The sequence below is a fragment of the Labeo rohita genome, chromosome 16 (genome assembly GCF_022985175.1).
Source record: "Labeo rohita strain BAU-BD-2019 chromosome 16, IGBB_LRoh.1.0, whole genome shotgun sequence".
Classification (NCBI taxonomy): Eukaryota; Metazoa; Chordata; class Actinopteri; order Cypriniformes; family Cyprinidae; genus Labeo; species Labeo rohita.
Window position 1 is genome coordinate 13765040 of NC_066884.1, and position 144179 is coordinate 13909218.

Here is a 144179-nt window from a genome sequence, read left to right on the forward strand (position 1 = left end):
TTTGAATGTTTCCCTCTTGTGATGCAGCTCAGTAGGACCTTCTATTAACAACACTACAGGGCAGGACCCTACAGTGTGTTTCATTAAGACAGTGTGTTTATGCATTGTCTAAAGCAGATCTAAACATGGGTGCATTGTTTTGTTCCAAAGTGAACAGCATGGAGAAAATGCAAGACGCTTTTATGGGCATTATAAAGCCTTGTGCTTTCCATTTTCCACCTCTTCTGATTCAATTACTCGCTTCCTAAACCACCAGCTGCTAAATCTTCTCACTTTGTTTCTAAATACAATATACTTTCTAGCACATAAGCCGTGTCGATTTTACAGTTCCAGCATATTCCAAATTATCCATGCAATTTCCGTTGTAAGCACAGAGGGATCCCCTTTCTCCCACAGCAGGTTCTCACTGAGAAAACTCTCCACTGATAGAGTTTGTATTGGCAGGTATAAATCACGGCACAGGGAGTATAATTTCCTCATTCCTGGAAGTCTAGGTGTTTTGGTGCACACTTCAGTATGTGAGTTAATACTATACATAGTGTTAATACTATACATTAGACTTTCAGCAACACCAGGTGTTGGTTTTCAGGGGTTAGGGAGGAAGTCCAGCAATCCTCTGTAATCAAGAACATCCTTCACTGTCTTTTCTGGTGCTTTTTAGATGTTTCCCTCACCCTGCTGTTATCTGGCCAGCTTTATGGCTTTCTTGATTCAGGTTGAAGAGACCAGTCTTGTATATAAGACCCAGGGGGCTTAAACAGCCTAGATCTGGGAATAGTGTGTGTAATAGGAGGCTACTGGAATTCCTGTATGGAATCACAAAACCTTATCGGTGAACTGAACAGCTCAGCAAATATAATTACACAGCGGAAAGCAACCTCTGTTATTATGAACCAGATAGCGCAGTGTGCACAGAAAATTGCATGTTTACCCTTGATGTTAAATCCTCTCTGTAGTGTTTTAAAAGCGCAAATAATAGCAGCACTAGCTTGACAATTTACTTTTGGGAACTGACTGAAATTTCTCATGTAATTAGAAGAAGAAGAAGCAAAGAAAAGAAGAAACTGGGGATTTTTCTTTCCCTGTAAAAACTGCTTGTGTAAGGCTGTTGATAATTTCGCAAGATTGCAGTCTTGTAATTGAAACAGGGCTGTCCAGTAAGGCTATTTCCATAAACTGTTAGGTAAAATTCATAAATTAAACAATTCAGCAAACAGTGAACAACTGAAATAATTTAACAGTCCACACAAGCTTCTGTGCCATCTACTAAAAGCACCTTACTGCTGTAATACTGTATACATCTTATGCACTGCCTTTGTTTCATTAGCACTTAACATATTTTCTAATTATACACAACCATTATAGACTACATTATACAATTATACACTACCATTTTGAACAGTAAGTTTTCTGCTCACCAAACCTGCATTTATTTATATACTATTTATATATTTATTTTACAGCAAAAACAGTACAATTTTGAAATATTTTTACTGTTTAAAATAACTGTTTTGTATTTGAATATATTTAAAAAATGAATTTATTCCTGTGATTTCAAAGCTGAATTTTTAGCATCATTACTCCAGTCACATGATCCTTTAGAAATCATTCTATTATTGTTTGAATGAATAAATAAATGAATAAAAGAATGTTTTTTTATTGTCATTATACACACGTACAATGAAATTAGGATAGCCTCCTCTCAGCATTCTGATTTGCTGCTCAAAAACATTTATTATTATTATGTTGAAAAAAGCAGAGTAGAATTTTTTCAGGACTCTTTGATGATGAATTACATTTTTTAAATATTCAAATAGAAAAAAGTTATTTTAAATAGTAGAAATATTTCAAAATTATACTGTTTTTGCTGTACTTTGGATCAAATAAATGCAGGCTTTGTGAGCAGATGAAACTTAAAAAACATTAAAATCTTTCAGAAAACTTTTGACTGGTAGTTCATTCATTTTATTTCTTTGCTTCTGTTCACTAGCTTAATCATTGGCATTGTGTATACCATTTGATAGAAATATTTTAAAAATATATTTAAAAACATACAAAAATGGCCAAATGTTAAAACATACCTATACCTGAATATATTTTCAGTAAGTTTACTTATATTTCTTTGTATATTTTTGTATATATTTTCTCAATATTTAAAAAGTTTAAATGTATTTTATTGCTACTTTAAGTACTTTTTGTAATATATATTGAGTTTAGAAAAAGGACAATATTTCCTTAAAGGAGAAGTTCATTTCCACAACAAAAATTTACAGATAATTTACTCACCCCTTCGTCATCCAAGATGTTCGTGTCTTTCTTTTATTCAGTCGATAAGAAATTATGTTTCTTGAGGAAAAACATTCAGGAATTATCTCCATATAATGGACTTCAATGGTGCCCCAAAGTTTGAACTTAATTACAGAGACGAGACAAGACAAGCATTTGAGGTTAAAAAGTATATAAATTGTCAATTTGTTTCGAAAATGATTGATTGTTTTGCTAGATAAGACCCTTCTTCCTTGGCTGGGATCATTTAGAGCCATTTGAAGCTGCATTTAAACTGTATTTTGGAAGTTCAAACTTGGGGGCACCATTAAAGTCCACTATATGAAGAACATTCCTGAAGCGTTTTCCTCAAAAAAACATAATTTCTTATCAAATGAAGAAAGAAAGACATGAACATCTTGGATGACAAAGGGGTGCGTATATTATCTGTAAATTTTTGTTCTGGAAGTGAACTTTTCCTTTAAGCTGCACTGTTTACAATGTATATGTTGTATATATTAATAATATATTTTGGCCAGAATTTATAGGACTCATCCAAATCACTTTGGATAAAAAAGTGTCTGCTAAATCACTCAATATATTTGTTTTCCCTTAAACTGCATTGTTTAGATCTGTTGTACTATCAACAGCTTTAACATCTTCGTCTGTAGGTGTATGGTGTAATGAAAAATGGACCGAATGCGCTTCTATCTGAGCCTCATCGAGCTTTTATCTGAGCCTCTATATCACAGTCTTGCCCAATTTATCGCTCCATTTATCTGTACGTAACTCTGTGTGACAGTGTTTGGACAGCTAATGTTTGTCTTTTCTTTGATATAATTTACAAAGTCCACGCTTCTCTGAAAAATCATTCTTTCTACGATATTTTTAGTAGAATAAATATTGGATAGATTTAGCAAGCTGGGATTATATTTAGTGGCATCATCTCAAACCTGGCGCTGTCAGAGTCTGGTTCGCTCCTTGTAAATCATTTCCAGTCTATTTCTGACATGTTTAGTCACCTCATATCAGTCACAAATTCATGGAGAGCCTACTGATACCCTATTTATCCTATTTAAACAGAGAGTGTTCTAGATGATATTCTGTAATATTTTCTATATCAGTTTTTTTTTTATTATAATATTCATATTATTAATATTATTTAATAATATGATTAATATTATTATTTGATTATTTTTGTCTATTAAACTATAGGGGTTAAAGTTAGCTTTTTAGGGTTAAAAACAGAAAATTCTGTTGTGCATTTAATGCAGCAGGAAGATAAACGCAGTGTGTTCTTACAACAGTATGTCTCTATTGTCAGTTTGTTTTTTTCATCTGAGTGCACTTAACTTCTCCCACATTTAGCCTGTGCAAGGCCAAGATAAAGTAACACAGCCCGGGGTTGGAAGGAATGCACTTGAACAAGCTGCCCTTGAGTCACACTTCATACATTCAGGGAAGTGTCTGAAGGTCACCGAATTTCCATTCGCTTCCTCAATTAATTCCTTAATGCTCCATGATCTTTCTTCATTTGTGCTGTACTGTATATGTTCCCTATAGATACCTATCCAAAAAAGAGCTCAAATTCCTTTGTAAATTAACATCCTAGACAGGTTTCCTATCTACATATTTCTTCATATGGGAACAGTAATTGGTATGCGCAAGCAATTTCAACATTTTTTGCCCCTGGCATGCAGTGTTGGCTCAGGGCCAAATGCTCTGGGCTTTCAAAGCAGTCACAGTGACTAAGCGTCTCTGTAAGAGGACCCTAACGACTTGTCCAGGTCTGTAAGAATGCACATACCATACTGTACGAACTGGATATCTTGCACACTTGCACACACATACTGTAGGCCAGGATTCAGCCAGAGCACTCTGCTCATTTGTGAAACATGATCCTTCTTATCATTACGAGACAGTTCAGCTCATTCAATGGCCTTGTGCACTGTGAGGTGAGTGAGGTAATGCTCACAGTGACACAAAGACACACACACTATCTAGAAGTCTATACAGGAAACAATAACCTTTGTCTATTTAAAAATCTGATAAAGAGGCAAACTGACACTCACACACAGTAAAGTTGTGTGCAATATGTCTGAGGCTGACACTACCTTTTTACCTAGATGTATTGCAGTGTATGTCTTGCTCAGCAATTTTGCATTATACAAAGCCATATTACTCCATCCAGAGCTATTTGTGGAATTCTGTTGCAAGCTTGTGACTCTGCTTTGCTAGTCATCACCTGATATCACACCACCACATACCAGTTTGATTATATTTTTTAAATATTACTAGTACATTGCACCCTACTTTTATGGATTTTGTGTGTTAATCATCATTACATACTGTTTAAGATTACATTGAAATAAAATATCATAAATAAGTGTAGGGTAGATTTCTTAGTATGGATTTTGTAAGTTAATTTCTAGGGTATGTTTTAAAAAATTAAAAACAGTTTGATTGAACATTAGTTATTGCCAAGGAAACTGTTAATTTAAACATCATCGCTAACATTTTTTGGGGCACTGGGGCATGTTGTCACTATTGAAGCTGCTGCTAAACAGGATTTTATATATACCAGTCAAAAGTTTTCATGTTTTTTAAAGAAGTCTCTTTTGCTCACCAAGCCTGCATTTATTTGATCCCAAAATGTGAAATATTTTTACCATTTAAAATAACTGCTTTCTATTTTAATATTTTAAAATGTCATTTATTCCTGTGATGTGAATTTTTATCATCATTACTCCAGTCACATGATCTTTCAGAAACCATTCTAATGTTGTGTTTTGTTGCTCAACAAAACATTCTTTATTATTATTATGTTGAAAAGATCAGAGAATATTTTTTTCAGGTTTCTTTGATGAATAGAAAGTTCAGAAGAACAGCATTTATCTGAAATAGAAATCTTTTGTAACATTATAAATGTCTTTATCATCAGTTTTGATCAATTTCAAAGCATCCTTGCTATAAAAGTATTGATTTCTATAATTTCTTTCCATTTCCGTTTCCAAAAAAAAAAAAAAAAGTACTGACTCCAAGCTTTTAAATGGAATAATGAATCAGCATATTAGAAGTTATTTTATATAGTACAAAATATTTCAAAATTGTACTGTTTTCGCTATACTTTGGATCAAATAAATGCAGGCTTGGTGAGCAGAAGAGACTTAAAAAAAAAAAAAAAAAAATTAAAAATCTTACTGTTCAAAAACGTTTGGTAGTATTGCTTATCAATAATATAATACTGTAGGGGAAAAAAATCACAAAAGACATACTAATTCAATACATTATTAAACCAAGTATTTAAAACCAACATATAAAACCACTCTTAGACAAAACACATTTGTATATCGACTAAATCTAACTCATAATCTTTCGACAGCTTTTGTGACAACTAGCCCCGGTCTCTTTTTTCCTCTGTTCCAACCATGGGAGAGTTTCTTTGAAACCACGCGTGAAAATATTACATAAACCCTTTATGTTCTGCTTGAGATAAGACTTGCCCGTCTATTATCGACTTTTACAGCTAATAATTTGGCGATAACCTCGCATACGCAACCGCTGTTGACACTCTCGCTGTGTAACGTCTTCCTGTCTGATGCAGCGGGTGCACTTGTTGAGTTCAGCGCTATTTAAAGGGGAAGCAACATGGCACACGCTTTAGTCAAACAGGAATCTGTCGAGTGGGAGATGCAGAAGTCAGCAGACCAAAGCAAGACCTTTGTTTACACGAAGAAGAGGGGGTATGATGTTACACGCAACCCCCACTTTAACAAGGTAAAAAGATAATAACTTTTTAACGTTTTTTTAAAAATAAAATTTTGTGTTGACTGTTTGCTAATACGATAGCAGGGCAGTGGATATCAGTTTCGAGAGGAACTATATTTAGACTTAAAGGGCCACACACTTTCTTTGTCCGCAGTTGCTTTCTGTGTCAAAAGCAAGTGTGTTTGTAGTGTACAGGTGCTCTTGAACTGACGTGGGCCATGACGTGTCAACTTAAGTGTTTCCTTTTAACACATACAGTCTACATTTACCAGCTTTAAAATCCACAAGTTCTGTTATTAGACTCCGCATTTCGCTATTCCTCAAAACAGAAAATAATACAAGACCTATTATCTTTATTTTTATAATCTTTTGGTAAGATCAACAGCAGCCTCTGTCCAAGGTGCTGACCAGTTGTTGCTATGGCATCACCTCAAGAACTCAAGAACACTGATGCTGCGGAGTCAGTTTGTTTGCTTGTATGCTTGTGATATATTTCAAATATATACTGAATTAAAAAATAAAAAACTGCATGTTAGTTCAAATATTCACTCTTTGGAGCATGAAGTGCATTGTTGTCAAGTGCTGCAATAATTATGTAATTTGTTAGTAAAAAAAAAAATTAAGACTTGCTAGTTCAGTGCTAACTTATAGTGTTACAGTACAGACCATTGTCTCTTTTTATTAACCTTGTCTGGTAACTAAAGAAATGCTTGAGTGAAATAACAAATTCTTGCACTTTTTTCATTCTGACCTTGAATGAAAACATTACTGACCTTGGCCAATTGATTGATATATTTATAGCATGTTTAACATAAATAGTTTAGCTTTTGCTCTTCATTCAGTGTGATGAGGTCCAAACTTCCCAAACAATAATGAACAGGAGAAGAGTAAACAAGTGTTTGGCATGATTCATTATGCTTTTAATTTTTAATCTGTTACCATACTACCAGTTGTTTGAGAAACATTTAAAGCGGTAGATCAATGTTTGCCCTTTGGACTTTTTATTTAGTTCTTCTCTCTCTCTCTCTTTTTTTTTTTAATTGATTTAATCCGACATTTCCCCTTTGGACCAATAACGTAATAAATGAAGTAAATTATTAACTGGAATGATTCTCACTGCTACCTTTAAAATCAAATCATAGTTCTTGTAAATAATGCACACAACATTCAAAAGTTTTTGAGCAACAGTCAAAAGTTTTTGAACAGTGAGATTTTCAGTGTTTTTTAAAGAAGTCTCTTCTGCTCACCAAGCCTGCATTTATGTGATCAAAAGTACAGCAAAAACAGTAAAATTGTGATTCAAAGCTGAATTTTTAGCATCATTACTCCAGTCACATGATCCTTTAGAAATCATTATAATATTCTGATTTGCTGCTCACAAAACGTCAATTTACATCAACTGATCAATTTAAAGTAAATTAAAATAATTATACTGACTCCAAGCTTTTGAATGGTGTAGTGTGTAATGTTACAGAAGCTTTTTATTTCAAATAAATGATCTTTGGATCTTTCTATTTATCAAAGAATCCTGAACAATATATACTTGACTGTTTTAAATTTTGATAATAATAATAAAAATGTTGCTTGAACAGCAAATCAGCATAATAGAATGATTTCTAATGATTTTACGTGACACTGAAGACTGGAGTAATGATGCTGAAAATGTAGCTTTGATCTCAAGAATAAATTACATTTTAAAATATATTTAAAAAGTTATTTTAAATAGTAAAAATATTTCAAAATTGTACTGTTTTTGCTGTACTTTGGATTAAATAAATGCAGGCTTGGTGAGCAGAAGAAAGGTCTTTAAAAAACATAAAAAATCTTACTGTTCAAAAACTTTTGACTGGTAGTGTACCTGAAAACAACAGATCACTGCTATAATTTGCTGTTGCAATTTTTTCTCTTTCAGTGGCAGTTCACAGTAATTTTAGAGCCAGCACAGTTTACATTTAAAATACTTTTGTTTTATTCTTTATCTTAACAGCAGTTTATCTGTCACTGTTTGACCCTAATTTGTAACTCGCCATCCCTGATCTTTGTTCTATTTCTCTTTGGACTTTTCCAGTCATTTGTTGCGTGTGCCTGCACTCTGCACTTTTGTTTTCATTAAGGTGGACGCTCCATCCACTTGAACCCTTTGCGTCAGATACCCGTGCTAAAATGAAGGACCATAGTCTGATTAAACGTCACGTCCCTTGGCACTCTGCCACAGGTTGGGTACTGATGACAACACAGCGCTCTGCCTGTCGTTAAGGTTAATGACTTCTAATCTGCACAAGAGATGCCACAGAATGAGGTCATATTTTCAATCCAGGTGCACACTACCAGAAAGCTCTGAAAGGTGTCTTTATGTATACATGAATGCATAGGGTTGGCTGAGGTATGAAGATCACGGGGCTGTGTGTTGTCTTTTTTTAGTGCATACTCCAGTCATTTCAGCTATGTTGACCCCGGCTAAAAAATAACATTTTCATAGGCCTATAAATGATGCAAAGGCGCTCTTTAATCAAAACTGGCTATTGAAGTAAAACATTTTCAGTGACCTGCTCATTATAGAGGTCATGATGCTGTTTTTTAAGAATATAGGCTGTGTTTTTAGATCATGTTAATCTGAAAAGGTCTTTCTGTAACGGCAAGATGTTAAATATTTATAATCGACCTCGGATATTGAGTTCAAAAGCTTCTTACTGCAAAATAAACTAAGGGTTGACATGTGGCTCAGGGGCAAGTTGCGGACACAGTGTCGATTTCAGCATAGTTTCAGTTGATGTGCTATTTTGTTTAGCCTGCTATATTCAATTTTAAAGCAAAGTGCCCATATTAAGATGTTTTTGTATTTAGAAGTTACCCTCCATGTTCCCTTTTCCTGTAATCAAACAAAATCTTGGATTAATGTCTCTCATTAATGCAGCTCCTGTGCCTGTGGAGCTATAAGTTGGCAGACTGGTGCCACAACTTAAAGCTTATGTGGTGCTTCGGGGTGTGAGAGCAGCTCTAACGCTTTCATGTTTTTATGACGTGGCTTTCCAGTTCCACCCACGTCCTTGTGTCTAATGAGCTAAATTCAGAGTTATTGTCTTGTTTTATAGACAGAGACGTGATTTAATGAGATTAATTAAACGAGAGAGGCTCTGTTTGTTTGTAAGCTTGAGAATCAGCCTTTGCCAAAGGCGTCAGGAAAATTGTGTGAAATGCAAAATCTCTGACATTGTAAAGGAAACAGGATTATGTAAACAAAAGAATGAACCTCCAGCACAAAAGACTGTCTGGGATTGATAACATAATTAGCAAAGCGATTATCAAACGGTTCCTGTGTCATTACATCTGATTCAGGGTTGAGGGCCATTTAGAAATTAACTGAGAATAGATGCAGAATGAAGAATTAAATTACTTTGAATTTGAATGTAAGGAAATAACATGTACATTTTTTTGTAAATTTTATGGGTCTGGCTTCCTGTCTCATCCGCATTCAGCTGTTTTTAGCTATACAAAACACCTCGTTTTGCTGCTTGATATTGCACACTGGTGTGTCTTACTATATTATTTTAATGGATTATTATATCTTATGAACACACTGGTTTGTAGTGCAACAGTTTTATGTTTACTGCACTTTACTCTTCTCATTATTTTCCTAGAGCGAATGAGTCTCGTCCATAGGCTTACTTCCGCGCTGAAGAATAAGGTGGATTATGCCTAATTTCAACTGAAAAAGGTAGACAGAGCAGGACATATCGAGCAGGCCTGTCCCCTTTTTAAAGTTCCCTGAAGTGCTTTGAAACACTCGCCATTATTCTATGTGTTGACGTAATTTGAATGTAATTTCCTGAAACAGGAAGACACGGCGGGACATATCCAGCAGCCCCACCGCCTCTTTTAAATAGCCAGTAGGATTTCGTTTATATCACAGCTTGGGCCAGAGCCATTGAGCTCAGTAAAGCTGCATTTGACAGCATATGACTCACAGTCTCATCCATATTGCATTATCTATGTGTAAATTAGCATTCTGTGTAGAATTCCAATGTGTCCGAAACGTTTTGTGGTCTGTGCCGACTTGCGCATATGATCCGCTCTGTACTATTGGTGTGTGCAACAACTTCATTTGCCCAAACAGAATGCATAGTTACACTGTCTGAATCATTTCCTATCCCCTATATAGTGCATTATACACTGTAAAAAAGAAAAAAAACACAATTTGTTGAGTCAAAAAAAATAATTTGTTACCCAGCTGCCTTAAAATTTTAAGTTTAGTCAACTCAAAGAAGTTTAGTCAACTTGAAATGCTAAGTTGTACTAAGTGAAAGATTAGATCAGAAGAATTAGAAGTTGTCACTTAGTACAACATTTCAAGTTGACTAAACTTAAAATTTTGTTACTTTTTTGTATTCAGATAGGACAGTGGAGAGATGGCAGGAAAGTATTAGGTAGAGAGTGGGAAGCGGGATCGGCAAAGGACCTCGCGACAGGAATCGAACTCGGGTCGTGATGAGTGCAGTTGCACAGTATATGTCAGCACACTAACCACAAGGCTATCAGCGCAGACTGAACTTTTCAATTTTAAGGCAGCTGGGTAACAAATTATTTTAAGCTGATTCAACAAACTGTTTTCACAGTGTATGTGCTGTTTACCGTACAGAAAAAAACAAATTCCGTGAACAGGTGACTGATTTCATCCACAGCTTCAGCGTGTATTTATAGTGTGGGGGCGGGGCGCTTCGGATTCTAGAGAGCATTTGATTGGACAGAAAGTTTAATGAGACACTGAAGTGCAGGGTGATGTCATCAAAATCGTTGATCCATATATAATAGCATCTCTTCATTAGTACATGTTTCTACCAGTCAAAAGTTTTTGAACAGTAGAATTTTTTATTGTTTTGGAGCACACTAGCTTATTAATGGTATTTTGACACATTATTTGATATTTTGACACATTATAATATAAATTGAAATATAATAGCATCTCTTCATCAGTACATGTACACTACCAGTCGAAAGTTTTTGAACAGTAGGATTTTTAACTTTTCTTTTCAAAGAAGTCTTTTCTGCTCACCAAGCCTGCATTTATTTGATCCAAAGTACAGCAAAAATAGTAAACTTTAAGCTTGTGTTCGAGCAGAAGCTCGAATGCTTGTATCTTCTAAATGTGAATTTTTTCGTTGTTTTGGATATTCATACAAAAAAAAAAAAACACACACACACATTTTGTAAACAGACAGACTGATGGACTGACAGATAGATAAATAGATAAGGTCAATATGTTTATATAAAAAACTGAGGTTTGTTACTGCCAGACCAACACAACTGTTTACCACACAGTACTTTGGTCAAGCGCTTACGTCTTTGTTTACGCACTTTTATTTTCTGGACTGTGATGTGTCAGTTGGACAGTGCTAAACTTGAGGATTGTGTAATCAATGTCATATCAGTCATTCATCTGATGGGTCTTATTTCACGCTTAGACAGCGATACTTGCTTGTAAATACAGTCCCACATCGAGTGAAACATTTGCTCTTTCATACATCTCTCTGAAAAGCCAACCACCAGAAGTCATGAACCAAAACAAGGAAATTAAGAGAGAAGGTAGGAAATGACCCTTGGAGGAGCTGTGCGTGGCCCTACACTTGGTACACTGTGGTTCTCCAGTGGCGCATTGTTGCCTTCCCATGTGCCTGGCGATCACAGGGCTTGAGTGTTCTCCCGTTTTCTCGCTCTCAGCTGCAGAGAAGCAGAGGACAACATGCTAATTGATGCTGTGGGACTAAAAAGGTAGAGGCCTCACGTCCGCAGGCTGGAGTTTACTCTCAGCGCCCCTCCCCGGTATCCCCTCTGACCTCCTCCCTTCTCAACAGCCCTTCCCTGTGTCTGCCTGAAGCGCAGGCAGGATATTATCCTTGTGTTTGCGGGTAGCTTTGCACAGTAAGAGACGAGAGTGAGGAGAAAGAGGTCTCTGTGGAGCAAAGGAGAGAAAAAGGGACCTGCCCTGCTCTCCACAGACCTCTGCTTTATCTCCCATTAATGACCGCCTGTGTGAATCGAGGCCAACAGCACCGGCCTCTGGCTCCGTGCCATGCCAGAGACCAAAAACGCAAACAACGCAGCACAAAACTCTCCTAGCATCCAAGCCGAGATCCTGTTTCACATGGGGAAATGTGCTTTTAGGAGCACAGGTGACTAACAGATGCCCATTCAACTTGCAGTGGAAAACAAGAGCTCAGTTGGAAATGTGGCACCTTTTGCGCGGAGCACTGGAGACTTTTAAGGCCCCCTTGTGGTTGTTATGTGTGCCAATTGTCAACAAGTGTCACTGAGCTATTGTTAGAAACAAAGAGGTCTGGAATATTAGGGTAGATTAATCTGTTAGCATTCCCATTCATTTCAATGGGAGTAGCTATGTTATTTAAGAAAGGTGACGACAAATTTTAAGTAAACTTACATTTTGGAAATTTTAATTGATTCATGACTGACAAACGTGTTTTTATTTAGTTTTTCAGTCATAATTGTCTGATATATTTAATGGTGTGGAGAATGCTGCTTTTTGCTGCCATGTTGTGTATTTCCTCCATCTACCAGCAGGGGCTAAGTGGATTATGCTAGCTAGACTAGAGCATTGAGCCAACTTGTTAGCATGCTTGCTAGATTGCAGAAGCATCCAATCCAGAGTGGGATTGGCAGTAGCATTCCCACAACAAGGTTCTTCTTTACAGTTTTAGAAAGAATTGTCCAAATTGGACTTCTTACTCTTGTTTTGTTCCATGTGTGGTGTGTTTAAACTCCAACGGGGTTGAGTTTAGTTTTGCATTTAAATGAAAGTAAATATGGGTGAGGTAAATCAAATAAGCAAAACGTCAAAGGCTGTCAAGTGTAACCAAGCTCAGAGCTTTTCATTTCTCCACTATAAAGTAAAGCAGGTCTTTACTGCCTATTGCTAGTGCAGTAGCTTAGTTGAAACTGAATGATCTTTTTCCCCCTAAAGTGTGAAAAGCTTGAGTCTTGCTTTAATTTGGTATTTTGACATATTTTAATGAAATATAATAGCATCTGTTCATCAGTGCATGTACACTACCAGTCAAAAGTTTTTGAACAGTAGAATTTTTAACTTTTTAGTCTTTTTTGCTCACCAAGCCTGCATTTATTTGATCCAAAGTACAGCAAAAACAGTAAAATTCAGAAATATATTTACTATTTAAAATAACTGTTTTCTATTTGAATATATGTTAAAATGTAATTTATTCCTGTGATCAAAGCTGAATTTTCAGCATCATTACTCCAGTCTTCAGTATCACACGATCCTTCAGAAATCATTCTAATATGCACCCGAGTTTACTGTGGAATTATAGAAATGAATACTTTTATTTGAGCAAGGATCATCAAAAGTTATAATAAAGACATTTATTGTTACAAAAGATTTCTATTTTACATAAATGCTGTTCTTCTAAACTTTTTATTTATCAAAGAAACCTGAAAAAATACTACTCAGCTGTTTTTTAACATAATAATAATAAATGTTTTTGAGCAGCAAATCAGAATATTAGAATGTTTTCTGAACGATAATGTGAATGGAGTAATGATGCTAAAAATTCATCTTTGAAATCACAGGAATAAATTACATTTTAAAATAGTTCTAAATAGTAAAAATATTATAAAATCGTACTGTTTTGCTGTACTTTGGATCAAATAAATGCAGGCTTGGTGAGCAGAAGAGACTTCTTTTAAACATTAAAATTACTGTTCCAAAACTTTTGACTGGTAGTGTATATCAGTAATATTTGGTTGCACAATTTGACATTTCATTATCTGCATAAATCAATTTAAATTCAGAAAATGTAACTACTTAGCCATTGGCATTAGGAGAATAGGAATAATTTTAATTATTACAATTATTTAATAATAATAATAATAGGATGTATAGAAATGCACATTCAGGTAAATATGTTGGAGATTCAAGTGTTACAATTTCATCCATCCATGTTTATATAATTTAGTACTATACTAAATGAAAACATACTTTGTTTCGTGTTCTATACAAGAAAAAAAACTTTCAGAATCTACAAAAAAGTAGTAACATTATTAAGTGTAGTAATAATTTTAATATTGTGTTAAGTGCAGTGATTGCATCAATGAAAGGCAACGCATATGGTCTGATAGGATGCGCTGTGATGTGTTTTTTAATTCTGCTCAGTCATTGTGTTTGATTTAATTCCACAGAAAGAATATTCCTGAATTTAATTATGTTCCTTGAATGTTTTTATTTTATACATATACTGTATATATTTGACTGTATATACATTACATTTTCATCTTTTTCCTTGCCAGACGCTTTTTAAAAAAGAAATGCAGGCGTTTTGCTCAGAAAATTGAATGAACATAAATGCTTTCATTTGAATGCTAATGCTTTTTATCTTCTTTTACAGAAGAGGGCATAAAGTAAATCTTAATGGAAGAAAAAGCCCAACTTTACGCTAAACTACCATGGGACTTTATTTTAAAATTTCCCTTGCCAGAAACAAATGAGTTCGTTTCTAACATTAAAACAGATGTTCAGTTGGCATCTCAGACATTTTAATTAGTTTCATTTCTAGCCTATATATGTTCTCAGTGATTTGAGGCTGCAACATAATGTCATGCTGTTATATTAATGTTATTTATTTATTTATGGATTGTGCTGATGAGACCCAGTTCACAACAAGAATGATAATTACAGTGACAGATATAGCTTTATAAATCATTCTATCTAAAAAAAATAAACTATGTAATTGGAGTCACTTTTAGAATGATTTTTTTTCCCCGGCTGATGAATGATAAAAACATTGCCAGCCAAGCATTTAAACTGGCAGATAACAGAACTGCAGCGTGTGCTTATAATAATCAAAATGCTGTCGTGCATTGGTGTGGACGCTGATATGGTTATCTTTATAGTTATCGTTCTTGGTACGAACACGCCTTAAATCATAGAATACTCCATGTGCAGGTATTATTAGGACAGTGCCTTTATACATACAACTGAGATGCTTCTAAATGTGTGTGTAGTTGATATGCTAATGACAAGATGATTGAACAGGCCTCGTTTTTGTCTGGACTGGAGAGCATGTAAGCTCTCAGGGAGGGTCAGGTGCTGCTGTCTGTCACCTCTTTCTAGGTGGGCTCCGACAGTGTGTATATATGTATGGCAGCCCAGGTGTGCCCAGGTGCATATGGGAGATACTGACCACCCACAGGGCAGCGGTAAAGCATTCCAGCGCTGGACGTGAATGAAGTGGTTAAATGAGGAAAGTGCTCTACTGTTCACAGAGAGATTAAGTGCTAGTCACCCCTATCCAACTCTACACAGACACACACATGCATGCATGCATGCAGAGATCGCTCGAACTGCCTTCTGATCGCAATCTCTGTGGTCTGTGATTTGGCCTTTGCATTTTTCTCTTTGACAAATTGTTAGACTCCAGACAGTGCTTCAGCAGAACAGTATTTATAACTGAGACATGATGTAAGTCATTAGTATCATTTAGCTTGGAAATGGTTACTATCAGATGTTAGAATATATTTTTTTACCATTATAATTTGTACAGGAGGAAATTTTAATCATACATTCATAATATTTGTTCAAACATTCAAAAATAAAAATCGGAATACACTGATTGTTTTAACAGCCATAGTAGCAAACTGTTTGGCAAAATGTATACCAGGTTTCTTATTTCATTAGATTTGACGTAGGTTAAACAGTTCCTAGAAAATGTCTTTATGTATAAAGTGCACAATGTCAAATAATCAGAAGATCATATGCTTTGTACACTGTTATAAAAACACAAAGTGATGACCTAAATAATTATTTCTAGTTATTGGTAGCCTTCATAAAGTTGTTTATGTAACCTTGGACCACAAAACGAGTCATAAGGGTCATTTTTTTAAAATTGAGATTTAAACATCATCTGAAAGCAAAATAAGTTTTCCGCTGATGTATGGTTTGTTAGGATAAGACAATATATTGTCAAAATATTGAGAAAATGTACTTTAAAGTTGTCCAAATTAAGTTCTTAGCAATGCATATTACTAATCAAGTTTTGATATATTTATGGTAGAAAATGTACAAAATATTTTCATGAAACATAATCTTTAACATCAGTGTTGCCAAGTCCAAAGTTTTCCTGTGGAATTGGGCTACGGGTTGTTTTTCATGTCCGCAGGTTAAAGCGATCCCAATACGTAATATTTAGCCCCTGGAATGCTAATTTTACCAGGGGAACCCTGCCAAAAAACGTGTATTTTACCCCCAGGGATGCAATTTTTACTGGGGGGCCCCCTAGAAACAGGATTGGGCTACTTTTGGGCTACTTTTTGAGTCTAACTGAGAGGGTTTTGCTGTGAAAATCTGGCAACCCTGCTTAATATCCTATTGATTTTTAGCGTAACAGAAAAATGGATAATTTTGACCCTTACAATGTATTTTTGGCTATTGCTACAAATGTACCCGTGCGACTTATGACTGGTTTTGTGGTCCAGGGTCACATATGTATTGATTCTGTGTGACTCCTTTGAGGTAATTTTGAGTCATTTACAATCACATTTTTTAGAATCAGGATTTCTACAGGTTTTATCAATATGCTGTTAACTGTATGAGTGAATCAGTCAATTCATTCATTCCAACTGATTCATTTAAAAATGCTGATTCATTCAGAAATGACTTAAAAGACTAGCTTTACGAGTCAGTGAATCATTCACTCAGTCGTTTTTTTTTCAAACACACTGATTCATTCGGCAATGAGACAATGAGACTCACATTGATTCGTTCGGCTGTGGGTTTTGGATTTTTTTTAATTGGTGGCAAAAAAAACAACCCCGAATGTGGTATCTAAAAGGTACAATGTTCAACATTTACATCTTGTTTTCACACTCTCAGTCATTCTGCAGGAGATCCACTCTGTGTTTTCTATTTCTTACTCCCTGAATCACGCTGAATAATATATAATTTGATTTGACAAACCTTAATCAAAGCAGATGTACAACAAGCATTACAAAATACTGTTGTTGTAAAACCAGCGTTATGTATGCTTGATATTCAGTACGAGAATTTGCAGCAGCCAAATCAAATTTATTGATTTTTAACAAAGGTTCTCCTTTGGTTGTCAAATTTGATTTGAAAACCAAATCCTTTGCCTTTGTTTCTATCTCTCATGAATTAAATAAGAAGACTAAATAAATGATGCCAGACCTAAGGCGGTATAGTGATGTACAGCTCCAATCTGATATGTATGCTCTGGAAAGGTTTACCAACATATCAGGGAGTTACAGTCATTAATATCAATTAGTAAGCTTTGACTAGTTTTTTTACAACATTCATGCAAAGAAGCAATTAAAATATGATGGAAATAATCAAAGATGTAAAATAAAAACAATGTTAACAGCATCTTACATGAATCAAGTGCTTATCAGATTTGAGTGCTACATGAATTACGTATACAGAGTGTTTTGTGAGAAACGGGTGAGAGTAATCTCATTTTGAGGGGCTCTTGGGATTTTTAATCTGCTCTGATTTTGTGCTTGCTTGCCTTTTTTAATCAGACTTCCCATGGGGAATGGGGAGTGTGGTCACAGTCTTTGCTCAAAGAAAAAAGAGAACATTTTTAGGCCCTTAAGTCCACTGCCTTTTGTCTTTTGTTTTCTTAAAGATGTGCAGTTTTTCACATGGATGGCCACCCTGTGGGTGGGCATGTGAATGACTTAACTAGATGTAAGGAGGATGTGAATGAATGGTGTCAAATTAAATTCCAGGCACAATATAGCCCCAAAGGGAGCGGATGCTGATACTGTATAGCAGTGAAATTCAACAGTCACAGTGTCAACAATCAAGTGCCAAAAGAATTCAGATTCATACAAGAATACTAGAACATATGGAAGTGGGAACTTTTTATTTCTCAATTCAGAAAAATCTGAATTGGGAGATATAAACTCACATTTCTGAGAAGAAAGGTCTAATTCTGAAATATAAACTATGTCAGCAGTTGTGCCAAATGAATTCAGGTTCCTTTAAGAAGACTGGAACATATGAAAGTAAAAAAAGGTAATTGTGACTTTTTATCTTTCAGTTTTATTTTATATTTTTTATTATTCTGAGTTTATTTTACAATTTGGACTTTGTTTCTCGAAAATTCTGAGAAAAAGTCAGAGTTATGAGATATAAACTCAAAATTGTGAGATGTAAACTCGTAATTCTGGGAAAAAAGCCTAATTATGAAATATAAACTGTGTCAACAACCAAGTGCCAAATGAATTAAGGTTCACACAAGAAGACTAGAACATATTCTTTACTTTATATCTCTAAATTCAAACTTTTTTCTTCTCACAATTTGGACTTTGTTTCTTACAATTCTGAGAAAAAGTCAGAATAGTAAGGTCTAAACTCAAAATTGTGAGATATAAATTCGCAATTCTGAGTCGAAAAGTCTAATTCTGAAATATAAACTATGTCAACAATTTTTTGCCAAATGAATTAAGGTTCACACAAGACTAGAACATATGCAAGTAAAAATCTCTCAGTTCAGACTTTTAAACAATTCTGAGATTTTATCTCACAATTTGGACTTTGTTTCTTACAATTCTGAGAAAAAAGTCAGAATAGTGAGGTCTAAATTCAAAATTGTGAAGTATAAACCTGCAATTCTGAGACAAAAAGTCTAATTCTGAAATATAAACTGTCAACAATTATTTGCCAATTATTATTTGAATTAAGGTTCACACAAGGAGACTAGAACATATGGAAGTATGTTCCATATGTTCTCAGTTCAGACTTTTAAACAATTCTGAGATTATATCTCACAATTTGGACTTTATTTCTAAACTCAAAATTGTGAGATATAAACTGCAATTCTGAGAAAAAAAGTCTAATTATGAAATATAAACTATGTCAACAATCAAGTGCCAAATGAATTCAGGTTCATATAAGTCTGGAACATATGAAAGTAAAAAAAAAAGGTAATTGTGGCTTTTTATCTCTCAATTCAGACTTTTTTTTTTAACCTATTCTGGGTTCATATCTCAAAATTTGGACTTTGTTTTTCACAATTCTGAGAAAAAAGTCAAAATTGTGAGTTATAAATTCAAAATTCTGAGATATAAACTCGCAATTCTGAGACAAAAAATCTAATTATGAAATATAAACTCGCAACTGCAACAATAAAAGTCAGATTTGTGAGATATGTAAAAAGCCACATTTGATTCTGTGGCAGAAAAAAGAAAAAAAAATGCATTTTGAGATAAAACTGAGATGTAAATTGGAACAGTTTTGAATTTATACAATATCCTACAGGATTGTGATAAAAACAAGACTAAATTGTGCGATTAAAAAGTCACACTTACCTTTTTTTTAAAAAAAAATTGTGGTGGAAACAGGCCCAGAGTCTGTTTGTTTTTACTTCATTTTATGGAAAAATGTTCATCAGTTCATTTACCATTTCTTTATTTTTGAGTGTAGGCAGAGAATGTTCCTCTGGTAGATGCTTTTAATGGACATACCCAGAATTCCTATGTAATGATCACAGGAACTGTTGCTCCATTCCTACTCATCTGAATCTCTAAGCAAAATAACATGCCTCATTAGGTAGCACTCATCTGCTTCAACTTAAACATCAAGGTTGTTTTGAAACACTTGCTTGGGTGTTGTTTGATTTTTCTGTGTCCTTTTAATTTATTAATACAAGAAGGCCAAAAATATTTCAAAGCTTTTGGGAAATGGCTTAATATTTACCATATGCAACTTTTGTGGCAAACTCAAATATATTATTTTTATTAAATAAAATATCATATTTATTCAAAATTAATTTGAAAATTGATAAATGAACAAGAGAGAACAAAAGAAAGGCATAAAAAATGAAACAAAACCCCTCAAAATTGACAACACATGAAATGAACAAAAAACACACTTTAGAATAGAAGACAATAGATTACAATATATAAGCTTAAACCACATACGAGAGAAAAAAGAGATCTGGAAACTCAAAATCAGGAGAGGAACACAAACTAGTGTAATTTTTCATCTGTCTGTTCCCCTGGAATCAATGCATCAGCTCAATGCATTTAGCTGTTTTCAGGGCTATTTAACTAACAAGTCCATTTAGACATCCCTCAGGTGGCATTTATTTATGTGAAGAAATGAAATGTGTCAAACTCATGTTTCTCCTTGAGTCAGAATGGGTAGAAACTTTCCAGTATTTTGCTCTGATCTGGAACATGATTTGTTGGCGAGCATCGCAGCATATGGAAGACCATTTAATGAGGCATCATGTTTACTTTTCCGGTTTGGAAAGAGACCTTGCAGGGTGTAGCCAATGCCTGGTTTCTTAACATTGTCACTGCTCTGCTCTGTCAATTTGCTGGGATCAGCTTGTGCAGAAGGTCTCGTTGGTTTTATTTAACACTGTCATTGGTGTCTGTGACATTGAGGTTTCATGATTGGATGTGAGGTGAAGTGGAAAACAACAACTCTCAAACAATCTCATGACTCATAGTTATCTGATATTTGTTAGGATGGCAAAACCATTTGAGGTCAATTCAGATAAACTGACATCTTCCATCTAAACAACATCAAGAGACAAATACATCAATCCCCCATAAATCAGACTAATGGATCTATCTGAATGGACAGTTTATGGGGAATTTATCTGACAGGCAGACAGTAATTTTCTCTTTGTATTGAGGAAGTGAAGCATTTGAAAGAGGTTGGTAACCTAACCAAGGTTATATCAGATTTCCAAAATAAAAAAAACACAGTTTTGAGAAAAAGCAGCTGTAAAACACATTTTCCCCAACCAAACAGTGGTCAAACCTATATATTAATGTTATGCACATTTGTAAAATATATAAGCAATAAATAAATGATAAAGTTACAAAAACATAATAATGTTAACTATATTGATTTCAAAACTCCACGTGAACATGAGATTCATAATCCTTGAGCATGAGACTGTTAAAACTATTGCAAAATAAAAAGTCATGAAAATAAGTGAATCAGTAGCTTATATAATCTTGTTTTGTAAGACTTCTTTAGATCTCCACATACAAATTTTAAACCCTCTTATATAGCCCCATATATAACTCATTTATAACTTTACTGTGAATACAATACAGCTCATTGTTCCAGACTGAGTGCAGAAATTAAACTATTCTTTTACAAATGTAAGGTGTGAATTGTTCATTGGGCTCTTTGGCCATGAAGTGTCAAGTCTCAAGTCATGAGCTAGCTAGCTGTCAAACTATGTTCTCGGACCGTCAAGGAAAAAACCTACAGCCTGACTATGATTCCTGAATTATTCCTGACTCTTATGAACCTGTTCTTTTTAATGAATCAAAACACAGCACAGTGCGTGAAAAGTGTAGTCCAGTTCTTAAATTAATCAACCGTTGAGCCAAATCTTTCAAGTGAATCAGAAAGTTCGATACTTAGATGAATGACTCTTTAAACCATTTTTTTGGAGAAAATCAGAAGAGATCGAACAGTCCAGTACAGTTAAAATCAAAATCAAGAGTCAAAATTGTCATTTCCCAACTGACCCTTTACAAACATCTGACCAATCATAACGCTGAATCCTCTATTCTGTCCGACAAACAAATCAGACAGGAGAGCAGATTAACATCAGTGGACTTAAAGGAGAAGTCCACTTCCAAAACATAGATTCACATATAATATACTCACCCCACTGTCATCCAAGATGTTCATGTCTTTCTTTATTCAGTCGTAAAGAAATTATGTTTTTTGAGGAAAACATTTCAGCATTTTTCTCCATATAATGGACTGATATGGTGCCCCGATTTTGAATGTCCAAAATGCAGTTTAAATACAGCTTCAAATGATTCCAATGCGGTTGTTTCATAAAAAAAATACAAGTTAAATACTTTTTATTCTCAAACGCTCGTCTTGCCTTGCTCTTGTTGAACTTTGTGTATTCTGACTCAAGACAGTTAGGGTATGTCGAAAAACTTGTATTTTCTCCCTCAACTTCAGAAATTATTTCAAAATCATCCTATATCACTGCAGAAGTACCGACCCAGTCTTTGCAAAGTGAACATGCAAAGAAGATCAAACACCCTTAACAAAAAAGGTAAAACAGCGACATAGGACGATTTTGAAGTTGAGGGAGAACATGAGATGGGAGTTTTTCGACATAACCTAACTGTCATGAACCAGAACAAAAACAGTTTAGGCAGATTGAGATAAGACGAGTGTTTGACATTAAAAAGTATATAAATTGTATTATTTTTATGAAAATAACCGATCGTTATGCTAGATAAGACCCTTCTTTCTCGGCTGGGATCGTTTACAACTGCATTTGGGATAGTTAGAATCCGCATTTAAACTGCATTTTGGAAGTTCAAAATCGGGGCAGCATATCAGTCCATTGTATGGAGAAAAATGCTGAAATGTTTCCTCAAAAAACATAATTTCTTTACGACTGAATAAAGAAAGACATGAACATCTTGGATGACAATTAGGTGAGCACATTATATGTGTCTTTCTGCGGTTGAAATAAAATATGTTCATTCATGTTTTTCCCGTGCTTTAAGTAAAGAAGAAAAGATGATCAGTTCACGTGTCGATTGATCTAATAAGGCAATACAATGATCTGTCACAGCACGTTAAAAAGCCACAAAATGGTATGTATTGTTCAAAGGTCTTAAAAATGACAACATTTTAAAGCTGAAGTAACCTGCTTTGTCTTGTCTGTTGGCATGTTGTCAGTTTCCTCTTTGCTCCGCAATGTTTTTTTCACTGTGTGAGAACATGATGTGTAGTGTGAGAGTGGCACTGTTTGTAGGACATAGCAATAGGTAACTAAGGAGGGCGGGTTTTTGCAAAGGGTCAGTTGGGTCAAATGCCAATATTTCACCAATCAAGTCATGTATCTGTAATTACCGTTGGTGGTTTAGAATCAGAACGATTTCAGATTCATGAACAAATTACTCTTTTGAATCAGTTCTTGGCCAAACTAGCTTGCATAACGGTTTGAATCGGTTTGTGAAGTCTAAAATCATTCGGACAGCCAAAGACTACAGAATACCCAAGACATGTCACTCGTATAGTTTTAAATGGGGAAACATGCAACGCTCGTTATGGTTGCGAAGCCCCGTTTTTGAAATAAATGAGCCAATCGCTAATCGGTAAAGTCAGCGCGTCACTGCTGCTGCTGTTAGAAGTCCTGGTTGGTATAGAAACAGTCACCGCTCTAAGACGTGTGCTCAGTACTGTGCAGCCAGTGCACATGCATTTCAAATGCATGGCCGCCATTTCAAAGGCATTTCAAAGATGGCCGCCGAGTGAAATGACTTGTCTTAAAGAGACTTTTGGAACTGTTAGCTCATGGTAGTTACTATATTAAAACACACGGAAAAGTCGATATTTACCTTAAATCTATTTAAACCAAATCTGAAAATACACTGTTTGGCAGCAATGAAGAGTGTGAATTTCTTTATTTTGACACCTGTGCTTGCAGCTTTTTGGACATTTTCCTATCAAAAAGCTAATGGCGTGTACAAAAGCGATTTAAGTAGCAAACAATGCTATTACTATGTAGTTTTGTAGGCTATGAAATGTTTCATGCAGTTAGTGTTAGTGGTTAGAGTTTTTTCTCCATTGTGTACTTATAAAGCTATTATTAGTCACCTTAAATTTTTTTTTATTCAGTGCTAAAAGTGAACATTTACATTTTGCAGACTGACACGTGCCAAAAGTGACAAGTAGCAAGATGAAAAGTAGCATGTCTAAAGAGCCCAAAACTTTGTTTTCTGCAGTTGTTCTCTCAAGAATTGTATTTTGATCAATCATTGCTGTCAGTTGAGTTTTCATGGCCATCCGTATTCTGAATTTCACAGTTTCTGAATAGTAACCAAAAAGTCTCATATTACAAATTCCAGTCCTATTCTTGTTTTTTTCTTTCTAGATTACATGGAATGCTTTGTTTCAGCTTGCTTTCTCATCTGGGTCATTCTCTTTGTGGTTATCCATTTAGTCTTTTGTGTATTTGTTCTGATTCTCTTCCCCAGTGCTCTTATGAAAAGATACAGCTGAAAAGAGAGACTTTTCTTAAAAGAGAAGAAGATGACAGACCACTTTGGAAATGATAAAGGGAAGTGGTGCACACATAAACAAAACAAAGAAGAAACAGTGTCAGGGTTGTTGTATCTGAGAACAGGTCAGGAGTCTCACCACAGAGTGTCTGGAGGGATTGATTACATATTTACCAGGCCTTGACACTCACTCTTGGCCACGAGGGCTCAGAATTTTATTTAACATCCATTTGCAATTGGATCTTCTGTAATAATTTAATAAAAGAAAGGATGTCTTTTAATTTAAATAGAAAACCCCACTCGGAGGGTGTTGACTCATGGGAACTGAGATTTGAGTCTGGCCTGTGGCATGTTCTGATCTTATTTCCACTCTCTTACTTCTATTTCAAGACCCACTGAAATTAAAGTTGTGCAGTTTTTAATCTCATGTCTTTGCTCATGTCAAAAGTACATCCAAAAATTAAAATTTGCTGAAAATTAACTCACCTTCAGGCTATCCAAGATGTAAATGAGTTTGTTTAATCACTTAATGTCTTGTGAAATGAAAAACTGCATGTTTGTAAGACACAAATCATTCATTAATGCCCTCTAACGGTTGTTTCTGGCCAAAATACCATTCTATAATCCATAATAACCCTTCCTCTGGTTGTCCTATCATATCAGAAACCCCCGACATATTCGTTTAGTAATGTTTTGGACTGTTTCCTATGCTTGATCTGTTCATATTTATCTCCTGGTTTAGACAAGATGAGTTTTTCACTGGAAAAAGCAATATTCTCATATTTTAGCTGGAAGCAACAGTTTGAAGCATATTTCATGCAGCTTTTCACTTCAGAAGACATTAATTGAGTTGTATGGATCATTGTAATGCTGTTATTTGCTGTTTGAACTCCAATTCTCCTGATATCTAATGGCTCTTGACTCACCTTCTCACAGATTTTTGTCTGATCGAAATCCTTCTTGAATAAGAATGTCCCGCCAAGCAACTATTACGATTAGCAAGTAACAAATGATTCATGACTGTGACTTAAGTAATGATGACCCTTTTCATATGATAACAGGGCACAGTGATAAAGCTAGAAGCAATAAAAGCTATCTTCACTCTAAATAATCTCCTTGTAAATGTCACCTTAACATAGAGACATTATTGTTATTTAGCAAGATTTAAACTTTTAAGGTCATGACGCAACTTTTTTCACTGCAAACTTTGCACCTGCAACCCAGGCCTGTAAAGAAAAATCTACCAACCGTCTGAAAGAACATTTTACGACCTTAAAAGAAGGCATAGCAATCTACCCTCTTTTACAACTCTTTGGTACCTTTGTGGGCAACACGGTGACCGTTTTGAAAGTAGAAGGAAGGGAAGTTTCACTGTTCGTGATCTGTTTGTGTTCCACAGCTATGGCAACCCACCTTTACAATCTTCTTACTTAACATAACAGGGTCAAAAGTCAAAGTGTGACTTTTAACAATTAAAGAGCCGCACAAAAGGAAGTGTATTTTTAGTGTCATGTCTATTAGTGAAATCCTTACTAGCCTCACTGGAAACAGATGGCTTTGGATTGTTTTTTTTAGTAAATTTGCTGCTCTGTTGCTCTGCTGGATTGTGGCTTTTCAGATATGAACAGTGATTTAGATTAGAAGCATATTGACGAACCTGTAAACAATGCTGCATTGTGCAGATGTGTACTTTAGGATTAGCATACCCACTTCAGTCAGCCGCAAAAATGATTCATAAATATAAATAATGTTATGCTGTACAGGTCTGGCTTTTTGTTTTTAAGTGTTTTAGTCTTGAAAAACCTTTACATGTTTTCCATGAGAAGTTCATTCTTGAGTATTTTTGACATTTGGAATAAAACCATGTAGATAATAAGGGCAATAAAAGAAACAATGTTGCAGACAACATCTTTTCCGTCTGACTTTGCTGAAAAGACCAGCATACATCACAGCAATGTCTATGGTGTTATACCATGACAGTTAATTTGTGCTGTAAAAATGGTACTGTCAGGTAGTGCCAACTTATCAATCTCTTTTATTTGTTTCCTTTTTGGCTGCTATTTTGGAAAAAATCTGCTGGCTCACCTCTGATTCAGCTGAGTGTAGATAGACACTGAGATTTTTCTCTGGCTGAAGAGATAACAAAACTTTAAAGAGAGCTTGTTACAGCGGTCATAAGAAAGATATTTGTGCAAGGCGAAATTTGGCTTTTTGTTCAGGTCATATTTTGTTTTGGAGAAGGACCAGGAACTCAGGACCGTTTTGATTTAGAGTAGATCAAAGAACTGGGAATAGTAGCTATCCAGCATTCTCATTTCATCTTTCATTTTCTTGTTTACTCCTTCACTTATATGTGCATATATGAACAAATACATCACAAACTGTTTCTGACAGTGATGTCTATTTAAAATGAGCCTAATCATCAGATTCCTTGTGCAGCTGTCAGCATACTTTATCTAATATTGGATTTCAGTATTTGCTGGTTTCTCATCCAACTGTAGCAAACGACTTTTATAATATACATATTTCACTGCTGAACTAAATATTTCGAGATATTTTATATAAGAATCTTTTCATAGAATTCCTTGTGGAGCCGTCTGCATATTTGCTTAATGCTGGTTTCCGTCTTTGAGTTTTAGCTTTAAAGGAGAAGTCCACTTCCAAAACAACATTTCACAAATAATTTACTCACCCCCTTGTTATCCAAGATGTTCATGTCTTTCTGTCTTCAGTCGTGAAGAAATTATGTTTTTTGAGGAAAGCATTTCAGAATTTTTCTCCATATAATGGACTTCATTGGTGCCCCGATTTTGATCTTCCAAAATGTAGTTTAAATGCAGCTTCAAAGGGCTCTAAACGATCCCAGCCAAGGAAGAAGTGTCTTTTTAAGCACAAAAGCTTGTGTAGCACAGGCTCTGTGATGCGCGTTCACGTACTATTGAATCACGTCGAAAGGTCATGCGGAACTACTGACCCAGTGTTTACAAAGGGAACGCGCAAAGACTAAGAAAGTGCAAGTAAGTCAAACGCTGTTTACAAACAAAAAGATACAACAATGTCGGACCATTCTGTCATAGAGTTTTTCGACATACTCTACCTTTTTGACCCAGAGTACACAGACGATGAGCTTGTGGTGATTTGAAGACGTGATTTGTAGTAGTGATGGGAAGTTCGGATCATTTTACCGACTCGGACCTTTGAGTCTTGTTCAGCAAAATGAATGAATCTTTTTTCGAGTCATTTTGTTCATTTTAGCAAAGTGACAGCGCCATAAGATGAACGTGACAGCGTGACAGCGTGACAGCCCCATAAGATGAACGAACGACTCGAAAAACCTGAAGACTTGAAACAGGTGAACTAATTCCAGTGCAGAACCTAATAGGATGTTGCTCATGCGTGACTGAACGAATCACTCCCCGAGATGACTCGTTCTTCCCGAGTCACATTAAAGATTCGTTCAAAATGAACAAATCGTTCAAGAACGACCCGTGGACGCGCATCCCAGAGCCTGTGCTACACAAGCTTTTGTGCTTAAAAAGTATACAAATTTTTATTCTTCAAAAACAATGACTGATCGTTTCGCTATAAAGACCCTTCTTCCTTGGCTGGGATCGTTTAGAGCCCTTTGAAGCTGCATTAAAACTGCATTTTGGAAGTTCGAATTTGGGGCACCAATGAAGACCATTATATGCAGAAAAATCCTAAAATGCTTTCCTCAAAAACCATAAATTTTCCAAGATATTTTACACATTTATAATATTCATATATTTTGGAGATTTGTACCATCGAAAAGTTTGAAGCAATAAGGTGATAAAGAGCAATAAAGAGATCTAAAAATGATTTCCAGTGGAATATTCACGTTGTACACACTACTAGTCAAAAGTTTTTGAACAGTATGATTTTTAATGTTTTTTTAAACGTCTCTTCTGCTCACCAAGCCTGCATTTATTTGATCCAAAGTACCGCAAACACAGTAACATTTTGACATATTTTTACTGTTTAAAACTACTGTTTTCTATTTGAATGTAAATGTAATTTATTCCTGTTGTTTCAAAGCTGAATTTTTAGCATCATTACTCCAGTCACATGATCCTTCAGAAATCATTCTAATATTCAGATTTTCTGCTCAAAAACATATATTATTGTTTTGTTGAAAACAGCTGAGTAGATTTTTTTCAGGTTTCTTTGATGAATAGAAAGTTCAGAAGAACAGATTTTATCAAATTAAAATTATTAAAAATATTTCACAATATTACTTCTTTTGCTGTACTTTGGCTCAAATAAATGCAGTCTTGGTGAGCAGAAGAGACTTCTTTAAAAAAACATTAGAAATCTTACTGTTTAGAAACTTTTGACTGGTAGTGTATGTGTGGTTCTCGTTGAATTGTATGTGCTAGTTATAAAAAAAGCAGTTCAAGAGAATTACCTGAAGTTGAAGTATTACTTTTTCATCACTGTTTATTTCTTCAGTTTATATGCTGATCCTTTTTCCTTCTCTATTATTTTGGTGTTGAAAGATAAGTGGGTATGTGATTGTTGTGTAAGTGTATGTTAGTTCACTAATTGATGTTTTTGTCATTAAACTTTCAGCAGTGTTGTGTATACACTGAGCAATCTCTGTGGAAAGTATCTAGCAGGAAAGTCATGAATCTGAGTCATACTTCTGGTACCATAGTTTGCTTACCACTAAAAAGTGATACCACAATTCATAAAACACAAGGTTGGTTTGTAGCCAGACAGTCTATTATTGATAGAGGGGGATTTCTGCACTTTTCCTTCATTTTGCTGATGTTTTGGAGAAGTTGTTTCACATTGATTTGTGTTGATGCAGCCTTCACTTTTGTTTGTGCATGTGAGTCATGCCCTCCTCCAGCTGCTAAAGGACTCTGACTTCAGTACTGTATTATTGCTCACTGTTCAAGCACATATTTTCGGCGTTTAGAGTCATCTTACAAATGAATGGGGCACATGTGGATCTTGCTTATTGCTCTTTCCTCAAGGTTCACACGTGTTTGTCTTCCTGCATTTGAGATTTTTTCGCTTCTTGTTTTGTCTTCCTGCCTACTTCTCTTTTATTGAGTTTTTTTCACAGACCGGAGGCGATGAAATTTGTTCTTAAGAGTTTCATGTGAAGTCTTCATAGATGTGAAGTATCAAAGGGATACTTCACCCAAATATGAAAATGCTATCATACGACTTTTTAATCTTATTTTGTGTTCTGCAAAGAAAGTCAAACAGGCTTGAAATGACATGAGGGAGAATAAAAGATGACAGAATTTTCATTTTTGTGTGAACTATCTCTTTAACTTAGCACAAGCATTGCTGATGTCTCATGGCTTGCTTTTGAGGAAATTGAACAACAAACATTCAGTAATCATGTTTAAGTGCTATGCCACTCAATCTGCTGTATGCTTTATGTCAGTAAGACATGCAGCACACTATCTCCACCCCTGACTTTCTGTTTTTGTCCTACAAGTCACAAGTTCCTTTGCTTGGTCATCCTTTGTATTTGTCTTGACTCTTGGTTTCTGCCTGTGGGCTGAATCGAGAGCGTGAGAAGATGCATATGGCATTAATACAGCAATTTAAGTGACGAGGGTGTTTATGAGAATAGCATGTGTTCATACGTTCCCTATTTGGTCAGCTGGAAAGGTCTAGTCTGACTTGTACCCCATGACAACTTGTATTGGAACTATGTGAAAAACCTTTTTTGGTTTCACCATCAGGCAGCCTTGTGTGTTTTTTCCCCTGAAGTTAATAGTTTGTGTCTTCTTATTCCTGGCATTTTTAACCTTTAAAATGACCCTTTAACCCAAACCAATGATTTAAAACTTCTCAGATTGGTAAACATCTCCTACACAAACCCACACTTGTTTTATTTGGATTCTGCAGTTTTAGAAGTTGGAAAAACATCCTTTTTCATCATCAACGCCAGAGCAATCTCCCATACCGCTCCCATTGGAGCTGGAGGTGGATCATGTGACTGCTACAGTTAATTGACGTAAGGTAGGCTGGGACTCTTGCCTCTGTGTCTGATCACTCGCACCGCTGTTGCATCAGGCCAAAACATTCTCTTAACAGGAATGTTTTCAGTGTTTTCGGATGGATGAAGGTTTTCACTTGGTCATAAGAGAAATGTGAGAAGCACATCAGAACAAAAACTCAGCCTCTGATCTCTGAGAAAGAAAGCCAGTTTGTGCATTCGATTGACATGAAAGATTTCCTTTCTCACGCAATGAAATGGACCAAATTTCAAACCATAGTTTGTGTTTGGAGAAAGATGAGGGTTGTGTTTGATGTGTGATTGTAGTCTGTACGTGTAGATATGCATGTGGGGTGTTTCTTCAACTGTGACCACTTTTGGCACAGTGAACTTTTAGGAATTTAGTTTTTAAAACATGCTTTTTTTTCACTCTTACAATGCAAGATGATTCCCAGTAATGAAAATTCCCCCAGTTTTGCATCATAGAATGTATTTTTTGGCTTTTAATTGCATTTTAGGCTATACGTTTTTAAAATACACCACCAGTCAAGATTTAAGATTTTTATTTTTCTCACCAAGCCTGCATTTATTTAATCCAAAGTACAGCAAGAACAGTAAAATTTTGGAATATTTACTTTTTAAAATAACTGCTTTCTATTTGAATATATTTTAAAATGTAATTTATTCCTGTGATCAAAGCTACATTTTCAGCATCATTACTCCAGTCTTCAGTGTCACATGATCCTTCAGAAATCATTCTAATATGCTGATTTGCTGTTCAAGAAATGTTTGTAGTAATCATTTATTAATAATGATGTTTTCAATTATCAATAATTATTATTAAATCAATATTTTAAAAAGCTGAGTGCATTTTTTTCAGGATTCTTTGATGAATAGAATGGTAGATAGATAGATGGTCAGCATTAATCTGAAATTAAAAGCTTTTGTAACATTATACTATACCATTCAAAAGCTTGGAGTCAGTATACATCTATTTTTGGGAAAGAAATTATAGTAATTAATACTTTTATTTAACAAGGATGCTTTAAATTAATCAAAAGTGATGATAAAGACATTTATAATGTTACAAAAGATTCTATTTCAGATAAATGCTATTCCTCTGAACGTTCTATTCATCAAAGAAACCTAAAAAAAATCCATTCAGCTGTTTTCAACATCATAATAATAATAATTAATTTTTCAAATAGTAAAAATATGTCACTATTTTACTGTTTGGTAGTGTAATTTGACAATTATAGCTTGGCTGTAAATGACACCCAATAAAAAAGTGATATTTACCTTGTTTTTTCTTTGTTATCTTCACTTGTATCATGTCTTGTATTTCTTAAACACTTTATAAAACACACCAACTTTTAGGAAAAATATTAGGAGGAAAATGTTCATGTTATGTTATAATTATTTAAAAGTATGTAAATTATTTTCACATAACAAATATTGATATTGTTTGTTTATTGCACTTGCAGTTTAGACTAGTTTTTAGTTAATTTAAATTTAATTTCAATTTTTTTTATTGTCTGAATAAAACCAAGCATCTACTAAAACTTATTTTTCAATGTAATCCTCATACACACACACACACACACACACACACACACATATTGTGTTTACATGTTTTATGGGGACATTCCATAGGCGTAATGGTTTTTATACTGTACAAACCCTATTTTCTATCGCCCTACACCTACCCTACACCTAAACCTAGCCTTCACAGGAGACTATGCACTTTTACTTTCTCAAAAAAACTCATTCTACATGATTTATAAGCCTGTTTCCTCATGGGGACCTCACAAATGTCCCCACAAGGTCAAAATTTACTGGTATTACTATCCTTGTGGGGACATTTGGTCCCCATAACGTGATAAATACCAGGTGCACGCACACACACACACACGCACACACACACACACACAAATCTGTTTTCATAAAATAAAAATCAACCACTAAATCATAAAATTGCCCAATGTTGAAGAAACTCCCTTATGCTTTGGCTCACTCCAAGAACATTAAGTCAGTCCAAAATATGAGATAAGAAAAGTAAAATTTCAAATCATAATGAACGATTTTGGAAGCAGAGGTTATACAGATGGCTCAGCTCAAACTTTTCTAACCAGTGAAAACGCAAATACAATTCTTCATCTAAAGTTGCTCATTATAGTGCTGTTGACACTGATGTCCTTCACGGACTCTCATGTATTCTCCATTACAAGATCAAGAAACATCACTTCCACTGTAAAGTTCCACTGAAGAACAGCCTTGCTTTGCTTTTCCTTTACCTTGGTGCTTTTTTGGCTCCTCTACGGACCAATTGCAACATTTTCCGTGTACAAGTACTGGGAATTTCAGGTTTCAGATTGAGTTGTTTGAATTGAAATCCCTGTGTTCTTCAATGTGACCTCTTGCTTGAAGTCTAGAAGAGCTTTTGAAGGCTGCAGACTGGCTTTTGTCAGATCAAATACAAGGCTTTCATGTTTGCCACAGAGTACTTAGTGCGATGTGTTTGGGGTGGTGCTGGTCATGGCCAAAGAAGAAAGGGTGGTGGTACTGATCTTGAGATTGCAGGTTGGCATGCACATCAGCTCTCCTTGCTTGAGCTTGTGTGGGCATAACACACGCTGGCACACGCCATGCAGTCTTTTTTGTGGTTGTTACGCATGTGGAAGCATTCACACATTCCTACCCTGCCTGTCCCTTTATTGCTATAAAAAGCTGTAGCAACCTGAGCCAACAAACATGGCAGGCCCTATGATATAAGCGTTTCTTTGCATTTTGACTGTTAAAGAGGTAGTTCAACATTTACTTACAATTATGTTGTTACAAACCTGTGTGATTTTCTTTGTTCTGTGGAACACAAAAGATGTTTTGATGTTTTAGTGTTGTTTGAACATCGCTGGCATTCAGAATATCGTCTTTTGTGTTGCAAAGCATCACAGAACAATACTGCACAATAAAACTGAAATTGTGATATGACTTAGTGTGATTATCAAATCACAAAAGCTGCAATTTATTTAAATATGCGCTGTGTCTTTGTTCCACACAAACTTATCTCTCCATTTGCTCTTAAATTTGGGTCTCTTAAAGGATTAGTTCAATTCTGAATTAAAATTTCCTGATAATTTACTCACCCCCATGTCATCCAAGATGTTCATGTCTTTCTTTCTTCATTCGAAAAGAAATTAGGGTTTTTGAGGGTGTAACGCCACGCCAGCAGAGGGAGCCCTCACCCATTGACTGCCTGTTGCTGCTCCCTCTGCTGCTTCTCTGGTAACTTCCTGTTTGGTGGCCATTTAAGGAGGCCTAAACCAAACAGGCCCTGGCGAAGTATTGTTTTGCCTGTGCGGACTCTACTAAGCGTTTTCTCGGATTTCCTTGCCTTGTTTTTGTAATTTTCACGGTTTGGTTTCTTGTCATAATTTTGGCTTGTTTTTGCCATTGTTTTGTTCTGTTTCCTTGCCATCGTTTTTGCCTTGTTTCATTGCCTTGTTTATTTTGCTACTTTGACTGCTCTCTTGGTATTTTGACCTTCTGCCTGTTTTCTGGATTTCGCTATTGTTTTTGCCCTGGATATTACTGTTTGTTTGGAGATCGACCCTGCCTGTCTGACTACATTGTGTTTAATAAAAGCTCGCACCTGGATCTGTCACGCTTCTCAAGAGTCCTGTTACAGAATACTTCGCCCCCCAAAGATCCAGCAGCTTTTGGACACAGATCAACCATGAACCCAGCATCACGCCTCCTCTGCCTGCGTCAAGGTAATCCGCTATAGAGGAATATGTGGAGGATTTTTGTAATTTGTGCCATTTGGTGGACTTCAATGATGTTGCCCTGAAAGGTATTTTCTGTAATGGACTTAAGGACAATTTGTACAACCTCATGCCAGACAATAGATGCTCGGCCACACCAGAACAATACATTGACTTTGCACTGCTGCTGGCTGGTTCACCATTTACTGTGGGGATTGCTAATGAGGAACCCTGCAATCCCCCAGTATCTCCCAACTTTTCTGTCATGTCTGGAATAGTTAGTATCATGTCAGAACCCTCTCACGCCAAGCCTGCCAAGCCAAAGCCAGTTCACGTCATGCCTGCCAAGCCAAAGCCTGCTCAAGTCATATCGACCAAGCCAAGGCCTGCTCACATCACGTCTGCCGCTCCAGGGCCTGTTCACATCACTTCTGCCAGGCCACAGCCTGCTCACGCCATGCCTGCCGCTCCAGGTAGAGGTCTTCACGGGTCCAAAAATTCGTACCCGAACCCGAAGAGACCCGTAAATTTGTTGCAGGGAACCGACCCGGACCCGTATTTAATTTGAAAGTGGGACCCGAACCCGTGCAGACCCAAGAAATGCCTTAAATTTACTACCCGACGCGGACCCGACGGTTATTCGTAAATTGGACCCGAACCCGGCTGGGAAGACAGAGGCCCGACTGCACCCGGTCGGCACATATTACACAGCAAACTGCTAACAAGTCATTAAACAAGCTGCGAAAAAACTTTTTGGCTTACCTACTGTTAGTAGCCCAGACTGTGATCAATCCTCCTTGACACTAACATTTTCGTCCATGTTAGGATGTTCCTCTCTCTTGCCGAAAGAATCTTCTTAATTTATATATTATTGCAGCTTGGAGCAGTTTTTTTTTTTTCCAAAAAGCGCACAGAACAAGAAGTGCGTTACACTTTACTGCGTGAGCAGTGGTGTAGTGGTGTCTGGAGAAGTATACTCTTAATTTATTCAAGGTATTGTTTTCGTTATAATGTACTGATTCAAATTAGTAATCAACAATTAATTATCATGTTACCACTCTGGGTTACATGCTCTCGCGTATGCAGGCGGCATTTGCTGTCACGAAGCAGGACGAAGCGGGCGCGGGCGCAATCATATTTCAAAGGAAGCCGGCACCACGGTCTTGCTTTTATTGAGTATTTGCATTTATTCACGTGCAATTGGATAAGATATTATGTGGTCGACTGTCATGATTTTGGCTAATGCAAGACACTACTGAATGATGCGCATCAGAGTGGATTTAGAAGTGGGTTGCACAAAGCCGACTGCACTGCACCATCGTGCGTGTTCAGTAGGTGCGTCTCTTCTTCAGTAGAAAACAATGCAAAACATATGCTTAAAGCTCCACCTAGTTAATCTTATGAAGCTTAAAGGAGGAATTCACATGAGACAGCTTGATACCGTCCGCTTGCAGTACTAGCGTTAACTTCGCGTCACGCATGTTTTTTTCCCCACCTTATTTCCCGCTTACACTTTTCTCGTCCTAATTTTACAAGTTGCAAGTTACAAAACACACGCAAAGTGCTGACCGAAACTGATCACTGGCGAGTGCGGTGTTCTCCGATCGATTCGGGTATTACACACAAATGTTAAACAGACCCGGGACCCGAGGTAATAGATTAGGACCCGACCCGGATCCGACTGACCATTTAAAATATAGACCCGAACCCGTACGGGTCCTGGGTCGGGTCCCGGGTCCCGGGTCCTCGGGTCTCGGGTCCTCCGTGAAGACGTCTAGCTCCAGGGCCTGCTCACGCCATGCCTGTCGTCCCAGAGCCAGTCCACAAGATGGCTGCCATCACCAAGCCTGCTCACAAGATGGCCGCCATTCCCAAGCCTGCTCACAAGATGGCCGCCATCCCCAAGCCTGCTCACAAGATGGCCGCTTCCATCTGAGTCCCCGGCCAAGATGGCTACCACACCCAAGCCTCTTCAGTGCAACACCATCTCATCCAAATCTCATCTCACCATGTCTGCCACACACAAAACAAATCAAGTGACGCCTGATCCTCCGGTGTCAAGTCAAGTCAGGGCTGCATGTTCAGTGCCAAATCAAGTGACAGCTGTGTTTCCTGAGCCACGTCAAGTTACAGCTGTTACTTCGGAATCAAGTCAAGTTACAGCTGAAGTTCTTGAATCAAGCCAAGTCACAGCTGTTTTCCATGAATCAAGCCAAGATACAGCTGTTCTCCATGAGTCAAGCCAAGACACAGCTGCTGTTCCCCATGAGTCAAGCCAAGACACAGCTGCTGTTCCCCATGAGCCAAGCCAAGCCACAGTTGATTTTCATGAGCCAAGCCAAGTTACAGCAGATCGTCATGAGCCAAGTCAAGTCACAGCTGACCTTCATGAACCAAGTCAAGTCACAGCTGGTTTTCACGAGCCAGGTCAAGTCACGGCAGACCTCCCTGAGTCAAGTCAAGTCACGGCAGACCTCCCTGAGTCAAGTCAAGTCACGGCAGACCTCCCTGAGTCAAGTCAAGCCACGGCAGACCTCCCACAGTCAAGTAAAGCCACGGCAGACCTCCCAGAGTCAAGTCAAGTCACAGCAGACCTCCCTGAGTCAAGTCAAGTCACAACAGACCTTCCTGAAGTCAAGAAACAGCTGCGCTCCCAACAGCACCTCTTCACGACATGGCTGCTAGTACAGGGCCTCGCCAAGCCACGGCCGTTCTGCCAGAACCTCACCAGGTCCCCTCTGACCTTCCAAAGCCACTTCACATCTCAGCTGACCCCTCAGAGCCTTGTCACGTATCAGCTGACATCCCGGAGCCTCGTCAGGTCTCAGCCGTCCTTTTAAAGCCTCGCCAAGTCTCGTCTCATCGCCCAAACCGCGCAGAGCCCACGCTCCCAAGCCAGATATCAACAGCATCCACACCCTCAAGACCAGCAGGCATCCCACTATCTACTGTGCTGCCTGTAATGGCTATTGCCATTTTAAGCGTGTGGGCTACACACTGTACTCCAGAGGCCTTGTCTGTCCACGAGTCTGCTCCAGAGGCCTTGTCTGTCCACGAGTCTGCTCCAGAGGCCTCGTCTGTCCACGAGTCTGCTCCAGAGGCCTCATCTGTACACAAGTCTGCTCCAAAGGCCTCATCTGTCCACGAGTCTGTGCCAGAGGCCTCTCTTGTCCAAGAGTTTGCGCCAATACCTCCTGAGGTGTCAGCATGCTCTGTAGAACCTTCTAAGGAGGTGGTGTCCACCCATGAACTCACTGCCACGTCTGACTATGAGTCTGCGCCAATGCCCCCGGAGGTGGCGGCTCCGGCTGCAGAACTTCCTATGGGGGCGGCGTCCAATTATGAACTCTCTACCCGCCATTTCATGGTCAAGAAGGCCAATCATGAACCCTCTGCCTGCCATGTCATGGCCAAGAAGGCTAATCAAGAACTCTCCGCTCTGCTATGGATGCCATTTGTTCTTCTGTGGATATCTTTGCTCCTGTTTGCTTTACCTGCTCTGCCTGCCTCACCTTGGCTCCCTGTTATGCCTGCTCTGCCTGCCTTGCCATTGCTTCCTGCTCTGCCTGCCTTGCCATGGCTCCCTTCTCTTCCAGCTCTGCCTGCCCCACCATGGCTTCCTGCTCTCCCTGCTCCACCATGGCTCCAGGCTCCTCCGAATCAAACATGGTGGACTTCTGCTCCAAGGTTCCACTGTCTGCCATTGCTCCATGGCCCAGGTCCTCCAAGTTTCCACTGTCTGCTACTGTTCCACGGCCCAGGCCCTCTAGTGTTCCACTGTCTGCCATTGCTCCACGGCCCAGGTCCTCCAAGGTTCCACTGTCTGCCATTGCTCCACGGCCCAGGTCCTCCAAGGTTCCACTGTCTGCTACTGCTCCACGGCCCAGGACCTCCAGTGTTCCACTGTCTGCCACAGCTCCACGGTCCAGGTCCTCCAAGGTTCCACTGTCTGCCATTGCTCCACGGCCCTGGTCCTCCAAGGTTCCACTGTCTGCCACAGCTCCACGGCCCAGGTCCTCCAGGGTTCCACTGTCTGCCACAGCTCCATGGCCCTGGTCCTCCAAGGTTCCACTGTCTGCCACACCTCCACAGTCCAGGTCCTCCAGGGTTCCACTGTCTGCCAATGATGGGCCTGTGCGGACTCTACTAAGCATTTTCTCGGATTTCCTTGCCTTGTTTTTGTTATTTTCACGGTTTGGTTTCTTGTCATAGTTTTGCCTTGTTTTTGCCATTGTTTTGTTCTGTTTCCTTGCCATCGTTTTTGCCTTGTTTCATTGCCTTGTTTATTTTGCTACTTTGACTGCTCTCTTGGTATTTTGACCTTCTGCCTGTTTTCTGGATTTCGCTATTGTTTTTGCCCTGGATATTACTGTTTGTTTGGAGATCGACCCTGCCTGTCTGACTACGTTGTGTTTAATAAAAGCTCACACTTGGATCTGTCACGCTTCTCAAGAGTCCTGTTACAGAGGGAAACATTCCAGGATTTTTCTCCGTATAATGGACTTCAATGGTGGCCAACAGGTTGCAGTTTGCAAATTGCAGTTTCAATACATCTTCAAAGGGCTCTACACAATCCCAGATGAGGATAAGGCTCTTATCTAGCAAAACAATTGGTCATTTTCTAAAAACAAAGATGTCAGATTATTTTAAAATAGGAGAAAATGAGATGGGGTTTTTCGCCCTACTCTACCTTTTTGAACCGAAATACACAGACGAAGAACCAACCACGTGTGACCTTTCCAGTGTGATTACATAATACATGAAGTCATTGCATCACAGAACTAGTGCAAGACGAGAATTTGTAGTTAACAGGAATATAAATTTTTTGTTTGTTTGTCAGTGTTTTCAGATCCTTGTCGGCAGCGCTTCTGCAATGAGGAGCAAGCGTGTGTGCATGGTTGCCAGATTGCTTAAAATAAGCAAACCACCGGCCAGAAAATGTATACTTGTAACAGCAAAGCTCTAATTGAAGGATTTGAAGTCTTGTTATCTGGCAACCACATTTGAAAGCTCGCGTAGTAGGCGTGTAAACGCATTCAATCTGCAATATTATTATGTCTCCTTTTCTTTGACAAAAATAAAGAGAGGTTTTAGGTAAAGTTTTTATTTTTTTAATAGATTTTAGTTTTTTTTCCGTCAATGAAATTGCATCTAGATACAGTCACAGTTTTCATTTATTGACCTTATTGTCGTCTCGTCTTCGTCTCGCCTTAGTCATGATAAAAAAAAGCTCATTAACAAACATTTTTAACACTGTCGCCCACTGAAGCCAAGCCTGGTCAGGATGGTAGACCTCCTGAGAAAACTAGGTTGCTTGCTGCTCATCCTGTGGTCTATGTGGGTCCTAACGCCCCAGTATAGTGATGGGGACACCATACTGTCAAAAAGCACCGTCCTTCGGACGAGATGTTAAACTGAGGTCCTGACTCTCTGTGGTCATTAAAAATCCCAGGATTTCTTTCAAAAAGAGTAGATGTGTGACCTCAGCATCCTGGCCAAATTTGCCCATTTTCCTCTGACAATCATGGCTCCTATCAAACCCCATATCTACTGATTGGCTTCATCACTCGGTCTCCTCTCCACCAATAAGCTGGTTTGTGGTGGGCTTTCTGGGGCACTATGGCTGCCGTCGCATCATCCAAGTGGATGCTGCACACTCAAAATCTAGAGTGGTTTGAGTGCTTAGAAAAGCAGAAAAGCACTATATAAATGTAATGAATTATTATATCTTTTTTTCCTAAGTTGTGTAGCCTTACATGTTGAAACGGACAGACATTGCAGTGGGTAAATGAAGACAGATTTGACATTTTTTGTGTAAACAATCCCTTTAAGTGCTTTTAAATGATGCATCCATCGGGGCGATAGACTGCTCTGTTTGCTATTCTGTCCATGTCCTACTATTTACAATCCTTTTGATCTAGATAGCTACATTCTTGTTGTGTTTCCTATATATAGAGCAAGATTCGCAAGTCTCGCACTCATCTTGACATCTTGGCAATGCTGAGTCGCTCTAAACCAGTGCCAAGTTCCTCACCATTTCCCACGCCTGTCCTGCCAGGAGCTCCGGGACTCATTGCTCAAATCTTGCCATCCATGCGTGCCATCAAACAGACCACTTTCCCCAGTCCAGCCATCCGTGGCCACGATCAGAATGCCAGTCCCTGGGCCCTGTGGACGTGCCCTCCGGAGTTCCGCCTGCAGCTCCATTGTCAGAGACATTAATTTGCCGCTTGGGCCCGGTTCCACCGATGTCTCCATTACACATATGCCACAAGGAACCATTCAGTGTTCGTATAGAGTTTTCTGAGTAATTATATTTGATTAGGTAGAGCTGTTCTCATTGAGAACGTCTGTTGCTATTGCTTTCAAGTCATCATCAATCTTCTTAAATCGCTAGGAATATGTTGGCTGAAGACACCCTACCAAAGCACATTTAGGCGTTTGCATGTGTCAGTAAAGGTCAATGAAATGCTTATTTAAGTCAAAGTTGTTTTGGATGTGTTTTAGACAGCTCTCTCAACAGTCTCTAATATACGGTATAGTTAGTGTTTTAACAACCCTACAAACCGACAGAAAGGAAATCTGATGTAATCATAAGTGTCTAGGGATAGTCTTGCAAAAACCACCAGCTTTTTGAGCAAAATAGAATGTCCGTTTTTAATCACAAAGGTTGCAATTCAGACCTGGCAGAATGGCGTTGACTTTTCGAGGCTCTTAAATACAGACCATCAGTGGCGCACTGCACAGTTAGCTTCAGAAGATGACAGACACGAGAGAAGTTACAAATAGCGTCCAATGGCTACTGAGTAATAAGTCTGCACTTTTGCCACAGGATCATTCTAGAAGCCAAAAAGTGCTGTTACATGCTGTTTATTGAGGGCTGTTTGTTGTGTTTGTATTGTAGCTAGCACAAACAAGCATTGCCTGAGGAAATTTGAGTGTTTGAAGTTTCAATAAGTTGTATATTAATATATATTTGAAATTGTATGTTGATGTACACTGCCAGTCAAAAGTTTTTGAACAGTAAGATTTTTAATGTTTTTTAAAGACTTTTCTGCTCACCAAGCCTGGATTTATTTGATCAAAAGTACAGCAAAAAAGTACAATTTTGAAATATTTTTACTATTTAAAATAGCGTTTTTTTTAATATATTTTAATATATATTCAAATAGATCAAATATAAATTTTCAATATCTTTACTCCAGTTTTCACATGATCCTTCAGAAAGCATTCTAATATGTTGATTTGCTGTTCAAGAAACATTTATTATTATTAGCAATATTTAAAACAGCTGAGTAATTTTTCAGGATTCTTTGATGAATAGAAAGATCGAAAATGAAAAGCTTATGTAACATTATACATTATACCATTCAAAGGCTTGGAGTCTGTATAATTTTTATAATTTTTTTTTAGGAAAGAAATTGTAGAAATAATACTTTTATTCTGCAAGGATGCTTTAAATTGACCAAAAGTGATGATTAAGACATTTTGTTAAAAAATATTTATATTTCAGATAAATGCTGTGCTTTCTATTCATCAAGGACACCTGAAAAAATTCTAATAATAATACCTGTATTTTAAGCAGCAAATCAGAACATTAGAATGGTTTCTGAAGGATTGTGTAATGTAATGATGCTAAAAATTCAGCTTTGAAATCACAGGAATAAATTACATTTTAAAATATATTCAAATAGAAAACAGTTATTTTAATTGTAAATATATTTCAGAATTTCATTGTTTTTGTTGTACTTTGGATCAAATAAATGCAGGCCTGGTGAGCAAAAGAGACTTCTTTAAAAAAAAACATTACAAATCTTAAATTATTAAAAGAAAATGGTATATTTTAATTTTGACTTGACAAAGTGGTGATATGTAAGTGTGTGTGTTGTTTACATACTTTTTTGTTAGTCTTTCCATTAATGTCATTATATTATTCATTCTGACTGATTTGCAAATGTGGAACGTATTCAAACAAAAGAGGCGGGATTTATGAATCAATCACAGCTGATCCTAAACAGTCATATTCAATCATATCGCAATGGAGGCATTGCCTCCTCTCACTTGACTTTCCCCAAATTCATTATCAGTTACCCCCCCCAACAAACTCACTGCATGCTTTAAGGGGTCTGTTAAAACTCAGTGGTTCAGGGGAGGCGAGAGGAACATGGACTCCCTTTGTAACTTTGGACAGTTTTACTTTAGAAAAACAAGTGATTTATAAACTTTTTAATGTCTTGTTTTGTAATATTTGGGTTGTTTTATTTTTGTTCTACAGTTTTCTTCTCATCTAATTTTTTGAGGAGGCCCTGCCTCCCTTGCCTCTGACAGAAATATTAATATTACTGTACATAAATATTACAATATTTTTGTCTGCTTTTCTGGTTTTGATCTAATTTGCCAAATTAGCATTGTTTTGATCTAATGTTCCACACAGAACAGTCAAACTCTGAGTTAAAATGTCTTGCAGATATTACAGAAATATAGCATTTCATTTTTATCTAATGAAGCAGCAGCAAAATGCTCAGTGTTTTTATATAGCGAGGTCCTTTTGGCCTCAGCTGTGTCAATAACACTACATCTTATTGCACGTGTGCAGACTGGTCTTGTGTTTACAAGGCCAAAATCATTTTTACAAACAGACCATTTAACATAACCAGATGAAAAAGGGCTGAAAAGCCAGACTTGCATATACTTGTTTAAAAAGCAAATCTAGCTCAGCCTTTCGGGGTTTTGAGCCTTCCTTAGTGGTTTCTCTGAAGGAGCGGCCAGAGGTATGGCAATGATGATGCAAGTCTGTCATTAAGGAAAAGACAGGCTGGCTTCAAATGCCACAGCTTTTGGTCCTCACAGATATTCCTAAATAGGCATCCATTTCTGTGGAACAAATCTTGCTCAGCAGTGCACATGTGGAGAGTTTGGTAATATGAACTCGGGGCCCCCTGGCTGTAGCATTTGTTTTGTAGAGTTCAGGGTCAGGGTAAATGTCAAGGGTCACGGCAGCAAAGTAGCAGCCTTGCTCTGTTGGCTGTACGCCACACTGTGGTGTGATTCAGCCGTGGCCCTTTGTGACCTTTCCTTGGCTTTGCTTGCATTACGGACTTCCTCACATAACAAACAGTGAGTTGGGAATAGAGCTGTTTGAGCAGCTACATAAAGCCTTTTAGTCATCTAAGATATATGGAAGGGAAATATGGGGATTTATTTAAGCTTTTCCAAACAATCTTTTAATAATACAGCTGCAGAGGCTTAGTTGAATAAAGATTAATTATTGAAATGAATGCAAAGTATATACGTTTCTTATTACTTTAGTAGTGCTTGTAGTGATTTTACATACAGTACAGTTGAGGTCAAAAGTTTACATACACCTTGCAAAATCTGCAAAATGTTAATTATTTTACCAAAATAAGAGGGATTGTACAAAATACAAGTTATCAAGTTATTTTTTATTCAGTACTGACCTGAATAAGATATTTCACATAAAGTAGTCATATATAAAAATGTTCAAAAGTTTACATACACTTGATTCTTAGTACTGTGTTGTTATCTGAATGATCCACAGCTGTTTTTTTTTTTTTTTGTTTGTTTGTTTGTTTAGTGATAGTTGTTTACACGATCCTTGTTTGTCCTGAACAGTTAAACTGCCTGCTGTTTTTCAGAAAAATCCTTCAGGTCCCACAAATTCTTTGGTTTTTCAGCTTTTTTGTGTATTTGAACCCTTTCCGGGGACTTTTTGCATTTGAAGATCAGGGTAAATGTAACTTATTTTGTCTTCTGGGAAATGTGGTATCTTCTTTAGCTTCTGAAGGGCAATCCTAAATGAAAAAAAAAAGATATATAGGCAAAATACGAAAAATGTACACATCTACATTCTGTTCAAAAGTTTTCACCTCCCGGCTCTTAATGCATCTTTTTTCCTTCTGGAGCATCAGTGAGCGTTTGAACCCTCTGTGATAGTTGCACATGAGTTGCTCAGTTGTCCTCGGTGTAAAAAGATGGATCTTAAAGCCATACAGTCATTGTTGGAAAGGGTTCAAATACACAAAAATGCTGAAAAACCAAAGAATTTGTGGGAGCTTCAGGATTTTTATTTTTATGAGGAACAGCGGGCAGTTTAACTGTTCAGGAGGACTGTTCAAGGGACTCATAAACAGCTATCACTAAAAAAACAAAATAAAAAAAACAACAGAGTATAAAGAATCAAGCGTATGCAAACTTTTGAACAGGGTCATTTTTTAAATTCAGCTGTTATTTTCTCTTGTGGACTATATATCTTTTATGTGAAATATCTTATTCAGGTCAGTACTGAATAAAAAATAACATGCATTTAGTATGATCCGTCTTATTTTGGTAAAATAATTAACATTTTGCAGGGTGTATGTAAACATTGGGCCTCAAGTGTAGAAAGAAACTTGATATATCGCCAACTTTTTTTTTTACCAATCAATTCCCAATGAATAAAATAATGTCTTGTAATAAATTCTTTAATATACTGTTTCATTTTGAAATTAGTCATATTATGAAAGTAAAATGTATTCTAACATTCAGGTAACTCTGATTTTAAACTAAGCAGTGCAAGTTGGTGTCCTGATATGTTCGGTAATAATTGCTAAAAGTTGACTGTTCTGTGTCCTCTTTGCAGGGGATGGCGTTCTCCCTGGAAGAGCGCTTGCAGCTGGGCATTCATGGCCTGTTGCCTCCCTGCTTCCTTAGCCAAGATGTGCAGGTATTGCGTGTCCTCAGAAACTACGAGCTGAAAAAGGATGACTTGGACAGGTGAGGAAATTGGGTACTGACATGCTGCTGTCAGACAATCCTTCTGCACTATAATTTCTTCGTCTCAAATCTATCTGTTGTTCTCTGTAACTAGATCTTTCAGACCACAGAGATAGTGCTAGGTGTAAGACCTACTGTTGTTGCTGCCATTTGGATGATAAACGTAGATCATTTGTTACAGCAAGAAGGGTTTACTTTTCTTATCTTTTTTTTGCACAGCAAAGGGACATCAAGAGTTGAATACCCCTGCTGGTTGATGGGATATAAAATGCATCATCAAAGTATCATCTAAACAACATCAATAGATTTTCAGCTATCTTGTCAGTTAGCATTTTCCCAGAATTCATTAGCCCCTGCTGTTACGACACTCCCAAAGCAGCAGGAGATCTGTTCCTATGTTTTAAAGGCCTGGCTTTTCTGGAAATTATGTTTCTGTCATATCTCAAGGCTACTAGTCACATAAAAGTCTTTGTTTTTTTCCTTGCAGACAGTAGAGCAATTTATTTCTGGACGGGTCGCTTTCTGTCGAATGACCCTGACCTCGGCACGCATATTACTGACTGCTAGAGCAATGAGGGATTCTTTCCCAGACTATCAGAGCTATTTTGATGTTCTGCTGATTGAATTTTGTAAAGGGATGAGAAGCATGCCAACATTTTTAACAAAAATATTTAAAGGGTATTTCTGTCAAAGATGGAAAAAAGAGAGTACTAGCATTTGTTGGCTTGGATTAGGGAGACAAGTAGTTTTGACAGTTTATTGACTGAGTACAGCAGGCCTTTGAAAACAGTCTCTGCCATAAGCAGTGATCAATGGACTGAGAAGCAATAATGAGTAGACATTTCACGACCAAGCTAATTCATCACATAATACACAGCTTCTCATTCTGATCATTTGTTTGATTAATATCAAGCGGTGAGGACTGCAGGAAGCCTTTATCTATGCATAAATAATCTTTCTCTCAAGGCATTTGAATAACTTAGCAAATAGAAGCTCCTTGTGCAGTGTTGTTGTGTGGTTTGAGATCTGCTTTGATTATCACACATTGGGCTTTCATTCACTGTAATTGGTTTCTTTATATAAAGATTGGACTCGATCATAAATAGGGGATTTGATTGTTGGTGCTTGTTATTTAAATACACAAATATGGACAGAGTTAATGGAATGTTGTGACTTGTACGGAATGTAGTTTGACATTCATTTCATCTTGTTTTTTTGTATTGGAATGTGTAAATATTGTAAATGTGTGGTTAACATAGATAGTTGAGAATAGACTGGGCATACAACTTGTGTTGTGTGTGTATGTGTATTTTCATGTGTGAGTGTGTGCGATCTGTTAACATACGCGGAACAATCAACAAGCCGTCACCATGATGCTTTCATATTACTCTGAGAGAATGAGTCAGCCCAAGTCAACCGCTGCCGATGATTTCATGTCAAAAGAACAAGAAACAGCTTTCTTGGTTATATCATTTTTAGTTTTGTAATATATTTGAATAGGTTTTACACTCACTTAAAGGAATAGTTCACTCAAAAATGAAAATTTTCTCATTAATTACTCACCCTCATGTCGTTCCCAAACCGTAAGACCTTCTTTCATCTTTGGAACACAAATTAAGATATTTTTGATTTTTGACCCTGAACATGCATCAAAGACTGCTTGGAAGAGTGCTTACTTAAAGTCCTTACTATCTTTCTGGGCCTTGAATGTGGTACTTGCTGTCTGTACAAGATTAGAAAGCTCTTGGGTTTCATCAAAAAATATCTTAATTTGTGTCGTAAAGACGATTGAAGGTCTTACGGGTTTGGAACGACATGAGGGTGAGTAATAAATGACAGAATTTTCATTTTTGGATGAACTATCCCTTTAAAGCATTATCCTATTGTGATATTTAACAAGTAATTGCAGTATCCAGCAGCCTTAGGCATCAGGAAAAACATTTAAGTTTAAAAGCTTGGTTGAAAAATTTTTTGTAAGAAAGCGAAACGCATTAGGAAAGAAGCTGTCTGTCTGATTTAAGCGTATACAGGAATAATGTTCCTTTAATTTCAGAATTATCACGCTTGTTAACATAATCTAAGCACCTCATTTTGAAGTACTGCCTTCCCCTTTACAATGCGACCGCATATAGTAGGAACAGTATAAACTCTGTGAAAGCCATTACTTCCAACGGTTTATTGGGAATACATACAGCTTTACAACAGCAGTTGGCTTTGCCAAAATAGAAGACAGCCAATCCAGCCAGATTCTAGCCTAGCCAGGTCTCGAGAATGACGTTTAGTTGACTCTCCTGAGACGCAGTTAGGTAACAAGGTGGCAAAATATCACTCACACATTTTGCCCTCACAAATGCTGTCAGAGCGCAGCGATCTAAGTTCATGACTGTTGCGACAGAGCTGACACTCACCTAGAATTTGATTTCTTCTCATCCCACCTTTGTTATTTTACAGTCCTGGTAAACATATAACTGTTTCCTCCTGACTCAGGAAGGTGGGCACGCTATTCCCAAGCCAAACAAGAGAGATATTATGCTTTTGCCTTGACGGAAAGCTTGCTCGTACTGATGGGGAATGTGACGTGGGCTTGTTAATTTGGGTCAGATGTAGAACTTGAACATATTTCTCTTAAACGTATTTCTATAACAAGGAACTTGTGTTTAAGATCTCCAGGGGCATTTTTGTTCTCGGTGTGTATTTTTCCTAGCTTTTTGACATAAGCAAGGAAAATCCCTAATTATTCCTGAGCTTTGTTTAGAAGAAGCAGTCAAGACTTTTTAATGTGACAGTATGGTAATCTCTGTTCTACAGTTGTTGGTATTTTCATGTAATTTCTTTTCTAATATGTGTCCCTCTGCCTACAATGTAAACCTAATATATGAGCTGGGGGGTGAAAACTTTTGGAATTTAAAGATCAGGGTAAATTTAACTTATTTTGTCTTCTGGGAAACATGTAATTATCTTCTGTAGCCTCTGAAGGCTACTAATACTAAATGATAAAACTATGATATTTATGTAAAATAAGAAAAATGTACGAATATCCATTCTGTTCAAAAGTTTTCACCCCTGGCTCTTAATGCATATTTTTTTCTTCCTTTTGGAACATCAGTGAGCGTTCAAACCTTCAATAATAGTAGTAATAGTAATAGCTGCATATGAGTCCCTCAGTTGTCCTCAGTGTGAAAAGAAGGATCTCAAAATCATACAGTCATTAATGGAAAGGGTTTAAATACGCAAAAAAATGCTGGAAAACCAAAGAATTTGTGGGACATGAAGGATTTTTCTGAAGAACAGCAGGCAGTTTAACTGTTCAGGACAAACAAGGGACTCATGAACACCTATCACTAAACAAAAAAACACAGTTGTGGATCATTCAGGTAACAACACAGTATTAATAATCAAGGGGATTTAAGCCTTTGAACAGAGTAATTTTTATAAATAAACTATTTTTTTTTTTATGTGAAATATCTTATTCAGGTCAGAACTAAATAAGCAATATCATGAATTTTGTACGATCCCTCTTATTTTGGTAAAATAAGACTTTTGACATCAACTGTGTGTGTGTGTATATATAATAAATAGACAGTATTACATCATATCATAGTTGATAATTAATTAATTGATATTTGTTGAGTGGACTACAGTAAATCCACCATGCAAAACAAAATTAAAGGCAAAAGACAGTGTATTGATTCTGTTCATCCAATTAGAGTAATTTCTTTAGCATTTAATGCATTATTCTCTTTCATTTTGTTTCATCTATTTGCTCCTCAGTCCTCATGTTTTTTGTTTCTTTTTTCATACCTTCCCACTCTCCTGTGGATGTGGGCAGGATTTGTTACTTTTTTAAGCTGGTGTCACACTAGCTGAATCGAAACGACTCAAAAACGGCTAGGAGGTGTCACACTTTACTGACTGTTGGTCAAATCTTGTTCTTCTCTACCATAGTCACATATTAAGAATTAAAGAGGGCTGACTAAACCAATGCTGTCCTCTGATTCCCTGTCACATACCATATTCAGAAGCTCCATTTTGGCAGAAAACTTTAAGGTTAAATTGACCAGTTTACTCAACAGTCTATGCAGACATAAGTCTGTAACATCAGCTTTAAATGGTTGGGTAGGTGCTTTAGGTAATCCTTCCTTTAAATGTGGAGCAAATATAATCCCAAGATGTCCTGAAAACCATGCAGCTACTCTCCGTACCTTGTATCTGTCCTGCTTTCTAGCTTTAGTTGCTTTTTCCTTTAGCATTTGCTGAACTTTGTTATAAAATATCCTTTAATACATGTTGACATATTTACAGTATTTTCTACTTTCTTGCAGATACGTCTTTCTGATGAGCCTTCAAGACCGTAATGAGAAGCTGTTTTACCGGGTCTTGACCTCAGATGTAGAGAGATTCATGCCCATTGTGTACACACCTACGGTCGGTCTAGCGTGCCAGCAGTACGGTCTTACCTTCAGGAGACCTCGGTAAGAGACTGCTGAACGTTATTTAATTTGTTGTTATAGTTAAGTTCTTTCTCCTTCAACACGTTCCTTTAGCAAACACATCCATCCGACTGACAGCTTTTCTTTCAGCTCCTGGCATTGTCGCTCTGCTTTTTGAATTGTTCTACAAATCGTCGAATATCTCGCCTGCAGGCAAATGAAACTGAGCGCTTCTGGAAAGTTGAAACATCTGTCTGGAGAGTTGAATATACATCCTGTCATAACAGAAATCTATTGTATGGTGGAATTTGGAGGCTGTGCTGTCAGATTTTTTTAACTTCTTGAAGTATATGCCAGTATAAATAAGTATAACCTTTAGTTCATTGATGAGCTTGGCATATGTTGTGAGATTGTTATCATTTTCTGCTTCCTGTGCTTCTTTAGCTTGTGAAGAACAAGCCATTATCACAAATTTTATCTATCAAACTATGCCTCTTTTTTTCCTTAGCACTCTATTTTGTGGAGTGAGTTCGGTCTGGACGTGATCAAAAATAAGAATGCATTTCAAGTCTTTTCATTGTTTCAGTGATTCATTTTGAGGGATTTCCTAGGATCCTCAAATGAGGGGAAATTTTGGAGCATTCCACACCCCTCAATGTTACACAGAGCCTTCCACAATCTCCCTAAATGCAAAGTATTTGGAAAGAATGCCTAGCAGACTCATTACTTCTGATTTTATGATATAGGAGAGTGGTTCCTAACTGGAGGATTGAAACCCAAAAATATGCTCCAGGTCTGTTCTGATAGGATGGAAGAACAGCAGAGGGAAAGCTATGCTAAAATGCAACTAACCATATAATTGTGCATCATTAGGATGGCAAGATAAAAAGAAGGAGTAAAATGAGGGAGAAAAGCTTTCCATATCTTTTGTTGAGGACTGTGTGTCTAGTCAAATTACTGTATTTTTGGTGCAAGTTCATCTGTTGCTTGATAATATCACTAATATTACTTGAATTTTTGAACCTGTGTTTTTTTTCACGTTAAAAAGATGAACATTCCAAAATGTCATCATTTACTCACACTTGTCGTTCCAAATCTTTATTACTTTTTCTGTGAACGTGTGAAATTTAATATTTCAAATATACAGTTGAGGTCAAAAGTTTAAATACACCTTGCAGAATCTGGAAAAAGTTAATTATTTTACTAAAATAAGAGAAATCATACAAAATGCATGTTGTTTTTTATTTAGTACTGACCTGAATAAGATATTTCACATAAAATACGTTTACGTGTAGTCCACAAGAGAAAATAATAGTTGAATTTAGAAAAATGACCCCATTCAAAAGTTTACATAGGCTTGATTCTTAATACTGTGTGTGTTTTTTTTTTTTTTTTTTTTTCTAGTCTAGTGATAGTTGTTCATGAATTCCTTGTTTGTTTTGCTGTTCTTCAGAAAAATCTTTCAGGTCCCACAAATTCTTTGGTTTTTCAGCATTTTTGTGTATTTGAATCCTTTCCAAAAATGTCTGTATGATTTTAAGATCCATCTTTTCACACTGAGGACAACTGAGGGACTCATATTGATGCTCCAGAAGATACTTACATGTTTCCCAGAAGACAAAATAAGTTAAATTCACCCCAATCTTCAAATTCAAAAGGTTTTCACCCCCTAGCTCGCTCTTAATGCATTGTATTTCCTTCTAAAGCATCTGTGAGCGTTTAAACCTTCTGTAATAGTTGCACAGGAGTCCCTCCATTGTCCTCAGTGTGAAAAGATGGATCTCAAAATCATACAGTCATTGTTGGAAAGGGTTCAAATACACAAAAATGCTGAAAAACCAAAGAATTTGTGGGACCTGAATGATTTTTCTGAAGAACAGCAAAATAAACAATTTTGAACAGGGTCATTTTTATAGTTTCAACTATTATATTCTCTTGTGGACTGTATGTGAAATATCTTATTCAGGTTAAAATAAAACAACATGCATTTTGTATGATCTCTCTTGTTTTGGTAAAATAATTAACATTTTTGCAGATTCTGCAAGGTGTATGTAAACTTTTGACCTCTACTGTAACACTTTGGCTTTCTTTGTGTGGAAAATAAAGAAGTCAAAAATATCTTTTGTTTTCCACAAAGAAAGTAAGTTGTACAGGTTTGGAATGACATGCATTAGTAAATGATGACAGAAGTTGCTCTTTTAAAGATGACAGATGACAAATGATTACAGAAGTTTGCACTAATTTTAAAAGGATAATGTAGTTTCCAAACCTTTAAGACCTTTGTTCATCTTTGAAACACAAATTAAGAAATTTTTGATGAAACCCGAGAGCTTTCTGACACTGCATGGACAGCAACTGAAAAGAAAAGATAGTAGAAAGATAGTAAGGACGTTGTTAAAACAGTCCATGTGACATTAGTGATTCATCTGTAAAGGTATGAAACTACAAGAATACTTTTTGTGTGCAAAGAAAACAAAAATAACAACTTTATTGAAGAATTTCTTCTCTTCTGTGTTAGCCTTCGCCACGTGTACAGGAGAGTGCCACAACACGTGTGTGGTGCTGCTGACGAAGACTGTCACAGAAGAGAAGAAACTGCTGAATAAAGTTATTTTTGTTTTCTTTGTGCACAAAAACTATTCTTGTAGCTTCATAAAATTATGGTTCAACCACTGATGTTACATGGACTGTTTTAACAATGTCCTTACTACCTTTCTAAATTTTGAATGTAGATGCATTGCTGTCTGTGCAGTGTCAGAAAGCTCTCGGACTTCATCAAAAATATCTTAATTTGTGGTCCGAAGATAAACGAAAGTCTTATGGGTTTAGACCAGCATGAGGGTGAGTAATTAATGACAGTATTTTCATTTTTGTGTAAACTATCCCTTTAAAGCTCACACTGACTAGAGGACAAAAACAAGTGATTTGATTCTTCTCTTTGGAGCAAATTTTTTATTTGTAAGTACACTCACACAAATGTCCACACACAGACTCCCTCCCTCTAAAACGTGTCATACAGACCACCAGGATGGAGCAACAATCTCAGATTAGAGTGCTAATCACAACAATATGAAATGCACAGCGTGAGATGCTGCTGGGTATTATTGTCTTGAATCTCACACACAGACGAAACACTGTAGCAGTGTGTTCCAGTTATATTAAAGGAACACTCCACTTTTTTTGAAAATAGGCTCATTTTCCAACTCCCCTGGAGTTAAACAGTTAAGTTTTACCATTTTCGAATCCATTCAGCTGATCTCCGGGTCTGGGGGTAGCACTTTTAGCATAGCTTAGCGTAGATCATTGAATCTGATTATACCGTTAGCATCTCGCTCAAAAATGACCAAAGAGTTTCGATATTTTTCCTATTTAAAACTTGACTCTTCTGTGGTTACATCGCGTACTAAATCCAGTGGAAAATGAAAAGTTTCGATTTTCTAGGCTAGGAACTATACTCTGCTTCCGGCATAATAATCAAGGAATTTTGTGGTGCAATGATATTACGCAGCGCCTGAAAATAGTCTCCCTGTGCAAGCAGGTGGTCATGTTGGTTATGTTGATGGAAGTTAGCCTGTTTTCAGGCACTGCATAATATCATTGTGCCTGCTGTACCCATGGTATGGCAGCAAAATTCCTTGATTATTACGTTGGTATGACAGTATAGTTCCTAGCCATATCGACCTAAAAAAAATCGCAACTTTTCATTTTCCGTCAGTCTTAGTAGACGATATAACCACAGAAGAGTCAAGTTTTAAATAGGAAAAATATCAAAACTCTTTAGTCATTTTTGAGCAAGATGCTGACAGTATAATCAGATTCAATGATCTATGCTAAGCTATGCTAAAAGTGCTACCGCCAGACCCGGAGATCGGCTGAATGAATTTAAAAAAGGGTAAAACTCAACTGTTTAACTCTAGCGGAGTTGGAAAATTAGCCTATTTTCAAAAAAAGTGGAGTGTTCCTTTAGGTGCTCAGCCTCTGCATAATAAACCAGTTTCTTATCACTCAGCATCAGCAGACTAACCAAAACCATCCTGAAATTGACCATGTCAACTTTCCTGTGTCCTGCAGGGTTCATATCAGACCTCTGAACCCCACACAGTGGCCCAGTGTGAGGTGACCTTTAGCAGTGACAGTTTAAAGAGATTTTTCTGCTGTCCCTCTTGTCCCACCATTGATCTCCAGACACAAGCAAGCAGACCAGAGACTTTCCAGTTTCTGAGGATGAACTTTCTGGTCCACAATTTTTAAATGAGAAAAGGCTTTTACGTGAAATGTCAGGGGTTTTGTCCGGGAATGTTGACAAATAGGTATGAACCATGAAAACATGCAAATGTGAAAAGGTTTTGTGTTTTGCTAAGTTCATAAAGTCATCTTTTGAAAGAGGCACAGGCACATCATTATAGATTTGGACTTGTTTTGAAAACTCAAGTGGTTTGCTAGTTAATTTTGGGTGAACTCTGAGTCAGAGCAGTTTGCAGCTCAAAGAGCAAAACTGCAGTTGTCTAATTGCTTTGGGTGTAAAACACAGTTTAATTACAGTAGCTTATTGACCTGTTTAGAAAGGAATAAGTGGAGTATGTGTGTGGTCGAATATCTGTCTATTATTATTCCTGAGGTAATGACAGAGATTTCTTATAGAAGTTGTCATTTATGCAGAATATAGGGTGCGCAGGTCTCCTTAAACTTTGTGGCCCCCATAAAGAGATTTAAAATGCACTCTTTCATTTGGCCCACACACACTAAGATAAGATCGATGAGCATCTAGAACTTTAGAAACTCCCTTTTCCTTCATTTACCCCCTGTTTGGATAAAGCAGTTGTACCTTTTTCACAGGAACTGTGTTGAGCGGTTCATTATTGGGTTCCAGAAAAACATCAGTTCAAGATTTATTCTTGCATTAAAAATGGGAAAAAAGTTTGGAATTACAGTGTTTTGACAAATAATATGGCAGAACATTTGGGATGAATTCTCCCGCTGATTTTGTGGACGTTGTGAAACAATTTAGAGCTTATGTAGTATAGACTTGGTGGGGTATAAAAATCACATCCAGAGTAAACACACAGTCATAGGTTGTGGAAAGTTTAATTTCTCTCTCTGTTCCATTTGGTATATATATAAACTTCTTAATGTAAAATTTTATTGTCACACATTGTGCTTACTGAACACTTTGGCATTATCTTCAGTCACTATATGCCTTGCAGTTATATATGAAGTTAGGCCTTTTTGATCCAGCTGCACTGGTACATTGAAATTAAAGATAGATATGTATTACTTCTGACTTTTGTGACCTTTGCGATTTTGAAGCCACGGGGTTGTATAGCTGATTTTGTTTCAAATCTGTGCAATATTCATTGTTACCCAATTCCAGGGCAATGTTTCTCTGTAACAAATCATTGAAATTGCCCCTTGAAATTGGTTGTTGAGATTCCTTTCCTTCTTGTAAAATTGTGGAACCTTGCCCTAAAGCGAGAGAGGCTGGTGAAAGAAATAAGGTGTAGCGTTGGCAGTTTTGGTTGATATAGTTGTTCGTGATGGGGAGTTTTTATGGTGTTATTTCCACATGGAAGTATCCAGCAATGGAACACTGTGGTAATAATATTAAATAAGACTGAAAATTAGGGAACATTTTAAGTTGTTAAGTGCTAGTCCAGATGCCAGAGCAATTTTAAAAAACATTTGTGTTAGAGGCCCCCAGCGTCTTCCTGCCCTGTGAATTTGCATGCACTGTGATTTATCTGCTGTAGAGTATGCAAAGCACTGAATATCAGGACTTATTTAAGAAGAACCCATTTCCTAGTGGTAAGAGGTTGAATGGTTTACCATTCTGTGATGGATGTGAATGCCCTCCAGTTACTCAGAAACCTCATTTTCCGACCACAGCGACATGCCGGCACGTTCTGCTTTTCTGCTTTATCCCAAGTAGGAGTCAGAATCATCTTTGTGTAATAGTTTTCTATACAAGATGAGATATTGATCAGAGGGCAAAAAAACTTCTGAGGCTGTTTTGAGCAGCTGAAATAGTACCATTTTGTGGTGTTGACTTTATTGTCCTTTTTTTTTTTTTTTTTTTTTTTTTTGATACCGGTTATTAAAATTGTGCAGCATGTTTGCAATTCCATCTGGTTTTTATACCAGAAATTGAAATTAAAGCTGCAGGACATACTAAATTTAGGCATGATGAATTAATTTTGATTGAAGTTAATAAAAGACTTGTACAGTGGCCTCAAACAGACTTTTTATTAACATTTAAAAAATATGTAAAAATATATAAATATATTAAAAATTTAGTACAATGGTCATCAGAGTTACATGATCCCTAAGAAATCATCCTAATATACTGATTTGGTGTTCAGAAATCGTTTATTATTATATATTTTTTATATTTTCTTAATATTATCAATGTTGATAATATTAATTTTTCAAAACTGATACAAAGTAGTAGACAGTTCAAAAGAGCAGCATAGAAATAGAAATATATTGTAACATTATACTTGTTTTTATCGTCGCTTTTGATCAACCTAATGCTTTCCTGCTGAATAAAAGTGTTAATTTAATAGATACAAAATAGAAAGTTCAAAAGAACAGTATAGAAATAGAGATATTTTGTAAAATTATACTTGCTTTTATTGTTGCTTTTGATCAATCTAATGCATTCCTGTTAAAAGTGTTAATTAAAAAACAAAAAAACCTCATAGTGACCCCAAACATTTGAATGGCAATGTAAGTGTTAATATTTCTTAGGCCATAATACAATTAATTTTAGTAAAATTGTAAAATACACTGTAAAAAAAGAAAATCTGTACAATTCACAATAAAAAACTGGCAGCTGTGGTTGCCAGAATTTTGCCATAAAGAATACAGTAGCAGCAGATTATGTTTTACAAACTTAACTTAAATTTACATTTAAATACCATAATTTCATTAACTGATCTAATGTTAATATACCAACCTATGGAAGTACTGATGAAATGTGAAATGTAATGCGGGGAATTCTGGGAATGTCAATTTACGGTTGTTTACTGTACATTGTACGTTCTTTTTCCACTTCCAAAAACAGTATACTACCGTAAAATTACATGTAATGTCAGATACAGTTTTTTACCGTATGTAGTAGAGGCACTTACCGTTAACCAATTGATGGGTTTTTACTGCAGCATCTTTACAGTCTTTTACCATTAAAATCACGGTCATTTTTTTGTTACAGTGTATGAAGTTGCCTTGTTTAGAGTATAGCTTTCAGTGTGATACCTTATCACTTGAAGATGTATTTGAGCTATACATCCCTTTATAGTCCTAAAAGGATTTCAGGAATCTCCCACTCAAGGGAGCATCAAGGCACCTGACACAGTGTCTCTCACATATTGTACAAATACACTGTTCTGACCTCAAGGTTAACAATGCACATTTACCAGATTTTAGTGTCAGCTATTAGAAAGGGGGCAATAAAATATATCACATAGAGAAAAACAGGTGTTGTACACGCAAACAATGCTGTAATACTTATTTGCATTTTTATATACTCTTAAACCTGTGGTCTTCAGTCTCAGAGGCCAAAAAATTCACAGTCCAGATGTTTTACTTTAGCTTAGCTGTTAGTCCAGATGTGTTAGTCTGGGTCCGTGCCATTTTTTGGCTTTTGGATGTTGTTTTAATTTCCAGTCACCTTGGCAAGAAGCTTGCACTCATTGGTTGGGTGGATTTTAAAAAAACATTGAAAACATCTTCATTTTAAAGTAGTGTAGCAAATTACAAAAACATAAGTCATACATAAAATAAGCAGCCTGTAATAACATCAAATTGAACATCATGCTTTTTTGTTAGAGGTTCTGAGGTCCATGTGCACGAGTGATTAGAATATTTTGATAATGTTACGACAGCATGTTATGACCTGTTTTACAGAGATAAGACATTGTACAATGATTTATGGTTAAGAAATCACATAATGCTTGTAGTCTGTTGTTTTAGGATTATATAGGAATGCATGAGACTTGGATACAGTGTCATCGTGCAATTATTGTGTTGTTTTGATCATTTTTTTCATGGAACAGCTCATGAAAACACAATTCAGTTAGATGAAAATGGTAAATATGAAAGCTTAGTGTTCAGAATTTATGGCTAGAAGATATTAAACGAACATTTCACACCAAAATGAACATTCTGTTGTTAATTTACTCAACCTAATGTTGAAGTACCATTAAAAGTTCATGTCACATAGGAGAAGTAGCATGTCCATTTAGTGAATGAAGTGTGCTTTTACGTTTTATGAATTGGACTGAATGATACGTTTACAAACTGAAATGATCCGGTTCGTGAAAGCAGAAATATCAGTGAATGATAAACTTAAGGACTGAACTTAACAGTCCCAGCTGCACTTGTTGAATAACTTTTAGGGTTCTTTCATAATATAATTGCATGAGAAAAACCCCAGTATATTATTATACATTTCTCCATTTGTGTACAATGGAAGAAGAAAGTCATACAATAATGAATTCATTTTTTGGACAAACTTTAATCTTTTTAAACCTGTTTAGCAGGAAAAAACCCTCGTATATGAGGTTTAGTACTAAGTCAAGCTCCAGACTCCAGTCTGCCTGTACTGTTTCTCTCAAATAAAGTGAAGTAGGGAAGTCAAAGCACAAAATCTTTGGCCTGACCGTAAAGAAATCTTTTAATAGTTTGGGAATGAATTGAAGATGCCAGAGTGTGTTTAATAAGGGCTTGTGAAACACTATGCAGCGTGCTATGATTTTCTCAAGGGGAGGAAAGAACTCTTTTTTTCAGACTCTATTGCTGTGCAGAATGCTATTGCAGCGTTTTATAACTCTGTGTGGTGTCATATTTAAAAAAGGCCCCATCCAATAGGTCACAGCGCTGACGCTTCTACATTTAATTTTAGTGCCTTATTATTTTATCAGCTGCAATAAGTCCAACAACTCCTGTGGGAAACAAAATCTCAGCCTGGAGAGACTTTAAATGTGATTTAGTAAAATAAATAAGCTTGTGGGCAATTCTGTCCTCCTCAAAACTGTGGGAAAGTAACCTTTAGGGACAAAAACTCAGTTCATTAATCTCAACTTGTCATGTTGCTCATTTTCAGTTCAGCAAAACTGTTGATGTTTGGTTCCGGATGCAAATTCAGTAAAAATTATGTGTCACAGGACATTTAAAATTCAGATTATCAATGTGGATAGAGCCCAAAACTGTTTGTAGATGTGAACACCACACGTACAGGTAGGGACTCGTGGCCTTAAACAACCTGTTAAATTTTATGGGACATTATTACAGCATTTATGTTTCCTGTATGTGCACTTAGCCTTGGGGATTTATAACAACTTGGAAAGTTGCACATCAATCCAGTACTTCAAAAAGGATGATGTGCATAAAAAAGCGCAGAATATATTGTATCTCAGGATGTTAATCACATTTAATGAGGACTCAAAAAGCCTGACAGGCATTTTAGCAAAAACGAAATTGCATGACCGTGTCAATTCACCTCTCCATTTGTGCATATAATTTTGTTATGTGGGAGTTTATTATCATTAAAACTTTAGTGTCAGACTTTTTTTTTTTTGCTCACATCTCCATAGTGTCAAAATTTCAGAGAGATGTGAAAGATAAAAAAAGTCATTGACTGCCATTCGATGCTACCAAAGTCCAAACTAAGTGGATAATTTGATGACATATGGCACACTCTTCAGCTGCTTACAGTGTTTTTTAAAGGAGAAGTTCACTTCCAGATTAAAAATTTACAGATAATGTACTCACCCCCTTGTCATCCAAGATGTTTGTTTTTTTTCTTCAGCCGTAAAGAAATTATGTTTTTTTGAGTTAAACATTTCAGGATTTTTTTCCATATAATGGACAGGTATGGTGCCCCGATTATGAACTTTCAAAACGCAGTTTAAATGCGGCTTCAAACAATCCCAAATGCGGTTGTAAACAATCCCAGCCGAGGAAGAAGGGTCTTATCTAGCGAAACGATTGGTTATTTTTTAATTTAAAAAATACAATTTAAATACTTTTTAATCTCAAACGCTCATCTTGTCTTGCTCTTCCTAAACTCTGTGTATTCTGGCTCAAGACAGTTAGGGTATGACGAAAAACTCCAATCGTATTTTCTCCCTCAACTTAAAATAATTATTTCAAAATCATCCTACATCACTGCAGAAGTACTGACCCAAGTGAACATGCAAAGAAGATCAAACACCCATAAAAAAAAAAAGGTAAAACGACATAGGATGATTTTGAAGTTGAGGGAGAACATGAGATGGGAATATTTCGACATATCCTAACTGTCATGAACCGGAAAAAAAACAGTTCAGGCAGAGTGACTAGCGTTTGACATAAAAAGGTATATAAATTGTATTATTTTTATGAAAATCACCAATCGTTTCGCTAGATAAGACCCTTCTTCCTTTACAACCGCGTTTGGGATCGTTTGAAGCTGCATTTAAACTGCGTTTTGGAAGTTCAAAATCGGGGCATCATACCAGGCCATTATATGAAGAAAGTCCTGAAATGTTTTCCTCAAAAAACATAATTTCTTTACGGCTGAAGAAAGAAAGACATGAACATCTTGGATGACAAGGGGTGAGTACATTATCTGTCAATTTTTGCTCTGGAAGTGGACCCCTCCTTTAAGAGGTGTGCTGCTGTACTGTGATTATGGAATCCTTTTTATATGCAGTGCACCTTACCCATGGTATGTTGTCTAAATAGACCTTTTCTTTGAATATTCATTCTCATTAGGCACATAAACACAGCTGTTCAAGATGATTTGGATGCTATGCCAAGGGGAAAATTGGCAGTAATCACACTATAGCAGAGATTCAATGGGCACCATGGGTGCAGCACACCCACAGTCAACAGAAGAGGCTTTGGAATATATTGTTGTTGCATTTGCTTGGATAAAAGCTTTATCTAAATAAATATGTCATAAACAATTCAGGCTGTTTTTACAATTTTCTCTCTGATTATAGGATTTGTCCACTTTGCACCTAACCCAAACTTTTTTACATGCACCTACATGGCCAATAGAGAAGATGCACCACTGAATCTGAGGTAAAATGGGGTGAGGAAAGTTAATTTTTTATACCCCTTAAGGTGAAATCCATGAATGATTCCCATTGTTTGAGGAAGTTTCTTGGGATAGAAATACAAGATAAATGACTTTTCATTGGTCACAGCTTTTACAGAAGATTGGATGTTATACAATACATTTGCTTGGACATCTCACAAGTTTACAGAAACATTGACTAGCCCTGCAGGACTCTGTGTTGATGTGATTGGTGATGACGGTTAAGAATGTTTTGTCGATTGACCTTTTGCATTGAGCTTGATTGACAGGCGGTCTGACCAGTCATGATGCAGAATCTGCATTTTGTTTGACAAACAAATCAGACAGGAGAGTGGATTAACTTCAGTGGACTTAAACTTGAACAATAGTGTGTACTGACATCTTTCTGTAGTCGAAATAAGATACCTTCTGATGTTCGTTCATTTTTATTTTATGCTTTAGCTAGTAAATATGCTACAGCAGTCTGTCATGACACATTAAAGAGCCACAAAGTGGGATTTTTTGTTTGAATTTCTTACAAAAGTACACAATTTGAAAGCTGACACTTCATACAAAAAGTAACCTGTGCTGTCTCGTATGTAATTGTGTGACATTCTTAAGTATTTATCTTTTCTGATATTTTACTTGTTTTAATTTTTTTATTATTAAATTGTATAATATAATATATTCATATTATATTATATTAGTACTATTATATTATATAACATATATTATAAATTATAGAATTTGTACATATTATTTACTAATTAATTAATTAATTAATTTTTTATTTTTGCAGAGAGATTTAGTGTATCAAAGTTTAGATACACTCCCAGTCAAAAGTTTTTGAACAGTAGAATTCATATGATCCATCAGAAATCATTCTAATATGCTGATTTGCTGTTGAAGAAACATATTTTATGATTATGATTATAATTATGATTATCATTATTTAAAACAGTTGAGTACTTTTTTTAGGATTCTTTGATTAATAGAAAGATCCAAAGATCACCATTTATCTGACATAAAAAGTTTATATAATATTTTTTTTTTATTTCTTTATTTTTTTTTATTTTATTTTTTTTGTTTTGGGAACTACATTATAGAAATTAATACTTTTATTTACCAAGGATGCTTTAAATTGATCAAAAGTGATGATAAAGCCATTTATAATGTTACAGAAGATTTCTGTTTCAGATAAATGTTGTTCTTCTGAACTTTCTATTCATCAAAGAAACCTGAAACAATTCTACTCAGCTGTTTTCAACATAATAATAATAATAATAATAATAATAATAATAATAATAATAATAATAATAATAATAAATGTTTTTGAACAGCAAATCAGAATATTCGAATGATTTCTGAAGGATCATTTGACTGGAGTAATGATGCTTTAAAATCACAGGAATAAATTACATCTTAAAATAGATTTAAATAAAAAACCCTATTTTAAATAGTAAAAATATTTCAAAATTCTACTGTTTTTGCTGTACTTTGGATCAAATAAATGCAGGCTTGGTGAGCATAAGAGACTTCTTTAAAAATATTAAAAATCTTACAGTGTAATCATAAGATGCTCTCTTAATCTTAAACTGTTTGGAATAAGATTTATTTTTTTTTTCACTAAATCATCAAAGTCATGCTTATTGTACTACTTGACATGAACCTTGCATTAATCTTCTGTCAAAATGGGGTCCGATGAGACGTGGATCGCATTAACAGTGATTTGTGTACTGTTGTCCCACAAGACACTGTTATATTTTACATGCTTGTAGAAAATGCAGTCCACATTCATCTATAAAAATATACCAAATCTGCACAATCTATAAATCATAGTCACACAGGCAATTTTTAATAACGTTATAACTTTGCTTTTTAATTCATTTCCAAGGCTGTCTGAATTAACTTTCCTTAAAAGAGTCTCTGTGTGGTCAGACACAACTAATACTATTTTCATATGGGATGTTAGTGCAGTTTTGGCCTTTGCTGTAGAGTAGAAGTAATCTTGTGGCACAATGAGCCTGTTACGTTATTTGATGTAGCTTTTTAGGCATGTCAGCTGTTTAATAGCCAACGTTATGCCAAAACGCAACAATTCCTGCAAAGTAATTGATGGAAAAATAGAGCATGGCTATAATTTATCTGTCCTTTTTACTCTGACTGCAGAGAGCTTATTCCATTAGCATTGTGTGTGTGTGTGTGTGTGTGTGTTTCACTGTTATGTAAGCTAGGGTAATTTGACTCTTCTGGCTGTCTGGATGCCGGGTCGGGGAACTGTCTGTGACTCCCACAAATATAGACGGACAGCCCCCTCTGACCCACAGACATTCAAAAGCAGCTGATTTGCACCACATTTCATTGAAGGAGAAAGGCCAGTACCATCTACATGCACTTCAGTCCTTGTGTTTATTTCTTCTCAGATGTAATTTTTAATCTAAAAAGCCCTCAGACATGTGTGGACCTCTCATAATGAGAGCAATGCAGACCTCAGACTGCCACTCAGGGTCTGACGATGATGGTCTGGGATTATAATTCTCTGATTTCAGGAGCTGAAATGGCTTTGCACTTTGCACAGGCTTTAAGGAAAGGGTGGCGGGTTCAGAAAGATGAACGTCTCATGCAAAGCGCTCCTCTTACTGGAAAAGAGGAAAGTTTGGCTGCCGTCGGCAGTTGGGTGGAGAGGAGTCTATTGTTGCTGCTAGTGGGCCGCACAGACCAGAGGGGAGAGGGAGTTGGAAAGAACGGATGGTGTGTTTGTCCAGCTGATTCTTCGTTTTTCATCCGCGTCCCTCCATCTCGTTCCAGCCAAGCACTTTTCCAGCCCTCAGAGCAAACGCACGCCCTTGCACACTCCCACACAGCGCTCTCACAGATTTTGGGCTCTCTGTTTTATTGTTAGTGGATTGTGTCCCCACAGTGACGTTTGAAGCAAGTCAATGTTTACAGAACTTTAATTTTACACTGCCCGCTCTGGGCACACTTCCATTTGCCAGCTAGATAAATATCACAGGCGGTTCATAAAGGTGGAACCTAAATCTGCCTTTCATTTCTAAGACCATGTGCCCACTCCTAAACATAATAATCGTCTGAGATCATGTTTGAGGGATCTTTAGTACTTGCACAATATACCTGCATGTTCTTTGTCTCCTTTCTCCTTTCTCCTCTCCTCTCCTCTCCTCTCCTCTCCTCTCCTCTCCTCTCCTCTCCTCTCCTCTCCTCTCCTCTCCTCTCCTCTCCTCTCCTTTCCTCTCCTCTCCTCTCCTCAAACATTTCTTTCCACTCAGATGAACTTTCTGTCCTATAATTATCTCATGGATCAGGATTAGGAAGTAGTCTGTGTCAAAAAAACAGTAACCACATGCTGAAAGTACTGTATTTTCAGTGTTTTTTGGGGCCACAAATTGGTCATATCCAGCCACATAATTTAAACTCATGTCCCATATCGCTGTCCTTTATGATCACATGTCTCTATAGAGATAAATAGATAAAAAAATAGCTTCAAGCAGCAATTACCGGGGTTTAAGCACTTTAAGGCATTTAGCACATATAAAAAAGACATTACATATTATTTAGCAAGCCTGTAACCACCTAAATCATTGATTTAAAAGATCATCTTTGGCAAATGCAGGTAATTTACCATAGAAATATTTTATTTTAACATTTATGACTGTTATGGTGGCATCTGAGGTCTGATCTCCCTTAAACTTTGCATGCTTGTTTAGAATCACCTGTCACATGTGCTCACCAGGTTTGTGGAGTTTTCATTTAGGTTTTATAGGCTTTTTGGGTATATTTGGACAGGCCCCTTTGGTAAAAGACCCCGTTATAGCGCCCCAAAATTAAAACATTTTGTGGTAATTATTGACCTAGAGAGTCCAGAGAATTGTACTGCAGTATTTCTTCCAGATTGAGTGAAAAACTTTTACGCTATTTCACAAAAGTAGGTTTTTACACATATTCTCAGTCAGGTTTGATTGACAGCAGTGGTTCTAGAGGCAAAGTTGTTCTGAACGAGGAGGTCTATTGTATGATATGAATACTGTGTATGTGTGAAAAACCATACAATTGTTTATGCGCTTAAAAAATGCAATATTCATAAATTTCTCACAGACCTTTAGAGCTATGAGCCAGACAGGTGCACTGAGTTTCAATCCAGTCAACCTCTGTTAACCTTGTTTAATAGGTGCTCAAAGTTCATCGCTCTATGGTAGCCATGTTTTTTGAGATAAGCAAATGTCCTTATAGACTCTTGTGGCACTTTGGACCAAGTCCAAAAGACCAAAAGTCCAAGACCAAGTTGTGTGTTTGGTAAAGATGCCCCTTTCGAACGTTTTGGCATCCGTTTGCGATGGACAGTCACCTTTTTTTTTTTTTCGGATAATTATTGATATTCACTCTCCAGAGAATCTTCTTGCATTGGTTTGTTTCTGATTGGGTGAAAAACCTAGGAAATGTTCGCAAAAGTAGGTTTTTAAAAAAATGCAAAATACCCGAAAATTTTGACGGACACATCTGAGGCTTTAATTTTGTCTGGCGTGAGCCAAGGATTCCAACAGCATAAGCCACTTGAGTCTACAGCAAACAGTTTAGGAGTTATGAGCGATTTCATACTTTTGATCGCTGTAGTGCCCCCATCAGGCTGACTGGGGTGAGCCTTGGTGACATCGATGCAGACATAGACGTAGAAGTCTGTAAGACTTACAGTTTGGTCTGCCCGATCAGTCCTATGTGGAGATTCTGATCCTTGGACTGTCTAACAATTACAATAGGATTTCAGCGCTACGCAGAACCTGATTTTACCAAGTGCAACGTGTTCCTGGATCAACATCTTTGTTGACCCTGGAACAACATTGTGATTAACCAATCAGATTTGAAAAAACAGTTTATAGTTTTTGTGAAGTTTAGGCTTACAATCAGTGTTTGGTGGTTGTAATTCAGTGTCATCTATCATTTCCTCTGATTTTAGGGATTACTCATGGGTAAGTTTAGGTTTAGGTGTAGGGATGTGGTCAAGATTAAAATTTTAGATTAAAATGTTGTTCCAGGGTCAATAAAATATGTTGACCCAGGAACACATCTAACGCAGCAAAATCAGGACTTGCTCAGCACTACACGCTTGACTTATAATTAATGTGTGAATAAATGGATTTTATAAGACTTATCCCAGTGCTGGAGAAATGTCACAGTATGCCTGGATGTTTGTTGCATAAAGTTATATGATGTACTGATTACTCTGATGCGTGAACAATTTATAATTTAAGTAAACTTAGCAATAGGTTAGTTTCAGGATTGACATCAAAGCAGTTAGACCATATTTGAAGGTTTCTTATTTCATGGTGTGTGATTTCTCCTCAGAGTTAGACTGTCAGCGGAATAATTTTGGAAATCTAGCTTGACAAGGTAGCAAGATTCAGTATTGCTGAGTGTGCTGCAGGCAAACACAGATTTGCATAATGAGCACAGAGACATACTGTAGTTGAACAGACACATAAAAATGATGATTTGTACTTGTGATCAAAGAGTATATATGACTCTAAAGAACCTCTTTCCGAACGGTTACCATCCCTTTCCGAACTGTGCTTTTTCTTCAGAAAACACAAAGCCATATGTCAATGCTGCAGATATTGGCAAATGATTGCAATACAGTGAAAATTAGCTTTCAGAGCTGATTGCATTTGGCCTCTTTGTGGGTTTTCCAATGGTCGGCTTTGCTTTAATGTATCATGACCCTTCATTCTCTCCCTCCACTAGTTTATAAATTTCAGATCTTGTATCAGGGCATTTGTCTCTCTCCATGCTGTATTTTTTTCTCAAGTGACTTTTAGAAGAGCAAGTTAATTGTTGCAGAATATAACTGGCACTTACAGAGAACTAAATGAGTGGAATATTAATGTTAAATGGGGAAGTCTGTAATGTGAATCTGATCAGAAAGGAATTCCTCATTTAATTAGCTGGTAGTCTGAAATTTGAACTTTTCATTAAATATGAGTTAAAAGTCAGTAGTAAAATGAACAATAAATCACATTACACATTACATTGGCAGGTATATTAGCTTGCATTATAAATCTCCAAGACTTATAGGATTAGTTCACTTCCAGAATTAAAATTTCCTGATAATTTACTCACCCCGATGTAATCCGCGATGTTCATGTCTTTCTTTTTTTTAGTCGAAAAGAAATTAGTTTTAAGGGAAACATTCCAGGATTTTTCTCCTTATAGTGGACTTCAGTGGAGGCCAATAGGTTGAAGGTCCAAATTGCAGTTTCAATGGAACTTTAAAGAGCTCTACACGATCCCAGCCAAAACATAAAGGTCTTATCTAGTGAAACGGGTCTGTCATTTTCTAAAAAAAGATTAAATTTTATATACTTTTACTGCAATTAGTTCTTCATCTGTGTACTTCGGTTCAAAGAGGTTGGGTAGTGCAAGAACCTCTACCTAATTTTTTTCTCCAACTTCAAAATCGTCCGACATTGTTGTTTTACCTTTCTGGTGAAGGACGTTTGACTTTCTTTGCACGTTCACTATGTAAACACTGCGTCGATACTTTCGCTTACGTCATGTGTGTGTGATTACATAATCCGTGAGGTTAAGCATTTGTGGTTAAAAAGTATATAAACTGATTTGATTTTTTAGAAAATGACTGATCGTTTTAACAGATAAGACCTTTATTTCTCACCTGGCTTCGTGTAGAGTTCTTTGAAACTGCAATTTGGACCTTCAACCCTTTGGGCACCATTGAAGTCCACTATATGGAGAAAAATGTATATAGTGGAATGTTTTCCTCAAAAACCTTAATTTCTTTTCAGCTGAAGAAAGACAGACATGAACATCTTGGATGACATGGGGGTTGAGTAAATTTGTCCGTCAGTTGCTATGCTTATTGATTCTTATCGCAGTTTCGGATTCAACCTGCATGTACAAGTACAGCCATCAATCCAAAAACTTTGAAGTATGTGGTTAGCATTTTGAAAAACAAGCTTTTGCTTGAATTTTAAAAGTTGTACTGCATACAGAACAAAAATTAAACAAAAAAGTAAACAGGTTGTTACTGATAATGGGAAAAATTTCTCATGTAACACCAGGTCTACTTTCTAAAGCATAACAAACACTACCATTATGGGGTTGTGGTTTCCACAAAAATATTAAGCACCATGACAGTTTTTAACATTGATAAGTATAAAAAAAATTTCTTGAGCACCAAATCAGTATATTAAAATGATTTCTGAAGGATCATGTGACACTGACGACTGGAGTAATGGCTTCTGAAAATTTAACTTTGACATTACATGAGTAAATTACATTTTAAAATATATGAAAATAGTTATTTTTAATTACAATCATAAAATGCAGTCTTGGTGAGCATAAGAAACTTTAAAAAAACATTAAAATGTCTTACCAACTGTTAAAGGTTTAATGGTAGTACAGTATGTTTTTTAAAAAGGGCCAAGTTTGTGTCTGGCAGCTTTAAATGACACATTTACTTTCTCATTTTGTTGGGTGCTTTAAAATTCTTTTTACTCTCCTTTAACGTTTGAATGTGAGGAAAATGGTTGACAGTTGTGAGGCCTCCAATGGACACATCCAAGCGAGGCTTACTGGAACACCTATTAATGATAAAATCTGTATTATCCATTTCATTTATTATACTTTTAAGTTTGTTTACTGAAGCTTTAAAGGATATTTTATCATGTTGCTTTGTGATGAATGGCTTTTAAAGAATTCTGGGTCAGAAGAGCATGCATCCTCAATTATGTTTGTGATTCGAGCATGATCCCTGCTCCCAGGCGTGTGCTTTTCGTTTGACCGTGGGTCAGCTGCAGAGGAACAGCTCTTATTCGCCTTTTCCGCTGCACTGGAATTTAGCAACATCTTCTTGATGCCTAAAAGGATGTCTAAACTTTATTCCTGGAGTCATATGATTTATTATATACAGATCTTTAGACTTCCTGTCATTGCCTGAGCTCTTCCTGTCCAAAGATTCGTATCTTTCGTCAAGATTCTTGGACTTGGATCAATTCCACCTGGTGAAGTTTAATTTCAAGATTCTTCCAGATGTAAGAATGATCTGTTTTTTTATGGATTCTGTGAACTCGGGCTGACTGAGAGATTGGGAGTTTTCCATGAAGTCGTGGGTGGAAGGAAGAAAGATCTACAGTAGGTGTATGTCCTGGAGATACCTTTGAGATCAGGATGAAAGATGTCCCAGGAGTCCTGCTCATCCAGTTACGGTCAGTGGATCTCATGAGACCAGAAAATAAGAACTTAAAAGTGAAAAAGAGCAGTCGAGAGAGAGAGAGTTTGAGCGACAGAGAGAGTCTTCGCAAGTCCAAGAACAGAAAAATGTGAAATGTCACTGTTAAGTGCAATTGTTTGTATCTACTTGCAAGTACAAGTCTATGTAAAACAAAACTGAGCAGGCTAAGTCAAGGTGGTTCATCATATTTATTCATTCCATGATTGATAACTGTTCCACATCTTCTACAATCATTAGCAACTCAGAAATACCACTCTCCAAGATCAAATACTGTTAATAGACCACACATAAAACTGAACTGTCAGTGTGCGCAAAAGTGAGCATTTGTTCATCAGTTTTCTAGGCATGGATCGATATAACCTCTACTTAAACATGATCGACAATCATGACCGGTCAACATGAATAACCAACTCAGGTTCATAAAAATACGTGCCTCTAAATACATTTCTGCAACACCATAATTGCGTACCTTACAGCACGTTTCGCGGCAGTTTCAAAGTGAAATGTCCAAAGAGTGGCACTAAAACACGCATTCAATACGTGATTGTGGCACATTTTTATTACATTGGTACAGGCACGTATTGCTGCGTTTTTATTACGCTGCTTGAGGTACGTATTGCAGCTGTTCAGAATTCAAATATCCAGGGAGTGTCGCTAAAGGTTAATGCTCTATTTTGTTGGAAATATACCCTACACCAAACCCAACCCTAAACCAACCTGACAGTGTTAAGAAATGAAAAAGTGATACAAAATTTGTTGATGCAGCTGTGCTATTTTGACTTCCTTATGTGGATTTCAGTTCAGTTCAGTTCAATTTTATTTATATAGCACATTTAACAACAACAGTGGCTGACCAAAGTGCTTAACAATGTCTGGCACTCACACATAAACTAGCCAAATACAGTTATAAAAAGTCACGCTCAAGATTTGAGCTGTTTTGTCATACCGTAGTGTCACGGGGTTTAGACCGGAGCGCTTCATTACTCAAGTGCAAGTGCAAGTGCAAGTGCAGTATCGCGTGAGCTACCAAGCAAACCTAGCAAATTAGAAAACTCATGCATATGAAGCTGTATATGTGACGACAATTTTCAAAACTTTGCAGGATGTTGACATTGTTTTAAAGCCATATTATAATATTCTGCAAGTAATTGTGTGAAAATCAGGCTTTATTAATCAAAACTCTATATCTGTAAATCATACTTTGTGAGAAAAGGAATAAAAGTTGTCTGAGTTTTACTGCCTCTAGTGTTCATTTCAACTGGAAACTGCAGTGATTCGTACATATAGGTATGTATTTTTCAGTTTTGCAGAAATGTATATAGAGGCATCTATTTCCAATATAGCCTATAGCTATGTTTCCATCACTCTTTTAATGCACATTTTGAAGTATCGCATCAGAAACGAGTGAAGTAAATGCCAAATAAAAAGATTTTTGCTCACTTGAGGTGGTTTTTGACTTGTGCAAAAATAGACTTAATGCAAAAAATGGAAGATGGAAATGCATTTGCCGAATAAATTTCTCTATATGCATCAAAAAAGTCATGTGACTTTGTGCTATGCAACGGAAAAATCTGACTAACCAGCTGACCATTCTCATTCTACAGCATGTGAAATATTGTTATAGTCATTCTGAAATGCCCGAGCAAAGTATGTCATCACAGTATTTCTGTAAAATTGCCTCCCAGAACTGTCTTATACGTCTGCGTTCCCAAGTAGCAGGCTTCCACTTCCGAAAGCAATGACCGAATTTATTTAGTTTTGTCTGCTCGCTCTGAGGCACAAGTAATGTATTAGATATGAAAATTACCATATTCAGTGGCTTCTCTTACTTTTCTTAGTGATTTAGTGCCAGTTTATCAGGAAGTGACTATTTTGTTCTCTTTGACTCGTTGGATGGAAACGGTGTTTGTACGCAAATGTTTTATGTGATATTACAATTTTCCGCATAAGTTAAATTCACAACTTTGGATGGAAACCCGGCTTATGTTACGATTAACTGGTAGAAATTTGTCAACTAGTAGAAATTTTGTTTCTGTTTTTGTTTTTGTTTTTTTTCTAAAGTTATATTTTTGGGCTTTTTACACCTTTATTATAAGAGGACAGTGGAGAGCTGATAGGAAAGTACTGGGAGGAGAGAGGGGAACAGGATCAGCAAAGGACCTTGAGACAGGATTCGAACTCGGGTCGCCATGAGCGTAGTTGCACTATATGTCAATGCACTAACCACTAAGGCTATAGGTGCCGACTTCTATGTTTGTTTTGACTATGCGCCCTCTAGTGGCAAAAACTTACATATTGTGCCTTTAAGTGAAAGCAAACAGCTGAGAAAAAACACACCTGTAACAGTATTGGATCCGAGAAGCTCTTAAAGTGACAGCAGTCTAATATTCCTGCTGTCTGTCATTCATGTTAATCAAACTTCAAAAGAGAGAAAATATCTCACTGCTCTTAACTATATCACGTATGTAACTTTAATAAAAAGAAATATATATTTAATTTACATAGTGAAGAATATGCAGTGTTTTTACACTATACACTATACATTAATTACTCTATAAAATGTACATAGTGTTTCTTATTTATTTGTTCTATTGTAGTTTTTTTTGCCTTTTGCTTTTAATTTGTTTCTTATTTTTGTTAATAACTGACTGTTTATTTGTCAAATTTCAGTTTGAGGTTTTTTTTTTTTTTTAGGCTAATATTTGTTTTTTTGTAATATTGACACTGGTAACAATAATTATGAAATTTCCATGGTAAGATTTTGGTCATATCGCCCACCCCTAGAGCCATGCTCAGCCATCAAAAACTTTTGGTTGGAATAGATTTCTTCTTTCTTCCTTTTCGTATTTTTAGTGCAAAGTGTAACATGTCACAATATGCAATTATCAGTGTCCATCTCCCAAAATTCAGTCACAATTGGTCATGTCAGCTGCATTTGAGAACCTTTTTTGAGAAACTCCAGTAGCCCAGAGTTGAAGCTGTTGATTTATTTACGTGAAGATGGTTATGGGTGGGTATAAAAAAGACTCCTTTTTATTAGCACATGTGGGAATGAAAGAACCTTCTACTGGGAGGTTAATTGGAATTGATTCATTCTTATTCGCTGCAGGAATGATAATACTATTGATAAAAATTGTATCTGTTCAGAAGACTTGATTATTGCATACTGTTTTATTATTTTATTATTATTAATATTTATTTTTATTCTGGGCTATTTTCTTTAAACAGGCCAGGCTATGTTATGAGTCACATGACAGGAGAAACTATAATTTTCCAAAATCAATCATTAAAATGACACAAAGCAGAATCAATTCAGTTGTCAAGGTTTTGTCACTAACTCTGTTTTTTTTTCTCTTTTCTAGGGGCCTATTTATTACAATTCACGACCGCTCCCACATCTCCACACTACTTCAGAGCTGGCCAGAGAAGGACATTCGTGTGAGTTTTGCCCATTCCCATCCACACCACCCTGTTACACAATGTACCAGAACTATAACTGTCAGACACAAATTAAAACTCCCCAGAGTTTCACCAATTCCAAAGGCATTGATTCCAAATTTATATGACTTGCACTGTGAAAATGATGCCATGAAGTCATATTAATCTGCTTGTTAAGCATTTAAAAGTTATTAAGGTAATGATGTACGGGATGGCATGAAATAAGGCAGTAAAAATGTTAAACACCTTCTGCATCAGCATCACAATGTTAACGGAAAAAACATGTTGTTCTTGTTTTGGGATCAATTGCGTCCGGTAATGGGATTGAATTACACAGCTCATGCTGTTATTTTAAATTCATTGGTTTATTGTGAATATGTGAAAATGTGATTATAAATGCAGAAAATCTGTTGTTGCTGGAGGGCGGACTTACAAGCCAACCTAGCCAATCACAGAACCATTTTAATCCGGGATGAAAGCATATAAATACAAAGAAGGAAGTGATTTTAGACTGTTTAGGTTCTTTAGGGAATATAAAAGTGTAAATGAACATTTATATGCAAACACCATGTAAAAGTGAGTTTTGCATCCAATGTCCCCTTTAATAACTTTAGTATTTTTGGTTGTACTTATTTCCAGGCCGTGGTGGTGACAGATGGAGAGAGGATTCTGGGCCTGGGGGATCTGGGCTGCTATGGCATGGGCATCCCTGTGGGTAAACTGGCCCTCTACACCGCCTGTGGAGGAATGCCGCCTCAGCAGTGCCTTCCTGTTATGCTGGATGTAGGGACAGACAATGAGGTAGGCAGACCTGTGGCACCACGGCCAACCAGACCATGACTGCTGACAAGTGCTTGCCATCTCACTTACTCTGACATAATCAAAGAGGGACTTAACTATTCTTAGCAGCTAATCCGCCGACTTGTTTGTTTTCACCGGTCATGGCATTGCAGTGCTGTAGCAGAAGGACAGAGGTGACTGCTGCAGCAGTAGGCTATGAATAACCCTGTGAGTTCAGAGGTAAATTTAGTGAATATGAAGTCGATGTCATTCTTAACAGGGCCAAGGGTGTGGCACAGCAGAAATAGAAAACCACTGCCTCATCTACTAAGGCTTTGTGCCAGTGGACACCTGGCACTTCCTTCTGTGCCAGAGCAGTGGCTTAGCCTTGCCATAACAGATGCCAAATCTTGATGAAGGGCGAGAGGGAGAAAGAAAGAGAGGAAAAGACTGAGAAACAGTGTGTGATTTTCAAACTTTGTGTTTTAGAAACACTTGTCATTCTTGTTAAGTTATAGCTATGTAGCTATATATAAATAAATGTATATAGTTTATACTGTATTTCTTACGGTATATTAAGACTTGTATGGCTTAATATGACATAAATGATCTCTTACTAAAACATGTGTTAGAAAACCCATGAAATACTTATGTTATTTTAAAAATCCACATTGTTTTATACATACTTTGGATGTGGGGGGCACCATTATTTCGACGTAAAATGGTTGCACTTGATGAGCTACTGGGCCTACCTGTTGCTATTTTTAATGCAACATAACTCTGAATACACAACTTGGAGAATAAAATGCTCATATGATGGCCACAGCTACTGAAAGAGCTTTCAGGTGGTGATGGATATAAGCATAGGCTTAAACCAAATGCTGTACCATCGATTGTCCCCACAAGGAGTCTAAATGCCCCCAGATATCACGTAAAATCTGTGCTGAGAAACTCCTTCTGTGGCTGTGGCATGTTTATATCCTGCCAGGATTGCATCTAGCGTTTCTTGTCTCTGCCATTTGTAAGTTCTTTTAGTAGCCATGGTCTACTGAAAGCAGGAATCAGGGCTAAAGTGGAGAGAACAAAGACACATGTTTTTAGGAAGTTTTATTCATCCACAGGCATCTTCCCATTCTTTTGCTCCTCTTCTTATCGCTAAGAAAGCAGTAAAGATGACTTTTCTTGTTTCCCTTCTACTGCAAATTAAAATTAAAAGCCACACAATGTGGCATTGTATGAGTATTTTATTTTCTGAGTTCTATTGCGGTAAAAATAGCAACAGGTAGTGCCAGCAGTACATAGACATGCACTTTTTTACCATTAGTATTTTAGGTTAAAATTAGAGCTTTCAGCTCAGCAGGATTCATTTAATCAGATGAATTATTCATGCAAAGCAATGGAGAAAAAAAAAGTTTTTTAATGTTAACATTTTTTTTAAATCACCAATGCTGCATTTACAGTTGAGGTCATAAGTTTACATACACCTTGCAGAATCTGCAAAATGTTAATTATTTTGACAAAATAAGAGGGATCATACAAAATGCATGTTATTTTTTATTTAGTACCGACCTGAATAAGACATTTCACATAAAAGACATTTACATATAGTCCACAAGAGAAAATAATAGTTGAATTTATAAAAATGACCCCATTTAAAAGTTTGATTCTCAGTACTGTGTTATTAACTGAATGATCCACAGCTGTGTTTATTTTGTTTAGTGATAGTTGTTCATGAGTCTCTTGTTTGTCCTGAACAGTTGCATGCTGTTCTTCAGAAAAATCTTTTTTTGTGTATTTAAACCCTTTCCAACAATGACTGTATGATTTTGAGATCCATCTTTTCACACTGATGACAACTGAGGGACTCATATGCAACTATTACAGAAGGTTCAAATGGTGACTGATGCTTCAGAAAGAAGCATGATGCATTAAGAGCCAGGGGTGTAAACTTTTGAAAAGAATGAAGATGTGTACATGTTTCTTATTCTGCCTAAATATCTTCTTTTTCTCATTTAATACTGCCCTTCAGAAGTTACAGATAATACTTACATGTTTACAGGAAGACAAAATAAGTTAAATTGACCCTGATCTTCAAATTCAAAAAGTTTTCAGCCCCTGGCTCTTAATGCATTGTGTTTCCTTCTGAAGCATCAGTAAGAAAGGTTTAAATACACAAAAATGCTGAAAAACCAAAGAATTTGTGGGACTTAAAGGACCTGAAGACTGAAGTAATACCGTCTGCGGTAATTCAAAAAGATAAATCTTCTTGCATTGTATTATTTATACATTTGCTATATACTTTTGTCTAAAGCATATTTGAATTCAAGGTATGCATTACCACACTACATCTTAATTAATATGAGATCATTTTACGTCAGCAATTCTTGCTTTTGCACTAAAATTTGAAGTTCCTCCACTCATCAGACAGCTTCTCTTGTACAAAAGCTCATAAATGAGTAAGAGGGTACAAGCATATTAACACTGTTGTGTAACTACTCTGAGTCAGTTTTCCCATTCACTTCTGCTTCAGTGTCCAGCTCCACATGTGTCTACTGCTGCAGCGCTAAATTCGGAGTGGCCAGTCAGCTATCCAACATACCCTCGGGCATCAAAACACTTTAATGAGTTGACTCTCAGTTTTGGCCCCCTGTCTGCATCTGCATCCAAGTGTGTTTAGCTGGAGGAATAGAGAGAAAAAAGTTTTATTTTTTCGATTTTGTTTCATTTATTTATAATTTGTTTTGGTTCAGCTTTATTTATTTGTTTATTTTGTGCTGTCTGGGTTAATGTTGCATGCATGTGTTCGCGATAAAGAGTCTGTTTTTGTTATTACAATGATCTCAACGTGACAGACAGAAACGCATATGCGGTATTTCATACCCGCGCACATGGCTCGCTGTTTAGTCTTCCGTCCCTCTGCAAGTCTAAAATTGAAAGACTGCTTGTGCTGCACCATTTGGCTGACTTCAGATAAAGTCTGAGGTCATTAAGCTCTTGTTTTCAGGATATTCTGAAGAGATGACAGATCTAATGATTGATGATTTCACTGCTGTGTGTGTGTATGTGCGTTTTATAGGACTGTGCAGTCTGATGATTAAATGAGTGTTATTAAAGGATTAAGTTATTTCTAAAGGAGCAAGATGCCTACTGACTGGGGTGAGGCTGTCTCCTCTCTTTCAGCCCCTCAGAGGGAGCTGGATGACTGCACCTAGATCAGTTTGACTTTCCAAACACAGTCACTACCATCAATAAAGACAGTGAGGAATCTGATCCATGATCTGCATACATCATTTGTGGTTGTTTGATCCAGGCTCTGTACACTATGGTTAAACTCAAATCCTTAAAGAATGATGTTTGTAGCCTGGCTGCTAGAGAAAGTTCAAGATGTGCAAATAACAAGGAAGAGCTTTGTACAGGCTTTTTGTGAAGAGCTTAAGTGTGCTGATTGGTTGTGTCAGCAAACTGGGTTTACTGTCAGATACTGTTTGTGTCTCAGTTCCTCACTTTATTTGTACATTTTCAAGTATTAAAAATGACAAATTCCCTTGATCTTTTGACATAGTGGTCATTGTACTATAAAAACAGTTAAGTTTCCAAACTCAAAGCTTTCTCTTTAGTCTAAAAACAGCTTATATTGAAGACAATCTGCCAAAACAACTGTGGAATGTGCCACTTTATGACGTAATAGTGTGGCTAAACACCGCCTCCACAGAACGCCAACACCTGCTTCTACAACACTGCCTATTTGGCCCCGCCCACTAATTCACCCACGTAGTGTTTATGAAAGAGGCAAACAATGGAAAGAGTGAATGAGCTTTATTTTTAAGTTTTTAAGTTATTTTGAAGTTCCAGAACACGTCAGTGAGAACTTGCTCCTTTGTTTACTTCATTTTACCTTGGATTTGTTTACAAACAAGACACAATTCAATGCAAACTGCAGTCCCACAGCATAAAAACACATCTTAAAAGCATTTAAGTGTTCAAATCTTAGATGTTTATTAAGATCCTTCTATTATCTAAACCCACAATATTTAAAATATTAGTAAGCTTAATATGTATAAAATCATCATTTATTTCATCTTATGAAAATATTGAAATTCAAGAATCAATCTTTTGATTCTTTTAAAGTCCCCCGTAGTCAAAATTTGTATCCCTTAAAACTGATCTTTTATCATCAAAATAACATATTTAAATGTTTTTTCTTATGAAAATAATTTCCTCATGCCATAAAACAGCATGAATGTAACTCTACCCCCTTGCCTCATTAACTATACGCAGATCTATGAATATGCAAATTAGCCCCGCCCCTACACACACCAGTAAGAGCCCCATGATCCACTAACTGAACTGTAGTTAACGTGATATAATGGCGAAATACGGATAATGACTGACCAAACTATGTTTTTACTAGCGGACAACTATAGTGGATACTGTAACATTTGCTAAAGTTACTTGACGATGTTGTGCCCTCAAAATGCCTTGAAGTCTCGAATGCAGCCTAGTTTGTGATTCCAGTTCGCGCCCGCGAGCATATGCGAGTGAAGTGCAGACGGCAGTGCGGGAGAGATGCGTCTGACTCTGGGCTATTTTTACACTGTTGCCGCGGGTTATTTTTCAAGTTAGCGGTTAGCGTCTAGTGGCTGTACTCTATTTAATTTAATGTTCTAGAAAAATCTGTGTGTAACTTTAAGGAAAGTCACTGCCACCACTAACACTTTTTTCTGCAGGTAATTTTTTTTGGAAGTTATTCCATTTATTTATTTATTTATTTTGTGTACCACTGTTCAGAACTGTGCTAGCTAACCATACCTAAAATTGTCACTACCAAAACATTTGGTGGAGTTTTGTCACTTTTGTCACAGAAACCGTCACAACCAAAACATGCCGTCATTCACTGGGTTTCCAGCCAAAGTTGCATATTTACCTTATGCGCAAAAATTGGAATATCGCATAAAACATTGCAAATAAGCACTGTTTCCATCCAAGAAGTCAAATAGAACAAAATCATCACTTCCTGATAAACTGACACTATATTACTAAGAAAAGTAGGAGAAGCCACTGAATGTAGTAATTTTCATATATAATAAATTACTTGTGCCTCAGGGCAGACAAAAGCAAACAGTTATTGTTTCAGAGGTGGATGCCTGCTGTTTGGGAACACAGTCGTGTAAGACAGTTCTGCAAGGCAATTATACAGAAATATTTTGACGACAGACATTTCAAATGCTGTGGAACGAGATCGGTCCACTGGTTAGATAAGATTTGCCTTCCCATAGCGCAAAGTCACATGAATTTTTTGATGCGTATGGAGGAATTTATTCAGCAAATGCGTTTCCATCTCCTATTATTCGCCTTAACCCTTTTTCGCACAAGTCAAAAACCACCTCAAGCAAGCATAAAAACTTTTTTGCGAATTAAGGAATTTTTATTAGAAATTATATTAGAAAATAGGCATTTCCATCACTCGTTTCTGATGCCATACTTCAAAATACGCATAAAAACAGGGTGATGGAACACAAAAGGGAACACATAATCCTCATATTTGGGGATCTTTTATGCAATTACGCAATCTTTTTGTATTTTAGTATGTTTTAGTAGTGTTTTAGTATGCAAGTTAAAATTCTGTAATGTGATGTGGTCGCTACCAAAGCATAACGTCACTACCAAAAATGTGCAGTCACTACCAAAACATGGGATGTTTTGTCAAAAAAAAAGTATATTGAATTATCAGCTAAGATGTTATGATAGTTTTTGATTCAATGTATATTTAAACTAATAAATCCCTAACTTTGATATCAGTATGATCAACTTTTTACCTTTTACAAAGAAAAATTGGATTCAAAATACAACAAATCTTATATTATTGTTAAAAATGCAATTGTTATTGATTTACCTCTGAAAACATTTTAATAAAATAGCAAAAAAAATATTTACAATGTAGATGTAAGCAAAATCTTAAAATATAACCCTTCTAATTAAACTACATATTACTGTGTTTCAGTAGTGACAAATTTGCAGAGAGGTCGAATATTCCAAAACTTTCTGAAAATACAATATGAGAATTAACTGCACAGTTACTAGAAATGTAATTTTCTTGGACATTATGCAATTTGCATACATACAAATTTTTGTAACTCTGACTTTGGACCAATTCTGTAGAATGAGTTGTAGAATATATATAGTGTGTGTGTGTATTTATTTATTGCAGGTTCAGTGATTTAGTAGCTGTAATGCAGAACTAGATTGTACAAACAAAAACAGCCAAAAAAGACACTTATAGACAATCAAACCCATGTAAACACTAACTGTGAACTGCCTTTTTTGTTGTTGGTCTATGTAAACACTTCCTGTGAGTGTTGTGCTAATCAGTGAACACATAGATCTCTGAGCTTCTGTGTACACTACAGACATTCAGACAGAATATGATCACTAATACCACATCAGTTTATGTGTCCACTGTAAAAGGGGAATATTATCTCTGATGACGTCTCTTATTCATCATCACATTGACAGCAAGGACACTCGCTATCGCTGTCACCTCATGTGACCTCATCCGCACGCATACATTCACATAGTGAAAGGAAACCAAATGATGTCATCGCAAACAAAGTGCTGTCTGTTTTGGTTGTGGGTGGCCAAGGCAAAGAGACCTCTCTCTCTTGCCCGCTCTTTTTCGCTTTCTCCCTGACACTCATTTTCTCATTCTTCTCTGGCTGTGGCTAACAGACCCTGACTGTTCCTGTGCCTTAATCTCACCTGAAAGACTACATACACATACAGTTCACACACACAAAGCACGGTTCACCAAAACCCACTATTAATACCTGAGAGAAAAAGGCTTCCTCTCATCACTTAGTGACTCATTTTTACAAAAGCACCTCTGAGTAGTCAGGCAGATCTAGGATCAGATTTTGTCCTGATTTTGCCAGAATTACCTCAGGTGGATATGTTTCACATAGAGCAAGTTTTCTGTCCAGGCTTATCTGATATTTTAGATATTATCCTAGTTTGTAATCTGATTTATTGGATTTTTCAGATATTACATTTATTACAGAGCTTTTTATAATTTCAGCTTCTGGTTTTAATTAAATGGTGAGAAGATATACTGATAGGAAATTTAATATGGAAAGAAGGTTTGTGAAGTTGTGTTTCTGGATCCTTTATACTTTAAGGATAAGCTTAGGGATGGGACTGTTCAAAAGGAGTCATAAAAGTTGAAAATTTATTTATATTAAAAACATAATATTGTGAAATATTATTGCAATTTAAAATAATTGATTTCCATTGTAATAGAGTTTAAAATGTAAGTTAATTCTGTAATGAAAATCTGAATTTTCAGCGTCATTACTTCAGTCTTCAGTGTCACGCGATCCTTCAGAAATTATTATAATATAGTAATTTGTTGCTCAAAAACACTTCCTATTATTTTTGAAAACTTTAAGTAAACCCTTCAAAAGAACAGCATTTATAGTATTTAAAATGGAAAGCTTGTGACATAATTATAGTCTTTGCTGTCACCTCTGATCAATTTAATGCATCCTTGCTAAATAAAAGTAATAATTTCTTTAAGAAATAAATGTCTCTGAAGCCAGGGTTTTGAATGATAGTGTAGTAAATGGTTTAAGTTGGCACAACATGTCACGATCCACTTCTGAGGAGGTGTAGCAGTTTGATGTTTGTTTTGGTTCCTGTGAGGTTCATAGAAGCTCCTTTTATAGCGACAGTCACAACAAACCAGACCCTCTGGAAGTATATCCACTCCCACTCCAGTGTGCACTTAAAAAGTGCATTATGAACACACAATAAATCTGCCTGCAGTTACCGTCTCATATCTCAGACTGCACTCTCCGTTTCCTCTCCCACACTGATGAATTTGCTTGCCGCCTGAAACCAGACAGTCCTCCCTTTTAAGGGCACCTTTATGAGCTCAATTGCTGCGTAAAAGTCTCGAATAGAAATCCAAAGTAGTGCTGGAAGAAAAGTATCATTTTAGTCACTCTTCCTGCATGTTTTTTTTTCTTTTTTTGCCAGCATGCCAACATAGTTACGCAAAGTATCTTGTATTGAGTATCAGTATATATTAATCAAACGTAAATGTACACTATCAGAAAAATGATATTTTATATTTTTACATTAACAGTGTAATCAGTATTCTATTTATGTAAGCCAAGTATGAGTCAAGTTAGTGTTTTTAAACATTTTACATTTATTACGTTTACTTTAACCAATTTCACCAAGCTAATTGCTCACTAAAAACTCCCACAGATCATGTTTTCATGCCAGTTTGAAAGTCTTATTGATTTGATGGTATGAGTTGTTTACTTACTTTTTAAAATTAGTCTTCCCATGAACGCCATTACATTGTCCATTCAGACTGATTCGTGAATGTGGAACGTACATAAACACAAGAGGCGAGATTTATCACATGAACCAATTACACCCGAACATAACCAGTCGTATCCAATCATATCGCAGTGGAGGCATTGCCTCCTCTCACGTGACTTTCCCCCATTCATTCTCAATTACATTAAAAAAATTACAATTAAAAACCTTAACCTTACCAGCATAAATACTATTTAAATTATTTAAAAAATAGTATATAATTGATTTTTAAGTGTAATATTGATGAAAGCATACAAAGTGTTATGTTTTTAAATTGCACGTTTATTTGTTGTTATATTAAATCTATGTTTGATTGTTTCTTATGGATGCAAAAGTCACCAATTTCGTGGAATGACCCTAAAATGGATATTATGTGTTAATTACAGAAAGAAAAAGAAATAAATGCACTAAGAACTTAACATGATTTTAACAGTAAAACACTAAGTTTTTTATTTGTTGAAATAACCTTGCAGACAATTACCATAGCCATTTCACCCTGCAGCCCAAGACTGGCTACCCACTGAAGCTAAGTAGGGCTGAGTCTGGTCAGTACCTGGATGGGAGACCACCTGGGAAAACTAGGTTGCTGTTGGAAGAGGTGGAAGAGTGAGGCCAGCAGGGGGTGCTCACCCTGTGGTCTATGTGGGTCCTAATGCCCCAGTGTAGTGATGGGGACACTATACTGTAAAAAGCACCGTCATTCGGATGAGACATTAAACCGAGGTCCTGACTCTTTGTGGTCATTAAAAATCCCATGGCACTTCTCGTAAAAGAGTAGGGGAGTATCCCCGGTGTCCTGGCCAAATTCCCTCCTCTGGCCTTTATCAATCATGGCCTCCTAATAATCCCCATTCACTGAATTGGCTCTATCACTCTCTCTCCTCTCCACCTGTAGCTGGTGTGTGGTGAGTGCACTGGCGCCGTTGTCCTGTGGCTGCCGTCGCATCATCCAAGTGGATGCTGCACACTGGTGGTGGTTGAGGAGAGACCCCCCCCCATATGATTGTAAAGCGCTTTGGGTGTATAGCAATACACAATGAAAGTGCTATATAAATGCGATCATTCATTCATTCATTCAATTACAGTCTATTCTGTTTATGGGTGATGTGCCGTTGCTGTATTGTATTTCTTTTTCTTTTCTTTTCTTTTCTTTTCTTTTCTTTTCTTTTCTTTTTTTCTTTTCTTGTATTACTCATCTTTTATTGACCAAACAACATCCAGAATAAAACTCTCCCTTTATTCTTACTTTACTGACGTATTTATTTATAACATTTTACTTTTTAGAGTGCATTAGTACGGAGCCCCTTAAGGGACATGGTGGTGAAAAAAATCAGAGTGAGTGAAAAAAAATTCAGGGTGGGAGGAAAAATATTTTTCAGATTTTTTTGCGTTCTCTCGCAAAACATTTGCGTTCCCTCGCAAAATTTTGCGTTCTCTCGCAAAGTTTTTTGCGTTCCCTCGCAAAACTTTTGCGTTCTCTCGCAAAGTTTTTTGCGTTCCCTCGCAAAACTTTTGCGTTCTCTCGCAAAACTTTGCGTTCCCTCGCAAAACTTTTTGCGTTCCCTCATAAAACTTTTGCGTTCTCTCAAAACTTTGCGTTCCCTCGCAAAACTTTTTTGCGTTCCCTCGCAAAACTTTTGCGTTCTCTCGCAAAACTTTGCGTTCCCTCATAAAACTTTTTGCGTTCCCTCGCAAAACCAGTTGAGTTCGGACAAACACTATCTGTTTACTTTACAGCTTGTAGTGGTTCCTACATTGCACGTTCGCAATGTAGACTCTGAGCGACTCATAGAGCGACTCATAGAGTTTGATTCTGAACTTGGACTCAAGTAGGCTATTATATAAATACATCAAGGCACGATTTTGGTACATTCTAAAATGTAAAACACTGTAGGACCAAGTTCAGTACACACCTTATATACCAGAATAGCTCAGTATATAAACGTAACCCGCTAAATTGCACGTTAAGCGTATCCCCCAGAAAGAAAAATTAACGGGATAATAGAGTATAAAAGGCCGAACTCGGTATAGAGTTTGTTATACATTTTAAATGTAAGAAAGCAGGTAAGCCCCGAATATGAACAGAAAGCTCTCCAATGTACCTTAGCTTAATATAAGAAGACAATGATATAAAAAGCCAACATTTTATGTTTTATTAAAAATAGGCAATTAATGAAGTAATCCATTAAACTAGTGGTTCTCAAACGTTCCAGTAGGTGGCGGCATGTCACTGTCTTAATGAGCAAGGCGTCCCGTCATTCATTCATTCATTCATTCATTCAATAACTAAGCAAATGGTTGTAGTTATGAATGGGTGATTAATCACGGACTCTCCGAATGGTTCAAAGCTGCAGATTAATTCAGAAACGAAACACCGCTGTTGCTTGGAGAGACGCCAGTTCTGTTGCGGATTTCGTTGGAACTATTATTATTTCGTTAAATATAACAAACATGTGTTTAAAATGTAGGCTACATTTAAAATGTCACTTAATATTACCCTTTTTGTTGAACTGCTATATAAAATAAATGTTGCATTTGCAGTCGTTTGGATATTGCATTCTCCTATTTTAAACATGAAAAACAATAACTCGCACAGGGTATTTTTCTGTATGGAAGACAGTTTATATATATATATATATATATATATATATATATATATATATATATATATATATATATATATTTTTTTTTTTTTTTTTTACAGTTTTTATATTTCAGCTGTTTGATCGCGCTGGCGCCTCGCAGCCTGTTCATTATTGAAATAATACACAGAATCACCCAAACAGATACAAACTTACACTAGTCAGTTCAAATAGTCTGTATTAGTCTGTGTCGTACAGCGTGAGCACCGGTCCAATCCACTGCAGCACATTTTTGTTCACTATGATTTTTTCATGTCGATATTGGAACGTACAAAGCCCGGTTAATTTAATGGTTTAGCTGCAAATACATTGTGAATATGGAAACATTTGGATTTGTGCTGAAGGAGAGCCATACGTGAGCCCATACTTTCAGTTTCGCTTTAAATTATTTCTTTTAGTTTATTTATAGCTATAAGCTTATACCTATTATTATATACTGCATTATATTATATGTATTCATTAAAAATGAATAAGTTATAGTTTTTGGTTTTAGTTTTTGGTCTGTTCTGAATACGGTTAAATTTAAAGGATTTGCTGTGAAGTGCAGGGAACTAATGGCCTAGGCTATGTGTGTTTATAATGTTGGTATTATAACACGCTGTAGGCCTGCTGGTAGTATTATTTCTGAATAAAATGGGACTAACAGGCTACGTGACTTGTTTGTTTTATTTTTCCTTTCAAAAACTTATATTTTTTTTTTTTTTAAACAAGCAGCAAACAAATTAACCATGGTTACTATACTTAAACCACTGTAACTACAAATACCGTCTTAATTCGTCCATTAGCTTCCATTAAGCGTTTTCTGTATCCTAAAGGTTTTCTGTGGGAAGAAAAGCAAGTTGCATTTATGACTGCTTTATTGAGAGTAATGCTATTAATATTAAAATTTTTATTAGTATGAATAGCATTTATTAATACCGAATTGGGCCTCCGCTGTCACTGTTTTAGTACATTAATCCACATTAAGCGTTTTAGGATTTTCCCAAATCGTGCCTTAAACTATAAGCAATTAAATGACTGTATTTCTATAATAGGCCACTTGAGTTCAAGTTCAGTATAAAACTTATATGAACCGCTCCGTTGTGAACATACTGAGCTGAGTAAACAGGAAGTGTTTGTCCGAACCCAACCGGTTTTGCGAGAGAACGCAAAAGTTTTGCGAGGGAACGCAAAAAACTTTGCGAGAGAACGCAAAAGTTTTGCGAGAGAACGCAAAAAACTTTGCGAGAGAACGCAAAAGTTTTGCGAGAGAACGCAAAAAACTTTGCGAGAGAACGCAAAAAACTTTGCGAGAGAACGCAAAGTTTTGCGAGGGAACGCAAAAAAATCTGAAAAATATTTTTCCTCCCACCCTGAATTTTTTTTTCACTCACTCTGATTTTTTTCACCACCATGTCCCTTAAGGGGTTCCGTACATTTGAAAAGAAGTTTGAGGGGAAAACTGAAGATAAAACAGAAGTAGCAACAGATCTTTCCTGAATGAAATGGGAAAAAAATAGGGTGAATTGTCATTCCATGTCAACTTTAAAGACAGAAATTATTATAGAAGTTATTGCTTTTTCAGTCCCACATAGCTCTCTTCTATTTTTTTTTTCACTAGTCATTTTAGATGAAAGATACTTTAACACTGAGAACAGATCGTCAGAAAAGATTACGACTGAAATTTTGTGTGCCATGTGGGAATGAGTTCTGATGAAAGCACTTCCTCCGTGATCAAAACATGAGGAAAAAGTTCCAGACTTGTTGCCTTATGATGTAAAGTATGCACCACACATCAATACTGCTGAGAGAGATGCAGGTGCTCTGTAAATCCATTTTCTTTTCTGCTTGACTGGCACACTGACAACGATAGGGCGCACAGAATTTTTATATGACGCTCGCCTTCTCTCTCCACTTCCCTTCTGTTTTTCCCATAGTGTTAGTGACTCTCAGTGTGAAGTCTGCAGATCGGTACGAGAGTGACAGCTGCTAGACTTCAAAATTGAAAATGCAGTGCCGTTCTTTTTCCTCGCGTGTTGGCCTCTTTCTGTCTCTTTTTATGCTTTTGTGCATTTCTCTTTCTCTTGTTCTCAGTCTGTCTTTCCTTTAAACATTCGCTTACAGGCACAAATTATTGTGTGAGAAGTTTATACAGCTGCGGGGTAACCAGATTACCATATGTAATCTAATTAAAGAAAAGCTGTGCACATAATAAACATCGCTTTTTGAGTGTTGATGGTATTATAATTTTGTTTCTCTTCCTCTTTTTCTTTTCTCCATTGGTTAAAGCAATATTATGAATAGTCATACTTGATGTTTGGGAATATAGAACTGAAAACCCTTTTTCTCTTTCTTTTAACTCTATCACAGGAACTCCTAAAGGACCCTCTATACATTGGTCTGAGGCATAAAAGAGTACGTGGACAGGCCTATGATGAGCTTCTGGAAGAATTCATGAAGGCTGTCACAGACAGGTATAGTAAACCCAGTGTACCCCTCTAGCACAGCACACGCTTCCTTCCACAGGCCGCTGATGGAAATGCCTGGAGAGCATAGCTGAGCCATTGCGTTGCAGGAATGTGGGGTGAAGCGCATGCCTCTAGGTTTGCGGGATCTGAGCGACGACTCCAGTGGCAGAGACCCGAACCGGATCGCTGACTGCACGCCTCATCAGTTCTCTCCCCACATATCCTGCTCGATATTGAGCCATGCGGTGATGTAATTCACCCCATAACCAGCCCCACTGCCTGATGGTTCATTTAGCTCACTGATGCTTAGAATAGTTCACTATCTTGTGCTATTTGTCTTCGATAGTCTTCGAAGAGTCACTGTCGTCTCATCTTTCATTTCACTTTAGAAGCTGGGAGATTAATATTTGCTGTAATATATTAAATGAACGCTAGATTTTGGCATTGTTTGCACGGATGAGTGTTTTTAGGTCTTGAGTAGTGGAATTTGTTGAAGCATGCATCACTATTACTTCTATTTAGTGAAAACTAATTGTGCTGCCATGAATTATAATTCTAATCATGCTGGTTGATTAAGAGATGAGTGCTGGTACTTTTCTAAGTCATTATACTTTTGGGGAATGAAAAAAGTCCCTTAGACTTGCAGGGAAGGATACAAACAGTATCTAGGAAAAAAGAATATAACCACCTAAAATATAGTGGCAAGTTCTGTACTGGTAAACACCATTAACATAAACCAGGGTCTTGGTCAAAGTTTTCTAGGTTGTCATAGGCTCTGGTGTGGCCTGGTTTGACAGTGGTTGTCATAAGGACATAGTGCCACACATGGCTGTATTTAAAGCAGAACTCAAAAACCCCAGTGTCTGATTTCCCTCCAGTTGGCTGAATATCGCCATGATTCTATAATAACGGGGTGGACATGAAACTACAGGGAACAGCATCACTTTTCCCCAAAAGTGCAGAGTTGGCGGAAAATGAATGATTATAGGTTGCCGACTGAACAAATGATTACAGTCCTGGTGATTTTTAATAAACTCCTTATAATTTTATATTTCAGAGGCTCAGTGCTTCAGGAAAAATCCTGAAAGGTAACATTCGCTTGTTGAATCAGGGTTCAAATACGTTTATGCATTTCTCTAAAACAGCTTAGATTGCATTGAAGGGATAAGGCCTATTTAGACCGTTTATACCTCAAAACCTTAAACCTCAAAAATGATTCACACTTAAGAATCAATAATATTAAACACATGGAGAGTATTTTTTATTGTCAGGAAGAGGCAAAAATTTGGCTTTATTTTACTGTAGGTTAAAGGGATAGTTTACCCCAAAATGAAAATTGTGTTATTAATTACTCATTACTTTCGTTCATCTTCGGAACACTAATTAAGGTTTTTTTGATGGAATCTGAGAGCTTTCTGACCCTGCATATACAGCAATGCAACTGACACGCTGAAGGCTGAGAAAGGTAGTAAGGACATTGATAATTTGTCCATGTGACATCAGTGGTTCAATCGTAATTTTATGAAGCTATGACTTTTTGAACTTTGTTCAACAGTTTCTTTCTCCTTGTCTGTCATTGCGCACAAAAAGTATTCTCGTAGCTTCATAAAATTAAGGTTGAACCACTGATGTCTCATGTACTATTTTAACAATGTCCTTACTACCTTTCTAGGCCTTGAACGTGTCAGTTGCGATGCTGTCTATGCAGGGTCAGAAAGTTCTCGGATTTCATCAAAAAAAATCTTAATTTGTGTTCCAAAGATGAAGGTCTTACAGGTTTGGAACAACATGAGGGTAAGTAATTAATGACAGAATTTCATTTTTGAATGAACCATTCCTTTAAAAGTAGAGATAACTAGCACTTGTGCACAATAGCTATGCCACTTTGAGACATAATGTGAGAAGAAGACAAAGGAAAATCATGAAATGCACACTGTAAATTCTTCAGCTTTCACTGAGGTTCAGGCTTGCAGACTGTACTTTTAACAGCCCACAGGTGCTCTGTTTCCCATCAAGCCTTTTTGTGTAAATCCGGACACAAGTGATGAAGAATAATGACACCAATCCCAGTCAGGCCACTTTTCTCTCCCACAATGGCTTTAACACAAAGAACTAGAGCAGATAGTGGGCACAGGCTCTCTTTGAGGCCTTTAATTTGGGTAAAGAGTGTACAACACCATATAAAGAAACACGCATCCAAAAGAAAAGCAGCACTTTGTGTAGTAAACGCTGGGATTATTTTCGCGCGGGGGGTTGTTATGCTTCTTTTACGATGTAGTTAATTCAGGAATAGATTTTTTTTTTGCGTCTCAGGCTTTGTGTTGTGGTGTTGAAGTAGTTTGAGGGGGGGTTGACTTTGTTTTCCATCATCTCCCAGAACAGACTGAAAAGTATCTGTCTTGTGTAGCCCCTCTGTGTACACCGGCACAATTCCCACGTCAAATTATTTCATTAGAGCTCGGCACTTTTCACAAAGCTGTAGTGGTGATGGTGTTCCAGAAATCGCTATGGTAACATGTGCCATCTCAGGGCACCATTATGAAGCCATGTTAGGACAGGGGATGTAGGGGAATGTCGGTTGATTTTTCTATGCAGATGAAAAATTGAGGAATGATGTTTGAAGGAGTGTTCAACAGCATATGAAGCCCCATAGACCCCGTGGGAGCCTGTGTGTGATAGAGATAAGCACTGGAGAGCTGGATGCTCACCAGTCAATGTACTGTCCCACTTAACCTCAACCCGATAGTAATCATAACATGATATGAAGCATTTCTGACATTTTGAAAAATATGGTTGTGTTTTAGAAGTGTTTAGTTGTAGTGAAAATAAAATATCGATATGATGCCACATTGTGTGGCTTTTGGTTGTAATTTTCAGTTGACGAGAAACAAGAGAAGCAATTTAAGTCTTCACTGCTTTCCTAATGATAAGAGGAGGAAAAAAGAATGGGAAGATGCCTGTGGACGAATAGAACTTCCTAAATACCCGCGTCTTTGTTCTCCTCACTTTAGCCCTGATGTCTTAGAGGCTTTTAGTAGAGCACAGCTACTGAAACAGCTGTAGATGCTTAAAAAAAAAAAAACCCACAAATGTCAGGTAGTGCTGGGCGATACAGCCAAAAAATATCACAGTAATTTTTTTTCATATTATTCAATATCGATAATGATCATGATAAATGTCAAATTGTTATTTCTTTCAAGTTTAAAGGCTGATTTTTGCTACAATGTAAAAGTCATAAAAACCAGAGTGTTAACTGTGGCTTTAAACTATTCTTTATTGTCAGAACATGACAAACACTGCTTTTTGAATTCTTTACACTTTCTCCAGTCATTTTTCCTTAACAAAATAAATATCTTAATAGAAAAAAATAATTTCTTAGTTGATATAAATAAATAAATAATTCCTCATTTTTATATGGTGAAATCTGGCGTCACACCGACAGAGGCCGCTTCCACGATAGTTGATTGACATGAGCGTCTTACCTCAGACTTGTCAGCTGTAACCGTCCGACCTCCATTGTTTCGATGCCGGAGCAGGGATGTAAGTTAGACAAGAATATCTCTGATTGAGGTGTTGTGTTGCTGGATGTAATAATGAACATAGTGGTCATCATTTACTCCCCAAATCTGAGCCACTGAAGATGCCTCCCGATCTACATATATCCGTCTATGTTCGCGCAAATTATTCATGATCCAGCTTCACTTACTGCAGAAGTGACTATAAGGGGTTTTTTTTAGTGAATCTTTGCGACTTTCCTAATAACATGCTAGTTAGCAAGTTTAGCGGCCAAACGCGGCTAAAGTAAACAGGCTCGTCACTCCACAAAGAGAAGAGAGGGGCGGGGCGAGCAGAGCTCATTAACATTTAAAGCAACCTCGACCAGAACAGGATGATTTTTGCAGAGCTGATTTTGGCAAGGTAAAAAATTTGTTACACTACCATTGAGAAATTTTAACCAAAGCATGTTATAGAATTTTCATTAAGACCCTAAAGAATTATATCAACTTGTGGAAAATGCAGTTTGTGCATGCACATACTTTTAGGATAAAAACTATGCAAAATTTTATACATGAGGTGTTAGAGATATTCATCCTTGGCAAATGAGAAGGAATGATCTGTAAATGTGGATATACCAGTTTGACTTTAAACCTGATTATGTGGGCAAACCTGTCTGGAATACTAGAAGCTGTTTATATTGCTTGCATGTGTGTGTAGACGTATTTGAGATATTGGTTGAACAGCTGTGTTTGGATGGGATTCTTACCATGACCTTTAACGCGGAGGGAGGCCAGTGGGCTGCACGGTAGGCGTGCGGGCAAAAGATTATCTTTGGGAGCATGACGCCCTGCCAGAATCCTTAGACCCAATCGCTGCAAACGTCCTGAGCCTGTGTGGCCCAGAAGGATTATGCTAAACCTAAACCTAGTGGCTGTGTTTTCCTCTCTCTTTTTTCTTCTCCAATGAGTAAACCACTTTATGAGAAATGCCTAGTTCCCAACAGTCATGTTGTGTTCCTGTTAGTGTGTGAACACTGAAGTGCTGCAGTGAGATTTGGCCAGTTTACATCAAATCTCAGTGCTTTATCAAAAATCGACTTAGTGTGCACTTTTGTCTGTGGGAAATCATTTATCTTTGAAAAAAACAAGCAGTAAATCATCACTGAGTGAAACAAAGGGCCTTGTTGTGTTTTGTTAGCAGTGGCGTGGAGATGGGTTTAGCAGTCTCTCATGGGCTCTGAGCGCGTTTGCTGCATTCTTCTTTAGGAGAGCTTTGCTGCTACAGTTTTCAGCTTCCATATGACTGACAAATAGATTTGGAAATTGTGAGATGTGGTGCATGGTAGAATTTTGAAAATAATAAATGAGGGCTCTGAATGTAGAGTATTTTTGAACAGTAGTGTATATTGCTAAAAAAATATTTCTATTTTAAGAGTTCTTTTTAACATTTTTATGCACTTTTAAGTTTTTTTTTATAATTTTTATAATTTTATAATTTCTTTAAAACATTTTTTATAAAAGAATCCTGAAAAAAGTTTTACAGGTTCCAAAAAAAATATTAGGCAGCACAAGTGTTTTCAACATCGATAATAAATCAGCATATTAGAATGATTTCTAAAGAATCATGTGACACTGAAGACACTGAAGGAGTAATGACTGAACAAAAGTAAACTTTGATGACAGGAATAAATTATATTTTTAAAGCATATTGAAATAGAACAATCATATTACAGTTATTACAATTCACAGTATCACTGTTTTTTCTATATTTTTGATCAAATAAATACATTCAAAATCTTACTGATCCCAAACTTGCAACGGCATGTATTTGTGTGTGTATATTACTATACATTATTATAAATATCACAATAAATATATTTTTGTAAAAATCATAAATGATTATTATATTATAATTTGAAATTTTATAATTAAAGTTATATAATTATAATTTCTTTCATAAGAATGTAATACAAAAAATGTATATTAAATATTCAAACAAAAATCAACAAAAAAAAACACATTATATTTTTTTCAATATATAATTGTTTAATATATATTTGGTTTGCTTCATTTGTTAGCCGTTTTGCATAAAAGCATCTGCTGAATGATTAAATGTAAATATAAATATATATATATATATATATACACATACATATATATATATATATATATATAGGATAGTAGTTGTTTTACTGTCATTAAAAGAATGTCTGTTTTAATTAGCGTCCTAAAAAATAGGCTTAATTTTCTTGAGATTTAAACTTAGCTGGCAACAGTCTTGCAGGTGTGTGTTCACCACTTGCTCATACTTTTCTCTAAAGAACAGAATGCCAAAAGGGTCAAATGAAGTGTAGTAACTACTATACAGGAGTTGGAGGAATCTTTTTCTAAAAGTTTTTTTTGTTCCAGCCTGTGAAGTTTTCTCATTCTCACATGCTGATCTGTTGACCTAGAGCTCTTACAGAATCCAAGCAAGTAGCCTATTTATAAAATTGGATTTTTTTCATGCTTTTCTGTTCCTAAAAGCACAGCACAGCTGTCCTAGAGCACTGAGTTGATTGAACATTGGCTTGAAGAGCTCCTCTCAACACTCCCAATGCTTTCTGCTCCTGTCTGGAGGTAAAGGCAAATAAGGAGAGACAGAGTCCCTGCAGCTCAGTGTGCTTGGGTGTGTCTGTCATTGTCTGGCCTGAATTTTGGTGGAGAGTACCAGTGAAGCTGATCCCCGGCCAGCTCTTTGTTTAAATTTTACAGCAGACGCAGAGGTGCATTATGGATCTCAATGAACGAGGCGCCAGAAAAAGACAACAAGCTTTGGTGAGAATGAGACCACAATCCGACGAATAAGCACTTTGCTGTGTCGGGTAGTTGTTTCTGTCTTTTTCTGCCTCTCACTAAGGCACATTTTTTCAACATAAACCCATGAAAGCTGTAGTTAACCCTATATCACCTCAAACGGTATTTAGTTAACAGCTATTTTTTCTTGTTGTTATGCTAATATTACTATCTTTTACAACCAGCGCTGAGCTAGAACAGGAGGTTATGATCTCATTTTTCATCTTTCTTGTCAAATGATGCACTTCAACAGATCAGAGAGTTTGCTGGGATTATGACTCACTTTCTCTACGTCCTATTTATATCTGCCAAAGTTCTTCTCCAAATCCACGAGCAATTACTCTGTCAGTCTCTCTTGACTGCTTTCCTGCCTCCTCCTGCAGATATGTCAGAGTTCAGACTGCAGTTTGATTAGGAAAGATCAATCTGAGGATGGGTCCCAGGACGGGGTTTCTTAAAACTTTGGATTAGAGACTCTGAGCTTAGTTAACCTTGTTTACCTAGATTGCTTTGGTGCTGGAAATTCTCTGGAGACAATGAAAACTTTATTGCGTTTTTCTGTTTTTGTAGCATGTCTGAACACGGAACACTGACCATTTTATATAACTTAAAGGATCAGTTTACTGTAAATGAAATTTCTCTGCATTTACTCAACTGCTTGTGATTCTAAACCTGTATGACTAAAAATGAAAATCACCCTTTAAATGTCAAAACAACATAGAAACAAAATTAAGTTTAATAAAAATAGTTTGCATGCAGTATTCCAAGTCTTCTAGTTATACAGTGGCTTTGTGAGATCAGTTCACTGAAAATCTCAATATCCACCCAAGCTCTGCTTTGTGAATTCATTAGAGAAGTAGTGATGTATGATTTGCAAAAGAATCAGTCCTAAAACTTTCAGTAAATTGATCCAATTTACAGAACCGCGTTTCCCAAAAGCAGCGCTAACCAACAATGGTTGCAAGTTTTATTCTTAGCAGCATAATTCCATGATTCTGTGTTTCTCAAAACCATAATTTACCATATTACGTTTTTCTCAAAACCATAATTTATTAACTATTGATAAACATTCACATACTGCATTTCAAAGTCATGTGGCTGGAGCTCTTGACCTGTGGTTAAAAGCACAGTTTTTAGTTAGCATGATGTGGACTTGATCATGCTCATGATTAAAATAAACAAGCTAACATGCAGTATAATCAGTATCTTTCATTCCATATATATAAACTACTTGGGTAGTTTACTTGGGTAGTTTAACTACTAGTTAAACTACTTGGGTAGTTTACCCAAAAATGAAAATTACCCATGATTTACTCCCCCTCAAGAAATCCTAGGTGTATATGACTTTCATCTTTCAGATGTACACAGTCGCAGTTCTATTAAAAAATCTCCTTGCTCTTCCAAGCTTTATAATGGCTGTTGAGATTTTGAAGTCCAATAAAGTGCATCCATCCATCATAAAAAGTACTCCACGCGATTCCGTGGGTGTGTCTGTGTAAGAAAAATTTCCATATTCACAGTTGAGGTCGTACGATTACATACACCTTGCAGAATCTGCAAAATGTTAATTGTTTTACCAAAATAAGAGGGTTCATACAAAATGCATTTTATTTTTTATTTAGTACTGATGTGAGTAAGATATTTTACATTAAAAAGATGTTTACATGTAGTTCACAAGAGAAAATAATAGTTGAATTTATAAAAATTACCCCATTCAAAAGATTACATACGCTTGATTTTTTAATACTGTGTTGTTACCCGAATGATCCACAGCTGTGTGTGTTTTTTTTGTTTAGTGATAGTTGTTCATGAGTCCCTTGTTTGTCCTTAACAGTCAAACTGCCCGCTGTTCTTCAGAAAAATCCTTCAGGTCCCACAAATTTGTTATTCAGCATTTTTGTGTATTTGAACCCTTTTAAACAATGACTGTATGATTTTGAGATCCATCTTTTCACACTGGCGACAACTGAGGGACTCATATGCAACTAGGAAAAATTATGTTTTAAGAGCCGGGGGTGTAAACTTTTGAACAGAATGAAGATTTGTACATTTTTCTTATTTTGCCTAAATATCATATTTTTTCATTTAGTACTGCCCTACATAAGATACTTACATGTTTTCCAGACTACAAAATAATTTAAATTTACCCTTATCTTCAAATTCAAAAGTTTTCACCCCCTGGCAGCCACATTCACTGCCATTATAAGAGAAGCAAAGAAGACCCAGGACATTTTTTAATATAACTCCAGTTGTATTTGTCTGAAAGAAGAAAGTCATATACACCTAGGATTACTTGAGGGTGAGTAAATCATGGGGTAATTAAAATTTTTGGGTGAACTATCCCTTTAACAAAAGTGTTAAAGGCATTTTTTTAATACCATAGTACAATGCAAACAATGCATTTTACTATGGTAGTAAAGCAGTGAGTTACATTTATACCTGAATAATTCATTCATGAATCGGACTGATTCAATTTCCAAATTCAACTCACTGACTTGATGAGCTTAACAGACTATTAGAGGGGAATAGATTGTTTGTTAGTTTTGTTTTTTTTTTTTTTTTTTTTTCATATTTTCTCTTTATGATGTTGTTAATGAAAATGGAGGAACAGATGGATACTTCAAGAGACGACTAACATTATGAATACAGTGAGCCATTTTCCTGTGTGTGTTTAAGTGATATGTGTATATGACAGCTCTAGTCAGCAATACAGATCTCTGTTCCTCTTGCAGTGGGTTGAGTGACAGGTCAGCTCTCCACGGTGCCACATTGCAGTGTTTGCCCATCCTGTTTCCAAGGTCTAGGTGTCTGGGACCTCAAATATTGCATCAAAATCTGATGGGCCAGAATCTGCCCTCTATATTACATTGGGGAATCAGTTGGTTGCTCTATACTGTCCTTTCAGCTGTTCTGCTGACTGGATAAATAACCAGAGAAACCACTGAATTACCACTACAGTCCACTCAAAAGTCCACAGATTTTCTAATAAAGTTCTGTTCTTAAGAGAGACACGATTGTGGTTGTGCAGCTCATTGGCTATTGATTTTGAATAGTCATTTCATAGGTTTTATTCTGTATTTCATTGAGAGAATTAAAGGCCACGGTGTTGGCAGATCATTTGCTAACTGATAAGTTGTTATTTGTTTTTCTGAGCATTGAGAGTTGTGTTTGGCTGTGGAAATGACTACGAAGCAACAATAACTGTCTCAGGCCCACACTGAGATGGAAAAAAACCCTTCAGAATTGATCATCCAGAACCACCCCATCTGTGATAGGCTTAAGGAGCAGTTGGATGGCCCCCTCTGCAGGCTAAAGTGGAGTGCATTTAACTATCTACTTAACATGAAAAGGTTTTTTCACTAGCTTGTGAGGATTTGGACCATTTTGTAAAGATTCTTTGTATTTAAAACAAATAGCTTTGAGCTTTTTGTTGTGCTTCTGAGTTCTAAAGAAATATGCATTGACGTTTTTGCTTTACACAGGTATGGGGTGAACTGCCTTATCCAGTTTGAGGATTTTGCCAATGTCAATGCCTTCCGTCTGTTAAGCAAATACCGCAACAAGTACCTCACGTTCAATGACGACATCCAAGGTATGGGCACAAAAAGAGACTGTAGTCACCTGCACAAAATTATTAAAGCACAGAGAACACATACAGTATAAGTTATGTTTTGTCTTAATTAGAAGAGTTGTAATGTTATGCTTAAGCTGGTTCTAAGTCTATATTGTAGTCCAGAAATTAATAACTATAAGCTAGTCATTCAGACCACATTTCTCACTGATTTTCCTTCCTAAATCCCTCTTGTATTTATGGTTCAGTGGTAAAACTGAGTGGTTATCCTAAGTGCATTTTTCTTTCTATTTTCTCTTCTCAGTCCTTCCTTCTCAGTCTTTTTTTCTTTTTTTGCACAATCATTGCAGGCACTTTCCATTCAACAAATTTAATGCAATCACACTGTTTGAAAGTGAGTTTCTATCAAACGTTTGGGTGGAGTTAATCATCTCACCATTCATAGAATTAACCATATGTGTCCACTGGAGTGGAGCGAGCAGAGCTGAGCGGCCGTTTCCAATTTATTCTATACGGCAGCTGTCAGATATTAGAGTTGTGATCTTGTGATTTCAATGCTTGTTTCATATTTCACAGACAGTTTGCACTTTTTTATGTGTTTGGGTCAGTGATTCTCAAACTTTTTTACTCAAAGGGCACAATATTCAGGCCCCTCCATATATGCTAAGATATTTCTGGTAGTTTTTATTGAATTAATTACCCTAATTAATTTATTTTATTTATTAATTTAAATTTATTTATTTATTTTGTGGTTCCAGAAGTTATGTTCTATAGTCAAGAATTGTATTCAATTTATGGATTGCATATATATAGTTGAAGTCAAAAAATTACACACAATCTGTAAATCTGCAAGAATCTGCAAAATGTTAATTATTTCACCAAAATAAGAGGGCTCATACAAAATGCATGTTATTTTTTTATTTAGTACTGACCAGAATAAGACATTTCATATAAAAGATGTTTACATACAGTATAGTCCACAAGAGAAAATAATAGTTGAATTTTTTTAAAAAAATCACGTTCAAAAGTTTACATACACTTGATTCTTAATACTGTGTTGTTACCTGAATGATCCACAGCTGTTTTTTTTTTGTTTGTTTGTTTAGTGATAGTTGTTCACGAGTCCCTTGTTTGTCCTGAACAGTTAAACTGCCTGCTGTTCTTCAGAAAAATCCTTCAGGTCTCACAAATTTGTGAAAATCGTTTATTTGAACCCTTTCAAAAAATGACTGTGTGATTTGGAAATACATCTTTTCATACTGAGGATGACTGAGGGACTCATATGCGACTATTACAGAAAGTTCAAATGCTCACTGAGGCTTCAGAAGGAAGAACAATGCATTAAGAGCCAGGGGGTGAAAACTTTTGAACATAGTGAAAATGTGTACATATTTTGCCTAAATGCCATATTTTTTCATTTAGTGCTGCCGTTCAAAAGCTACAGAAGATGCTTACATGTTTCCCAGAAGACAAAATAAGTAAAATTTACCCTGATCTTCAAATTTAGAAAGTTCTTACCCCCCACCTCCTAATGCATGAATGCTGAAAAACCAAAGAATTTGTGGGACTTGAAGGATTTTTCTGAAGAACAGCAAAATAATAATAAAAAAACAGCTGTGGATCATTCAGGTAACAAAACAGTATCAAGCGTATGTAAACTTTTGAACTTCTTATAAATTCAACTATTATTTCAAATACTTTTAAGTCATGTTGTGGCCCACTTGGAGTTTGCTGAGGTGCCCTGGTTGAGAGCCACTGGTCTAGGCTGTTGGCTCAGTTAACAAAAAACACCATAAATTAATATGGGCCATTCAGAAATACAGTTTAGAGTTCTCCAACTGTTGTCATGCATTTGTATGATGAGTTTATTGACCATGTATTGAAAGCAAGCTAGACTTCTCTGAAGACAGCCACACTGCTGTGCATTTAATAGACTTAAATTAGCAGATCTCTAGCATTTAGAACAGATTTCTTCTTCGACAGAATATATAAACAGCTGCTTATCTCACTCCTTTGACAATTCCTCCAGAAATCCACCTTCATATTGACCCCACCTTTATGTCTACAATTAATTCCAAAGTTTAGTCTCAAGCCTCAGCTCATCCTTTTATGAACAGTTTTTCTGTTCACCTCAGAGATAAGATTAAGTCCAGAGTGAAAGATACTTGTGTTTTCTGTCCGTAGGTACTGCTGCTGTTGCTGTGGCGGGACTGCTGGCTGCCCTTTGCATTACCAAGAGCAAAATGAGCGACCATACCATTGTATTTCAGGGTGCCGGGGAGGTGAGTGTGTTGACTGCACAGATCCACAAATAACAGTTTTAAACATCAATTTTCCAGTTTCTTCATGGTTGTTAATCCATGTTGAGTGAACAACAGCCTTGCAAGGGTGTAAATATGCCACGGTTCATCTTGTCTGTCAATAAAACTTTGCGTGCATCTTAAAAGATTCTTGACTTTTAAGATGTATGGAATGAATTCATTAAAGATTCATTATTTGGGTCAAGCTCTGTGTGTTTACAGAGATCACACATCTGTTTTGATGTGTTTGAATGTGTGTGAAATGCAAATCTGTAACAGCATTTTTATGTTTTCAGGCTGCGATGGGCATAGCTGAGCTCATCATTATGGCGATGGAGAAAGAGGGGCTTCCTCATGAGCAGTGTATAAAGAAAATCTGGATGGTGGACTCTAAAGGACTTATCGTGAAGGTGAGGTCATCATTAAAAGCAAGGTTTTTACATTTGGTGTTGACATTCAAACACCATGTGGTTTGCATTGGAGTTTATTCTCTTTTCTTATTCAGTCATGTTAACAGGTTTTCATTAGAATTTTTAAAAACTGATACAGCCAGTAGAGGGTTTTATTTTAAGCTTAATGGGATAGTTCACTAAAAAAATCTGTCATTAATTACTCACCCTCATGTCATTCCAAACCTGCAAGACCTTCGTATTTTTGATGAAATCTGCATGTATTATTTTAACAATGTCCTTACTACCTTTCTAGGCCTTGATCGTGTTAGATGCGTTGCTGTCTATGCAGGGTCAGAAAGCTCCCAGATTTGATTAAAAATATCTTAATTTGTGTTCCGAAGATGAAGGGGTCTTATGGGTTTGGAACGACATGAGGGTAATTAATGACAGAATTTTCATTTTTGGGTGAACTATCCTTTTAACAGATCATTTTACAATGTTACATTATTACAGACAAAGAGATCAGAGAGTTTTTGATAATGACACTGGTGTTACACCAGTTGCTGTCTACTTCCTTGGAACTCCTTGGAGTAAGAACCTTGCTTTAGGGCAAAATGGTGAAGAAGGAGCTCTGTGATCTCAGCAGTTTTCACAAGTCTTGTTCCTTTCCGCTCCCCTGAAGCCTGCGGCTTTGTCCTCAACATTTTACTCAGATGCTGTAAAGCGTGAAATAACCAAAAGTACTTAGGGCACATCCCATGAACGGAGCATATAAATATATGCATTTAAATATACAAGAAAAAAGTGTGAATTTAATTCCTTTAGATAAAATACCAAACCAAATGCCATGTGCTAGACCTTCTCAATGATCTTTTGATGCTGGACCTTTTGTCACTTTCGTGCCATTCCTATGATTATTTTTTAACCCACTGTTCTTAAAGTAGTTATTGTATTAGTGGCTGTATGTAGTCAGTTGGATGTGTTTGACAGCCATAAAGTTAGTGTGTTGCCTTAACTAACTAGTACATGTGCTGTATTGTGAATATAAATACCAGATATACAGATAAGTGTGTCAGTTTTTCAATGCTCTGTCTAATGCAGTGACATTTATGAAATTCCGAGTGTGACATCTGCTGGATTTTATGCTCTGTGTTCCCTGTGGAGAGAATATGTGTGCTGTAGTGTGTTTCCAATATCCTTTCATCATCTCTCTTTCTCTGTGTATTGTCATCTCTGTGTGTCTAATTCAGGGTCGGGATCACCTCACACATGAAAAAGAGAGGTTTGCACATGAGCATGCACAAATGAAGAAGCTTGAGGATGTAGTGAAGAAGCTGAAGCCCACTGCTATAATTGGTATATACATATATAAATATACACTGCTGTTGTCCCAGCGGTTCCTATTAGGGCTATTGTACTCAAATCCTTTTTTTCTTCTTTTCAGGGGTGGCAGCTATAGCTGGCGCTTTCACGGAGGAGATAATCAAAGCGATGGCATCCTTCAATAAGAGACCCATTATCTTCGCTCTAAGCAACCCCACCAGCAAGGCAGAGTGCACTGCTGAGCAGTGCTACACACTCACTGAGGTGCTTTTAGAAGCAGTGGCATGTGTACATTTATGTGAGAGAAAGTGAAACATTTGGTTTAATTTTCGCTTCTTGGTGTTTTATATTGCAGGGACGGGGGATATTTGCAAGCGGGAGTCCCTTTGATCCGGTAACCCTTTCCGATGGACGGACGTTCTACCCTGGTCAGGGCAACAACGCTTATGTGTTTCCAGGAGTGGGGCTGGGGGTCACCGCTTGTGCAATGAGACATATACCTGAGGATATTTTCCTCGTTTCAGCTGAGGTGATCGAATCTCACTTGCTTTTTTCTGTCGGTCTCTAAGGCCCTATTCAGATGGTAATTGTTTCTCATGGGGGTGTCTGTAAAAATAAATCTGCATGGCTCCTCAGTGATAAAACTCAAGCACTGGAATTGATCTCACGTGGTCAGTCACATTTTCAGTCACATTGCTTGGACAACAGTTACTGTACGGTGTTGACAGTGGTCAGAAGGGATTTATGAAATGACTTTTGGATTTATCCTCTCTTGTAAACTCAGAGATGTGGATTTGGACAGCAATTAAAGGGATAGCTCACCCATAAATGGAAATTCTGTCAATAATTACTCATCTTCACATCTTACAGGTTTGAGGGTGAGTAATTAATGACAGAATTTTCATTTTTGGGTGAACTAACCCTTTAAATTACCACACAACCTTGGTATTTGTCAAAAAAACAGTAGGTAATTCGGCCGGGAATTTTTACATGGGTGGTGGGAGAACAACACAGACATTCTGGATTTGGACGGCTATAAAATCACAGACCAGCCCCTGCAAATGTTGAAAATACCTTACATCCCCATGAGAAATAATTACCACTGAATAGGGCTTTTATAAACTGCTTTTGAAAACTCTTCCTCTATTCTTCTCCAAAATGAATTGCATTTTTGAGGGCTTAAACATGCTCGAAAACTCATGAAACCTTTTACATCTTATGTGGGTTTCAGAAGTGGGCATAACCAAATGGCTCGATAGTGCCACCTATAAAATTTCACCGAAGTGCCCCTCAAGCTGTGTTTCACATACATGTACGAAATTCAGTCCCCCAGTATGATGTCTGAAACCCAACAGAAAGTCTGTTATTTTGAATTTTCAAGTTTGCAAGTTTTGTGCCTTTTTTTTTTTATTTAAACAAACTCCTCCTAGAGATTTAACCAGATCGACACCAAATTTGGTGAGTGTAATCTACATTAAATTGCAAAGATCTTTCTGTTGAAGGGCATGTCTGTGGCGGCCTGACAAACTTCAATGTTTTGCCTTGAAAAAGGAAGTTGTTGGAATTCAGGCATACAAATCTGCACCAAAATGTCCTGAGCATGAGTCCTGAACACATGCCTATGACCGTATTCAGTTATAGTCATACACCACCTGCTGGCAACAGGAAGAGGCATGTTTTACGGTCTAATGAACTCCTCATGGAGATTTAATGACATCAACATTATATTTTTTCAGTCTACTCTAAAGGCCTTTGCAATGTTAAATTGTGAAGATCCTAAGCTTTCGTTAAAGGGTGTGTTCGTGGCGGCTTGACAAATTTGATGTTTCACCATGTAAAAGGAAGTTGGTATAACTCAACCATACAATGTCTGATCTGGCCAAAACTTCTCCCATTCGATAAGAGTCCTGGCCTGAACATGTCTAAAGCCCAATATCCTGTTATAATCATAGCGCCACCTGCTGGCAATAGGAAATGACTTGTTTTACACTAAATTAAACATGCAATGTCCAATCTACACCAAACTTCACATGTTTAGTAAGAGTTCTGGCCTAAAGACATCTAAAGGCCAATATTTAGTTATAATCATAGCACCACCTGTTGGCAATAGGATATGTCATGTTTTACACTAACTGAAACATACCATGTTCCATCTGCACCAAGCTTCATCTGTTTGATCAAAGTCCTAGCTTGAAGACATCTACTCAGTTATAGTCACAGCGCCACCAGCTGGCAGCAGGACGTTTGGCACATATAAATGACTTTGACATATTCCTCCCATATTTACCGCTTTAAATGCATATTGTTCATTGTTGGCGAGCCCGGGTGTGAGGGCACTTTCAACGCTGCTGCAGCTTTCATTTATTTTTAATCAGTTGTCTCCATATTTTACTCTCTCTTAGGGCTGCATATTAATACACATTTCCTAATATTATTCAGTACAGATTCACTGTCTCTTGGTTCGATTTGATTTGATTCCTATTTCAATTTCAGTTTGTTAGGGTTTATTCGTTACAGTGTATGTATTGCCTAAATGAAAGAAACTCTCTCTAAACTATTGATTCAGATTGCAAAAAAAAAAAAAAACCTTCATCTTTGTACACTACAAAAAGAGTATTAAAAATTAACAACAGCGCCTGGGTAAAACTGTAACAGTAGCTGAAAGTCTGAAATTGATCATAGTTTTGGTGGGTAAAAATGTGTATATTAACTAGCACAGCTTGAAAAAATATTTTTTCCAGGTGTTTTATGAGGCATTTCTTCATTATTGTCTCGTTGATATAGCAGCATATATTTCTTAAGTTAAGTGATTTTAAAATTACTATTTTTCCAACTTTTTTCTTCGAAGTGGAAGTAAGCCTATGGGTGAGACTTACAGTTCATTATTCACTACAGGGAAATAATGAGAAGAATAACAATGTGCAGAAGTCTGAACCATAAAATTGGGTCCTGTATTTTAATGGTAAAATAGTGAAGTTTCTGAAATTTAATGACTATGTCCTTACTAGTTGAAATACATTATTTTTCAGATAGGCTTCCACTTACTGCATCAAACATGTGGTGAACTTTTAAAACCCGGAATACCCACTGCCAATTCTGCAATGTTTTTCCAAATTATACCCTGATACAGATTTTGCCTAAATAAAATGATTTTTTTTTTTATAACTAATTGATTCCTAAAGACATTTTAAGGGAGAAAAGTGAGTGTGTGCGATGAATAATCAAAAAAAAAAAAAAAAAAATCCAGCTTCCAGCCCTAAAACTACTCTAAATCTACATGCTCAAAATAAACCATAAAATCCCATTACAATATGTGAACAACTTATCACTAAGCGCAATGTCATCTCTTATTTAGCTGAACTTATCTGTCAAGATGTCCTGCATGCTTCACCTGATATCGCCCAGACAGTGTTGTAGTCAGGTACTGTGGATGGTTGCATCAGACGGGGTAAACAAGGGCACTGGTTTGAATCCAAATGAACCACTGTTCTGTTCTGCTGAAAACAGCCCATTGCAGTTTAAAAGGTTAGCCAAGGCCATCCAGGCCTACACATCATATCAGCATGTGCCACTAAAGGAGATTTATCTCTTTAGAGCCACTCAGAGTGGTGTGATGTCCTCTAAGCATGAGCTGGATCACTTCTCCTGCTCCAGTGAAGCTGCAATATGGATGTCTAAACTTCAAACAGCATTGGGCAGCAGGGGGAATGCTTAATTTCTCTATCCCCGCTGGTCCTACTACTCTTTGTGTATTTCAATAAGTTATGGTTCTGGACTATCGAGTCTCAGGAATGTGACCTGAAATGGCAAAACAAACCAACTGGGAGAAATAGAGGGAGAGATGGGGAATGGATTTAAATAAACCAACAAAAAAACGACCAGAAAGAATAATGAGTGACTACAACTGATGTGGTGGCTGGAGAATTTTGTTGTCTGTCTTAATTATGTCCAAATTGGAAAATAACAATCCCTAGTTGTGATTTATTATACCTTGTTGTTATTGCTGGTCAGGGTTGCTGTAATGGAGCCAAAAGGTTTGGACTCTATTAGTATTTACAAAAAGAAATTATCTTGAGGGTGGCACAACTGCAAGCACCACAGCTGTGCTTTGGTTTAAGTAAAGCTGCAAGATCTTCTGGCAGTTATTTAACCAGTTGACCTGTAGTTCTAATTCTGTGCCACACATGTTGTTAGTGTGAATTCACTTTTTCTAATTTTTCCTATTTTCATTTTTCATCTCTGTATTTTATTTCTGCTGACCAAAACAATTTTTAATTTTAGTTTTAGTTAAAGTTATAGTCCACCCAAGTCATACAGGTTTGTAATGACATGAGGGTGAGAAAATGATGACAGAATTTTCATTTTTGGGTGAACTATCCCTTTAACAATAACAATACTGTGTCCCAGAGGCTCAAGAAAAAATCTAGGGGAAGTCTAGAACAGGGTCAGAAATAAACTTTTCCATTAAGAGGCAATATTAGCCCTCTGGAATTAATTTCCAGGGGCATTTTTAAATTTGTGAGGCCAATTTTTATAATCACCTCATTATTACAAAAACCATACTATGTTGTCTTTAATATCAGATACTTAAATTTATCCAATTGCATCAATTAATATTTTGAACTGTTGACAATAACAGTAGACTGTTTAAAATTGGAACTGTGAAAAAAAACAGGAGCTCATATAATGCAATATAATGACAAAAATCATTATTGTTCATTATTGCTCTTTATATTGTAATAATAATTTATCCATATAGAAAATTACGATGGCGCATTGCTTCTACACACGTTATTTTTTCCACTTAATTATGTTGTAATGAGATGTTATGTCGTTTTAACAAGAAAAGATGGCGACAGCAGTGTGGACAATTGCCTGCTCACATAATGTAACCATTTATCTTCTATAACGGGAAAAACATTGTTTTTGACATAATACATAGAGAAAAAAGATGTTGTTGTAATGGAAAAATATGTCATTTTAACGAGATGATTATGTAGTTTTAACAACAACATCTTGTTATTACAAGAAAATATGTCGTTTTAATGAGAAAAAGATAATATCCCTTTTTTACGAGAAAAGATAACGTTTTAACGAGATAATTGTCATTTTAACAACAACATTTTGTTATTATGAGAAAAGATGTCATTTTAACAAGACAAAGATATCATTTTAACGACAACATCTTGTTATAACATGAAAAGATGTCGTTTTAATTAGAAAATAACTGTCGTTTTAACAAGAATTGTAATTTTAACTAGAAAAAATGTCATTTTAACAAGACAAAGATATTGTTTTAATGACAACATCTCGTTATTACGAGAAAAGATGTCGTTTTAACAAGATAATTGTCGTTTTAACAACATCTTTCTATTATGAGAAAAGATGTTGTTTTAACGAGACAAAGATGTCGTTTTAATGACAACATCTTGTTATAACGTGAAAAGATGTCGTTTTAATGAGATAATTGTCGTTTTAAGAAGATAGTTGTCATTTTAACGAGAAAAGATGTCATTTTAACGAGACAAAGATATCGTTTTAATGACAACATCTTATAATGTGAAAAGATGTCGTTTTAATGAGATAATTGTCGTTTTAACAACATCTTGCTATTACGAGAAAAGATGACGTTTTAACAAGATAATTGTCGTTTTAACAACATCTTGCTATTACGAGAAAAGATGACGTTTTAACAAGATAATTGTCGTTTTAACATCATGCTATTAGGAGAAAAGATGTTGCTTTAACGAGACAAAGATGTCGTTTTAATGACAACATCTTATAACGAGAAAAGATTATAATTATGTTGTTTTAACAATATAACATCTCATTATTACGAGAAAAGATGTAGGATAATGAGATGATTGTCATTGTAATGACATCATCTCGTTATTACGAGAAAGGATGTCGTTTTAACGATATGCTTATGTCATTTTAACAACATGACTTCTCGTTTTTACGATACTTTGATGACATCTTGTTGTTTATGAGAAAATGTCGTTTTAATGAGATAATTATGTCATTTTAACAAGATATGTTGTTGTAACGACAACATCTCGTTATGAGGAAAGATGTAGTTTTAATGAGATAATTGTCATTTTAATGACATCATCTCGTTATTACGAGAAGGATGTTTTAACAATATACTTATGTCATTTTAATGACATAACATCTCATTACGATACTTACGTAGTTTTAATGACAACATTTTGTTATTTACGAGAAAATGCCATTTTAAAGAGATAATTATGTCATTTTACAAAGATAATTATGTTGTTGTAATGACATCTCATTATTATGAGAAAAGATGTTTTAATGAGATAATTGTCATTTCAACGACATAACATCTTGTTATTACGAGAAAAGATGTTGTTTTAATGAGATAATTGTCGTTTTAACAACAACATCTTGTTATTATGAGAAAAGATGTAATTTTAAAAAGACAAAGATATCGTTTTAATGACAACATCTTGTTATAATGTGAAAAGATGTTTTTATAATGAGATAATTGTCATTTTAACAAGATAATTATGTTGTAACGACATAACATCTCGTTATTAAGAGAATAGATAGATGATAGAAATAGAAGATAATTGTCATTTTAACGTTATAACATCTTGTTATAACGGGAAAAGATGTTGTTTTAGTGAGATAATTATGTCGTTTTAACAAGATAATTATGTCGTTATCGAGAAAATGTTTTGTTTTAACTAAATAATTGTCATTTTAACAACATAACACCTCATTATTACGAGAAAAGATGTCGTTTTAATTAGACAATTGTCGTTTTAAAGACAACATCTTGTTATTACTAAAAAATATGTAATTTTATTGAGAAAATATGTTAAAATGACATATCATCTTGTTATTACGACATAATTGAATAGAAAAAATAATATGTGTGTGGCGGCAATGCGTCACCGTAGAAAACAATATAAAAAGTTTTTGTTTCATTTTGGACGTGTCATTTTCTGACTTCACAGTTAAACATGTCAGTGTCATGTGCCTGGTCTTTGTCTTCTGTATTCGTGTTTAAGGACTTTTATTTTGTAGTTTTTGTGTCTTATTGTTCCCTGCTTCCCTGTACCTCTGTTCCCTTGTTTGTTGCCATGGATCTTCATTGAACCACACCCACTCCCTCATCAGTTACCCCGGTTACCAATTAGATCATTACCTCACCCTGTGTATAAATAGTCCTTGTCTTTCCCCTGTATTTGGTCAGTTGTTTAATGTCTGTGATGGTTGCTCCCTGTTCTTGCCTGGATTCTAAGGGTTCCCCGTTCTGGATAATTTGTTGTTTTCTTTGGATGTACAATAAACTCTTGCACATAGATCCTCGTCTCATCTCCGCTTCGTTACAGAACAACTGACCAACTATGGATCTAGCAGGAGTTTATCGCGACCCTCTGAGCACTCTTTGCTCAATTTTTCAAAACGGCCGACCGATCGAATATTATGTGGAGGAGTTCCTTTATTACAGCCAGCTAGTGCCTGGAGATGACACCAAAATAAAGGACTGTTTCTGGAGTGGACTCGATCCAGAGGTTAGTTTAAACTTACCGGATGAGGACCCCAGCTGGACCCTGTCACAGTATATAGACTTTGTTTTGCTGTTCTGTGAATCCCCTTTTTCTGTTAAGGAAGTAGAAAGGGTAATTCACAGCATGGTCGCCACTCCTGAGTCTCCTTGCAAGATGGCCAGCCCAGCCCAGACCCACTGCACAAGATGGCCGCCACGCCAGAGCCAGTCGCAAAGATGGCCGCCACGCCAGAGCCAGTCGCAAAGATGGCCGCCACGCCAGAGCCTGTCGCAAAGATGGCCGCCACGCCAGAGCCTGTCGCAAAGATGGCCGCCACGCCAGAGCCTGTCGCAAAGATGGCCGCCACGCCAGAGCCTGTCGCAAAGATGGCCGCCACGCCAGAGCCTGTCGCAAAGATGGCCGCCACGCCAGAGCCTGTCGCAAAGATGGCCGCCACGCCAGAGCCTGTCGCAAAGATGGCCGCCACGCCAGAGCCTGTCGCAAAGATGGCCGCCACGCCAGAGCCTGTCGCAAAGATGGCCGCCACGCCAGAGCCTGTCGCAAAGATGGCCGCCACGCCAGAGCCTGTCGCAAAGATGGCCGCCACGCCAAAGCCAGTCCACAAGATGGTCGCTGTCTCCAAGTCACGCCACATGATGACCCACGTGTTGGACTCACCCCTAATGGCTGTACGGACAGCTAAGATGGCGCTCCCTCTTGTTGCGGCAGCAGCTACCCCTGATTCAAGTCAAGCTACAGGGCCGAGTCAAGCTACAGCAGCTGTTCCCCACGAGTCAAGCCAAGTCAATGTTGTTCCCGAGTCAAGCCATGTTGTTCCCGAGTCAAGCCATGTTGTTCCCGAGTCAAGCCATGTTGTTCCCGAGTCAAGCCATGTTGTTCCCGAGTCAAGCCACGTTACAGCAGATCTTCACAAGCCAAGTGACGTTATCGCTGCTGCTCTTCCCTTAATGGCAGTGGCCATGTGGTGTGTGTGGGCTACACACTGTGCTCCTGAGGTCACGCCTGTTCACAGGTCAGCCTCTGAGCTCTCGTCTGATCACAAGCCTGCACCAGAGCTCTCGTCTGGTCTCAAGTCTGCCCCAGAGGCCCCGTCTGGTCTCAAGTCTGCTCCAGAGGCCTTCCCCGTCGGAGAAGCTGCGCCAATGCCTCCAGAGGTGTCGGCGCCAGCCGTAGAACCTCTTACGGAGGGGGCGTTAACCACCAAACTCTCTGCTTCTCCCTTTTCCCTGTCTACATCCTCTGTCACTGTTCTCCCCAGGTCCCAGTCGATGACGCAGCCTCCTGTTCCGCCCGGAGGGCTGCTCCGCCTCCTGTTCCGCCCGGAGGGCTGCTCCGCCTCCTGTTCCGCCCGGGAGGGCTGCTCCGCCTCCTGTTCCGCCCGGAGGGCTGCTCCGCCTCCTGTTCCGCCCGGAGGGTTGCTCCGCCTCCTGTTCCGCCCTGGAGCCCTGGAGGGCTGCTGCGCCTTCTCCCTCTATTCTGTCTGCCTCCTCTGTCCCTGCTCTCCCCAGGTCCCAGAGCGTGATGCAGATTCCTGTTCCGCCCGCAGGGCTGCTGCGCCTCCTGCTCCGCCTCCTGCTCCGCCTCCTGTTCCGCCTCCTGTTCCGCCTGGGAGGGCTGTTGTGCCTCCGGCTCTGCCCTTGGGGGCTCTAGTGTCGCTGGCTCTGCCTCCGGCTCCGACCTGGAGGGCTGTAGCGCCCGTCTGTTCTGCCTCCGGCTCCGCCCTGGAGGGCTCTAGTGCCACCTGTTCTGCCTCCGGCTCCGCCCTGGAGGGCTCTAGCGCCGCCTGCTCTGCCTCCGGCTCCACCCTGGAGGGCTCTAGTGCCACCTGCTCTGCCTCCGGCTCCGCCCTGGAGGGCTCCTGAGCCTCCTGCTCCGCCCTGCTGGGTACCGCCTGCTCCGCCGTGGAGGTCTTCTCTCATGATCTGGTGGTCCTCAGCTCCTCCCATCTGGCCGACTCCACCCTGGCCTCTTGCTCTGCTTCAGTCCCTTGTTTATCTCCCCTTACATGGACCTGGCCCTCCATCCCTTCCCCAGTTCTGCCTGAGCTCCTCCCCCTTCCTGGACTGGTATTTCTGTTTGGAGCGTCTGGAAGCCACTCTTTTGAGGGGGGGTTATGTCATGTGCCTGGTCTTTGTCTTCTGTATTCGTGTTTAAGGACTTTTATTTTGTAGTTTTTGTGTCTTATTGTTCCCTGCTTCCCTGTACCTCTGTTCCCTTGTTTGTTGCCATGGATCTTCATTGAACCACACCCACTCCCTCATCAGTTACCCCGGTTACCAATTAGATCATTACCTCACCCTGTGTATAAATAGTCCTTGTCTTTCCCCTGTATTTGGTCAGTTGTTTAATGTCTGTGATGGTTGCTCCCTGTTCTTGCCTGGATTCTAAGGGTTCCCCGTTCTGGATAATTTGTTGTTTTCTTTGGATGTACAATAAACTCTTGCACATAGATCCTCGTCTCATCTCCGCTTCGTTACAGTCAGTCCATAACGTTAGCCAAGTCCAGCACAAGTTTTGCAAAAACTCCCATTATAATCACTGAAGCTACGAAAGTAATCTTTTATTTACATTGTCCACTGAGTTGTCTATGATGAGGGAATTCACAAGCGTGCACACTCAACAGCTCTGCCGTTGACTAATCTAAGCACCTTTGATTGGCATGTTTTCAGCGCTGACTAATCTACACGCCTCTTATTGGCCAGTGCATTCCTAAGTTCAACAGAAATGCGTTGGAATGGTTATAAGTCTCAGTGCTGCACAAAACAGCACGAAAAGCATCTAAATGTAATTCGACGAATGGACACTTTCCATTCATTTTCACATGTAATTTTAATCGCGACAGCCGTAATACGTTGTTTAATTGTACAGGGGCAATTTTTTGCCAGTTTGTCTTGAATTTATGAGTTTATTTATGAATTAATTTTTTTCAAGCCCTCATTAATTTCTGATTTAGGCAGGTTTTTTATTGAATCCGGCTGGTCACAGGCAAGAAAAACCCACTAGTTACTGCCTGTGTAATCCACGTCTATACCAGTGAAAAAACAGGATGAATATTTGATGCAGTGGTATCAGCAAAACAAACAAGAGATGAATAATTGAGTTCAGACTCTTGTGCGTCTGCACAACTAGTATAATTAAAAACATTGTCTAAAAGTTGAGTCCATAATAATGAAAAGTTTGACCTGTGTACAGGCTATAGCAGAACTGGTGACCGAGAAGGATCTTGCAGAGGGGCGTCTGTATCCTCCTCTCAACAACATCCGGGAAGTTTCCATCAAGCTTGCTGTGAAGGTGAGCTCGACATCTTAAGCTACAGCCATGATTCATGCATGTCGCTATTTATGGATTTTTTTGTGCTGGTGGTTTTTTTTAACATAATCGTTTTATGTGCATCATGACAGATTGTGGAGTACGCCTTCAAAAACAAACTGGCAACCCTGCATCCGGAGCCACACGATAAAGAGGCTTTTGTTCGTTCGCTCATCTACAGCACAGACTACGAAGAGTTTGCTGTAGATTCGTACAGCTGGCCTGAGAACGCCATTACTGTCCAAACATGCAAACTATGAGCTTCAAAAAATACACAGGCCAGAATGAGATTTATATGACAATTCTCTTTTAAAATGTGATTTCTTAATATGATTATAATACTAAACCTACGCTACTGTAAACCTTAAAATAAAATGTAATTTATTGTAATTTTGTGATTGTGTGTTATTCAATACACTGTATGGAATTCTTCAGTCTTCATCGTCCATAAGTGTTCATTTGGATTCATGAGAGAACCTGCAGCACTGAGAAAGCTCATTGCATATATATTTGTTTGGCTTTCATTTCCAAAGCCCCTTGCACCTTTAATATTCTTGTCATATCTAAATCTTGCCTAATGAGTCATTCTCTTCAATAAAAGCAGAATTCTGGCACCACATATATTAAGAATCCTCATGCACATTTTTAACACCGTAACTAATTACTGTAAATATTTCCTTTGGAAATTACTTATTAGTTGGTACACATCCTGTAGCAGTTATACTGAAGTGCTTGTGTTGAAAACATTGGCAGAACTTAATGAGCCGTCATGGCTGCCGGCTGAGTGCTATATAAAGCTTTTGTGAAGCCATGTTTTACTGCAGGCAATGTACTTAGAAACAACATTGTCTGAATCATTTTTGAAATGACAGATTTAGAATTAAAAGTATAGTTACCCAAAAAATTCTTCGAAACACAAATTACGTTTTTCTGATGAAATTCAAAAGCTTTCTGACCCTGACAGCGATGTAACTACAAACTGGGTACACTGTGTAATATTCATTCATTTCCTGTCATTAATGCAAATGACATCACTGTAGGTTAGAAAAATGCAAAATTCCATCAAAGAAATATGTATCATTTGCTCATTTGAAAAGATCTGCACAGTGCAGTGTTTAAAGGGGTCATCGGATGCTAAGTTCACTTTTACATGCTGTTTGAACATTAATGTGTTTTGGCAGTGTACGTACAAATCTATATATATCCGAATCATTCGTGATCCAGCTTCACTTACAGCAGAAGTGAGTATAACGTTTTTTTATGAATCTTTGCGATTGCCTTTCCTAATAATGTGCTAGTTAGCAAGTTTAGTGGCTAAATGTGGCTAAATGCGGCTAAAGTAAACAGGCTCGTCACTCCACAGAGAGAAGAGAGGGGCGGGGCGAGCAGAGCTCATTTGCATTTAAAGCAGCCTCGACCAGAACGGGATGATTTTTGCAGAGCTGATTTTGGCAAGGTAAAAAGGGTGTTGTTTTACACTACCATTGAGAATTTTTAACCAAAGCATATTATAGACTTCATTAAGACCCTGAACCATATCAACTTGTGGAAAATGGGCATTCGATGACCCCTTTAATAAAGGATTCAGATAACCGATTCAAGCTCATCTCACTGCACTTCCCTCACTGGGACTCTGAATATCTCAATTACTGCAATTTGTTGCTGTTGGAACATGCTGTTACTTTGGGAGCACTCTCAAAATTTGTGGATTTCAGACACTCTAATTATAATCTACGGCTGCATTCTTTAGGCTGCACATTGACGACATTTCCACAAGAGGAAATGATGTGATTTGCATGTTGATCATGTTCAGTGAGAAGTTTCGTTACTTAGATCAGCCGTCTCAGGTGATATATTGCAGGTCAATGTTTAAAGAATCTAAATAAAGATAAGGAACTCACAGTGGAGAAGAGATCTACTGCCCTCCATGGATTCTAAGAGAAAGGCTTTGATTTATTTTTAACAAGTTTTCTGCCTCTGACTGTTATTTCATATAAACTATATGCACAGTTCTTGCTTCAGTACATTAATATAAACCAGGGAGTTCTTTTCAAAGAAAATTTGAAATGGGAAAAGACAAATTCCATGTTAGAAGAGAGAAGTCTTTCTATGATCTTCACTTATGTATACTTTATGGCTGATGACACATCATACAAGTGTAACCAAGGTAACACTACGCAGGCACGTTGTATGATAGCACCGTTTGCTTTTCATTAAGGCTCTTTCATTTAAAGAGGAATCAAGGAGTTTGCTTGTGGTGGTACAGCTATGTCTATGAATATCTTTAATACTTTTTCTCATCCAAAAGATCGATTTCACTTTGGTAAGAGCAAATTGTCATTATAAAAAATGATCAGATGGTGGATCATCATCATGAAGGTCATGATTCGATTGCAATGAAATGCATGAAATGATGAAATAAACCTTGAATGCAGTATAAGCAACTTCGAATAACTTGTGACTAATGCATGAATGTAAAGTATACATGTTTCACCAATGTATTCACCAGGTGAAATGAAAGACGTCCTACACTGTAAAAAATAAAAAAAAACACAATTTGTTGAGTCAGCTTAAAATAATTTGTTACCTTGCTGCCTTAAAATTTTAAGTTAAGTCAACTAAAATAAGTTTAGTCAACTTGAAATGTTAAGTTGTGCTAAGTAGCAACTTAGATATTTGTGTTTGCTAAACTTAACAGACGAGTAAGTAACCCAGCTGCCTTAAAATTTTAAGTTGATTTAAATCAAATATCTAAGTTGTCACTTAGTATAATTTAACATTTCAAGTTGAATAAACTTTTTTGAGTTGAACTTAAAATTTTAAGGCAGCCAGGTTACAAATTATTTTAAGTTGAATCAACAAATTGTTTTTTACAGTGTAATGGAGCACTGATTAAATCATCATTTCTCTACTTATTATTATTATATTATTATAACAACTTGAGCAAAGATACAGTAAAAGCAATAATATTGTCAAATATCATTACAATTTAAAAGAACTATATTTCATAAATATATTTTAAAATGCAATTTATTCCTGATGTCAAAGCTGAATTGATTTGATGCTCAAGAAACTTTGTGTATTCATTTACTATCAAGTTTCAAATTTTCAAAAATATTTTCCAGTAAAATAGGCCATTTGTAAATTTTATGGGTCTGGCTTTCAGTCTCAGTCTCTTTGCTGCTTGATATTGCAAATTGGCGTGTCTTACCATATTATTTTAATGTGTTATCTTAATTGTGAACACACTGTTTTGTAGTGCACGTTGTTACTCTTCTCGTCATTTCCTTATATACATTCCCTATATACGCAAAATATGAAGCAGAACAACCCTTTTCAACATTGATAATAATGTTTCCTTGAGCAGAAAATCAGCATATTAAAATAATTCTGAAGGACCTTGTGACACTGAAGACTACACTAACGGTTGCCGTCACAGGAATAAAGCACATTTTAACATATATTTAAATATAACACAGTTTGTTTTACGATTTTACGTACTTTTTTCCTCACTGTTTTTCACACTCTTTCCAAGTGCAAATAATCAATAAAGCTAAAAGTGGAGTTTGAAAAAGGACCGAATGTGCGATAAAATCTCGTAAAAACCTTGTCAATAATACCTGTCAATAATATCGAGTTGGAGTGAGTCACGGACTAGTAACAAGGGGGCTGCATGTGCGCGCGCGCTGGTGAGAGTGGAGACGCCAGCGCGCATTGTGTGGTATGATGAGGATGCTGAAGCCCACGAGGACTTTCCATGGACAGACAAGTCGATGCAAATGATGAGCGCCATGGTGGAGTTGGAACCTGTTGTTTGGAACTTTACGCTCAAATTAGACAATGGAACGCGCGCTAATGAGACACTAGCAGGATATCCAGCAGATGAGTATTATAATATCGTTCACGTTACAGAAACCAAGATTCTCCCGGCATTTATTGGATTTTTGTGCTCAACCGGGCTTGTTGGAAATATTCTTGTTTTGGTGACGATTTTAAGGTGAGTTCACAGGTTGTTGGGGGGAAAACTCTCTGTTCTCTTTTTTTTTAATTTCATTTGCATTTGTTGGTATATTTAAAATAATAATAATAATAATAATACATTTAAATAATGACATCCACCTGGAATGGTGAGATATCTGTGGTTAAAGATTTTCTCTTTCTACATATACGAATAAATGTGTAAAGGTAGTTAGAACGAGTATGTCCAATTTCAAAGAAAAACAAATTATAATGTAATCATAGCAAATAATAAAGCACGTTTGTGAAGATTCAAGCATCTTTTTGAAATCATGGTTGAAAGGGTGTAACTGGATTTGATAGCTTTAATATTTGAATAGTTGTATTAAAATAAGCATACATTTAGATTTAACATCTGATTCATTTTCCATGTAAAGATTCTTCTAATATGGCAATATTAGATCAGATTAGATTAAAATATTTATTTTTGTTAATCAAAATGTATATTAGCCAAATCACTAATTAAAGATATATTATTTCCTATTTGTCTGATTTCTTTTCCATTATATCAAATCAATTGTTTTAATGATTTAATTCACAAGAATATATATATATATATTCTATATATTATACATATTCTACATACATGCATTCATGCATACATTCATAAACATATACATAAATACACACAGTCTACATACGTGCATACATACATACATAAATAATACCATATTCTGAAATATGACGCATAAGGGCCACACCAAAACAATACTAAGGGCTGATGTGAACAGAGATGTGAGCTGTGGACCATGGCACTGAAAATGGCTGATGTAAGTAACCTCTTTAATTAGCTGTGGAGGGATTCCTCCGAGGATTTTCACTGCTCCAGTGGATGGATTCATTTAGGAATTAGCCATGACCCAACCGCACTGGAGCTGTCAATCACTGGAGGTTATGTAACCTTGTTTATTGCTTCTTGCAACTTGCCATTTGAATTTTCACACATTTGTTGTTTCTTTAGCAGTGTCTCATCAAAGGACCACAGATCACAACAGGTTCTTTCTTGTCTTTTTTGCAGGTCTGCCAAGAAGACAGTGCCAGATGTGTATGTGGGGAATCTGGCTGTGGCCGACCTGGTCCACGTGACGGTCATGCCGTTCCTGATTCACCAGTGGGCGCGTGGAGGGCACTGGGTGTTCGGCAGCACCCTCTGCACCATCATCACCTCTCTTGATAACTGCAACCAGGTGGCGTGCGCTGCAGTCATGACCGCTATGAGTCTGGACAGGTGTGTGATCAGTGAAGGATTGATGCTGTGTGGATCAAATTATGCTGGAAAGAAAAAAAATAGATTTCCAGATCATAATTAAGATCTGGGTTTTCAGCAAATATAGCAATACAAGTGATCCATTTTTCATTTAAAGAGTCATTTTTATTTGGAAAAACAGATCATTTTAAATCAAATCTAAATTTTTACCTTAATCAAAATGTTTTTGTCTCTACTGCAGTGATGGACACAAAATCAAAAGTGCATTTCTATTGACCTAATGTGATAAGAAATGGTTGTGACTCATTATTTGATTCTGAGTGTCCTTATGCATGATTTTAAAAATATTCAGTGAAAAGTGACCTCTATGAATCATTAATGTTAGATTTAAATTTAATCTCCTTGAAAATAACAGCTCATGCTATGAATTCTCTGCTATGAAAGGAGACTGATGAATCTGCGGCAAACTGTTTTAAGGAGAAGTTGTTATAAAGTTATGTAACTGTGTAACTATAAAGTTTTGAGACAGGATTCTGATTTCTTACTTTTTTTTTTTTTTTTTTTTTTTTTTTTTTACAATGGCAGTGTATGTTGCTTTCATCATGAATTAGGATATTTTGTCCTTAACCCTATGATACATTAATTATTACATCAGCAAGGAAAGGGAAATAAAAATGCAGTTGTTTAAAATCAATTAATGATACATACTTAAATGAATTAATAAAAAAATTAATATAATTTCATAAATAAATAATTAATTTTTCTCTCCCCAAAATGATCTGTTTTGATGTTATAAGAAAATAGCTTAATGTTTATTAAAATATGTAAATACATTTATTTATTTATTTATTTATTTATATAATATATAAATAAATATATTTATTTGAGAGAGTGGTACATGTATTACAACAGAAAATAGTAAATATTTTAGTGGTACTTAATGCGTCACCATTTTCATCAGACGTTTTGTTTTTGTTTTGAAATAATATTGTTATAAATGGTGTAAATCTTTAATAGATTATTTTATAGTGAATACTTCGAAGTTTGTGCATGCATTTGATCACAGATTTTTTAAAAATTCTCTAAGAATTACTTATAATTCTCAATTAAATTAATGATTGAGTTTTCAATCACTGAATTGTTAGAGCTAGAATGGTATTTGATAAAAGTTTATTCGGTTTTGATGAAGCTTCTCATTGTGAATTGTATGTAGTTTTCGGATTGTGGAAATAATGTTGTGCAGTAATGTTGTTTTTATGCAGCACAAAGTCCAAACCAAGTGCGTCAGTGTCTCATTTAGAGCTGCGACACTAAAATCTCACCACTAGAGGCCACTCTTACCACAATTATAGATCATGCAGGTAAACTTATTTATGCAGCACAATTAAGAAAAACTCTTAGACCCAAAGTTCTGTAAAATTAGAAAAGCAAAATAAAAAATGAAGAAATAACAACATGAAATAAAAACAAGGAAATTTAAATGAATTAATAATTGCAATAAGATGAAAAATAGCTGCCTCAAACTGTTTCAAAAGGAATATAAATAAGGAATTAAATATTCATAATGTTGATAACAAGTTTATAATTTAATAAAGTCTAGTGTTTTTGTAAAATTCTTCACGCATAGGTTTTGCACAATGTATCATAGTCATATATTGTTACATAATACAGTATATGTAATGGTTAGAATGATTAGATTTTATGAGATGATAGACATAGACCAGGGATGCAAAGTGTGTTATTTGGACAGTTTTAGAGGTTGGCTGTCCACAATGCAGCGTTTGCAGTATACTGTTTCCTCCTTTCCTGTTTTAAAGTGGGTTATTTGCTGGGTTTGAGAAGATTATCTTAATTAACTAATGCCAAAGCACATCTCGGCTCAAGATGATTTAACACAGAGCTCATTCCCAGTTGCTTTTTCTTTAAACAACAAGATTGCCTGTCCTTTACAGTAAATGCCAGATCGTGTCTTCACCAGGAGAAAAATAGTGAAATGAGAAATGTTTTTAAAGGGCACCTATAATGCAAAATCCACTTTTACACGGTGTTTGGACATAAATGAGTGTTGGCAGTATGTGAACACATGCACCCTACAATAGCAAAAAAACACCCACTCCTTATTTTTTAACCAAAAAGGCATGTGGTTTTGAGGGGGGTCCCCGGTAAAAATTGCGTTCCAGGGGGTAAAATACACGTTTTTTGGTGGGGTTCCTCTGGTAAAATTTGCATTCCATAGGCTAAATATTATGTTATTGGGGTCGCTTCAACCTGTGGACAGGAAAAACAACCCGTGGCATTAATATGAAAATAACCCAATTCAACGGGAAAACCGCAGACTTGGCAACACTGTTCTCAAAGCAGTGTGATGTCACATTGTTTAGGCCCCGCCCACGGCCGCTGACTGACAGTCCTTAAGATGGGCTCACACTACAGGATTTTTAAAATCAAGATAATTTTAAAAAAAAACGTTTTGAAGCTTTTTTTTTCGTTAAAAATATAACTTTTTGTTTTTTGAAGTAACGGCAAAGCAGCCAGAGGAAGACTGGTCATGGTCTGTTTGAAAAATTTTGCCTTCTCAAATCATCACGAATTGCCTAAAATAAAATCTGTAGATATAAAATATCAGCGCTATCACTTTTTTGAGTGGAAACAATTTAAAATATTTCGTCATTTTTGCTGATAAAAGTAAAAATAATACATCATTCGGAACTGTAAATGGTCTACTTTTATTTGTGTGCACTCACAATATAAACAAAATGGTGCTTCTACAAAAGAAAAAACAAAACATGACACGCTTTCTGGCGTCTCAACAGGGGGTGCATTTCCCAAAAGCATCGTTAGCCAGCTATGGTCGCAAGTTCCGTCGTTACCAACATAGTTCAACGATTTGGTGTTTCCCGAAACAATAGTTAAAACGAACATTCGCAAACAGCGTCACAAACATAGGTGGTTGGAACTACAGCTCTCGACCTGTGGTTAGAAGCATAGTTCCTTGTTAGTAAGACATACGGGTTCAATGAATTATGCTTTTGGGCACCGTAAGCAAGCTAGCATGCAGTGCAATCTATATCTTCCATTCTATCTAAATATAAATGCATTTATTCGATGTATTTTTGCGCGTCCTCTGCAAATGCCGTTTTTGAATAGTGCACATGTGCAAATGCCTAAGGGAACTCTGTAGTATGCCGTAAGAGCCTAAACTCAGCGCCGTAGGGGCGTAAAAACGTCGAGGCCCGTCAGTCTTGGGCTGAAATGCAGGCCTCTACCGGGGCATATTGTAACGGTCTGGGTGTTGGTCCCTTTAAGACCTGCCTTTCCCTGCCTCTGCACTCATGGATATATGCTGGAAGAACACAGTGTGTTATCTGTCGCTGTTGCACCAGTTCCTTAAGTAATAATACACAAGTTGATGGTGACCTGCCTCCTGTGGTTCTTTCCTGACGTCCCACAGGTTACAGTATCAGCCAGTAGCCTAATTTCATTGCCATCAAGTGTTTCACCTTCAGTAAAAACGAATCAAAATGCATACATTTCAAGTGAAACGGGAAAAAGACACGGAAAATCTGGAAAGCAGCGTGCACATTTCTGGTTAAAACTGAAAGGCCATCAACTGACACTTAAAACGGGAAGCATCGCCAGATTCGTCCACAGTTTAGTAAACGCTGGCAACCTCTTTAAGTTACTCTTGACTACGCTGTATTGACTGCTTTGGTGCGTGGCAGTAAGGTAGAGCATTGATTCGATGCTTATCCGAAAAAGATTTTTTCTTTTGCTTTTTTCCCCCAATTTTTTTGACTCAAGAGTCAGATATCGCCCATGATTATCAGTATATTGATACATGTTTTGAGGGTGGTTCCCTGTTACAAATCGCATTCCTGGAGGTAAAATACCTTTTTTTGGCAGGGTTCCCCTGGTCAAATTAGCATTCCAGGAGCTAAATATACCTTACTGGGGTCGCTTCAAGTGATACAAGTGATATCACACACCAAAATAGCTGTTTTTTAGACATGCCCCAAAAATGACATTTTCCAAATGTTGTATAAATAATCTGTGTGGTTTTTTGAGCTGAAACTTCACAGACACATTATGGGGACACCCAAGACCAATATTACATCTTGTTAAAAGAGGCATAATAGGTGCCATTTAAATTGGAAAATTTTGCTTCTCATATCAGACAACTAATTAAGTGATAAACAACATATATTTGTCTGAACATACATATATGGGTAGTAAAATCTACATTGTTTTTCATTTATGTACTTCAGATACCTGGCCCTTGTTCATCCATTTCGCCTGCTGAGTCTCAGGACCAGATCCAGGACGATCCGTATTAACCTGTTTGTGTGGGCAGCCTCTTTCATCATGGTTCTGCCTGCCTGGGTTCATGCCAAAGTGATCCGCTTCAGGGACGGGCTAGAGAGCTGTTCGCTGAACCTGGTCTCTCCCAAAGAAGTGCTCTGGTAATTGGTTCTGCTTTACTTGTGTGCTATAACCTGCTGCACAGGTCTGATTATCCTTCCATCTCTCACCTCCTGTTTATTTTTTATTGACATAGTTCTGCTTTGAAGTCTGGATTCTGTGCTTTTGTTACTCTATTGTTACACAATCATCTACTGAAAAGAAAAAGAAAACGGCTCACAAACAAATTGCTGTTTTTGACGTACCATTTTCAGCATTTTGTTTGAGAACTGCTACAAAGCCTGAAAAGTTATATAGATTCTTTTTTTCCCTGGCAGAGTACAGTAAAAAAGAAAAAAAAGTTATTATTTCTATTCTATTTTCTATATTCTAAGTTATTTTCTATTATTTGCTGTATTCAGCATAGTGGCACATAGGTTTATAGGCACTTAAAAGCAACACAATCTGTACAGAAGTCTGCAGCCCCATCCTTCTTGTTTAATTAAAATAAGTGGAGAGGGAGATGACAAGGGTTTAAAGCTCTTCTCACTCATGAATGATAACGTGTGTCTTCATATATCTGTAGGTATACACTCTACCAGACTGTGACCTCCTTCTTCCTGCCATTACCTCTCATTCTCATCTGCTATATACTGATTCTCTGCTACTCCTGGAGAATGTATCGCAAGAACAAAAAGGCTCACAGGTGACTTTACCTTCATTACAGCAAGTTAATCTGCAAATTTAATTGCTTGTGAATTCTTTTGACTGGCTTGACTTTTCTAGTTAGGTCTACGCTGGCTTTGTTCATTAATATTTCATTCACCAGCCATAAAGAGAATATCTACTGCAAAGAGAATTTCTTGTATGAAGCTGTCAAATGTAACATCCCTTTTGAGAATTATCCTGCTTATACAGTAGAAATGTTTAGTTTAAAACTGACAGCATATACTGATTTAGTTTAATGGGCTAAACCATGAATTCAAAGTCATTTGTATTAAAAATATCTTAGATTAAAAAAAAAAATGCAGTAATTTTGGAGGGAGTTTAAAGCAGAAAGATGAAGCTAAAATTATATAAAAGCACTTACAGTCATGCCAAAATTTAGTCAGACACCTTAAATAATCCTCACATTATTACAGTTTATTCAATTTAGTTTAGAAAATGGTAATAAAATATGACAGTAACTCAAGAGAAAAACTGTGTATTTCCTTCTGGAGCATCAGTGAGTATTTGAACTTTTAAGTGTTTTAACATTTTGCAGATTCTGCAAGGTGTATGTAAACTTTTGACTTCAACTGTATATATTAAATGTGTAACTACCCTAATTTTAGATGCAATATTTAGACTACATACTGCATGACCAAATCCTACATTCCCCACTTTCTCTCAGGTATAACACCAGCTTGCCTCGGGAGCGCGTGGTCCGCCTCACAAAAATGGTCCTGGTTCTCGTAGCGGTTTTCCTGGTCAGTGTCGGGCCGTACCACGTCCTGCAGCTGGTTAACCTGAGCGTACCTAGCCCCTCATTAGCATACCACACCTGCTACTACCTGTCTGTGTGCTTGAGCTACGCCGCCAGCAGCATAAACCCCTTCATCTACATTCTGCTGAGCGGACACTTCCGCCACAGGCTGGTCTGCCGGGATACACCCAGCATGCCGAGTGTGGAACGGGAAATCCAAGCCCCCCGCTCAAGTTTTTAGATTGAATTCACACTGAAACACACATAACACTGTAAATGGATAAACCAATGCACAAGCCTTGGTTGATCATAGGCAAAGCACAATTGTTTTGGAGAAAGATTCCTGTTTCTTGTTTTCAGTTGGGAGTTCATAAAAGAGGCATGGGATGTTTTATATGTGCATGTATGCATGTTTTGCACCTTTTACAGTAGGCCTATGTTGTAAATGTTGTGCTGTTATTTATCGTTTAATGTGGTATTTTGGCTCCCTCTACTGTTTAGTTTTTAAAAAGGCTTTATCAAGCCAACATATAAAGTTTGTCTTTACAAACTTTATTTTCCTATCTAAAAATTACATTAATTTTTTTTTGCGTGGCATCTTGATTTGCAATGATGATATAAATGATGATTTAAATTTCTATTTCCTTTCATTTCAAATTTGAATTGCAATTATACAATTCAAATTGTGGAATTGAAAAGGCATGTCTGCCTTTAATTGAAATCGAATTAATGTTTTGAAGGGAAACAATTTGCAGTTTCAGACTGCATTCATTTGTGGCCCGCAGTATTCATCACTGGAGAAAATACAATAATAATAATAACTGTGTTCGGGGCACAGATGTAGAGCTCATTGTGGCCTTGTACTATAATATGACTCTGTTTTGTGGTTTTAAGCTTGTTTGTATTTGAAAATGTGATAATTTATTTTCTTGTGAATGTTAAATTGTGTTATCAACAGGTTTTGAAGGAAAATTCATAATACCAGCAATGGCTGCTTTGTACTGTACAGATTGTATTGAGGCACGTGAGCATGTTTTCACTCAACTTGTGTGAGTGCATCGCCATTGTTACACACAAGATAAATCAATATTGCTCGGGACAAAAAGTTGCCGTCATGCAGAAATCCTTCAAGGGCATTTTGGGATTGTCTGGTGTGTACTGGACATCATGATGAAGTGGCTGGCAGCTTTTAAGAGTGAGGTCACTGACCAGACGGGCAGAGATGCAGGGATCTGTTTGCCGCCCAGCTCCCAGAGTGGGATCAATTCTCCGACCAGACCACAGACAGACAAGGACCGCGTCTGACCTAAAGCGTGCCTGGCGGCAATGACTGGAATCTAACCCCAATGCTCCGTCTCTCTCTCTCTCTCTGTTTCTCTGTTACATCTTTAATGGCCTAATAAGCCAGCCAGAGGCAAAATACCAACTGGTGTGTTCAAATACTTGTCAATATTAGTGTTTCAGTGCCAACATAGCTTGTTGAGACCATGCGTTTCAATACTATTCAATACAATAATATACAAACTGTTGTGCAATCGGCTTTGTCAGTGATTCCAGTGCAGCAATAAAGATTCTGCCTGGGCAGGAAGGTGCTTTTGCATTCTTCTATAAAGCACATGATGCAAAGTCTTTGCCTTGTATATTTCCCATTACATCAGTTTTCTCTTTCTCAAACTATGAATTATCATTCTGGTCCCTGAGCGAGATGACTGGCTATTGCTGCTGCTGCTAATCTGACATTGTTTGACCTTGTTTGGGACTTGCTTCATATGGCACTGACCTTGTTACTTCCACCTCAGCAGTTTGGCTGCCTAATTGTGTCATGTTTTTCACACACTGGCTTGTTTTTATGTTAATTTTATATTGAAAGATTATTTATTGCATTGTAAATGTATGTTAAGGGTGCTTTGTTTTAATTTGTGAATGTGTCATTTTTCCCTCAAAATTCTATTTATGGCAGATTATTAGTAGTAGGATTGATAGTAGTAGAAAATCCTAAATTTCCCTAGGCTAGTGGAACTGTACAGGCGACAAATAAACACGTTTTCCTGTTTATGTCACTAAAATGGAAAATGCCGAATATTTTTGAAAATGCATATCCGCATCTTTCACTTCAGATGTGATGGACGTACATATACCACAAAATTTGATTTATTTTTTCACCAGTAGAGGGCATGGGCTGACAATTTTCCCAGCATACAGAGTTGACAGATGCATTTGAAAACGAGGCAAAATACGTAAGCAATGTATAGTCAGTCGAATCAGTTAATTCATCATGTCTTTTAAATACCGTATATAGACTATAAATTGCAGCTTATATGCAAGATCAATGAATCTTTCTCTCTGTGAATATTTATGTGCAAGTTCCTTGTATAATTTTGTGGCCTGCTGATACATTTAATGTATAATAACACAATTCCCTGGAATACATTTTCGATCAAAAAAGACCGCTAAACTATATATATATTATATTATTTCACTGTTGTCAAACCGGGTCTACTTTCATGTCTCTAGTACTACTCCGCGAATTTCTCTATTTTCTCTATTTTTATCAACGCAGAGAATAAAACGGTTAATACCGTTGTAAAAATGGTCTTGGACCATTGGACCAGTTCATTTTAGTATTAAATTAATTATGTTTTATTGAGAATAAAACTGGATAAGGCTACAACCAGAGAGATTGAACGTTAAGGACTATTTTTCTTCGCGTATTCATAAAATCATTTAAACTGAAATTAATTTTTCATATCAGTTTGTGTCGTATGTAGCCGTAAATGAGATACAGTAAACATAAAATATAAATGATATAAAAGAACATTATTTACATTAGCCCTTTCTAGTGTGATGTGCTAGACGTGCATATGCAAGTTATTTCTCTCTCTTTCTGTTTTTATATATATATATATATATATATATATTATATGTTAATATTATGTACACAGGAATATTTTAACAAATAATTAACTTTTGATTTATTAAAATTATCTTATGTGAGCTTCATTCCGCTAACATCAACTCATTCCCACGGTTAACTTTAAGAAAACACCAGTCTTTAAAACTGTAAAACAATTTGGCGCTGCTACTTTCGCACTCTCACAAATGACCTCGGTTATTTAGTCGTTTTAATGTAAGATTAATATTCCCGGACGTGTCTGTACATGGTGAAACCTGTGTGAAGAGATAAGCACAGGTTTTCGCCTGAGAGGCAATGGTGCGCGCAGGTTTCCCGACAGCCTGTTGTTTCGCGCGCGGGTACCACGCGCAGAAACCAAGCGAGAATGAAGGGCCTGACAACTTCTTTGTTAATTGGAACAGGCTTCTCGCTATGTGTGCAGCGAGGGTGGTGAAAAGCCCGAGATATAAGATGACAAGTGTGAGCACGAAGTACAGTCGCGTTTAATTAATTTTCCTTTTTCCCTTGGGAGCCGCGCTGGGCTCGTTTGTGATACATTTCGACCTGTAATCGACGAAATAACTCGCAATTGCAGTATTCCATCCATTTGGAAGCGCCTTTGTGTTTGTGGAATCAATGTGGGGCTGCCTGACTCACATGTATAAAGTGAAAACCATAAATATACTCAAGCTGACCTAGAGATTAAAGTTATTGTCACATTGCTGTGTAGGCTGCCAGAATGTAGGCCTAGGAAATGTGTGGAAGTGTCACTGCACCTGCCCCTGCCCCTGAGCTCAACGAAAACATTGGACTCCCATAGTGGTAAGTTAACAGTTTATTGGTTTTAAAAATGTTCACTTTGGGTTTCCATTCATATTAACAACATTTTATGGCAATATTTCCTACTTAAATTGATATTTGTTTAACCATATAAAACACATTTAGTCATTAAACACCAAATGTGAAAGTTCTGTAGGTGGTGCACAAGATGTTATAAAAGCTGACTAGACTATATTTAGTTTTTAATTCATTAAAACACTTCATATTATCCCAAATACACTGCATACGGACAGCTACAGGTCACTTAAATTTCTAGTGGAGGCATTAAATCAAAAACTATACAGGTCTGGTATAGAGGGTTTGCACTTACGTCACGGTTTGGTCAGTTACCCAGATGGACGGCCATATTGGAGATACTCGGATGTAAACAACACCATTGATTGCATTATTGATGTACTATAAAATGTTTTTCTGCTAATTTATGCTGTCTAAACCACGGAAATGTGTGGAAGTTGCTAAATTATATAGAGAAGCACTTAGTAAGCAGGAAAGGGTGCAATATTTTGACAAACCTAAGTTGGGCTAATAGGTGGTAAAGGTACGTGCAGATGTTAGATGTTAGCCTAATATTTCACCTACCTGACTGGAAATGATAAGAACAAACACAAATGTTGTCAAGATTCTTGTTCTGGAAATCCTGGATCAGTTTGGCCATCCACAAACGCCTTTTGTTCCTCAGTTTTTTTGAACTCTTCTCCTTGATTTGTTATAACTTTTGGCAGTTTATAGTACTCCAACCCCCCCCGGTTTCACAGACCAGGCTTAGGCCTCCTAGACTAAGAGGTAAGTCTAAGCTATTTTAACCCAAAGAAACTTGCACTGACTGATCTTAAAATATATCAGTCCCTTTGTTTTGTCTCAAGACGCACATCAGTAATGTTTTTTTTTTGCTGCACGTGTATAAAAAATAAATTAAATTAAATAAGGCTAAGGCTAAGCCCGTCTATGAAACCGGGCCCAAATGTTTTTCCTGGTCTGACCGATTAGTACAGCTCAAAACGTAACAATAACTGACCATTTTCAGCAGCAATAATCAGCAAAATATGCAAGTTTCATTCAGTTCAGTGGCATTGTTTACGTTTAGTGCTGCCAAAATGGCCAATTGAGGACGCGTTGTGAGAACACTGTAATGTATCAGATGTTTGATATACAGTATGTGTTTGTATATGTATATATATATATATTTTAAAATATCTTTTAGTGGCATATTTTGACTGAATTTTCAGTTTTGGGCGAACTGTCGCTTTAAATTAAATTTGTTCACCCAAAAATGAAGGTTCTGTCATTTACTCACCCTCAAAAAGAAAAAAAATCATGAGAGAATTTTCATTTTTGGGTGAACTATCACTTAAAGGATAAATTTTAGGATGATTAGTAGTATTATTTGGATGCCTTTTTATATTCAGATTGATTTAGTGAAAGCAATATCATACAAAATATAAACCTCTAAGCGTTTTCTTCCACATACTCTCAGTTTGTGTGAGGTAACCGTGATGTTTAGTAGACCAAAAATGTTGATTCGACCAAGTTGTTATTTGACTATGCAAAAGCATGGTGCACATTGCACATTTCCCGCTCCCACAACCGCGGCACATGCTCGTGTGGCTTGTGCTGATTATCCAGCCTCCACAACTCCAGATGGATCAACACATGCTGAAAATGCGACAAACCAAGATGCAGTTTTCCATCTGACCTCAATCTATCACTTCTGTTAGCCTGTATAAATGTCAGCGTGCTTCCAGTCTCAGACCCGGGGAGTAAAACGAAATCTTGTCGTCATCTTCTAAGTCGTTCGAACAGCATCATCAGAGTTTGTTTGCACGTTAATTGAATCAGTGTGTGTGGGCTTTGCTTTAACCTGTTGTCATGTCATGGGCATTCTTGCCTGGTAGACTTTTTTATTACCCTCAAGTCTGATACTTTTAAAGGTGGAGAGCTTTTTTATGTATAAAGACCTTGGTTTTATATTGAAATCAATAGCAACCGAGTGGGTTTGTTGTGGCTGATCTAGCTTTGTGTCACGTAGTTTAAGATGTACATGATCAGATTAACCTTAGAAGCAGGTTAGAAGACAAAGGGCGCAGAAATCACCTGTACCGAACACGAGCCGGGCCGCTTTAATGGTTTTTGAAACGATTACATGCATTCTAATGGAGAACATTAACATGCATGCGTTTGAAACAATAGCGTCCCTCATTGTTTCTCCATTCTTCATTAATGCTGTAATTCAGTGCAAAATGATTGACTGCCAAGTTTTGTGAACATCAAAGCTTTTTTTTAAATATAATTTCCCCCCAACCAGAAATCCCATTAAATTAACATGCATTTTGAATCTTTTGCCCAATAAGTTGCTTAATGAATTGTGAGGGGCATTGACAATGAACAAGGCCTCACATTAATGTCAGAATTAGACATTTAAAATATTGTGTGTGTGTTGTCCATTTTAAATCGGGCTGAGATAGTGTGTGATACGAGTGAGGTCTCCAGTGCTCTTCATGCCCCGTTAATAACCTGGCCTGCTTTGATGTGGCAGTGTGGAGCGAGGTGGCTCTTTCTCTGCATCACTTGTGGCATGTAAATCCGGCCAGCATTTTATCTCCTTACCTGCTCAAGGGGTGACTGGATTTGCTCTGGCTGCCTGTATATGCACTCTGTTGTAGCGTGAGTCATGAGATGTCACCTACCCAATAGGCCACTCACAAACGCTACGGGAAGAATGTGCTTGTGTGTATTTGCTTTTCTGTTCATTAGATGTTGCTGTTTTCTTGGTATGGCATTCAGTTAATGTAACACTAAACATGAATATAAACATGGGCAATGCTCTATTTCTGAAGGGCTTTTAGTATTTGTAACATGGGTTTATGTCTCATAATTGTGACTTTGTAATGTGACTTTTTTTCAGTAACACTTTACAATAAGGTGTCATTTGTTAACCTTACTTAATGTGTTAACTAACATGAACGAACAATGAACAATACTTGATTACTTTATTACACTATGTTTTCATCTTTGTTCATGTTAGTTATTAAAAATACAGTTGTTTATTGTTTGTTCATGTTAATGTTAACTAATGTAAACGCAACTTGTGCTTTTAATAATGCATTAGTAAATGCTGAAATTAACATTACCTAAGATTAATAAATGCTGTAAAGGTATTGTTCATTCTTAGTTCATGTTAACTAATGTACCTTATTGTAAAGTGTTACCCTTTTTTCTTAATATACATATATATATATATATTTTTTTTTTTACAATACATTTTTTTACAATTATACAGACTGTTATAATTCTCATTTTCGATTTTCACATCATTTATACACCTTATAACTTCGGCCTTATATCTCCCAATGCAACTTTGTCTCTTAATAATGACTTTGTTATTGCATATTTATATTGTAGAGCACAATATTTCTCATTTTATTCTTTGTTTGTCTTATTGTCGACTTAGTTGCTAATAATTTAGATTTTTTTTTTTCGTAATTGCCACTTTCTTATATAAACTGCCATTCAAAAGTTTGAGATCAGTAAGATTTTGAGTGTTTTATCATTAGTCTATTATGAGTCATCAAGGCTGCATTTACTTGATCAACAATACTGAAAAAAAAACATTATTATTATTCAAGAAAAGAAAGAATAAACATTTACAGATCACAAATTTTTAAATGGAGGTTTCTATTGTTACAAGAGATTTCTATTTTAAATAAGTGCTGTTCTTTTTATCTTTTTATTTATTAAAATCATGAAAGTATCACAGGTTAAAAAAAAAAACAGCAAAACCGTTTTCAACACTGATAATAAATCAGCATATTAGAATGATTTACTTGGAAAACAGTAATTTAACATTGAAAAATATTTCACAATATTACATTTTTTTCTGTATTTTTGATCAAATAAATGCAGCCTTGATGAGCATAAGAAACGTCTTTAAAAAACATTAAAAATTGTACTGATCCCAAACATTTGAACGGCAGTTATCTTATTATTTATGTATTTATTTTTGCGATTTTGTCTTAATTTCTCACAATGTGTCTCGCAATTTGATCTCTGTGTCACAATGTGACTTATCATCTTTTACAATTTTATTTCTTTGTTTCTTGTAATTGGACCTTTATATGTGACCCTGGACCACAAAACCAGCCATAAGGGTCAATTTTTTTTAATTGAGATTTATACATCATCTGAAAGCTGAATAAATAAAGTTTCCATTGATGCATGGCATTAGGATAGGACAATATTTGGCAGAGATACAACTATTTGAAAATCTGCAGTCTGATGGTCCAAAAATTGAGTTTTGATATATTTGTGGTAGGAAATGTACAGAATATCTTCATAGAACATAATCTTTAATTAATATCCTAATGATTTTTGGCATAAGAAAATCGATAATCTTGACCCGAACAACGTATTATTGGCTATTGCTACAAATGTACCTGTGATACTTGTAACTGGTTTGTGGTCCGGGGTCACATATTGTCTTTATATTTCGCAATTTCATCATTTATATCTTGCAGTGTAACTATTTATTGTAATTTCTATATTGTTTCTTGTAATAAATGTAACTATATTCATGATTATCTTTTTATTTTTTTATGCTGATGTGTCAACAGGCTTCCATATGCTTGTCTAAGGGTAAATTGTAATGTTATAAAAACTGTATGCTTTAAATTATAATGTTTGCGATTACACTGATTTCTGATCTCATGTTTTTGAAACATAGCAGTTAAGGTCTGGTTTATTGCATGTCAATCATTTCTATAATTTTGTTCATTGACCAGTTCTGGCCAAAGCATCTCTTATGCAATCATACAGTGTCAAAACTGCACTCTATTGTGCATTTGGTTGGTTAAAAACACATTTGTTGTCTTGCGCTAACCCAGAAAGAGCACGTCGAATCGCCCTCTTGACCTTGAGATGAATGGCTGCCCAAACCAGTCCCTGCTACACATTACCATTTAAATGATCCGAGGAGAAGGTTAGGTCAGCTCATTTGATGTTGAAATGCAAACAGAGATCAAAGGAGAGAACTCGCAATGGCCTATATTTACAGTAGTCGGTCTTGGATTGGTGTGTTCGGTGGCAGAGGTGCGGCACATTGTCTGTGTGTATGTGTTAGACAAGAGAGTTTTGTAGGAGGGAAGAGCACATTGTCTATTTGTTCTGCTTGGTCCTCGTGGGTAGATAGCTCATTAACCATTGTGGCCTGGCACAATAGCCAAGAGCGCCGGCTGCATGGGTACAACAAGTCCAGCACAATACCTGTAAACAGCCAGCGGCTTAATTGAAAATGGCCTCTGGGATCACCAGGCTGTCATAACAATAATAGACTTGTATAGGTGCATAATATCAAAATTGCAGAGACCTATCGGTGGAGAGTACATGTGTGTGATTGTGGTTTCTCAGCGAAACACTGCTTTAATGATGTTGCAACGTTTTCCGGCTATTTTTAAGAGACGCATGTGTACTAGCTGAGTTTTTGTTTAACACACTCTTATCTGTTTGCTCCTGTTCCAGGTCACCGAATGACCACCACTCACCTTCAGTCATCACCTGAGACAAGAAAAGACTGAAAGATCCAAAACAAGAGGATGAATGGACAACAGTATGTGGTAATAAAAGTAATCCAATCAGATAAAAGACTAGTGCAAAGGGTGGGAGTCAGCAGGGACCCATCGGTACAATGTTATAGTGATATCTAATGATATGAAAAAAGGTACAGACGCAATATCCTTTTAGTTTTGTAGCGTATTTACCTCTAAGGTGTGCATATTAGCATCATTTGAGAGGGAGCTGCCCAAGTGACAGTTTTTGTATTTTTTTTTTAAAAAGTGTGCAATTGTGATATTGTGACTTTTTTTCTCTTAAGTGTTTTATAATTGTATATTTAGTTTGGTCTGTGTTTGTCAAATAGAAAGAATCCAGAATACACTGACCTAATGCCACAGCATATTTTATATAGAACTAACACTGTTGCTTTTACACTTTACTGCACACATTCATCTTTTATACATATATTCTTTAGCTGTGTGAACCCATTAAGCAATCATAATACAAGAAGATCCACACTCAAATGCTATAACTTGCTCTTATTTCAAAAATGTATGAGAATAAAAGAAAAGATGTTCATCTCAGTGTATAATGATAGCACATTTTCTAAAAAGATTTTGAGAAGTTTAACAAAAATACTGATCTTTGGTCTGAGAATTTTCATAGTAGGGGTGTGCGATAATGACAAAAAATTATATCTCATTATTTTCTGGAATGTTGTCAATGACGATATTTTGCTGGGCGTGTTGTGCTGGTATTTTGGCAGGTTTTGGACTGCTGTGGACAGCTGACTCCCAAAGCTTTTGAAATTTTTCATTTTCTGTGGTGATTATTCGCAGAAATTGACTTTTTCAATAAGTTTAAATTTACCTTTATATGGCCATTTTGTTTCTAACCTGATTAAAGTATGCGTCATCTTTTGTGTCAAATTCTTGCAAATGCAAGACATAAATGCAGTTAAGCTTCAGTTACAAATGTATAATTAATGTTTAATGTTTTAAAAACAAAATGTTTAGTAGATATTTGAAATTATTTAGGGAGAGAAAGAGATAAACCAGTGTTTCCCAACCACTGTGCCACAGCACACTAGTGTTGTCGGGTGTGCTGTGGAAAATGATTAAAAACTTCCTATCTCCATTATATTTCATTATTATTATTATTTTAAATCAGTGCTATTGGTCATTGTTATGGGTTTTACAAATATTTAATCAATTAAAAACATTCAAAAGAGCTTGTAACTAAACCTCATAACCATTGGATCCTCAAATTGTCAGTCAGACCTCATAACTCCACCCCGCCTCCGTTCAAAATGAAGTGCCGTGACGCGCAGTTTTAAGACAGACGTCTACTACTTTGCAATGCAAGGGTAAATAAAGAACTGATGTTTAAATAAGTACAGCGTTTTATTTACTCAAGACACACTGTTTTTGTGTGTTTGAAGAGCGGAGAAGAGTCTCTTAGCATTTGCCATCTAGTTGTAGCCAGTATACTTTTTACGTTTTAAATATCCTGTGCATAGCGGTTCATCTTTTATATCATGAGATTTTGGCCAAATGTATTAAACAACAAGAAAAGCTGGGCGCCCATGTAGCTACAGTAAACATTATAACTGTAAATTGATAAAAACGTAATGCAATTTATTTACTGCCTCAGATCCGTTGGTTCTAATGACAGACAAATGACTTTTTTTTTTTTTTAGTGCTTAGTGGTATACCATGGGATTTTTTACTTATCAAAACTGTGCCGCAACAGAAAAAAGGTTGGGAAACACTTTGGAAAACTGTAAATATAAACCTAAAATTGCCAATAGGTGGTGGCAAATCACTGCGTGAGTGAGTCATTGATGCATTCATTCACCTGATTATTTCATATTGTCAATTTTTGTTGTCGAAATAGAGCAAAAACAACATGAGCTTGTGTCTGAAATGAAAGTTACGTAATATTAACTTCTTGTTTATTGAGCTGTTCATCAAATCAATATCACATTTGCTGATATTTGGAGAAAAACGGCATGTTTTCTCGTTAGATAATATCGTTTGATATTAACTGTATCAGCTGATATAACTATAAAACATATATATAAGTCATACAGGGGGATTTTTGCCCCCTCATCTTGAATTTTGGGCCAATTCTAAATGTATTTTAAAGGAAGTATGTGCACTCTCTGGGTGTGTGTGTGTGTGTTTTTTTTTTTTTTTTTTGACATGTACTCCATGGTGAACAATAAACAATATTGTTTAAACAACAATTACAATATTATCATAGAGGATATATATCACACACCCCTAGTTCAGAGTATTATGAGCTAAAATAATTTAATCTATAATATAATGCTATGAAATATATATTTAGTATTTTTCCCACTTGTAACAAGTCTGTGTTATAAGTTGTCCTTCATTTTTCAGCTTGTGTGTATAGCAAATTTACTGGTTGTTCTTTGTCTGCTTATTGGAAGCACTTATTTCTATGACCTTTGGTTTCTAAGTGGACAGAGCCATTAGGCTTAAAGATACAGCTTCTTTTAATGCTTTATGGGAAGAACATCTCTTCATTGGCTGCAATTATACTTATAACAATTATAATTCTGCTTGTTGGAAAGATTCTCTACAATATTTTTGCCTTCTTAGAGTTTAACATGAGCACCACTTTAAAAGAGCAAGCTAGATATAAAATCCCCTTCAGCAGGCGTTTTCAGTTGATAAGAGTATAAGTACACTATGTAGTCTTTTCGTCTTTTCTTTTGTGGCTGACCACCAAGGTTTTGCTTAGTTTGTTCGCAAACGCCCTTGGTGAGTCTAACCAGCTGTTTTTGAGGGGGCTGTGTGATAGAGTGGCTGGGTTGCTGGTTTCTGGGTCGTCCAGCTAAAGATGACCCGGGGCAACAGGACTGGACAGAGATATCCCAGGCCGTGACCTCAGGCGCTGGTAAACTGAGGCAGGTCTTCAGCCTAGCAGTGCCACCTCACATTTAAGCAAAGTCTGTGTGATAGACTGCAAGTCCCAGCTCCAGAGACTGCAAGTTATTGGGTCTGAATGGTGCTAATACGCTGGGCTGGTTGGATGCGGGTTGGAACTCTGGTGTCCTATTAATCCTAGCCGGGAGAATCATATCAAGTTAGAAGTTCAGGCTTTCACTGTGGACTGTTTTAAAGTAATGAGATCTGAAGGTCTTCCCTTTAGTGATTCAACACTGCTTTGAAGATTGTTAGAATAATAGACTGAGGAGAGAAGATGATTGCCTCAGTGCCTTTGCTAAGAGCAGGTAAAGGAGAATATAAATGGTAGGATGGTGGTACTCTTTAAGTAAATGTAAGTTTTGCATTTGTATGTTCTTTCTCATGACTGCTAAAGCTTGAAGGCCATTTCAGTCATTTCTACATAAAACAACAATCCAGCTATAGACCTGATACTTCAGCTGTAGAAGTCACCTAATCGTCTGTATAACTGCTGTACTGTATGTTGCTTTGGGTGTCTTTTAAGTAATGAATTCTAAATGTGTTTATCTATTTTTTGCCTTCGAAAATAAAACAAACAAAAACAATTTTGAAGTCTCAAATCCAGCTTGGCCGATGTATAGACCCAAATGGAAGCTGGTGTCTCATTCAATTATGTCCCCGGGACATGTCCCCTTTAGGCCCCCTTTTTTGAGGGATCGGCTCACAGTGCTAATTGGGTCTCGTCTCACACCAGGTTGATTGGACGTGACACTTAGTGCAGGGCGAGAGCTCTAAAATTCACTGGAGCAAAGAAAGGAGAAAAAACAATCAAAATTGAATTACTGACCAGTAAATTTGCTAATTATAGTCCATTAGCCCGAGCACAGAGAGGTGTGAAGACAATCCAGAGCCACATGCCTCAATGAGACTCCTGACACTTTGACCTAGATTAGCCTGAGGATGTGCATAATATGCGGACTGTATGTTTGTATAGACTATATTCATGCCACTTTTTGGTGTTAAAGTAGAATTAGAATAATTTGCCTGCAGTTCATAAAATGACCACAATATGTAAATCAATGAACCATAATGTGTGTGTGAAGTTATTTATCAAAAATGCATTAAAAATAGTAATGCTGTGAAGTACTATTACAATTTAAAGGGATAGTTCACCCAAAAATGAAAGTTCTGTCATTAATGACTCACCCTCATGTCGTTCCAAACCCGTAAGACCTTTATTCGTCTTTGGAACACAAATTAAGATATTTTTAAAGAAATCCGAGAGCTTTCTGACTCTGCATGGACAGCAACGCAACTGAAACGTTTGATGGCCTAGAAAGATAGTAAGGACATTGTTAAAATTGTCCACGTAACATCAGTGGTTCAACCTTAATTTTATAAAGCTATGTCACATGCTTCATAAAACATTTCTCATTATCGTCAATAATGAGGAAATATACATTTTTAATATTAAATAAAAATAAATAAATAAACAAATAACATTAAATATTAAACTATTTTTAATATTAAACAGCAGAAATGTTACAATTCTTAATATTTCAGTGTTCATTTGGAATATTTTCCATGCTTCATATTTTGAAACCTAATTTATACATTTGCTCAGCGTTTGGAGGCTGCTGTACTGTATATATTGAGAAGTTATGAAGGAGAAATTCAGGTTCAGTATCATTATTAATTAAATTCCATCACAGGAAAGAGCAAATGAACATTTGTGTCTCACATATGTCTTATTTTCACTCTAGGACTGTAGTAAAACTCTTTTACAACAGAAATTAAATATTTATTTACTTATTGGAAATGACACAGTAGTCATTTTGAACTTTTTTGTTTGTTTGTTTGTTTGTTTGTTTGTTTTTTAATTGGAAAAAGGGCCCTATGCTGTCTGTGATGTGGAAAACTCAGACAGAATTGTGGAATCCAGTCATAAAAACAGATTTATTGTATTATGTTACGGAATTTGCAGAATTTTTGTGGAATTTGCTCAGTTTCGTCTACTACACACATACTGAAAAGCGCGTGATGCTCGCTGTGTTTTCAGCCTTTGCTTTCTCAATTTCAGTTTCTTTTAACACTATTGTCATATTATATGTACAAACAGATACCAAAAGGTCTTCACAGCAACCTGTCAAAATGAAAGTTTGGTTTAACTTGAAGAAACTGTGACAGAAATATATTATTTAATGTAATGATAGTAGTACTACAACTGCTAAAAAAAATTATTTACCAGAATTTATTTACCAGAAAAATTTGAATACACAACACAGTATTTCAGATTTAAAAAATAATAATAATAAAATAATAATAAATGATTAAAAAAAATAATAATAAAATCAGTTAGAGATGCTTTTGATTATTAAAACTGAACTAAGACCAATAAAATGGAATCCAAAAAATTAAATGAAATCACAGAATTTGGTAAAAATAAAACTGAATTAAACTGAAAAAATAAAAAGTATTTCATAGGGCCTTAAAATGTAACTTGTTAAATACAAATTGCTGTTAAAATGTGTACGTTTCATGGTTTTCAATTGATTATACATGCTTTTTGATTAATATCTAGCATAAAGTCTAGAAAAATTAAAACAGAAAAAATGGAAATGCAGAAAAAATAAAATGGAAAAAAACAGAATTTGGAAAAAATAAAATGTAATTTGGGAAAAAATAAAACCGAGGGCCCTAGACAGTAGTGCTTTCTGTAGAGGTTAGTCTAGATCTTTTAATGCATGTCTGCCCCCCCGCCCACCCTTCCTACTGTCAGTCTTTCACTGTCACTTGTTTGTCTTGGCCTGTCCGTGAGTTGAACCATTTAGTGATGAACCAGGTCGTATTATCTTTTGATCTAGAGTAGAAGAAAGATTGATATTCCCACATGAGGTCACTATGCATAACACCAGCACTTTAGAGGACTGTTCTAGTGTGATCTTTTGTTCTCCTTGTGACACTCACCTCTTCTCCTAGAAGCTAAAACCGTTTGAGTGTGCAGTATATCAATTAAAAAGCTCCTTTTCTGCCCTTTGGAGGGGGTGGGGGTACAGGTCCAAATATTTACATTAGGGCATATCAGTTTGACGACTGTGTGGCGGAGCGGAGAGAAGGGCCATTTGGTGCAGCAGCGAGGCCATTAGCAGGGTTAAATGGCTAGAAAGAATCTGGACCAGACAGCTTTCTACACAGGATCACTCGACTGAAACCACATAGTTGCATAAATACTTCCGTCATGCAGTAAATACAGTCGTGAACAAAGGTTGGGTTTGTAAATTAGTTTGTTAATGAGGGAACACCTTTTCAACACCTTTGCATTAGCAGTTTAGGCAGGTAAATGGAGTTGGATGGTGTAAAGAACAGGTCATGTATACCATCTACCTGCAAATGTCAGCATAATATGTAATGAACTAAAATAAAGAAATGCAAATTTAAATAATCTTTTATTTTTATGTTTTAAATATTTAATTATTTAAATATACACTTTAATATATTGCCTGCATTTTCAGCCTTGGACTAAATTATAAATTAACTATGAAATATAAAATGTGCAATTTGTAATTTCTTTTTCTCCCCAAGGCTGCCAAAAGCAAAGCCAATGCTATTTAATTTTACAATGTTCTAATTCAAAAGTAATAGTTTAAGAGAGCCACTAGTTTAAGCCTTGGCCCTTTTTCAAGTACACTCTGCCATGTTTTGTACCATCTCTTCTTTTGTACTTTCTTTTCCTTTCTGGCTGCTAAGGCTGCATTTTTGTTTATCTACCTGGTGGCAGGCATTAGAGTTGATCAAATTACCAAAAGTGAAAAGTTTGAAGTGTTTGCTTCTTGTCAAGGACAGAGGGACATGAGACCAAGGATGATTGTAGTTGTCTCAGCACAAGATCCAGCACTCTAGGACAAGCTAATGCCATGCTAACAATGACATTATTGCTTTATTGTTCAGAGCCTGCTCTATCATTACTAAGGAGGCAGTTGTGGACATGCTGTAAATGTAAAGAACAAAAAAACATCTCAGGTAATTCTCTGAGAAAGGATTTGATGAGAAATTTGTTTGTCAGACTTTTGATAGTAGGCTTTAGTCAGAACTGAGCTTTTATGAAGTTTATTATGGTTGTCACAATTTTAAAAAATTATCCATTGTATTTTGCCCATGTTGAGTATCCGGCAAAATACCAGAAGTGGTGAATTTCATGGACAACAATCCTGAAACTGTTTTCCAAGGCTACGTACTATATCAAATCCATTTAAAAATCATCATAAAGCAAAATGCTATTGTGAATTCACAAACGCTACAATTCATTTAAATAAATACATGCGATGTAGGTTTAATATATGCGAATCAAATGTTTACCTACACCTTGCAGAATCAGCAAAATGTTAATTAATTTACAAAAATAAGAAAGATCATACAGAATGCACTGTACTTTTTATTTAGTACTGAACTAAATAAGATATTTCACATAAAAGATGTTTACATATAGTCCACAAGAGAAAATGATGGTTGAATTTATAAAAAGTTTACATACGCTTGATTCTTAATAATGTGTTGTTACTTGAATTATTTTTTTTTTTGTTTTGTTTTGTTTAGTGAGTTCATGAGTTTGTCCTGAACAGTTAAACTGCCCACTGTTCCTCAGAAAAATCCTTCAGGTTTTACAAATTCTTTGGTTTTTCAGCATTTTTGTGTATTTGGACCCTTTCCAACAATGACTATGATTTTTGAGATCCTGGAAACACCAGAGCCAAGGGGTGAAAACTTTTTAAATATGAAGATCGGGATAAATTTAACTTATTTTGTCTTCTGGGAAGGATGTAAGTATCTTCTGAAGGGCAGTACTAAATGAAAAAAGTGTGATATTTAGGCAAAATAAGAAAAATGTTACATCTTCTTTCTGTACAAAAGTTTTCACCCTCCAGCTCTTAATGTATGGTTTTTCCTTCTGAAGCATCAGTGAGCGTTTGAACCTTCTGCAATAGTTGCATCTGAGTCCCTCAGTTGTCCTCAGTGTGAAAAGATGGATCTCAAAATCATACAGTCATTGTTTGAAAGGGTCCAAATACAAAAAAAAAAAAAATGCTTAAAAATGTTTTTTGTGGGACCTGAAGTATTTTTCTGTAGAACAGCGGGCAGTTTAACTGTTCAGGACAAACAAGGGACTCATAAACAACTATCACTAAACAAAAAAACACAGCTGTGGATCATTCAGGTAACAACACAGTATTAAGAACCAAGTGTGTGTAAACTTTTGAACAGGGTTATTTTTCTGTTTTCTCCTGTGGACTATATGTAGACATCTTTTATGTAAAATATCTTACTCAGGTCACTACTAAATAAAAATAATGCATTTTGGTAAAATAATTAACATTTTGAAGATTCTGAAGAAACACTTGACTTAAACTGTGTGTTTAATTAAAGTATTCTTTGCTTAAAAAAAAATTTAGTACTACCAAAAAATTCTAATTATCAGATTACTTGATTATTCATCAGAATAATCAACTGATTGCTCAATTACAAAAATAATTGTTAGTGACAGCACTGAAGTTCATTAAAATTAGTGATATTTGTGGTAGACTGAGTAGCATGCGGTTAGAAAGTGTCATGGTCGTCTTTAGTTTGTCTTATAGAGGACAAATTGATATATCAGGGAGTAAATTCTTGGACATTTTTAACTTAATCATGGACATTTTGTTTGTAAAATAACTGCAGGGGAAAACGGCAGACATACAAATTCTTTTTTTTTTTGAAGGGCCTTTGCTGCTTCCTAATTATCTTTGATGCACCAAGAACCACACTCCCTCTTCTGTCGTGTGGTCTCCTCTGCGCTTCACTCGCTGCTTCGGGTGTTGTAAACTCCGCTGCATTGGTGATGGGTCTCCATCCGTAACATTGTGTGCCCAGCTTGAGATGACTGTGCAGACAGGGACAACACACTGGCCTGGAGTGACTCCCAGAATAGTTAGACTGCTGTGTGGATCCTTGGCATTAGAAAGATTATTGTTTATCCCTGTCCTCTCACAGTGACATCTCCACTCTTGTGAAATTATGAACGCTGCACGGTTCCCCTCCAGGTTGCTTCTCTGGTTTGTGAGGTGTGAACTTGAGCGTAGGTGGAGGATAAAAGATGGTCTTAGAAAAACATCATTAGATAAGCCATGACCTAGGGAGGCACATTTGACCCCTGAGGCACAAACAAATGCAATGAGCATTATTTTATATCTTCTCATTAACTATCAGACCATTTGTAACAACAAGAAACTAGTAGTAGTAGTTCTTTCTAGTAAAAAGTTTCTTCCTTGCATATGTCAAGCAGCATGAGCGTTTTTCTTTTTAATCTGTTTAATACAGTAATCCATAGTAGTTAATAGTAATGCAAATTGCATCAGACAGTATCAAGCTATGCATATGTTATTGGCAGATATTTTTTTAGATATTGTACATGGTCTTTTTACATTTGGACTACCTTTGCTGTCAGCTAATAACTGAATTTTGTGTTTTAAGGGGAGACACTGCAAGCAAAAGCAGTGTTTTTTCATGCATCTGTCAAGTTTGAGATTTTGGGCTTTTTGGTGTTTCATAAAGTGTTTTTACAGACTAGTGGAAAGAAAACATCCAAAAGACACTAAGTGAAGATTTTTACAGAGGGATTTGTTCAAGTATAATTGTCTTGATTAAATACAAGATTTTATTCCACAAAAAATAAAAAGTAAAAGACTTGAAAAAGTATACATTTCTGTCTGTTCTAAGTATTTTCTGAGTTATGGAGTGACAAAAATGAGATGCCCAAAATTCCCTCTGTAAAAGCATTTGACTCTAATATGTCAGACAAAATTAAACAAGGATTTTAAAAAGGACTTCATCCTGTGTTTAGATTTTTGTACTAGAAATGTATGCAAATTAGCGCATGTTTCATTAAATAATACCTCATTTGTATATTAAAGCCTAACATTTTTGAAAACTTGTAATACAAAAAATGTTTGCAATTATCAATGTAATCGATCAACTGGGTAAGTAAGGTGATAACTATTAGGTTTTTTTTTTTTTTTTACCCTATTCACCTGCAGTGTCTCGCCTTAAAATGAATTTTAATAACACTTTTAAATGTTATCCTGAACAAATTGTAAAATGACAATTTTTTTTTAAACTACACATTACAATGTTGCAATGCCTAAATTAATTTGAAAATTTTGTAAAATTATTTATTTATTTATTTATTTATTTAGAGTTTTAAATATTAGTGCTTTTGACCAAGAGATGAAAGTAATTTTTGACTTGTGCAATTTAATTAAGTAATTGTGCAATTTAATTTAAGTAATTTTTAATATTTGTGCATCCCTGTGAATTTAAACAATACAGATTTTAGCATCTCAAAAACTAGTCGTTTGGCAAAATATCTGCAAATGTTGCACTTCAGATTTTTTTTTTTTTAAATAAAAAATTATAAATTGAAACAGTTTTATAGTGCAGACAAGAGATTTAATTTATGTGACCCTGGACCACAAAACCAGTCATATGGGTCAATTTTTTTTTTTTTTTTTTTTTTGAGATACAACTATTTGAAAATGTGAAATCTAAGAGTTTGCAAAAAAATCAAAATATTGAGAAAATCGCCTTTAAAATTGTTTAAATAAAGTTCTTAGCAGTGCATATTACTAATCAAAAATTAATCTTCACTTAATATCCTAATGATTTTGGCATAAAAGAAAAATCGATTTTGCTTATTGACAAATATACCTGTGCTACTTAAGACTGGTTTTGTGGTCCAGGGTCACATATATAAGAAGTAATCCATTTAAGATCCATTTGTTAGTATTGATCTACAACATATTATATTATGATGTTAAACTTAGTGTTTTTATCTATTATATTTTAACTTGGAATTAAGCAATGAAAGGAGCTGTAGAAACTGGCATGATGTTAAAAACAAAATGTGATGTTTAGCTTTGGCAGGATGTGTGGATAAGCAAACATTTGGCAAAACTGACCTTGTTTTAAGTTCCCTAATTAAATGCCTCCTCCTGAGTCGCACTATTGGGTAAAAAGACTGCCATGATGAATCTTCAAGACATCGCTGTCATGCAGTCAAATCAACTCAAAAACCCAATTATCGTGATGAGACACAGGTTGCAATGCTGGTTAAAGTTGGTTTGGTTGCATGCGCTGGCTCATATTTTAAAAAGCACACTGGAGGGAAAGAACTGAATTTCCAATTATCATAACGAGAATATTCTCATATAAGGGCAGACAGCAGCAGAAAAAATCCTTTTTTATTCTGCATGATTTGGCAACTTAAGGAGGTCAAGACGTAAATTTGCGTAGCCTTGAGCTATATTAAGTCTGCACAACAGCAGGAAGGGGGTTGAGGGCTTTGTCTTTTAACATGCACGCTGGATGTGGTTGCATGTACTCTGGTGTGCTCACTATGTCTACCAATCTTCCTTCAGGTAACACAAGCGTATGGCCTTTTAAATACCTCAGGGAATGTCGATTTACCGTGGGTTCATTAGTGCTTTTGGTGCCAGAACAAATTTAGAAAATAAGATGTCATTAAATCATCCATGTTTGAAAGAGCACCTAAAGAGGGAGACGAATAATATGCTGGATGAACACCTTTAGTACTTTTTTTGCTGAAATGCTGTCAAATAAAATAGTGTTTAAAGCAGGCATTGATTTTTCAGATAGCGGAATGCAAAGAGAGGCAAAAAGAACCTCAGACGTTTATATTAGTAAATAAATAGAAAGAAAAAGTATTTTGCGACTTTATAACAGGGTTTTTTTAGTATGTTTTCTCAACAAAGATATATTAAAAAAATAAAAAGCTTAGGGATGTGAAGATAAGATAGTATCAGTGTTTCCCCATTAGAAATATTAATTGAAATCATTTTTTTTTTAGAAGTTACAGATATGGTTTCATATTTCTGTTAAAGGATTAGTTCACTTACAGAATAACATTTTCCCAATAATTTACACTCCCCTATGTCATCCAAGATGTTCATGTCTTTCTTTCTTCAGATGAAAAGAAATAAGGAAAATATTCCTGGATTTTTTTCTATATAGTGGACTTCAATGGACACCAGCGGGTTTAAGGTCGTAATTTTAGTTTCAATGCAGCTTCAGAGGGCTCTACACAATCCCAACCGAGGTCATTTTCTAAAAAAAATAAAAATAAAAATGTGTATACTGTTTAATCACAATTGCTCGTCTAGACTAGCTCAACTTCACACATTACACATACATTACACGTTGGAAAGGTCACACATGACATAGAAGTACCAACCCAGTGTTTACAAAGTGAACGTGTAAAGAAACTCAAACACCCTTTACAAAAAAATGTAAAACAACGACTTCGGGCAATTTTGAAGTTGAAGGAGAAAATGAGATGGAGTTTTTTGCCCTACCCTACCTTTTTGACAGTACACAGACAAAGAACTAACCACGTGTGACCTTCCAACATAATTACATAATGAGTAAAAATGCACATCGCAGAGCTAGTGCACTTTTATTTTTTAGAAAATGACTGATCGTTTCGCTAGTTAAGACCTTTATTCCTCAGCTGGGATCACTGAAACTGCAATTTGGACCTTCAACCAATTGGCCACCATTGAAGTCTACTATATGGAGAAAAATCCTGGAATGTTTTCCTCAAAAACCTTAATTTCTTTCTGACTGAAAAAAAAAAAAAAAGACATGAACATCTTGGATGACATAGGGGTGAGTAAATTATCCAGAAATGTTTAACTCTAAAGGTGAAATAATCCTTTAAATATACTAATTGATATTCAATTCAATATTTATTATCAAATATTAAAATTTAAAGGGATAGTTCACCCAAAACTGAAAATCAGCCTATAATTTATTCGCCTTCAAGCCATTCTAGGCATATCTGACATTCCTCTTTTAGATGAACACAATCACAGTTATATTTAAAATTGTCCTGGCTCTTCCAAGCTGTATAACTGCAGTGAATGGTGCCCTTGTTTCTGAATCCCAAAAAAGTGTATCCATCCATTATAAAACTACTCGACATGGCTCTGGGATGTTAATAAAGGCCTTCTGATGCGAAACAACG

The 144179-nt window shown here is 36.6% G+C and overlaps 2 protein-coding genes across 2 annotated transcripts; both read left to right on the plus strand.

Annotated features, from left to right (window-relative positions):
* Positions 1 to 5873: 5873 nt before the first annotated feature.
* On the plus strand, positions 5874 to 111197 carry me1 (malic enzyme 1, NADP(+)-dependent, cytosolic). Its single transcript, XM_051131396.1, has 14 exons — positions 5874 to 6042; positions 44468 to 44601; positions 48924 to 49073; positions 71713 to 71788; positions 72428 to 72589; positions 85942 to 86045; positions 95854 to 95963; positions 98127 to 98224; positions 98539 to 98652; positions 99885 to 99990; positions 100079 to 100221; positions 100313 to 100486; positions 110691 to 110789; positions 110900 to 111197. The coding sequence occupies exons 1-14, from the start codon at positions 5914 to 5916 to the stop codon at positions 111065 to 111067; spliced, it is 1767 nt and encodes a 588-aa protein (XP_050987353.1). The 5' UTR covers positions 5874 to 5913; the 3' UTR covers positions 111068 to 111197.
* Positions 111198 to 114478: 3281 nt separating this feature from the next.
* mchr2a (melanin concentrating hormone receptor 2a) lies at positions 114479 to 124020 on the plus strand. The gene is made up of 5 exons (XM_051131788.1): positions 114479 to 114804; positions 115843 to 116052; positions 120297 to 120491; positions 121016 to 121135; positions 121823 to 124020. Exons 1-5 carry the CDS (start codon positions 114581 to 114583, stop codon positions 122133 to 122135), a joined length of 1062 nt encoding a protein of 353 aa, XP_050987745.1. The 5' UTR covers positions 114479 to 114580; the 3' UTR covers positions 122136 to 124020.
* The last annotated feature ends 20159 nt before the right edge of the window (positions 124021 to 144179 follow it).

Excerpts from the sequence above, each read along its gene's own strand:
- me1 (XM_051131396.1), top strand. The coding sequence starts at position 5,914 with ATGGCACACGCTTTAGTCAAACAGGAATCTGTCGAGTGGGAGATGCAG. Across the intron at positions 72,590-85,941 it reads ATGTAGGGACAGACAATGAG|GAACTCCTAAAGGACCCTCT; the intron begins GTAGGCAGACCT and ends ACTCTATCACAG. Across the intron at positions 86,046-95,853 it reads ATGAAGGCTGTCACAGACAG|GTATGGGGTGAACTGCCTTA; the intron begins GTATAGTAAACC and ends TGCTTTACACAG.
- mchr2a (XM_051131788.1), top strand. The coding sequence starts at position 114,581 with ATGCAAATGATGAGCGCCATGGTGGAGTTGGAACCTGTTGTTTGGAAC. Across the intron at positions 114,805-115,842 it reads GTTTTGGTGACGATTTTAAG|GTCTGCCAAGAAGACAGTGC; the intron begins GTGAGTTCACAG and ends TCTTTTTTGCAG. Across the intron at positions 116,053-120,296 it reads ACCGCTATGAGTCTGGACAG|ATACCTGGCCCTTGTTCATC; the intron begins GTGTGTGATCAG and ends TATGTACTTCAG.